The sequence below is a fragment of the Macaca mulatta genome, chromosome 12 (assembly GCF_049350105.2).
Source record: "Macaca mulatta isolate MMU2019108-1 chromosome 12, T2T-MMU8v2.0, whole genome shotgun sequence".
Lineage (NCBI taxonomy): Eukaryota > Metazoa > Chordata > Mammalia > Primates > Cercopithecidae > Macaca > Macaca mulatta.
Window position 1 is genome coordinate 128,093,833 of NC_133417.1, and position 144,179 is coordinate 128,238,011.

General features: G+C 40.3%; 1 protein-coding gene across 2 annotated transcripts; it reads left to right on the forward strand.

Moving 5' to 3' along the window:
• The first annotated feature begins 29,146 nt into the window (after positions 1-29,146).
• Positions 29,147-106,984, forward strand: ACSL3 (acyl-CoA synthetase long chain family member 3). 2 transcript variants are annotated; one of them, XM_001108315.5, is made up of 16 exons: positions 29,147-29,369; positions 55,780-55,838; positions 74,103-74,517; positions 81,664-81,841; positions 83,382-83,491; positions 84,348-84,486; positions 86,573-86,723; positions 87,972-88,095; positions 88,344-88,415; positions 89,740-89,879; positions 92,172-92,344; positions 94,003-94,077; positions 95,793-95,984; positions 98,048-98,162; positions 99,404-99,561; positions 106,259-106,984. In XM_001108315.5, exons 3-16 carry the CDS (start codon positions 74,140-74,142, stop codon positions 106,414-106,416), a joined length of 2,163 nt encoding a protein of 720 aa, XP_001108315.2. In that variant the 5' UTR covers positions 29,147-29,369; positions 55,780-55,838; positions 74,103-74,139; the 3' UTR covers positions 106,417-106,984. The 2 variants fall into 2 exon arrangements, with proteins under 2 accessions (XP_001108315.2, XP_014966651.2); XM_015111165.3 differs by lacking the exon at positions 55,780-55,838.
• The last annotated feature ends 37,195 nt before the right edge of the window (positions 106,985-144,179 follow it).

The window sequence follows — 144,179 nt, forward strand, 5'->3', positions numbered from 1 at the left end:
CTTTTCCCATTGTTCCACATGGAGGAACTTCCATTAGAATAATGCAGTTATCTTAGAAGTGAGTTACTTCATTGGTGATAGCGAGGATTCCACACCTAGTGGTGCATGTTCCTTGATTGTGTAAAATTAAGCTACTTAAAAGCTGCAAGGCTGCATCCATCAGAGATTCATTCTCTTTCCTCTCTGCCAGACCAGTGCAAGGCAGTTATTCCAGATAGGTGCATCTGCCAAGGTGCTCTGTCTCACAGTTTACACTGTGTGAGGTGGGCTGGAATGTTAGCCATCCCTGCCCTTTGTCCACAGGTATAAATTCATGTTCTCCCATCAACTCCCATCAACTGCCACTTTCCCCTCCATCAGTCAGCTCCCTATGTCTTATGTCTCAGTTGCTTCAGAATCCCACAGAGGAAAAAGGAAGTGGTTTGTTTTTGTTTGTTTGTTTTGTTTTTTGAGGTGGAATTTTGCTCTTTCTTGCCCAGGCTGGAGTGCAGTGGCATGATCTTGGCTCACTGCAGCCTCCACCTCCCGGGTTCAAGTGATTCTCCTGTCTCAGCCTCCCGAGTAGCTGAGACTGCAGGGGTTTGCCACCACGCCCAGCTAATTTTGTATTTTTAGTAGAAACGGAGTTTCACCATGTTGGCCAGGCTGGTCTCGAACTCATTCTGACCTCAGGTGATCCGCCCGCCTCGGCCTCCCAAAGTGCTGGGATTACAGGCGTGAACCACCGTGCCCGGCCTTCCTCCTTTCTTATCTCTGACTTCTCTCTCACTCCTGCTACCTGGGATCACCACCGATTAAACTATACCTGCAATTGAGAAGCGGAGGCTGCTGGATGGCTTGAGCCCCGGAGTTCAAGACCAGTATGGGCAACATGGCAAAACCCCATCTCTACAAAAAAGTACAAAAATTAGCTGGGTATGGTGCATGTGCCTATATCCCAGCTGCTCGGGAGGCTGAGGTGGGAGGATCATCTGAGCTTGGGCAGGTCGAAGCTGCAGTGAGCCAAGATTGCACCTTTGCACTCCAGCCTGGGCAACAGAATGAGACCCTATCTTAAAAAATAAACAAAGAAACTATCGGCACTGAAATCCTGGCTCTGCTTTTGCAGAGACCCAAACTAAGTCAATGACAAAAGAAGATGGGATCTGTAGCTATTTGGAAATCCATAAAAAAGAAAGGAAAAAAGAATCTATCCAGGAGGAGCAGACTGCTCCCTTGAGATAGACGCTTCCATCCTAACCTATCTCAGCACACATAGCAGTCTTCCTCCTTGGCACTGCCCTTGTTTAGGTCTAGCTGTCATCACCTAGGGTAAAAATAAAGCCCCTTCTTCCTCAAAACCATGCCTGTGAATCCTCGCCTTTTCTCACCCCCTGGACTTATTATCCAGCTTCATTCTTAATTTGTCCTGTTCACTAGAATCAAGCAACTAGTTCAAGTATAAAACAGTCTGTTATAACTGTGAGCAAACAGCAAGATCTTACTTGAGCTGAATTATGGATACAGTGTCAAGTTCCTCTGTTGGCTTATCCTGACTTCGAACTGTTAAACAGTATTTTCTGGCACTTATTGCTATCCTTTCTCCATTTTAGACAACAGACTTTTTCTCTTTCCTTTTTTTTTTTTTTTTTTTTTTTTTTGAGATGGAGTCTCGCCTTGTCGCCCAGGCTGGAGATCTCTGCTCACTGCAACCTCCACCTCGCAGGTTCAAGTGATCCTCCCACCTCAGCCTCCCGAGTAGCTGGGATTACAGGCACTCACCACCATGTCCAACTAATTTTTGTATTTTTAGTAGAGATGGGGTTTTGCCATGCTGGCCAGGCTGGTCTCGAACTCCTGACCTCAGGTAATCCGCCTGCCTCGATCTTCCAAAGTGCTGGGAACACAGGCATGAGCCACCACGTCCGGCCATGGCTTTTTCTTTTAGATCCTAATCCTTAAGTTTTTCCTAGACCACTCTTCCTCTTCATTCTTTAGTTTGGGTTATTGCCATTGGGTACATTTTAGGGTTTTCGGAGATACACACACACACACACACACACACACACACTCACACTCAGAATCATGCATCATTTAATGATAGGGATAAGTTCTGAGAAATGCATCATTAGGCAATTTTATAGTTGTGCAAACATCATAGTGTGTACTTACACAGACCTTAGTGTTCTAGCCTACTGTGCACCTGTGCACAGGATATATGGTGTAACCTATTGCTGCTAGGCTACAAACCTGTATAGCATGTTAAAAACACAGATCCAAACCATATCAGATGGGCTGCCACACAGGTGCAAAAGGTCCCATTCCACAGACAGCCCTGAAGCTGGATGGCTCTTCAGAGTTGTCCCAACGCTTGGCCTTGATGAACTCCTGACAGACCAGTCATTGGATGCAGGCTGCTCTGGAAAGAGAGGGTGACCTTGGGTGTAGCGGGTTGAGTCAGCCTAGGCAATTCCTAAAGAGGGCTGACAGCTGAGAGCTGTTGGCTGCCAACATTCCCAGCAGCTGAGGAAATAAATCCTTAATCCCTGAAGGAGAGAGTAGGAATCTGGGAAGCGTGGCACCGGAAGTCTACACGCCTCCACTCCTAAGTCTCTTCCAATCATTCTCTAAATCCTCACCCTAATCTCTGCCTAGAGATCTTCAGGTTAAAAATCAGAGATCTAGCATCGTCTCAAAAAACAAACAGAAAAACTTGTAAAAATTCTGGTACCAGCAAGTCCTATTTTCCTTTCTTTTCTTTCTTTTTTTTTTTAGACAGAGTTTTGCTCTTGTCGCCCAGCCTGGAGTGCAATGGTATGATCTCGGCTCACTGCAACCTCCACCTCCTGGGTTCAAGCTATTCTTCTGCCTCAGCCTCCCAAGTAGCTGGGATTACAGGCATGTGCCACCACACCCGGCTAATTTTGTGTTTTTAGTAGAGACGGGGTTTCTCCATGTTGGCCAGGCTGGTCTCGAACTCCCGATCTCAGGTGATCCACCTGCATTGGCCTCCCAAAGTGCTGGGATTACAGGCGTGAGCCACCGCGCCCTGGCAACAGTCCTATTTTCTTAAGAAAAAACCCCTTTTTAAAATTATGTCTGATGTTCAGACATCAACCCTTTTTTTTTGGAAATTAACGTCCATGTTCCAAAATACATTTCCGATGCCCTAAGCATTCTTTTCCAGATGCATCAAACTTTGTGAATTCTGTAGGAAATGGAAACTTGATTTCAAAAATAAACCTTGAAGCAATTGGAAAATAAAGAGGACGTTCCTTTTGAATCAATGCTAAGAGTTAAGCAGGCCCACAGGCACTGTGAACAAAACTTCTTCAGAGTTCTTCAGAATTCGAAAAGATTGTAATAATAGATATACTAGAGTATGTGGCAGGATTTTAAAGTAGCTTAGGGAATACTCAGCAGGCTTCCAGCTGAAAGCTTATACGTTCTTTTTTTTTTTTTTTCTGAATTTAGAATACATTCTAGGACCGTTCAGACTTTATGAATTGATGTGAAGTCAGGGATGCAAGCCCACCTGAGGATATGAACGATTCAATGTTAAGTCAGAGTTTGAGGCTGGACGTGATGGTTCACACTTGTAATCCCAGCACTTTGGGAGGCCAAGGCAGGCAGATCACCTGAGGTCAGGAGTTCGAGACCACCCTGGCCAACATGGTGAAACCCCGTCTCTACGAAAAAAATACAAAAAATTAGTCGGGCATGGTGGTGCTTACCTGTAGTCTCAGGTACTTGGGAGGCTGAGGCAGGAGAATTGCTTGAACTCGGGAGGCAGAGATTGCAGTGAGCCAAGATCACGCGACTGCGCTCCTGTCTGGGCAACAGGGCAAGACTCTGTCTCAAAAAAGAAAAAAAAAAGTCACTGTTAGGGGTGGGCTGTGTTCTGCCTCCCCTCCACAAAAGATATGTTGGAGTCATAATCTCTTGTGCCTCAGGATGTGACCTTATTGGGAGATACGATTTTTATAGAGGTAATCAGGTTAAAATGAAGTCACTAGTGTGAAACCTAATCCAGTATCACTAGTGTCCTTATAAAATAGAGGAATTTGGACACAGAGTCACCATCTACAAGCCAAGAAGCCCCTGAGGGTACCAGAAGCTGGGAGAGAGGATGCGAAACAGATTCTCCCTTATATTCCTCAAAAGGAACCAACACTGCTGTCACCTTGATTTCAAAGTTGTAGCCTCCAGAACTGAGACAATACATTTCTACTGTTTAAGCCACCCAGCTGGTGATACTTGACTACAGCAGTCCCAGGAAACACATAAGGCTACTCTGACAGCACCTTCCCTGTTCAGCCTTCCATTTCATATCTGTACCATCATCATCCACAAAGGTAGCTCAGGAGTTGATGAACAAGACTCGATCCTGGTTTGATCACTTGGTTAAGTTACTTTGTTTCTCCAAGCCGGTTTTCTCATATGTAAAATAAGAACGGGCATAATACCTACTATGGAGACCTTTTGAGTATTCACTACGCTAATATAGATAAGATCCTTTCTAGGTGCCTGTAAATTGAAGAGTGTCACATAAGACCCATTGGCTATTTGCCCGCAAATGCTCATGGTCTAATGGTGGGTAGTCTGATCCTTGTAATTTGTATACCTCTTAGAGATTCAAGCTCAGCACCACTTCTTCTGTCCACTAGTGTCCATTATAAATATTGCTGTCATTTTCTCTTATCGACTCCCAATGACCAAGGCCGCTAAGTCTCCCGAAGCAAAACTATGAATTATCTTTATGTACTGAGGAAGCGATAAACCAGAAAGATGACAACCCAGCACCGAGTCTTTCTTCACAAGTCATTGTGGATCAATCTGGGGACATTGTATATTAATTAGCAGCATTGGTCAGGCTCAACGAGTCACCCAGCCAGAGACCAGCTTCCAGCCCCTTTTGACCCAGATAGGCAAACAGGGCTTTAATATTTTAAATGTAGTTTTTAAACCAGATAATCATCCTTGGTTTATGTGGTGCAGTCACTTTAAAAGCATACCTAAACATTACAAAACTCAATACAGATGGTCTTTGGACTGTTGATTAGATTTGATTATCCGAACGTTTTTCTTGCTTTGTCAGTGATAACTAGAAGCTGATTAAACCATGAGATATCACTTCACTAGGATGTCTATAATAAAAATATTGAAAAATAGCAAGTATTGGTGAGAATGTGGAGAAATTGGAACCCTCATACATTGTTGGTGGAAATGTAATGGTACAGTGCAATGGAACATAGGTTGGTGTTCCTCAAAATGTTTAACATAGAATTACCATATGAGCTACCTACCATTTCTACTCCTATGTATACGCCCCAAAGAAATGAAACCAGGTGGGGTGCAGTGGCTCACACCTGTAATCCCAGCACTTTGGGAGGCTGAGGCAGGAGGATCGCTTGAGCTCAGGAGTTCAAGACCAGCCTGGGCAACATGACAAAACCCCATCTCTACAAAAATACAAAAGTTAGCCGGGCGTAGAGGTGCATGCCTGTAGTCCCAGCACCTCGAAAGGATGAGGTGAGAGGATTGCTTGAGCCTGGGAGGTTGAGACCACAGTAACCTCAGTCAGCTGTGATCACACCACGGCACTCTAGCCTGGGTGATAGAGTGAGACCCTGTCTCAAAAGGAAAGAAATGAAGTGAAACCAGAGACTAATGCGGATACTTGTGTGCCAATGTTCATTGCAGCAACATTCACAACAGCCAAAAGATGGAAATAATCCAAGTGCCCATCAACAAATCAATGGGTAACCAAAATATGGTCTACGCATGTAAAGGCATATTATTCAGCCACAGGAAAAGGAATGACGTTTTGATACACACTACAACATGGATAAACCTTGAAAGCGTTATGCTAAATGAAATAAACCAGATACAAAAGGACAAATATGCATGCTTTCACTTATATAAAATATCTAGAATGGGAAAATTAATAAGAATCCGAAAGCATATTAGAAGTTACCAGGGCCTGGAGTTGGGAATGAATGGAAGTTAATTGTTTAATGGGTATAGAGTTTCTTTGTAGTGACGGAAAATTTTTGAAAATAGATAGTTGTAATATTAATAGTTGTACAACATTGCAAGTAATTAATGCCAATGACTGCATACTTTTAAAAAATAACAAATATACATTTTTACCGCAATAAAATAAAAAAAAAGCTGATTACATACTCATTTTATTCTTTTCACGTGAAACCAGAGGCTCTCCAAACTGCTGACAACGATTATCTCATTTCATCTTCACATGTGTCACAAGGTAAGGATTATCGTCTCCAACTGACATCTAAGAAAACAAAGATTCAGAGAAGGGCTTGGGGCCATGTAGCTACTCACTGAGCCAGGATTGTGCTTGAGTCTACCTTTCCCTAACACTAAGTGGTCAATACATGCATTTCTCTATGATCTTCTGAGATAGCCCAAACATATATGTGTGTATCCATTCCTTCTTTACAGCAGCAGATCCAGGTTAGTGGGGAGGAAGAATGCTCTGGGTTCCATAAGGAGAATTTCCTGATTCTGAGGGGAAATTGAACAGTTTTCTCAAGGAGTCCAGATGATTCTTTTATAAATATAAGGTTTGCCTTGAAAGTGCCACTGTAATGCTTCATGTATTTTATGATCTCAGTTATCTGGAAGACAGCCAAGGATCCAGCATGAGCAAAAATCACCTGCTAACAACATATGAGAGCTGAAAAAAGTAAAGTTATGCAAAGGTATCAAGGTTAGCTATTCCGTTGGGGCTGCAGTCTCTGCATACTTTTACAACACCTTTTCTTATTGCCATTCCTGGTCTGCAGTTTTAGTAGAGAGAGGCTGGAGCAGGGAAAGGAGGTAGTCCCTCTCCTCTCCTCTCCTCTCCTCTCCCCTCCTCTCCCCTCCCCTCCCCTCCCCTCCCCTCCTCTCCCCTCCTCTCCCCTCCCCTTCCCTCCCCTTCCCTCCCCTTCCCTCCCCTCCCCTCCCCTCCCCTCCTCTCCCCTCCTCTCCCCTCCTCCCCTCTCCGCCCCTCTCCGCCCCTCCCCTTTTCTGAGATAGGGAAAAAAAGGGCTCTCACTTTGTTGCCCAGGCTGGGAGTGCGGTGGCACGATCTTGCCTCACTGCAACCTCTGCCTTCCAGGTTCAAGAGATTCTCCTGCCTCAGCCTCCTGAGTAGCTTGGATTACAGACACACGTCACCACACCCAGTTAATTTTTGTAACTTTAGTAGAGCCGGCATTTCACCATGTTGACCGGGGTGGACTTGAACTCCTGGTTTTAAGCGATCTGCCCACCTCGGCCTCCCAAAGTGCTGGAGTTACAGGTGTGAGTTACCATGCCTGGCTGGAGGCAGTTTTTCAAGAAAATTGCAAGTGACTGTAAAGAAGTGAGTCTGAGACAGTAACTCATGTCTATAATCCCCGCATTTTCGAAGACCAAGGCAGAAGGATCGCTTGAGCTTAGGAGTTCAAAACCAGCCTGGGAAACACAATGAGACCCTTCCTCTACAAAAAAATAAAAGATAAAAAATTAGGCAGGTACAGTGGCTCATGCCTGTAATCCTAGCACTTTGGGAGGTCAAGGTGGGAGGACTGCTTGAGCTCGGTAGTTCAAGACCAGCTGGGCAATGTAACATTAAAAAAAAAAAAAAACCTGGGCATGGTGGTGCACGCCTGTGGTTCCAGCTACTAAGTCTAAGGTAGGAGGATCATGAGCCCAAGAGGTCGGGGCTTCAGTGAGCCATGATAGCGGCACTGCACTCCAACTTGGGCAACAGAGCAAGACACTGTTTAAAAAAAAAAAAAAAAAATTAGCCAGGCACAGTGGCTCATGAGGCTGAGGCAGGAGGAGTTCTTGAACCCTGGAGATTGAGGCTGCAGTGAGCTATAATTGTGCCTTTATACTTAGCCTGGGCAACCGAGTAAGACTCTGCCTTCTAGAAAAATAATTTTTTTTTTTTTCCAAAAAGGCTGGGTGCAGTGGCTCATGCCTGTAATCCCAGCACTTTGAGAGGTCTAGGTCAGTGGATGATTTGAGGTCAGGAGTTCAAGACCAGCCTGGACAACACTGTGAAACTGTCTCTACTAAAAATACAAAAATTAGCTGGGTGTGGTGGCATGCACCTGTAATCCCCGCTACTCAGGAGGTTGAGGCAGGAGAATCCTTGAACTCAGGAGATGGAGGCTGCAGTAAGCCGAGATCATGCCATTGTATTCCAACCTGGGCAACAGAGTGAGAGTCCGTCTCAAAATAAATAAACTAATAAATATAAAATAAAATAAATAAAGAAGAAGAAAATCTGTCCTGCCTGATGAGGTGGACATCCTCTTTGCACTCTTCCATGTCTGGTTCCTTCATTTTTGTCTCCTTTCTGACTTCTTTTTATTCACTGGATTTTTAAATGTTGGCAATGCCCAGGGTTCTGTCCTTCCAACTTCTCTTCATATTGTACGTTCTCCCTTGACTGATCCCATCTGCAAACATGGCTTCAGCTACATTGGCCTGAGGACATCTACATCTCTAGCCTGGCAGCTCCACTGAATTTAGATTCATCTATCCACCACAAATTTCCAACTGGATGCACCCAACCATAGTCATCATCTTTTTCTGAAACCTGAGTTTCTGTTTGAATAAAAACATCAACCAACCAATCACCCAAGCCAGAAAGCTGGGAATCCCCCCTTTCCTCTTCTCTTTTCCTGCACCCTACTTTCTTTTCCTGTCCTGTCAATAGTATCTCCTGTACCTTGATAATTCAGTCCCTCTTCTCCACCCTCATTGTGCTTTGATTAATTCCTCCTTATTAAAACTTACCCAGAACACTACAGTAGACTGTGTTTGTCTCCCTATCTCCAGTCTTAGTCTTCTGCAATTTTTCTTCTCTAAAGAATGCTTAAACAAACAAACGAGATAACATTTGGTCATACTTTTCTTCTACCTAAAAGTGACTAATGCTCAAGGTAAATTTCACAAGATAAATTTCAAACATCCAGGCTTGACATGGCTGACAAGTTTATTCATGTTCTTCATCACATGTTCTCGGGCCACTTTCCTACACACAACTTGAGCTGTAGTCATCCTGGCCAACTTGTAATTCTAAAAATATGCCATTGCCCATCTTGCCTATGTGCTTCTACACAAATTGTTCTCTCTGCTTGGAATGTTCACCCACTCCCTTGTCCTCTACTTCTCTGCCCAACTTTTATGTGTCCTCATGGTCTTAGCTCAAGCATCATTTCTTAGAGATATGTTCTGACAACTGAGTTGATTTGGAAGCTTGTTCTTTGTAACCCTCCCAATTATCAGCCTGTGCAGAATCCTTATCACATGGATTTTCTTGTGTGGTGCCTTCACTAGGCTAATTATTACAGATGGAAACTGCATCAAGCATATGTCTGATACATAGGAGGGAATGAAAGACATGTTGAATCAATGCTTCCTGCTTAGAAAATTATTCCATCTCAGCTGGGCATGGTGGCTCTGCCTGTAATCCCAGCATTTTGGGAGGCCGAGGTGGGCGGATCGCCTGAGGTCGGGAGTTTGAGACCAGCCTGGCCAACATGGAGAAACCCCCTCTCTACTAAAAATACAAAAAATTAGCCGGGTTTGGTGGCGCATGCCTATAATCCCAACTACTTGAGAGGCTGAAGCAGAAGAATTGCTTGAACCCAGGAGGCGGAGGTTGTGGTGAGCCAAGATCGTGCCATTGCACTCCAACCTGGGCAACAAGAGCGAAACTCCATCTTGAAATAAAACAAAACAAAACAAAATAAAATAATTCCATCTCAGTCCAAATCACAAGGAGTTGATAGACAACCCCTCCCAGCAACAACAGTAATGTCCTAAGGGCTCCTTAAGATGTCAGGGTTGAAGAGAAAAGATGAATAGATTGAGACCTGAAAGTCAGAGCTTGTTAGACAGACATTGGAGATATCAAAAGGGCAGTAATGACAATGAGCCTGGATTATTCAGTGTGACCACTCATCCCAGAAGCTGGTGGACATCCTTGCTTTTGCCTCCCAGTGATACTTCGCCTTTCTTTGAGTAATGGTACCTTAATATGCCTTAGGGATACCAACCCAATCCCCGTGGTCCAGGTGGGGCTGATTGCAAGCTTTCACTCCATTGATAAGTACAGGGCCTAGGTTTGTCTGATCATAACATTCCACTCCCTTTGCCTCAGCAGTCGGTTCAGTGATAGGCACATAACACAAGCCAGACCAACGATACTAAACACCAGGACATTCTCTGAGCTATCTAGAAAGAGCGTTTCTTTTTCCAGTGGGATTTTTGGTGGAAATATAAAGTGGAATTATAAGCCTGTGGTGACTAGTTGCCATTTTTGCCTCCATCTGTAAGAAGATTTGAGAATGAGGCCTATGTAAAAGGAAGAGGTCCTGAGAGGCATAAAATCACATTGCTGCTGGTAACGTTTTGAGTACCTAATCCAACTTTGCATGACTCCAAGCCTGTTGGTTTTGATTTTCTAGTTACATGATAAAATAAATTCCCCCCCCCCTTTTTTTTTTTTTTTGTTTGTTTTTTCGAAGCAGAGTCTTGCTCTGTCGCTCAGGCTGGAGTGCAATGGTGCGCTCTCGGCTCCCTGCAACCTCTGCTTCCCAGGTTCAAACAATTCTCCTTGCTCGGCCTCCCAAGTAGCTGGGATTATAGGTGCCCACCATCACGCATAGCTAATTTTTTGTGTTTTTAGTAGAGACAGGGTTTTGCCATGTTGGTCAGGCTTGTCTCAAACTCCTGACCTCAGGTGATCCACCCACCTTGGCCTCCTAAAGTGTTGGGATTACAGGGATGAGCCACCACTCCCGGACAAATTCTCCTTTTTGAATAAGGAAATTCAATTTGGATCTCTGTCGCTTGCAACCTAAAGAGTATTTATTAATATAGAAATCAGAATAGTCGACACATATAGAAAAAATGTGAATACAGATGTTCTGTGATCATGTGACATGGATGTGCTTCCTTCCATCCAAATCATCTCAGCCAGTGACTCTCTGGGCATGCAGTACAGGAAGGGAGTGGTAATCTCAAACTACTTTAACTGTGGCCCGCTTACATGGAGCACACCTACTCCCCATTCCATTCACATATTCCAAAAAAAAAAGGGTTTTCCAAATGTATTTTGTTTTACATTTTTAATTACTAAGCAAAACATGAATACATTCTTGTTTGAAACATTATAGATAAAGGAGACAGTCCCCTGACTTTTACTTGACCATTCCCTTCCAGAGGTCACCCTGCATCCAGCTAGTATCCTTTAAAACCTTGTAACTCAGTGTAAGAGCATATAGAAATATAGAGGTTTGTGTCACATGGTGGCTGTGCAGGTGACGGTGACAGTGATTATGTAGGTGCTGCCCACATACACAGCAAGAGTAAAGTTGAATTAAAACATCCCAGCCGCAGAAAACACTTCCTGTCTTACTCCATCATCCAACCCCAGAGATATCTGAAACCGACCTCTCTTTTAAATCCCTTCTATGTATTTAGAAATCCTCTCTAAAAGGCTGCTATTTAAAACTTCCTTGGGAAGGGGAGGATAAGCTAAATATAATTTTTCTCATATTTTCTTTCACTCATGAAAAATAATTATATAGGTAATATATGAATATGTGCTTAATTTAAAAGATTAAAAAAGACAGAAATACATGGGACGAAAGGTAAAAACCTGCTCTCGTTTCACAATCTCAGTTCACCATTTCCTCCTCTTCTTTTCTTTTCTTTTCCTTTCTTTCTTTCTTTTTTTTTTTAATATTTTACTGTAAGTTCCAGGATACATATGCACAATGTGTGGGTTTGTTACACAGGTATACATGTACCAAGGTGGTTTGCTGCACCTATCAACTCCTCAACTAGGTTTTAAGCCTCACACGCATTAGGTATATGTTATATGGCATACTTTTCTAGTCCTTTTTCTATTGTGTTGGTGCAAAAGTAATTGCGGTTTACACCAACCTAATATGTATTTTTATTTTATATATGTAATGCAGCAATAACGTAATGCAGCAATATATTTCAGAAACTTTTTCAAGTCCGTGTCACAAGATGAAAAGATTAAGCTATGAGAAACAGCGAACATGCTGTTTGGTAATGATGTACAGGATGGGCAAGTTTTGAAGGGCAGGGAGGGGTTAGGAATGGTTGTACCCAAGCCTAAATAGGGAAGGCTGGGCTGGGCCGGGTGGTGTGTTGAACATTCGTATGGGTGGAGGAACTCAGTGGGGCCGTGTCAATAGCAAAGCTCACTGACTTTCCAATTTTTCCAGACCTGCTTGGCAAATCTTGCACCTGGGAGGATGGCTATGTTAGTGGCAGTAATGGAGCTCTAATTGTATTCCTAATTTCTATTAAAATTCAGGGTTTTTTTTTCTTTCTTTCCTTCTTTTACCACAATGCTTACTGTTCCTTTTTTTCAGATAAATCAAGGTAAATACCTTTTTCCTCCCTATGTGGTAATTTCATAAATTGAATCTTTGAAGAATTGTTCTTGTGTCGAGTTCTCTTTTTTTTAATCTGGAAGAAATTTCCTCTTCCCTGTGCTCCACTTCCTTCTTAACTTCTTCATCTTCCTCTTCTTTCTTTCTTTTTTCTTTTTTTTTTTGGAGACAGAATTTCGCTCTGTTACGCAGGCTGGAGTGCAATGGCACCATCTCGGCTCACCACAACCTCTGCCTCCCAGGGTCAAGCAATCCACCTGCCTCAGCCTTCCGAGTAGCTAGGATTATAGGCATGTGCCACCACGCCTAGCTACTTTTTGTATTTTTAGTAGAGACGAGGTTTCACCATGTTGGCCAGGCTGGTCTCGAGGTCCTGACCTCAAGTGATCCGCCTGCCTTGGCCTCCCAAAGTGCTGGGATTACAGGTATAAGCCACTGCGCCTGGCCCTAATTTAGGCTCGATCTTATGATTACTTATCTAACATGCCAACTGTTTCACGCTGAAGTTCATAGAATGTTGAATACACTTCCAAGAGACTGGAGTATATGGGCTTTGGTGTGATATAAAATATACCACCAGATGGCTGGGCGCAAGACTTTGCCTCAGGAAAAAAAAAAAAAGAAAAAAAGAAAAAATATATATATCACCAGGATGACTGACTATACTGCCCTTTTTTCTGGAAAGTAATGTAGTGCCAGGGAGAAAATGATGAGCTATAGAAAGTTAGACAGGCCTGGGTGTATATCCAGGTTATACCACTCACTAGTTTCAAGATCTCAAGAAGGTACCTCACAGGTCTCAGTGTTTTATTCTGTAAAACAGGGAGATGCCTGCTGGGGTAGTTGTCAGATTAAAAAGAAAATTGTATATATAACACTGATTCAATAAATGAGTACTTCTACTAATTCTAGGAGATAAAACACAAAGGCAATAAATGAGTACTATTTTCCCATCCTAGCATTTTGATTTTGAGAATAGTCTATGGAAATTTTATACTACTCACCAAGTCAGCCAAGGCAGAAAAGGAGAAAGAAATTCAGTCAGATGATCTGTCTAAAAGAAAACACTGCTTTATGATTCTCTTTTGCTGTATTCACTCAGAAACCTGAGCTTGCATGACCTAGTGCAGGAAGAAAAGGAAGCTCTAGAAATATGATTCCTGCTTTACAGAAACAGGATGATCGAATATCTGCAAAACACATACAGGAACCAGCATAATGTCTTACTAAATGTTTGTTCAGTAAAGACATAACGGCAATTTCACAATAGTAACAAGCTACTTTTCTAAGTGTCAATGAATTTCCTTTTAACATTCTTTCATTTTCCTGTTTGTATATATCAGGAAGTTTGAGTTATGAATGACCTCAAACTAGCTTAAGTAAACGTAGGCACATACATACCCTTCCACAGAGTATACTGAATCATGTTACAGGAAATAATAGGGGTGGTGTTGACCTCAAGCACTACTAGATTTGGGGATCCACATCCCCATCTCTTTGCTGGGCTCCACTCTCTGCTTGTTGGCCAGATGGCTTCTAAGAGAGAGTAGATATGAATTCAGTAAACTTGCAGCTTGGATATTCCAAATCAGTCTCCCAGGATACAGATGTAAAATGCCAGGGATGAACTCTAATTGGTCTTCCCTGGACCATCTGACCACCCTTTGAACCAATACCTGTGGTAAGGGGAGAGGGGATGTTTTGATTGGCAGGTTGGTTTCTGTACCCACTTCTGTGGCTAATGTGGATGAGGTTTGATGACCTGCAGTTCCACTAGAAACACACAGAATTGGGAGGGTTGTTTTCCAAAGGTAAGAGATAGCTTTTAATATAAAAAGTAGGAGGGGTTGCTGGGCAGACAATGCAACCAGAGGCCCATGCTGGAGATAATCTTTTATAAATGATCGAATAGCTAGAATTTTGTTGTGATTGTATAGATTAGAGTTTTGCAATTTTATGTATCACGTTCTTTATTCCCTAGGAGAGTGTGTTTTTCACATGATTACTCCTGGTAAATGTGTCCTAACGTTTTGAGTGAAATTATTATTTTTTAGAGTTGCTTTAATAGTGGTAATAGGGAGGGCTATGATGAGGTATCTCAGCAAAACCAAAAAATTCTCCCTAATTGGTCATTTGGTGGTTTTCTTTCTGTACTTGCTAAAAGTAGCTGATTCAGAAGTGGATAGATGAGAATTTGCAATTTTGTAGTTAAAATGAATGTGTGATGAATTACTTTGATTTTTTTGACTTAATCCCATCGATGTAAAGTGAGGCTGGGAAGCATGTGACTTTGTTGCATACTCATTGTCATCACTCAGTTTAGTTCCATGAGAGGGTGGGCGTAGGGAAGGTTGTCTTTAAGGTTAGTTGACACTTTGGAATAAACCTGGCTCTTTTTTTTTTTTTTTTTGAGACAGAGTGTCATTCTGTTACCCAGGCTGGAGTGCAGTGGCACGATCTCGACTCACTGTAACCTCTGCCTCCCGGGCTCAAACCATTCTCCTGCCTCAGCCTCCCTAGTAGCTGGGATTACAGGCATGCACCACCATGCCCGGGTAATTTTTGTATTTTTAGTAGAGACGGGGTTTCACCATGTTGGCCAGGCTGGTCTCGAACTCCTGACCTCAAGTGATCTGCCCTCCGTGGCCTCTAAACTTGGTTCTTCAAAACAGCTAAATATATACATATATATATAAAAAAATATATATGTATATATTTATTTTATTTTATTTTTTTGCTTAGCCCAGATGCTCAGGGACTGGCAGGAGCTCCTGCTTTTTGGATGAGTAGCAAACAACTGGTATAAACATCAGGTCTGTCCTCCCATCGCTCTTCCCCAAGCCTTTCCTCCATCTACGTGCAGAAAGCTCCATGAGGTCCCTGTTCCGCATGCCAAGGCACTAGAAATCAGAGCTCCTGTATCTGTTCTCTGGGCCAATCGTTTTCTTCTCTCTGTGCCTGGCTCTAAAGTAAGCCGCGAATATATCCACGTTTGGTGGTAAAAGGAACTGACAATAATGTTGAGTCAGTGCTTCTCAAACCTTAATGTGCGCATGAGTCATTTGGCTAAACTCTTGTGAAAATGCAGATTCTGATTCAGTAGATCTGGGCATAGCTCTGTAGATCTGGGCTTGAGACTCCGCACTTCTAGCAACTCCTAAGTATGGCTGCTGCTACTCCTGGCCCATGAAACACATTTTAAGTAACACAGCAGTAAAGTGACAGGATTTCCCAAATTTTAAGTAAAGCTGTTTTGTACCTAGGTGAGGTAAATAGGCACTCTCGGTAGACTATTAGTTAATCCTTTGATACTTCCACAATTTACGCAAGTTTGAGAAATATGCTCTTAAGCAAAGTATGATGACATAATGAATACAAGAGTGTTGTGATTTAAAGATTACACAGAAAATATATAAAACAGATAAAATATACAACATATAAAATGTTTTCATATTTGTGTATGGGTCCTAGAAATGTTCCCCAAGATCAGTAGAGATTCAGTAAAAACAAGAATAAATTACTAGCAAGATGCATACTAATAACCTTTACAAGCAGTTTATTTTTAAAACATTGGTTGTGATGGCATGGTCTTGCTTCATTAAAAATTTCTAGACTGGAAACTCTCCTTATAATGGTAAGAAAAATATAAACGTTACAAGGGTTTCTGTTTTTTTGAGACAGAGTCTCGTTCTGCTGCCCAGGTTGGAGTGCAGTGGCACCATCTCGGCTCACTGCAACCTCTGCCTCCCGGGTTCAAGTGGTTCTCCTGCCTCAGCCTCCCATGTAGCTGGGATTACATGCACACACTACCAAACCTGGCTAATTTTCATATTTTTAGTAGAGACGGTGTTTCACCATGTTGGCTAGGCTGGTCTTGAACTCCTGACCTCAAATGATCTGCCCGCCTTGGCCTCCCAAAGTGCTAGGATTACAGGTGTGAGCCACCGCACCCGGCCAATAAAGCTTTTCGACAGGCAAGATCTGAAAAAGCAAAAGAGAAAAACTAAAGTGACTTATCTGTTTTGTCAGCACCTTTGCTGACAAATATTTTAAACATCCTTCCCCTCAAATGTACTAATTCAACAAACACACATTGAGTGCCCATTACACATCAGGCACGGTACTAGGTGCTGGGATACAGTGGTGAGTGAAACAGACATGCTTTCTTGTTTTCATGCATCTTATAGTCTGGAACTGAGCTGATCCATACAGTAGCCTCTAGCCATATGTGGTGATTGAGCACTTGAAAGGTGGCTAGTCCAAATTGAGATGTGTTGTAAATATAAAATAAACATGAGATTTAAAGGACTACCCCCGAAACCTCAGGCTTGGCTTCCAAATATTTTCATTGATATAGAGAAACCACAGCAGTTCCAGAGAAAAGAGAAGTAAGTTCATTAAGGAACTTCAAAAGAAATTAATATGAATGATGTTGGAGAACACTCAGGGACTGTTTATGTATTTCACGATTATATAAAGGCTCTTTATTAGAAAAATGTAAAAAAAAAAAAAAAACTGCTCTGTATTGTCACAACTTCTAAATCAAAGGGAGAAACAAAGAAGAGGACTTCCACTGGCCCTAAAGAAGAACTTGAACTATCTTCAGGTTCCCGGAAGTAGTATTTTCAGCACCCAATATATTGTGCCTTTCTTCAGCTACCCTACCTTTATCAAGAGGGCAGCGACTGTTGGTTGCTTACCCGATAACTCTTCTGCCCTTCACAGTTAGTAACAGCACCCAGATTTTATTTCAGATGCCTTTGTGTGCTTCTTATGCCTATGTTCTGGCTTCCTTAGTATGTGGTGATACTCTGACCAATGTGATGTAAGATGAGGTGTTGTGCTGAAAAAAAAAAAAAAAAACTCTTGAAAGGAATTACTAGGAATTGCATCCCTTTTGCATTGCCTCTTCTTTCTTTCTGACGCCTGGAACACAGATGTGATGGCTAAAACCCCAGCAGCCATTTGATGACTTTGGATATAGACATCAGACACTAGTAAGTCACACACGGAGGCTGGAAGAACAAAAAGAGAGAAGCATCTTGGGTTGGGTCCCTGATGATTTCATGGAGTTTCCATACTGGCCCTAGATTACCAAGTTCCAGATTCCTTTTATGTAAAATAAAAATCTTTATGTATTTTAACTACTATTATTTTGCATTCTTAGTTACATACAACCAAACTTAATTCTAATGATCTTGGTTTTCTCTTTTTAATCAAACATATAAAGTCTATATTATAAAAGACTTAAGAAATAATAGAGCTACAGCTATTTTGGAGAGAAAATGTTATTTCAGAAACTGCCTGAATTCAGGGTTCTTTACATATATACTGATAAAATAGAACGGCCCAAACAAATGGATAAATTTCAGGGAAGCTTTAGTAAGTATAATATAAAAGACTTTATATGCAGAGGTTCATACATAGAACAGCAAACAAACAAGCCCAACAATAGATTCAAAGGGACTTCTACACACACAAGAGTGTGCAGCTCATAAATGTCCACTTCCTTAACTGAGAATTATTATCAATCAAAATGAAACAGGAGTAAAAAAGTATGCATTGCTACTTTAAAAAGCAAATGCATTTTTAGGATATTTTAATGACATTCTGATGTATAAGGGCTGGGAATAGACCCTTTCAATATATTTTACAATTGTCAGGTCCTTGGTTAAAATCTGGGTATTCTATTTTATTCTCCAAATGATGAAAAGGGGAAAAGTGCACTAAAAATAATCAAAGGGATAGAAAACAGGTCATTTCAGAGAGACTTTTTTTTAAAAAAGATTTGTCTACAAACAAATGGGAAAACATTCTGTACTCATGGGCTGGAAGAATCAATATTGTTAAAATGGCCATACCGCCCAAAGCAATCTACAGATTCAATGCTATTGCTATCAAACTACCAATGTCATGTTTCACAGAACTATAAAAAACTAGTCTAAAATTCATGTGGAGCCAGAAAAGAGCCCAAATAGCTAAAAGAATCCTAAGCAAAACCAACAAGCCTGAAACCTCACTTTACCCAACTTCAAACTACACTACAAGGCTACAGTAATGAAACCATCATGATACTGGTACAAAAAAAGACACATAGACCAATGGAACAGAATAGAGAACCCAACAATAAAGCCACACATCTATAATTATCTGATCTTTGACAAAGCTGGCAAAAATAAGCAATGGGGAAAGGACTCCCTAGTCACTAAATGGTGCTGAGATAACTGGCTATCTATACACAGAAAAATGAAACTGGACCCCTACTTATCACCATAGGCAAAAATCAAGTCAAGATAAATTAACAACTTAAATGTAAGACCTCAAACTGTAGAAATCCTAGAATAAAATCTAGGAAATATCATTTTGGACATCAGTCTTGACAAATAATTTATGGCTAAGCCCTCCAATCAATTGCAACAAAAACAAAAATTAGCAAGTGAGATGTAATTAAACCAAAAAGCATCTGCACGGTGAAAGAAACTATCAACAGAGTAAGCAGACAACCTACAGAATGGGAGTACTTGCAAACTATGCATCCAACAAAGGTCCAATATTCAGAGTCTGTAAGGAACTTAAAAAAAATTTAAAAGCAGAAGACAAATAATCCCATTAAAAAGCGGGCTAAGTATGTGAACAGACACTTCTCAAAAAAAGGCACACAAGTGGCCAACAAGCATATGAAAAAATGTTCATCATCACCAGTCATTAGAGAGATGCAAATCAAAACCACAATGAAATACCATCTCATATCAGTCAGAATGACTATTAAAAAGTCAAAAAATAACAGATGCTGGCAGGGCTGCAGAGAAAAAGGAAAGCTTTCACGATATAGGAGGGAATGTAAATTAGTTCAACTGCTATGGAAAGCAGTTTGGAGATTTCTCAAAGAACTACAAATGGACATGAAGAAGAGAACAATAGACACTGAGGATTATAGGAGGCGTGAGGGAGAGGACAAGGGTTGAAAAACTAGCTGTTGGATACCGTGCTCATTGCCTGAGTGACAGGTGCAATTATACCCTAAACCTCAGCATTACACAATATACCCTTGTAACAAACCTGAACATGAATCTAAAATAAAAGTTAAAAAAAAGTTTTGTCTAGCTTGGAAAAGAAAAAGAAGACAAACTATTTCATGCATGTGAAGAGTTATTTAAAGAAGGCTAGTCAGTTTTTAATCATTAAAGTAGAACAGAATCAAATTACCTTGGGTTGAAGAAATTGCTTATTGAGAGCGTTGACAAATATCTAGTGTCATTGAAGGTAGCGGAAGACTCTCGATCCCTAGAGATCTTTATAAATCCTGGAGGGGATGTAGGAGACATCCCATTGTGATGTCTCGCCCCGTGATCAACCATGAGCCTCACTCCTGAAGCTGAGAGCCTGTGTTGAAAAGAAGGACTTCCTAGAAAGACGGAGTGATGTTTGGCCACAGAAACTCTTAGAATTCTTCTCCTGATTCTTTCTTTGAAATTCAGTCACTGGAAAATTCCTTGAAATATATTCGAGGCTGGGCACAGTGGCTCACGCCTGTAATCCCAGCACTTTGGGAGGCCAAGGCAGGCGGATCACCTGAGGTCTGGAGTTTGAGACCAGCCTGACCAATATGGAGAAACCCTGTCTCTACTAAAAATACAAAATTAGCCGGGCATGGTGGCACATGCCTGTAATCCTAGCTACTCGGGAGACTGAGGCAGGAGAATTGCTTGAACCTGGGAGGTGGAGGTTGCAGTGAGCCAAGATCACGCCATTGCACTTCAGCCTGGACAATAGGAGCAAAATTCCATCTCAAAAAAATACACACACACACACACACACACACACACACACACACACAAAATATGCATACGTTCCAGTTTTTTAACATAAGGAAAAACGGCAGCGACGGTTTTTCATTTTTATTTTTTATTATTTTTGAGACAGAGTCTTGCTCTGTTGCGCAGGCTGGAGTGAACTGGCTCGATCTTGGCTCATCACAACCTCCGCCTCCTGGGTTCAAGCAATTCTCCTGCCTCAGCCTCCTGGGTAGCTGGGATTATAGGCATGTGCCACCAAGCTCAGCTAATTTTGTATTTTTAGTAGAGACAGGATTTCACCATGTTGGCTAGGCTGCTCTCAAACTCCTGATTTCAAATGTTACACCTGCCTCAGCGTCCCAAAGTGCTGGCATTATAGGCATGAGCCACCGCGCCCAGCCTAGCAGCCACTGTTGATTGCCCACTTGTAGCAGAGGTTTTGGGTGCCCTGCACACATCCCCTTAGCGTTCCCATGTCTAGGATGTGCTGATGACATCTGTGAATCTCCACCTTAGTGCCTCTACCAGTGCCTAAGCCATTGATTTGTTCTTTCTGGGATAGATCTATAACCTAGGCGTGAGTTTGCTTTTTCTGCCCACTGAGCCTTGCTAGTACCACAATCCGAGGGCTCACAAAATGTCTGATTTGCCATCATAGATTCCTACATAGCCTCGTTCTGGGAGTGAAGGCCCACTTTATGGCAGAGGAGCAGCAATGAGCATGTGACAGTGGGACCTATGGGCTCTACCAAGTGCCTCATCACTGAGAAGTACCACCCGATGGAACCCTTAGAATCCTGTTAAAAACCAAGCAAAGGAGCCAGCCTGAGGATGATATTCTATTGGAGTGGAGTCTTGTCCTTCAAAATGTGGCATATATAGTACTTTGAACCAAAGGTCAAATGTTACTGTGTCCCTAGTAGCTAGAATACCCTCCCCAGACCCTAGTAGATGATCTAGGATTGAGATAGATTTATCAGGGTGATTTCATTTGCCAGTGATTGGTTTAGGGGAAATGAGTGCATCTTGGAAAGATGTAGCTGTTCAATAAACCCATCCTGGTATGTAAGGAGAAACTGCTTTTCTCTTCTGGCTTTAGAAGTGTTGTGTAAGATAACATCTGGAGCAGTGGCAGCCATCTTATCACCATGAGGAGAGAGACAACATAGAGACCGAGAATGGTAGAATGAGCAGAGAGACAGGAGGATCTGGGTCCTTGATGACATTATTGAGCCTTTAAAGCTGCCCTAGGGCTGGGAGTGGTGGCTCACACCTGTAATCACAGCACTTTGGGAGGCTGAAGTGAGTGGATCACCTGAGGTCAGGAGTTCAAGACCAGCCTGGCCCATATGGCGAATCCCCATCTCTACATAAACACAAAAATTCTCTGGGCATGGTGGTGCACGCCTGCGGTCCCAGCTACTTGGGAGGCTGAGGCAGGAGAATTGCTTGAGCCTGGGAGGCGAAGGTTGCATTGAGCCAAGACCGTGCCACTGCACTGCAGCCTGGGAGATGGGAATAAACCCTGTCTCAAACAAAAACAAAACAAATAAACAAACAAAAAACCCCAAAAGCAGCCTTGGAACTGCTTTCCTCTGGACATTTTGTAAAGTTAAACAACAGATGGTTTTATCGTTTAAGCCACTTTTAGTCCAAAATGGGTAATTTCAGGTGATAGTGATATTCATGTCAGATGTTGCTAGTTAGGCTTTCCCGCATGTATCCCTTCCCATGGCTTCCTTTGTGCTGATAGTACCTCCTTTCCATTCCAGAAGCCCAAAATGCCTCTTAACACTTTCCCAGCCTCCTTTACAGGTAAGATATGGATGTGTGACTCAGTTCCTGGCAATGAGATTTGTGGAGGGGTCTGTCGTGAGTCTTCTGAGAAAGGATTTCCTCCTTAATAAAAAGTGGCATTTAGGGAACATGCCCTTATTCTTTGGCCAGATGCTGCTGTGTGTTCATGAGATATATGAAACTGTGACTGCCATCTGTGACTATGAGTGGACAGTCTAAGGATGAAACCAATATGCTGAGAATGACACAGGGAAGGCCCAGGTCCTCAATGATATGCAGAGTCCCTGAACTCACCTTGGACTTGCCCTGCCTCCTTAGTTCTTTTTATGTGACATAGTAAATGTCTTTTTTTTTTTCTTTTTTCTTTTTTTTTTGAGACAGAGTCTCGCTCTATCGCCCAGGCTGGAGTGCACTGTCACAATCATAGCTCACTGCAGCCTCGAACTCCTGGACTCGAGCAAACCTCCTGCCTCAGCCTCCTAAGTGGTTGGTACTACAGGCATGAGCCCCCATGCCTGACTAATTTTTGTATTTTAAAATATTTATTTATTTACTTTGAGACGGAGTCTCACTCTGTCGCCAGGCTGGAGTGCAATGGCACGATCTCGGCTCACTGCAACCTCCGCCTCCTAGGTTCAAGCAATTCTCCTGCCTTAGTCTCCTGAGTAGCTGGGACTACAGGTGTGCGCCACGAGCTAATTTTTGTATTTTTGTAGAGATAGAGTTTCACTATGTTGGCCAGGATGGTCTCGACCTCTTGACCTTGTGACCTTGTGACCTTGTGATCCGCCCACCTCGGCCTCCTAAAGTGCTAGGATTACAGGTGTGAGCCACCATGCCTGGCCAATTTTTTTTTTTTTAAAGATGGGACTTCTCTGCATTGCCCAGGCTGGTCTTGAACTCCTGGCCTCAAGCAAACCTCCCACCTCAGCCTCCCAGAGTGTTGGGATTACAAGCATGAACCACTACACCTGGACAATAAATGTCATTTTAAAAACTGTTTTTTGTTGAATGTTCTGTTCTCGAAGCCAGAGTCATCTGAACTCAAACATATAGTATTATATGCCACCTTAACTCCTATCTTCTGCCCCCAAAATTCACCAGAAGTGAAAGAACTAAAAGATTTCTGTAAAAATTTTAAACATCAGTTGGTCTTGGTATTGTACTATAATGATTATGGAAAGTGCTCATAGTATTTTATTATCTAGTCACAGACTATTTCTGCCGCCCTTCATGTGAAACAGATCATTAGGTATTCATGAGAATTATGAAGACATCCCTTCTCAATGTCCCTGTTATTTGGACAAATAGCAAAACTATAAAGGAACTGCTGTACTCCTGTAGATGTTCTCATTCAGTTGGACATAATAGTTTCTGAATTTAATTTTTATAAAAAGAAGGAAAATATAGCCAAATTCTGTAATTCTCAAAAGCTGTCAATAAAAATATATTGAAAACTTTTCAAGACAAAATCAATTGTACACATGACTTTTTTTAAATTAAAAAATTAAAAAATTAAAAATGTAGAAAGTAGAAATACTACAGGCATACCTGGTTTTATTGCACTTTGCTTTATTGTGTTTTTTACAAATTGGAGGTATATTAGTCTGTTCTCACACTGCTAATAAAGATATACCCAAGACTGGGTAATTTGTGAAGAAAAAGAGGTGGCCTGGCTCGGTGGCTCAAGCCTGCAATCCCAGCACTTTTGGAGACTGAGGCAGGTATATCACGAGGTCAGGAGTTCGATACCAGCCTGACCAACATGATGAAACCCTGTCTCTACTAAAAATACGAAAATTAGCTGGCCGTGGTGACACGCACCTATATTCCCAGCTACTGAGAGGCTGATGCAGGAAAATTGCTTGAACCCGGGAGATGGAGATTGCAGTGAGCCGAGATCATACTACTGCACTCCAGCCTGCGGGACAGAGCAAGACTCCATCTCAAAAGAAAAAAAAAAGGAAAAAAAGAAAAGAAAAAGAGGTTTAATGGACTTACAGTCGCTGGGGAGGCCTCACAATCATGGTGAAAGGTGAAGGAGGAGCAAAGTCACGTCATACACGGTGGCAGGCATGAGAGCGTGTGCAGGGGAACTCCCCTTAATAAAACCATCAGATCTCATGAGACTTAATCACTATTACAAGAACAGCACAGGAAAAACCTGCCCCCATGATTCATTTACCTCCCACTAGGTCCCTCCCACGTCATGTGGGGACTATGGGAGCTACAATTCAAGATGAGATTTGAGTGGGGACACAGCCAAACCATATCAGGTTTGTGGCAACCTTGCATTGAGTAACTCTATGGGCACCACTGTTCTGATAGCATCAGCTCACTTTGTGTTTCTGTGTCAAATTTTGGTAATCCTTGCAATATTTCAAACTTCTTCATTTTTTTAATATCTGTTATGGTGACCTGTGATCAGTGATCTTTGTTGTTACTATTGTAATTGTTTTGTGGCACCCTGATCTGAAGTATGCCTATATAAGATGGTGAACATCATTGTTAAATGTGTGTGTTCTGATTCCTCTAATGACCTCCCCTCCCCAACCCCAGTCCCCACCCTCTCCCTCTCCTTGGGCCTCTCTATCCCCTGACACACAGGGATATTGAAATTAGGCCAGTTAATAACCCTACAATGGCCTCTAGGTATTCGAGTGAAAGGAAGAGTCACACGTCTCTCACTTTAAATCAAAAGCTAGAAATGATTATGCCTAGTGAGGAAAGCATGTTCAAAAGCCCAGACAGCCTGAAAGCTAGGCTTCTTGTGCCAAGCCATTAGCCAAGGTGTGAATGCAAAGGAAAAGTTCTTGAGGAAAATTAAAAGTGCTACTCTAGTGAATGCTTAAGAAAGCTAAATACCCTTAATGATGATATGGAGACACTTTTAGTGATCTGGATATAAGATCAAACCAGCCATAACATTCTCTTAAACCGAAGTTTATTCCAGAGCAAGGCGTAGCTCTCTTGGATTCTGTGAAGGCTGAGAGAGATGAAGAAGCTGCAGAAGAAAAGTTTGGTGCTAGCAGAGTTTGGTTCATGAGGTTTAAGAAAAGAAGTCATGTCTATAACATAAAAGTGCAAGATGAAGCAGCAAGTGCTGATGCAGAAGCTGCAGCAAGTTTTCTAGAAGATCCAGCTAGGATTGTTGATGAAAGTGGCTACGCTGAACAACGGATTTCCAAGGTAGACAAAGCAATCTTATATTACAAGAAGATGCCATCTAAGACTTTCATAGGTAGAGAGGAGAAGTCAATGCATGGCTTCAAAGCTATGAAGGACAGGCTGACTCTCTTGTTAGGGGCTACTGCAGCTGATGATTTTAAGTTGAAGCCAATGCTTAGTTACCATTCTGAAAATCCTAGGGTCCTTAAGAATTATGCTAAACTTACTTTGCTTGTGCTTTATAAATGAAATAACAAAGCCTAGATGACAGCTCATCTGTTTTAAGCATGGTTTATCAGACAGTTTAAGCACATTTTTAGAAGTATTGTTCAGAAGATATGATTACTGTCAAAATATTACTACTATTGACAATGCACCTGGTCACCCAGGAAGTCTGATGAAGCTGTACAAGGAGATTAATGTTGTTTTCATGCCTGCTAACAGAACATTCATTCTGCAGACCATGGATTAAAGACTAGTTTCGATTTTCAAGTCATTTAAGAAATTTTATGGGGCTATGGCTGCCATAGTGATTCCTCTGATAGACCTGGGAAATTTTTTTTTTTTTTTTTTTTGAGACAGAGTCCTGCTCTGTCACCCAGGCTGGAGTGCAGTGGCGCGATCTCCGCTCACTGCAAGCTCCATCTCCTGGGTTCACACCATTCTCCTGCCTCAGCCTCCCGAATAGCTGGGACTACAGGTGCCCGCCACCACACCCAGCTAATTTTTTTGTATTTTTAGTAGAGATGGGGTTTCACCGTGTTAGCCAGGATGGTCTCGATCTCCTGACCTTGTGATCTGCCTGCCTTGGCCTCCCAAAGTGCTGGGATTACAGGCGTAAGCCACCATGCCCAGCAGACCTGAGTAAAGTAAATTGAAAACTTTCTGGAAGGGATGCACCATTCTAGATCCCACTAAGGACATTCACAATTAATGGGAGGAGGTCAAAATACTGACATAATAGGACTTTAGAAGAAGCTGATTCTAACTCTCATGGTTTACTTTGAGGGGTTTGAGACTTCAGTGGAGGAAATACCTGCAGATATGTTAGAAATACCAAGAGAACTAGAATTATAAGTGGAGACTGAAGATGTGTCTGAATTGCCATGTCTCATGATAAAACTTGAACGGATGAAGAGTTGCTTCATATGAATAAACAAAGTGGTCTTTCAAGATGTAATCTCCTCCTGTTGAAGATGCTGTGAACATTGTTAAAATGACAAGAAAGGATTTAGAATATTACATAAACTTAGTGAATAAAGCAGTGGCAAAGTTTGAGAGGATTTTTTTTATTTTTTATTTTTTTGAGATGGAGTCTTGCTTTGTTGCCCAGGCTGGAGTGCAGTGGCGCGATCTCAGCTCACCACAACCTCCGCCTCCCAGGTTCAAGCAATTCTCCTGCCTCAGCCTCCCGAGTAGCTGGGACTCCAGGTGTGCACCACCATGCCCAGCTAATTTTTGTAGTTTTAGTGGAGATGGGGTTTCACTATGTTGGCCAGGCTGGTCTCGAACTCCCGACCTCGTGATCAGCCCACCTCGGCTTCCCAAAGTGCTGGGATTACAGGCGTGAGCCACTGTGCGTGGCGATTTGAAAGAATTGACTCCAATTCTGAAAGAATTTTAACGTGGGTAAAATGCTATTAAGCAGCATTGCATGCTACAGAGAAATTGTGAAAGGAAGAGTCAACCTATGATGCAAACTTCATTGTAGTCTATTTTAAGGAATTGTTACAGCCATCCCCACCTTCAGCAACCATCACCCTGATCAGTTAGCAGCCATCAACCCTGAGATGAGACCCTCCTCCAGCAAAAAAAGATTACAACTTGCTGAAGACTCAAATGATCGCTAGCATTTTTTTTGCAATAAAGTATTTTTAAATTAAGATATGTACATTGTTTTGTTAAATATAATGCTATTGCATGCTTTATAGTATGAACATAACTTTTTTTTTTTTTGAGATGGAGTTTCACTCTTGTTGTCCAGGCTGGAGTGCAATGGCATGATCTTGGCTCATTGAAACCTTCACCTCCTGGGTTCAAGCGATTCTCCTGTCTCAGCCTCCCGAGTAGTTGGGATTATAGGCGCATGCCACCACGCCCGGCTAATTTTTGTATTTGTAGTAGAGACAGGGTTTCACCATATTGATCAGGCTGGTCTTGAACTCCTGACCTCTGGTGATCCACCTGCCTTGGCTTCCCAAAGTGCTGGGATTACAGGCGTGAGCCACCATGCCCGGCGAACATAACTTTTATATTTACTGGGAAACCAAACTATTCATGTGACTCACTTAATTTTGATATTCCCTTTAAGTGTCAGTGGTCTGCAACCACACCCACAATATCTCTGAAGTGTCTCTATATATTTCTACTTAGCTTAAGCGTTAAACAGCAAACAAGATGAGAATTTAGAATTTTAATTCCCAGGACTATTTTCTTTTAAATATAGGTCTATATCCATAATATATATATTACATAATATAGAGATAACGAACAAAGATATTGTTGGAATTCTTCTAGTCTGTTTTAGGCTTACGGATAGCTAAAGAGGTTCAATGTTAGTTTTCTTCTCTTGGAAGAAAACCAGTATTTTCTAGAGGATTTCGTGGTTCTGGAAGTACCACTTCTAAAGCCAGCTTCTCTCTGCAGAACTGCGAATGTCTTTTCAGATAAGAAATTCTGCATTCTACTTATCTTCAGGATGTATTCTTTGATAAGGTTTCAACAGATTAATGAGCAACTGAACTGCCATATTTTGAAATGGGAGAACAGTTTGCCTGAGTCAGGTATCCATCCCTTCAGGTTCCCAGTTGGCCCTGGGCCCACGGTGAGTGAGCTCTCTGCTTGGTGCATCATCGCTCCACCTAGTTCAAGTTCTGGCGGCTTCCTGATTTTGAGATTCTCTTGGGAAATGAGCCCCTGCTTTAGCCTGAGGCTGGCTCAGGAAGGCAACCTTTCACCTACTTAAGGAAAAGTTCACAGACAAACTAAACAATATGTTGGGTTAAAAAAAAGAGACCAATCCTACTATTACTGGATTAATGAAAGTCTTCTCTCTTATAGTACATGCAGTTGTACTACATGTAATCATTTGTGTTTTGGGGTGTGTGTGCATGTGTGAGTGTGCGTGTGTGTTTTTTGTTTGTCTGTGGGGAGGCAGTCTACCTGCACTGGATGCTTTCTTTTCCTTGTTTAGTGTCTAAAACGAGAAACAATGGCAAACTCCTTAAAATACAGAAACACTGGATTCCTAAGAACGTTCAAAAACAGTAATTTGGAGTAAACTTTATTTTTTGAAAAGAAATAGCAAATTTGCATGGTGAGTGAGTGCATTCAGGGGAAAACGGGTTATATGCAAGGTTAAGTGAGGCCAAAACAATAGAAATGATAATGGATAAGCTTTGAGTTTTTGAGGCTCTTCTTGCCCCAGGCAGTTCCAAAGGCCATTTTATTTGGCAGGATTTGACAGCAATTTGTGCAAGAACAGGATAACTAATCCAGTTAAAAACGAAAAAGAATATGCATATTGTTTCATAATTTATATTGAAATTTATACAGTACAGCAGTAATTGTGCGTCTGTAATATTTTTGTTTTTTTTTGGGGGGGGGGTTGTTTTTTTCCTGGAGGGACGCAGCTCCTGCAGACCCTGCTGGGCTGGCCTCTCCTCCCACGTCCCTGCCGCAGATCCCCGCTCCCCTCCCCCACCCTCGGTTCGTCCTTCCCGGTCGACCCCGTTCCCGCCCCCGCCCCGCGCAGACTGCAGCCAGGTCCGGTCGGCGGCGGCTCCGCGGAATGACCCGTAGTAACCTCACCCCGCCCCGGGCCGCCAGCACCGCGCTCCCCGGCCCGAATTCGATAGGCCCAGCCCCGCACGCGCCACCGCCCGCGGGCCAATGGGCGGCAGCCTCTCTGCATATGCAACGAGTGCCGGCCGGGGGTGAGCGTCCCAGGCGGTTCCGCTCAACAGACGCTGCTTTGCCGGCGCCGGGCTGCGACATTGCCGTTGTCAACGCGGCCGGGGCCGGGACGAGGAGGTGGCGGACGGGGTCGCAGACGTTTGTCCCCTCGCAGTGCGGCCCCGACGGCTGCGCCAGGGTCCCTGGGCGGCGGCGCGGCGCGTGAACGCTCTGGGGCTCAGCCAGGCCTGCGTGGGCCCGAGGCCGGAGGAACCCGGACTCCGGCGTCGCGGTGAGTGCGGCGCGGGTTGTGGGAGCGGCGGGAGCCGGTTGGCGGTGCGGCCTCCGCGTGCAGTTTGGCTGGGCCCCAGGGGCGCCCTAGCCTCGGGGCCCGGGACCCCGACGTCGGCGCCGCACCTGGCCGCTGGGTGTGCGCGCGGGCAGCCCGCGGCGCCGGGAGCAGTGGCGCGCAGGTTGGGAGGCGGCCCGCTGGGGTCCGGGAAGCGGCTGACGTGGGACCTCGGCCCTGAGCCCACGCGAGCCGGGAGCTGCAGAGCGAACGGCGTGGGGCGGCGCTGACCAGGCAAGGAGGATGCACTGCGTACCTCCCGGCGCTGTGGGGCGGGGTGGGGAGGCCAGTCCCTTGAATTAGGGGGGCTTTGCCGCGGCCCCAGCAGTGAGGTGTCCGTGGGAGGAGACTCAGCCCTGCGATTTCGGAAAACCCTTGCTTGGCGGGGGCGGGAGGGGCTGTTGCTGCGTGGGGTGAGAAGAAATCGGGTGCGTGAGGTGGGTCGACCTTGGTGATTGGTTCTGGACACTATCGTGGTGGTGGGACTGGGATTAAGACTGATGTTTGGGATTGAGAGTTGCAGGTTTACTTTTCCCCAAGTGCGTTTTAATCACACACTGGTGATAGGTTGTGTAACTCGGGGACTGCTTACTACCAGCAATCCTGCGGGGTAGGCGTTATCAGGCTCGTTTCACAGAGGAGGAGCCCGAGGCACAGGTTTTCAAATGGTTTGCCCAGGAAGTCTGATATTAGAAAGTGTGCTGTAAGCTGTTGTATAAAAGGCCCCTCGAAAATGAAAAGGCTGGAGGAATGTCTTTAAAATTATATGGAAGCTAGAAAGGCAATAGGCTTTGTGAATGAAATTATAGCTGAAAAGAATGACAAATAGCTGACATTTATTGAGCTTTTATTACATGCTACGCACTGTTCGGAGAGCTTTATGTACAGTGTCTTTACACTGTTAACAGTCCTCTGGGGTGGAGGTTATTCCCATTTTACAGCGGGAGAAACTGCAATTGGACGTATTAACTTGCCTCAGATCTCAGCTAGTAAGAAGCTGGGATTCAGACAGGCCTGTGTAAATCCAGAGCTCTTAAATCTAACCACTGTATTTTGCTGCCTCTCCTTGGTGGATGGCTGAATAGTTTCCACAGTGGATTTTAGTCTGGGTGGCCAGGAGAGTTGTGGTTTGATGATACCTTCTTTCATGATCATCAGCCTATTTTGGTTTTCCCCAAATTAGTTGAGAGTTGAGGGTGCTGCTGAGTTGCTCCTGAAAGTGTATTAGAAGAGCACTATAGGGGAGAGGTGGTGTGACATGGGAGTCTTTTGCACACTTTATTTTGTTTTCTGGCATTTTTCTGTGCAGTTCCTCACACTTGGGGATGAGTAAGCCTTCTCTTGTAATTCTCGCATGCGTTTTCTCTCTAGACTTTTCCTGATTTCTCGTTTGTATAAAAATTACTGGTTTTGTAGGATGACATTGAGTGTAGGGGCAGAGTGGACCATTGGACCTAAGGGTCAAGGTGACAAGTCACGTCGTATCTTTGGATCTCAGTTATTGAATTTGTAAGGCTTTAGACTCAGTGACTTAAAGCTTAAATATTCTGAGAGTCTAAAATGTTCTCCTTGAAGGAAGGAAGAAAGAATGGGAGAAATGAAGGACGCACAACTTATGAGGGGAAAATCATCCTCTGTCTGGTTTGGGGTGAGGGTCAGATCTTAAAGCCTCAAGATCTGTTTCTTTTGCTTATTTGCTTCCCTGCTGGTTGGTTCCAGTTAAGTGACTGTTTCATTCTTCATTCGATTCATTGCCTCACCTAGAGCCATTAAATTTTTGTGATATGTCAGGCACGTTATTAGGTGCTGGGAAGACAGCAGTGACTAGAGGGAAAAATAGACGAGAAGCAAATGGTCATACAAAGGAATAAGTGGTTGCAAGTTTGATAGGTACGATGAAGGAAAAGTATTGTGTGAATGAGGATTGTGAACAAGATTGTGATGTAGATGGAAATCTAGTCTAGGGAGCTGTTTTTTGAAGTGGTGAGATTTTGCTAGAGGACAGTCTTGAAATCTGAGCCTGCAATTATGTACATAATGCAAGAGTTTGGGAAGTTGTGAGCAACAATAATTCTTTTCATTTCACAGTGTCTTTCGTACTCTGAATGTCATCCCAGCCTACGTTGCAAGATACGAAAATGAGATAGGCAACTTTACAAGTTGTCATTCTGTCTGCCTTCAGGGTACTTAAAGCTTAAATAGTTCTCTAATACTTTCTCCCACTCAAGATGAACTGTAAGAGGGAGTAAGACTCTTTTATGTGAGATTTGGGCTTGAATATGGGATTTAGATTTTTTTAGGAAAGATAGGCCAAGGGTGATAGACTTTTAAATTAAGGAGCATCATAATCAATCAAAAGTATCCGTTATAGCATACGCTTCACAGGGTCATTTAACTTACAAGTCTCACCTCTTATGAGATCATTTTTTGATGGCTGGATTGGGAAATATAGATTGTTAAAAATACATAAATGCCTCAGTTGAACATGTATGAAGCCAATACAAATAATACATTGCAATATATTTACTTAAGGGCCATCTGCATGCAAAACACCGTCCTAGGGGTACCATGTGGAATAAATAAAAAAGATGAACTTGCCAAAGTTCCTGCTTTCAAAGAGATTTCAGTTAATGAATACTAATACTAAATGTTTTTTTTTTATTTTTCAAAGTACTAGCATATGTTGGCTCATTTGATCCTCTTAAGAGCCATATATGGTAAACAGAAATACTGAGAAAATGGAGATATAAAATTGTCAGGTTATGGTGATAAATAGTAGATGGAGTGGAAGAAAGAGATGTTAAGTGATTACTAGGTTTCAGACCTGTGCAACTGAAGGGGTATGTGTGCTATTCACTGAGCTGGAGCTTAGTGGTAGAGAACTAGGTTCTGGATATGGGAAGAGCATGACTTTAGTTTCGAAAGTGTTCAGTTGAAGCTGCCTTTGAGGCCTTTATTGAGGTGCTGGTTTAGTGCTCAGAATTGGGGTGGCCATTTACTGTTTTGAAGCCCTCCATGTAGAGGCAAGAGCTCAAACCATGGGCATGGGTGAGATTGCCTATGGGGAGGCTATACAATAAGAAGAGAAGGAGGCCTGGGATGGAGCTGGGCAGAGGAGGTTGCGCTTGCCAAGGAGACGAGTGGCCAGGAAGGTCAGAGGACAGCCAGAAACAGATGTCCCTGCAGGGCGATGAGTCAGTACTGTGGAATGCATCTATGAGAGAAGAATTGAGAGCCGTCCATTGGACTTAGCAAGGTGAAGGTCATGGAGGTCACTGGTGACCTTTGAAAGAGATGCTGATCTGCAGGTAGGGGTGGAATGGGAAGCAGTGGGAGGTGAGGAAAACGGAGACAGTAAGTATAGGAAACTGTTTCCAATAGGTTTGATTTCAGCATGTTTGAATGCTGGTGGGAAGGCTCCGTGGAGAGGGAGTGGTTGAATATAGACTAGAAAAGGGTTTGTGCAGAATTCCTGAAAGGATGGGGCTGGGATGGAACCCAAAGCACAGCTAAGGCCCGTGTCTTCGCTGGGAGGAGGGACACCTCCCACAGCGACAGAAAACCGGCCTGCAACTTATGGAGTCCTAAGCAAATGCCAAAAAATTGTCAAGAACTGTTAAATTTCTAAAAATTAGCCCAATTTTAGTTGACTCATGAGATAGTCTTTTAGAAAACTTTGCCACAAGAGCATTGTGTGATTGATTTAAAATGTGGCTCAGTCTTAATTTCATCCACCCCAATAGAGTATATATTTTCATCTGACTTTTGATCGTAATTTATTTATTTTTTGAAAAAGGAGACACTCTAAATGGTAAGTCCTGTGATGCTTTCCTTACATGTTTATTTTTGGTTTCATTAGAAAAAAGCTTTCGGACTGTTTTTGTTTTCCTGACATCATAGGTGCCTTAATTCTTTTTATTTAAAGTTTAGCTTCTGTTATTATTGGAATATGTTTACTTACATATTTTTGATGTTTCCCATTTTGAAGGATAAAGAATTGGATGATTTGGTAGTTTCAATTGATCTGCTAATTTTTGTTTAGAATTGAAGATACTTAAATAACCAACTTTTTGGATAAGTCGCCTCCAAATACAGGTTTCTGCTTGTTTGTGAAGGTATTTGTTATTAAGGATTCGTTCATTCATGTATTTATTTAGTGTCTGTTTTGCAAGGTACTCGGAATTTGGAAATGATTGAGTGAGTTCCTGCTCTTAAGGAGCTCACAGTTCACTACAGGAAGGAGGTGTATGAACAAATTACAGCATGGTGCAACAGAAGAAGACATATGAGCAAATATATTACAGGATGGTATAATCAGTGCAGCAGTGGAAACTGTTAGGAAATAGAGAAAAAGTGCAGAGCGGGCACAGAGTAGGGAAGGAAAAGGGGAGACTTCTCGGTGGAGATGATAGCGGAACTAGGTTTTCCAAGATGAACTGGAGTTTTGCCAGGTTAAGAGGGAGCCAAGAAATAGAATGTTTTACCTTGATTTTGGATCCTCTGTGTGTGTGTGTGTGTGTGTGTATGTGTATGTACACAGATGTGTACGCATTGGAGATGTTAGAACACTACCAAAGAATATTGTTAGAAAAATTAAAAATTGCTTTCCTAACGTTGATTGCTGAAGCCATGAAAAGCTGCACACTTTCCACTGTCCTGTCATGGTCAACTTTTCTGTCTCCTATTTGATGCAGAAAGTAATTGAACTTACATTATTTGGATACAAAGCCTAGTTTTTGTTTTTCTGAATGAACAGTCTTTGGAATAAGGATAATAGCTGACACCTTTATGGGATACTGTGGCCAAATGCTGTTCTAATTTTTATCTCAGCCTTGCAAAATAGGTTCTTTTTTTTTTGAAACGGAGTCTCGCTCTGTCACCCAGGCTGGAGTGCAGTGGTGCGATCTCTGCTCTCTGCAGGCTCCGCCTCCCAGGTTCACACCATTCTCCTGCCTCAGCCTCCTGAGTAGCTGGGACTACAGGCGCCTGCCACCACGCCCGGCTAATTTTTTGTATTTTTAGTAGAGACGGGAGTTTCACTGTGTTAGCCAGGATGGTCGCGGATCTCCTGACCTCGTGATCCTCCTGCCTCGGCGTCGCAAAGTGCTGGGAATGGTTTTTGAGCCACCGCGTCCTCCGGAAAATAGGTTCTTTTTATCATTCTGATTTTTACGGATGAGGAAACTGAAGCACAGAACAATTTAAGTGACTTGGGCGATTGTGTGCTAAGTGTGTGCTGAATTTCATCCCAGGCAGTTTGGTTCCAGAGTCCATGTTCTTAACCTGGACGCTGCATCTCCTCCCCGCAGTGACAGTTCACTTGAAGTTCATATTAACCTCTGAAGTCATCATTGTGTAGGGAAAGGAGCTGTGATGACATTTAGGGGCAGTTTTATGTCTGGTTTAATTACACAAAGTTGCTGCCCCAAATAAAACTGTCCCTGCAACCCCCACCCCCCCGGGAAATCATAAGGAAATTGATAGAATTTAACTAGAATTTTCTTTTTCTTTTTCTTTTTTTGAGACAGAGTCTTGCTCTGTCGCCTGTGCTGGAGTGCAGTGGTGTGATCTCTGCTCACTGCAACCTCCGCCTCCTGAGTTCAAGCAATTCTCCTGCCTCAGCCTCCCTAGTAGCTGGAATTACAGGTGCCCGCCACCGCGTTTGGCTAATTTTTGTATTTTTAGTAGAGATGGGGTTTCACCATGTTGGCCAGGCTGGTCTCGAACTCCTGACCTCGTGATCTGCCCATCTCAGCCTCCCAAAGTGCTGGGATTACAGATGTGAACCACCATGCCTAGAATTTTTTTTTTGGACATAATTCCTCAGGATGCTTTCCCCTTTAACCTTCCTTCACAGGAATTGTTATCATTGATTTTTTAGATTGGTATATAAAGGAATTTGGGATCCCATAGTCTGCTAGTTCCATTTTCTTTTCCTGTCTTTTAACTAAAATATAGACACATTTTCTGTATGTTTGAAAAATATTTCATAAAATGTAATCAACTTAAAGAAACCCATGCCTTTCCCCCAGATCTTACAGTTAACCACTGCTCTGAATTTGGTGTTTATTATTCCTGTGTATTTCTCTACAGCTTTATTACACGTGTGTTTCCTTAGACAGTGTATAGTATTGTTTTGTGTATTCTTAACTTTATATAGATGGTACTGCATCTATTCTTGTTCAGCATACTGTTTATTTTACCCCCACTCAAAATCGCTTACCAGTGTGGTTTCATGAATTGAGTTTCAACTCATTTCATCAGTGTGGGTTCATGTCGATTTATGTCATTTATTTTTACTGTGACAAGTGAGTACATTTTAGGTCTATACCATATTTATTTCACCTTTGCTCTGTTGATAGACCTTTAGGCTGTTTCTATTTTTTGGTTGTTGTTATTACAAACATTGTTACCGTAAGTATTATTGAACACAAATCTTTGTCTATTTTAATTTTTGGCACTGTAGTTAACCTGTGCTCCTTTTTCTTTATTCTTTACATTTTTATCTCAGCCTTCCTCTAATCTTTTCATTATTTGACCTAAGGTACCGTTCTTTGTCCATTATACTTACAGTATAAAACTATAATGGGCACTTTTCCTCTAAGGCTCTTTTTAGTAACCTTTATTTTAGTTAACTTTCTTTGCTTTTTTTTTTTAAAATAAAAATATCTTAAAATAGAGAAATATCTTAGTACACATTTTACAGATACATGTTATTTTACTTCTAATTCCCTGCACGACTGTAGGGATAATTCACTTGTACCCTTTCTCTTGGGAAATGTTTCTGTGTTAATGTACATTTGATTTAGCTAATTCTGTATTTTAGTGTTTGTTTCCTTTACATATTTTCCTCTAAATGTAGTGTACTTTTTTTGTTGCAGTTTGGTGGGTAGGAACATAGGCTCAGCGTTAAGACTGCTTGGATTTGAATCCTGGCTCTACTTTTTAGCTGTGTGTCTTTGGTCAGCGTATTTAATTCTGTGTCAATTTCTTCTTCTGTAAAATGGAGATAATAATAGAAATCTACCCTTAGATTGTTGTGAGATTCAAATGAGGTGACTGAGTGGCAAAGTCATTACTCAATACATATTAACTATTTTTATTAGTTTTATTTCTTGTTAGGGTATGCAGTATTTTCTTTCTAAGTCTACTCAGTTTGTGGTGTTGCCTTCTTTTTTGAGGCAGCATTTTAACTCAAATATCTGTGATTCAAGGAAATGTCTGATGTATTATAACTGTTTGTTAGTGGAGATTGGGAAGAGATATTGTAAACTGTAGCGAATTGTAAGTTGAGGGACGTTAACTAGATTTTGTTATATCTTAACATCAGTAATTTAGGATTTGGCTGGGCATGGTGACCTTTAACCCCGCATTTTGGGAGGCTGAGGCGGGCGGATCACCTGAGGACAGGAGTTTGAGTCCAGCCTGGCCAATGGTTTGAGTCCAGCCTGGCCAATGTGGCGAAATCCCATCTCTACTAAAAATGCAGATTAGTTGGGTGTGGTGGCGGGTGCCTGTAATCCCAGCTACTCGAGAGGCTGAGGCAGAACTGCTTGAATATGGGAGTGGATGTTGCAGTGAGCGGAGATCACACCATTGCACTCCAGCCTGGACAACAGAGGGAGACTCTGTCTCAAAAAAAAAAAAAAAAAATTAAGATTTATCCTGTTTCATTTTTTTGGAAATATGTATAAAGCACATTGAAAGTGGGTTGACGTGGTGAAATTCTCAGATAATTACCAAGGGTCTACTCTTGTTAGTTTTAAATACCTTTTGTAATATGATCCTGATAATGATTCAGATGGTGTTTCTAAGTATATTATCCTATATCATTAACCTTGTGTTGATGGAGAAGGAATCAAGGAACCATTGCCGTTCGTGTATGTAAAGCTTGATAGGTAAATTTGAGCGAGTGACTTAACCTTTCTCAGCCTTCCATTTCAATTTCTGTAACATAAATATTTCAATTCTTACCTCACAAGGTTATCATGACTTATGTTAGTTGCTTTCTTCATCTCTCTGACTCCCCCCCCCGTCTTGTCTTGTAATTTCCTTTTTTCCTGTTTTCCCTATGTATATTCTTTCTTCCTCTTTGTCCCTTCTCTGCCCTTCACAAGTAGTTTTTTGATAAATGGCAACAAGACATTCTGAATCCAGTGTGTGAGTGAACCCATTATATTAATAAAGACACACGTTATTTAAAGGGGACTAGGAAATATTAATTCTGTAAGGACAAGGGTTTTTAGGCCATATGAAGTTACGGAGGAGATATTGTAAATGTTAGATGAGCAGTATAGAGGACAGAGAGCTCACGTTTTGCCAAAGTAGCGAGGGAATGGTCAGCTGAGCAAAATGAGACTAATGTTAGAGCTGAAGAAAGATTTGTGAGGAAGGTATTCACGTAGGATGTCCAGGGGGCGGTGGAGTTTGGAAGACTGGCAAATAAAACTGAGCCATGAACTGCTTAGGAGGACTCAGGAAGCTGTGAGGATAAATCACATCCCGTGGGGAAGAAAGGAACACTGACTTGGAGGACAAAAACAATTAAAACCTAGCATAACCTCTTTATTTATTGATTAAACTCAGAAAGTAGTTGTTGAATGAATTAAAGCTTCTAGGAATAGGAAGGGAGAACTAGCAGCTAGCAAATGAAGAGAGTGAGTTGTTGCAGGAAGAGCTTTGAAGGTCTGGCCCGAGTTGTTTGTAACCCTGCCGTTGAGACTGGTGGTGTGGCATTGTCTGTGCCATTTAGTCTGACTGGACTTCTGGTGTGTGTGTTTTTTTTTTTTGTTCTGTAATCCTTTCTTGCTTTTGGGGGATGGAGAGGGACCTGCTTCTTCATCACTGTTCTTTTTTACCTCCTTTTCCCCCTCTTTTACTTGACTCAGGATTTTTGTTACCCATGCCGTATTTATTTTTTAGGTGTCTTTTGCTTTATTGGTTAGCTTTGTGCATTTCCCCATGTATTCATTGATGTGTTTACTACCTGGAATTCACTGGGGTATTTGCATGAGTCTCTTCCTCTTTTGACATCTCAACAAACAGGATTCTCATGGAAACCATCTCAGAGGCAGTGGGCAGTAAATAGATGGAGTGAAAGATGAGGCAGAACTGTTTTTCTGATGTGAGGAGCTTACAAGCATTCTATATTGAGATGTACAATTGGTTAGCAAATAATTACAAAAGAAAATGAGTGCCGTAAGAGAGTGCCCTAAGGGGTCAGCGGATGAGTAGAGAAGTTCAGGCTGGGGTTAGGGCCAGTGGAGGTTTGGGTATCAGAGAATGCCTAATCAATATAGATGCTAAGAGACAACTAGACTTTGGATGTATGCAGAATAAAGGACATTCCAGGTAGAGCTAACGGCAAAGTGAGCAAAGGCAGAAAAGACAGGTAAAGGAGGCAGAGAGGTGGTTGAAATTGATTTGTATGTAGTGTGTGAAGTAGAGAGTTGGAAGTTTCCAAATCTCTTGGAAGAGTTGGAAGTTTCCAAATCTCTTGGAAGAGTTGGAAGTTTCCAAATCTCTTGGAAGAGTTGGAAGGTGAGAGTTGAAAAGTAAGCTGACTTCAAGTTGTGGAGAGCCTTAAGTACTTGGCAGACGAGTTTGGAATTTTTTTTTTATTCCTTCTTTTTTTCCCCGCCTTTTAGACAGTGAGGAGGGAATTGAGATTCTTGAAGAGAGGATTGATGTGAAATACGGGTTATAAGGGAGTGGCAGTGTCACGCTGGCAACGTGGATGAAGGATGCATTGATGGAGGAGGGGGAGAGGGGACTAGAGACAGAGGAGTAACTAGGGATACAGTTGAATTCTGCCAGGTGATAGGAGTAAGGACCTGAACTGACAAAGAAAAGCATGAGAAAGGGCAGGAGGTCGGGGATGACAGAGGAAGCAGAACCATCAGGACTTGGCAACTGACTGGATCTTTGCAGGACAAAGCGAAGGGAATTTTACCAAATGCTTTTAAGTTTTTAGTAGGTTCTAGAAATGGGAAGGTTCAGCTTTCCGTTTGAGGTGGGAAAGGTGAAAAGCAGAGTGACGGTGGAAGATGTGGAAAGGAGAATTCAGTTAAAAAAATTTTATTTTAAAAAATGCCAAGTGGGATAGCTGGGATCTACTCAAAAGAAGCCAGATGAGGGGTCATCTGGGTAGGCGATGGTGAGATCAGGGAGTGGCAGAGAGTGAACAAAGTTCTGGACTTAGATGTTTATAGAACAAAGTGAGAAGTCAATGAAAGATACGTAAAGTGCTTCTCACTAGGGAAGAGAGTGCTTCTCAGTAGGCATTGTCTATGGAGGCCTCAGCTAAGGCTAGGTCTCACAAACATGTGGCATTGGTCCTGGCTGTGTAACTCTCCAGCTGGCAGCCTTGTGGGTAGAAGTGAAGAAAATGCAGTGAATCTGCAGGGAGCTGTTGTGTTTTAGAGCTCTGGGATAGTGAGTGCTCGGGAGTCCTCTAGGAAGGACATGGTTGTCACAGAAACATTGGTTCCTGGGACTAGGCTTTCAGGGGGCAAGAGAAGCCACAAGGGAGTTGGTGGCCAAGATGGGGTGGGAGAGCAGGTCTAGTGGGTGAGGGGTTGTGGGGTTACTAACAGCCTATTCTCATTCTGTTCATTTTTAAGGCTTGAATTAGTTTTCTAATGATAGGAATCTTGTTCCTTTAGGACCACAGATGTGAATGTTACTTATTTATTTGTTTTTTGCTTTTCTGCTTTATCTGTGGCATTGCTGCTCTTGTGGCATTCCCCCCACCCCCGACTCCCTTGTTTTTGGTAACATAATAGTCACCATAAAAAAGGTGTATAATTCTAAGGAAAAACTTAAGTAGGGCAAATGCTCAACAGGGAAAAGTTCGCAATTTAGAATACAGGTATGCCCAAGGTTATAAAATAGATAATAGTACTAAGACAATTACTTTTTTTTTGAGATGGAATTTCGCTGTTGTTGCTCGGGCTGGAGTGCAGTGGCACGATCTTGGCTCGCTGCAACCTCCGCCTCCTGGGTTCAAGTGATTCACCTGCCCCAGCCTCCCAAGTAGCTAGGATTACAGGCACCCACCACCACGTCCGGCTAATTTTTTGTATTTTTAGTAGAGACGGGCTTTCACCATGTTGACCAGGCTGGTCTTGAACTCTTGACTTCAGGTGATCCACCTGCCTTGGCCTTCCAAACTGCTGGGATTACAGGTGCGCTCGGCAGACAATTACATATTTTTTATAGAAAGAAAATAAAAGTGTCTTAGGAAAATTTAAATAAATTATTATTCTCAACATCTGTCATCCGTCCATCTGTTTGTCCATCTGTGTGATGGATGCTCCCACCAGGTACTTTGCTAGTGGACACCAAGGATAGAGTGATGAATAAGACAAATATGGGCCTTCCCTGGTGCATAGAGTGGGAAGATGAACATTAAGCAGTTCCACAAAGTAGTTATTAAATTACAGCTGCAATAGGTCCTGTGAAGGCAAAGTTGTAGGGTGCCAAGGGTGGGGAGCGGGAGTAGGCTGTCTTGAAAGGCTTCTCTGAGGAAGTGGCATCCAGCTGATCTAGGAGAAGGGGGATGGTGGTGGGACGATGGGATGGTGTGGTGGTGGGGCGACTGGGCCGCTTTCTAGGCAGAGGCTTGAAGCAGTGGGGTGGGGTGGGGTGGGATGGTGACTTGGCTTTGGGAAAAATCCACAGGAAGGCCAGAGGGGCAGGAGTTTGTGCAGAGGCCCTCTGGGATGAAACTAGATGCAAAAATAAATGGGCCACAGCACGCATGAGACAGGAATAAAAATAAAGCCGTCGCTTACCAAGCCGTCCATTGAGAGTAGACTGGGAAGATTAGGGAACTTGGAGGCTTGACTGTGACAACTAGTAAGCAATATCTGTATCTAGTCAGTTTGCTTCTTTGGTCCTCAGCTACTACAAAAAGTATAAATTTTATTATTACAGAATTCAGAATTTGGAAAGTTAACTTTGTATGATTTGAATTTTATGATTAGGAATGTTACAATTTACCAAAATTATCTTCAGCAGTATTAAAACATCTATAAATATAACAATATACCTGATCATATTTTATGTCGATTTTGGTATCGTTCATCTATTAAGGCCAATGGGAAACTTTTCAGCTAGATTGGATATTATTTCATAATTCCGTAGAGTTGTATGTTTTGAACAGAAATATTTTTAGTGTCTTCTCTAAGTTTACCATTCAATTTCTTGTTTAAAAGATCATAAATTGACCTAGTGTTTCAGGCATGTCAATACTGTTGCTATATAAATTTGTAGAAATTATAATGGACTTATATATTTGCTTTAAGTTTTTCTTCTAATGTATATTTGATGAGAAGATTTGGAAAATATATAAAAGCATAAATTCTACATTCTAGATGTAGCCAGTGCTGAGGTGCTTTCAGTCCTGATGCCTGTTTGTGTGTATGTTAACAAAAGTGGAAATGTATTGTGTGTATTTAATATTTAACCTACTTCTTCTCATTTATCATATCATGAGCAATTCCCATGGTATTGAATGTTTTTGAAAATATTTTTAGTGGTTGTGTAATAATCTACTATATGTATGCAAAGTACTTTACCCTTTCCCAATTATTAGATTTGCATATTTTCATTACCCCCTATTATAAATAGCAAATGGAAATTCTCAAGTAAATTTTTCTTCATTAAATATTCACAGAAGTGGAATTGTTTGGTCAAAAGATATGAAAAATTTAAAGGCTCTTAATAAAAATTACAGAGAGGTTGTACTTATATCTGTGCCCTTTAGTTTGAGTGTGTCTTTGCATCGCACCTGTACTCGGATTTATTTTTTATTTTTTTTTGAGACAGAGTCACTATCACCCAGGCTGGGCTGCAGTGATGTGATCTTGGCTCACTGCAATCTCCACCTCCCAGGTTCAAGTGATTATCATGCCTCGGCCTCCCGAGTAGCTGGGATTACAGGCGCGCACCGCCACACCCGGCTCAGTTTTTTAGTATTTTTAGTAGAAACCAGGTTTCACTATGTTGGCCAGACTGGTCTTGAACTCCTGACCTCAGGTGATCCGTCTGCCTCGGCCTCCCAAGGTGCTGGGATTACAGGCGTGAGCCACCGCGCCCGGCCTTGTACTTGCATTTATATATTGAAAACCAAAAGAAAGATGTTGTTTCATACGAATAATATTTTGTATAATTTAAAAAAAGAATCTTGGCTGGGCGCAGTGGCTAATGTCTATAATCCCAGCACTTCGGGAGGCTGAGGAGGAAGGATCACTTGCACCCAGGAGTTTGAGACCAGCCTGGGCAATATAGGGAGACCTGGTCTCTATAAAAATAATAAAAAATATTAACTGAGTGGGGTGGTGTGTGCCTGTGGTTCCAACTGCTTGGGAGGATTATTTGAGCCTGGGAGTTCAAGGCTGCAGTGAACTGTGATCAAGCCACTGCACTCCAGTCTGCGACAGAGCTAGAGACCCTGTCTGGAAAAAAAAAAATTAGCAACCGAATATTTATTTTAGTTAAACCGGTCTTAATATAGACCTGATTTAAATAAAAAGCAATAATTTTGCTTATTGGATATATCCTACTGAAGGATTTGGAGAAAGAATAGAAAATTTATAGATTTACAGTTTTTAAATTACATTGGCTCACTACTGGAATCCCAATACTCAGGAGGCAGAGATGGGAGGATTGCTTGAGGCCAGGAGTTTGAGACAGCCTGGGCAACATAGCAATAACCCGTCTCTACCAAAAAAAAAAAAAAAAAAAAAAAAAGAAAGTAAAAAATGAGTTGAAGAATTAAAAATTTTCACTTATGTGAAAATTTGGAGAGGTAAAGTTAGGAATAATTGTAAAAATTTAGCTTTTGATTTACTTTTTTTGTGTTATGTATAACCTGCTAATGTTAAAGATAATATATGCTAAGTGATCAGAACAGTGTCTGGCACTTATTAAATGCTCAGTAAATGTACCTGTTGTTACTTTAAAAATTTCTCCTTCGAACTCTCTGAGGATTAGCTTATATAATACAATGTCTCAAAGTTTTTATCACTGATAAAACTATCACTAATTTTATCACTGATAAAATCAAGAAGGTTGGGGACGGAAGGAATGGGATTTTTGTTTTTGAGTAAAAACCTTTGGAATGGTGGGTTGGAGGGAGGAACCTCATGTCTATTCGTCATGATTCAGATCAGGATAATAATGAGTTGATCTGTATAGTGCCAGTTGAAATCTTGATTTTTATTCAATGAAATTAAAATATTCATTGGTTTGGCTTCTCACTGATTGATTCATATCCCATTCTGTATTCCTTTTGGTTCCTAGAAAATGATAGGAGTAATTTCTGTAAATTTGACCTTGTTGGTATTAACTTTCATATGGCAGTTTTAGAAAGAAGTGCCTATGGCAGATGACTTATCGGTGAGGCTTCTTTCCTCTTTAATTACATTACGTTATAGCGTAGAAATGATCGCATCTGTGAACATAGATGGCCTTAGTGATTACTGCTTGACTGGTTGTTGAATGAGCTGATATTGACCAGAGTTTCTGCCCCTGCTCCCCTCCTCTTTTGGGTTGTCCAGTTCAGTGTCACAAGCACAGACATAATTCCTTAGCTTATTGCTGGGTTTTTTTGGGTGATGTTTCTTTTTGTTTTTCCCTGTTTTAAAATTTTATTCATAAAATCAGCCAAAATTTATTGAACATATGCTAGGTAATACCTTGTAGGTTTCTTGGGATTCATATTTCAAAGATGCATCATTAGAGTGTTTACCTTGTTGAAGTAGAAAGTAAAACAGTAAACATACAATCCATAGTTAAAAGTGCTAATGTAGAGGTATATTCAAAGTGTTTTGGGTTCTTAGAGGACTGCAAGCAGATATTAGAAGACTTCATAAAAGAAGTGACATTTGAGCTAGAGTTTGGACTGTTTCACCAGTATAAAAGTGTTGGGATTAATAAGCAGGGGAAGGAGCAATAGTGTGTGATTTGTAAATCATAGGAGCAGTTCTGATTCTGGTACCCATTCCCTACCCTCATGTGGGATAGCTTTTCTCAACAGATGTTTGAGCAAGAGCTAATTGTTGCTTTATGGTTTTTTTTGCTTCGTTTTGTTTTGTTTTGTTTTTTTTGGGACAGAATCTCAATCCTAGGCTGAAGTGCCATGGCACAATTGTGGCTCACTGCAGCCTCAACTTCCCCAGCTCAAGTGATCCTCCCATCTCAGCCTCCCGAGTAGCTGGGACTACAGGCGTGTGCCACCATGACTGGCCAATTAAAAACATTACTTTTTTGTAGACACTAGATCTCTTTTGTCCAGGCTAGTCTTGAACGCCTGGACTCAGGCATTCTGCCTGCCCCGGCCACCCAAACTGTTGGGATTACAGGCATGAGCCACCATACCTGACCCTACTTTATGGCTTTAAAATACTTTCTGTCTATTTAAATTATAGAATATAAGAGTATTTATAAAAGTATACATTTATTCATACCCACTGTGTATCACATACTCTGCTAGATTCTAGGAAAGCAGAGAAATAAAAAGTCCTTGCTTCAAGAAGCTCACAGTCTATTGTGGGAAGACAGAAAAGCAAAGTTAAATAAAATACAGTTGTAATAAGTTATGTTAATGGTATGCCTGACATGTCTTGGAAGCTCAGAGGAAGGACATCTATCCCAGCCTTGATGGAAGAGGGGAGAAAAAGGATGGAGGTAAAAATAGATGGAGAGAGTTCAGTCAAAATCTATATTCCTTTACTTCTGGGTAGAGCATAGTTTTTCTGAGTTAGGAGGGGATTGGAGATGGAACCCTGGGACATACCAAGCATAAAGGCGTGGGACAAGAACACACATGGGGATGCTTGGGGAACTGAAAGAGTGTGTTACAGGATAAGTCAGTTAACAATAGAGAGCAGGCAGCGGGAGGCCTGATAGATTGAGAAAGACGGTGGAGAGATCAAGGGGTTTGGAGTTCTGGATGAAGTCAAAGGATTGTAGTGAAAGAGTTGGTGTGGAACAGGACTGGTTATGGTAAGAGTAGTTTTGGAGTTTTGAACTTAAGAGATGGTTTTGTAGTTAGATTGTTTAGAGGGTGTCTTTTAAAAGTTAGTTTTGTGATTTTCCTTGTAATGAAGAAGTGGAGCAGATGATAACCCAGATGGAAATTTCTATGAAGGCAGGATCAGTTGAATACTCAGGGCCTGTTTATGTAAATCTGAACTTTGGTATCGAGAATGAAAAGCATCGCACTTTCGTAGATAAACTTTTTTGGTGAGAAACATCTATATTGGCATTTGTTGTTTTTATTAGATACTAACTGCAGTGACTGCTACATATACACTTATACCTTTATAAATACCTAGTTCAGAAATGATTTTGTAGGCATGTAACAGTTTTTGTTCTTTGCATTGATGATTCTGGGGAGAATGGTGGACATAGTGTAAAACTGGCATATGTAATGCCTATATATTATACTCCATCATGTGTTAGAAGATTACATGCTAGAAATTTGGATAGTACACTACCCAGAATCGTGAGTCACTATTTGGGAATTGTCCTTGATGCATGGATAATTTACCTGTGGATAATTGGGAGCTGACTCTATGTATGTGTATTTAAGTTAATAAAGTTTATTTATATTATATGATGCCAGAGTACGGGCATGTTAACTATAGATGATTACAGTTTTTGTTTCTTGTTATTAATTTCAAATAGTTTTATTAAATAATTATATTTTCTGTCTTTCTTAGATAAGTCAAGAACATAATGTGTTTCTTTTGAGCTCCTTCAGGGAGAGTAGGTTTAATTTATTCTTCCACTAGAAAGAAAGATACTGTGCTTTATTCACTGCTACACACCCAGTGGTCAGCATATAGGAGACACTGACATTTGTTGCATGAATGAATCAGTCTCTGCATCTCTGCCACCTAGCACAGTAATGGACATGAGATACTGAGTAAGCATTTTAAATTGAGTTGAAAGTTTTGAATATATTACCAGAAAATTTTTGGAAGGCCAACAATCTCACATCAAGATGACCAGTATATACTTATTAATGGAAGCTCAGGAATTCCTGAAGAATAGACTTTTCTGTTGATGAATATGTACTTGAATAACTAACTGGTTGAGTAATATATGCTAATGTAATTTAAAAAAATTTGTGTGATTGTGAAGGCAGGAAAGTGATGGATTGTTTCAGGCCAGGCCATCTGCTTGCTGTACTTTAATGTCATTGCTGCTTGTCGCCTTCCCTGCCTTGTTGACACTCCTGACAACACCCTCATCAACCTTTGTGTTTGTCTTTGGCTTTCAGGTCACTGTTTCCTGTTCCTTTACCTTTCTTGTTGGTTCTTCTGGCATCTGCCCTTAATCCTGTATCCTACAACTGAACATACTGTTTCTGAGGAATTCTGTGTTCTATGAATAGAATCAGTGATGACTGTGACGTCTGCATCTTCAGCTGTTTGGAGCCCCAGCCCTGTATTTCTAACAATATACTGAATCTCTCTTCTGGTCTTTCCCACAAACTTAACATCCAGTCCTATATTCATGTGCTCATATTTGTGTCTGTTCTTCTTGTACTCCTCGTTACATGCCACCATTCTTTCATTCTGAAAATGTAGACTTTAATTTTCAGAGCCCTTACTCTATACGTCGTACCTGACAGGTCCTACTAATTTTACCTCAGAGAAGCCTCTGCAGTTGGTCCTGTTCTGCGTCTACTGCCTTAAATTCTGCACTTCATCACTCGGGCTGTGGTAATAACCACATACTTGGAATCCCTTTTGGTTTATTTTCTGTGTTGACCCCAAGTAATCATTCTTAAAAAAAAAAACACATTTAGCGCTGGGCACGGTGACTCACACCTGTAATCTCAGCACTTTGGGAGGCCAAGGCGGGTGGATCACCTGAGGTCAGGAGTTTGAGACCATCCTGTTCAACACGGTGAAACCCCGTCTCCACAAAAAATACCAAAATTAGCCGGGCGTGGTGGCGGGCGCTTGTAATCCCAGCTACTCAGGAGGCTGAGGCAGAAGAATCGCTGGAACCCAGGAGGTGGAGATTGCAGTGAGCCGAGATGGTGCCACTGTACTCCAGCCTGGGGGACAGAGTGAGACTCTGTCTCAAAAAAATAAAAAAAATTAAAAAAAAATTGGTTAAATGCTTTACTTGAAAACCGATCTCATCCTATCTACAACATTTTCATTGCTAACTCCCCCCATATATTTCACGTGTTCCAGCGATCTCAGGCTACTTGTGATTACTCGCTCTGCTCATTCATGCCTCCCTGTTAGGCAGCAGTGAAGGAGGAATCAGAGTCTGGAGAGATTGATTCGGCTTTGTCTGTGGGTAATTATACTCATCCTGAATCTTGAAAGATGAGTTTATTTTGACAGTCTTCTTAGCTGCTTCTGTCTCTCTCCAATTCCATACCCCATTCCAAGTTTTGAACAGAAGAGTATGATTGGACCAACACATCCGTGTTTTTGATGCAGGCTTCACTGGTCACAGGTCTGCTGGATACCTGTGGATGGCCACATTTGCCATAGTCTGCGGGGTTGGAGATGGGGACAGAACAGCATCACATATGTGATGGCCAGTGCTTCCCTCCCCAACAGTCGTAGGCTAGGCAATGTGGACTGTGGGTTGACATCACTGGAGACTGTTTCAGAATCAGAATAAAGACCAATAATAAACCTTTTTTTTCTTTTTTTTCCTATTTATGGAATATGGGAGCTATGGAAGAGAGGTATTACTAGGCTGGTTGTTTGCTTCAGGGATCTGCTTCTCATCTTTCCAGGACTTAATTCAGCTACTACCTCGGTTAAAATTTTCCTTAGATGCTGTGCAACTGCAGTGTCACTATTGCCATATATGTAAGTCCCATGACTATTTCTGGTTTTAAAATTCTGTATTAAAACAATTAGTGTTTTGATACAGAATAGGGCAAATGTGCATTAAATATGCTGTTTCTCAAAGTTTTTTCTTCCAGATAAATATTAGAATTAATTGTAACATAAGCATACAAAACAAACATGTAAGAAAAATCCTAGTAGGATTTTAAATGGGATTGCATTTGGTTTGTGGGTTAATTTTGGCAGAATTACGTTTATCCTTTCTACCCAGGAACAAGTCTGTCTTTTCATATATTCAGGGTTTTTTTTGTGTGTGTGTGTCAGTAGCATTTTAGACACACAGACACCCATATGTAAATATGAATGCTGTATTACATGAAGTATTTCAAACTTGCTTTTGCTATTGTGACTATATTTCCATTTCAGTTTCTAACTGGTGATTAATAGTATATTAAAAAAACTATCAATTTTATTTGGTATCCAATTATCTTTGTCAATTCTGCATCTGGTTGGATATTTTTCAAATGATTCCTGCAGATTTTCTTGTCAGACAGGCACTTATCTGCACACAATAATGACTCTATCTTTTTCAGTATTCGTAACTGTTGATTTGTTGTTTCATTGCATTGGCTAAAGTGCAGTGCTGTTCAGAAGGCATGCATTGAGAGCCATAAATATAAGCCATATATGTAGTTTTACATTTCTAGTAGGCAATTGATTTTAATACATTTTATTTAATGTAATATATCCAAAATCTTATTTCAGTGTATATATTCAGTATAAAATTTATTAGTTAACTGTTTTACGTTCTTTTTTTACTACTAGGTCTTTGGAATCTCATGTGTATTTTACACTTAGATCACACCTCAGTTTGGACTAGCCACCGAGTGCGCAGTGGCGCTTGTGGTTACGACGTTGGACAGCATAGAGTTAGAGCCTTCTCGATGTACAATAATTACGATCATAGTTGGCCTTGTTGTCCCTTACTTGGATGGAAGTTGCTTTTCAGTATGATGTTTAATGTTGATTTCCAATAAATATACTGTTGAAGTTTAAGCAATTTTGTTTCTGAGTAAGATGTTCCTTTAAAAGTTAATAATTGGTATTCACTCCCCGCCCCACCCCTGAGATGGAGTTTTACTCTTGTCGCCCAGGCTGGAGTGCAATGGTGTGATCTCGGTTTACTGCAGCCTCCACTTCCCGGGTTCAAGCAATTCTCCTGCTTCATCCTCCCAAGTAGCTGGGATTACAGGCATACGCCACCATACCCAGCTAATTTTGTATTTTTAGTAGAGATGGGGTTTCATCATGTTGGCCAGGCTGGTCGCGAACTCCTGACCTTAGGTGGTCCACCTGTCCAAAGTGCTGGGATTATAGGTGTGAGCCATTGCGCCTGGCCTCACTTTTCTTAAATACTTAAGAAAGTATAAGGTGTTGCTCACACCTTTCCCCTCCTACTTAGCCTGTTAAATATAGAGAATGGTAGTAATGAAGAATTCTCATGGTGAAGCATCTTTGCACTCACAGTAAACAAACCATGCTTGGTTATGGTATATCATTCTTTTAACTCAGCTGGATTAGATGTGCTGACATTTTAGGATTTTTTCCTCATATTCATTAGAGAGATTGTCCTATGTGATATGTCAGGTTTTGGAATCGGCATTATATTAGCTCTTGTAAACTAGGTAACAAAACTTCAGATCATTCTGGCCTAAAAAAATTGTTTTAAAACTTAAAGGAATATATGCACATGGTTGAGGACTTTTTCAAGTAATTTCTTAGTAAAGTGTATTTGTGGAATATAAATTTTATAAGTCCTTGCAAGTCTGAAAATTTCTTTATTGTACTTGCAATTGATTGGGAAATTAGCTAAGAGTAGAATTCTAAGTTAAAACTTTCCCTTAAAACTTTTAAGGCCTTGTTCATAGTTGCCTACCTTCCTGTGTTTCTGAGACATCTGGTGCCAGTATAATTCTTACTCCTTTATAACAGCGGTCTCCAAGCGTTTTGGCACCAGGGATCCAGTTTCGTGAAAGACAGTTTTCCCACGGATGGGGGTCGAGGAGGCATAGGGGTGGGGGATAGTTTTGGGATGAAACTGCTCCACCTCAGATCATCAGGCATTAGATTCTCATAAGGAGCGGACAACCTAGCACCCTTGCATGCGCAGTTCCTGCTCCTGTGAGAATCTGATGTGGCTGCTGTTCTGACAGGAGGCAGAGCTCTGGCGGTAATACGTGTCCACCTGCTGTTGCTTACCTCCTGTCAGGTCTGTGGCCCCGGGGTTGAGAATTCCTGCCTTACAGGAAGGGTGACCATATATCCTGATTTGTCTGGAATACCCCTAGATCACACCTTTTTTTTTTTTTTTTGAGACACAGTCTCTCTCTGTTGCCCAGACTGGAGTACAGTGTCATGATCTTGGCTCACTGCAACCTCTGCCTTCTGACTTCAAGCAATTCCCCTGCCTCAGCCTCCTGAGTAGCTGGGATTACAGGCAGGTAATCCCACCACACCCAGCTAATTTTTGGTATTTTTAGTAGCGATGGGGTTTCACCGTGTTAGCCAGGATGGGCTCGATCTCCTGATCTTGTGATCCGCCCGCCTTGGCCTTCCAAAGTGGTGGGATTACAGACGTGAGCCACTGCACCTGGCCCAAATCACACTTTTTAATAGTACCTCCTTTTATTCTGTTATGTATTCTTGTTTGTTGATCAGTTATAGAATCACCTTATTTGTAGGTGGCTTGCTTTTTTTTTTCTTTTTTTTTTTTTTTAATTTTGTTGCTGCTGCTGTTGTTTTTCTTGAGACAGAGTTTTGCTCTTGTTGCTCAGGCTGGAGTACAATGGCGCGATCTTGGCTCACCACAGCCTCCCGCTCCCGGGTTCAAGCGATTCTCCTGTGTCAGTCAGCCTCCCTAGTAGCTGGGATTACAGGCATGCACCACTATGCCCGGCTAATTTTGTATTTTTAGTAGAGACGGGTTTCTCCTTAATGATCAGGCTTGTCTCAGGTAATCCACTGCCTTGGCCTCCCGAAGTGCTGGGATTACAGGCGTGAGCCACCACGCCCGGCCAGACTTTCTGTTTTTTTTTTTTTTTTTTGGAAGATTTGAGGATATTCTTATACTCTGTGCTTTGATAATTTACATGGCTGTGTCTAGAAGTCAGTTATCTTTTCCCTCATTGATCTGCCCAGTCCTCTCAAACCGAAGACTAGTATTTATCAGCTCTGGGATATTATATTGCAGAATGCTTCAGGAATTTCTGCTTGCAAAATGTTTTAGGAATTTCAGCCTCTTCATTTGCTTTTTCTTTTTGTTTCTGGAACTCCTTGTAATGGGACCTGAATCTCTTGGATTAATTTAACACTTTGTTTTTTAAAATGAGAATCAGATTTTCTATATTCTACCCCATTTGCTTCTGCTCTTCTTTATCTGGAAGAGTCACCACCTCATTTTCTGACACTTGTGTTGACTCCTTAATTTCAGCTGCTACTAATTTCAAAGAGCTTTTTCTTATTTTTATTCCTTGTGTTTATATGTAGCATCCCATTCTTGTTTCATAGATGGCAATAGCCTCTCTTATGCCTTTGAGAATATTACATAGACATATTTAAAAATTTCCCACATTTCCTACATTGTCTGTTTCCACTGAGGCACCTTTTCTTTGCTGTTTGTCTCTTTGATAGTGATGGTTTTTCACAAATACCTGATGATTAAGAACTTTATCTTCTGTCTGGATTTTGAATTTTTAAATGCTTTTCCTGTTTCTAGTTTCTTTTTCCACAAATAAATTCTCAACATTGGCACCAGGTTTAATATTATGAAACAGAGATCCGAGTATGTCATCCCTCTGCTAATCCGAGTATGTCATCCCCCTGCTAATAAAAGTTAGAAGACTTTTAAGAGATCTGGATAATGTTTCAACCAGTTAGGGCAGCAAACATGCACAGCGGCAGTGAGGCATTTGTTTTTTAGGGCCACTGCAACAAATCACCACAGACTGGGTGGCTTAAAACAACAGAAATTTATTCTGTTAACGTTAATAGAGACCAGAAGTTCAAATCAGTGTTACTGGGTTGAAATAGAAGTATCAGCGGAGCTTTGAAGGCCCCAGGGAAGAACGTGTTCCTTGCCTCTTTCAGCTTCTAGTGGCTGCTGGCATTCCCTATTATCAGTCCAATCTTTCAGGCCAGCATCTTCCAATCTCTCTGCTCCATCTTCATGTCACCATCTCCGTCATGTGTGTCGAATCTCCTTCTGCCACTATTTATGAGGACATTTGTGAGGGCATTTAGGGACCACTGGGTAATCTAGGCTCTTTTTCCAAATAAGGTAACATTTGCAGATTCTAGGGATTAGGGCCTGATACCCTTGAGGTCCTTTATTCAGCTTACCACAACTACTTAAAGAGTCTTCTGAAATTTCTATTTTCTTATATAAATAATTGTTATTACTGCCTGCAGTTATTGTCTGCTTGAACAAAAATACATGCATCAACTCAGTTTATAGTGATTTCCTTGACCTTCTCCACCCTAGACAAAAGGCTGCAATCGCCAGTTTTCCTAATGCAGCTGATGCACTTCTCATGGTTTTTGCCGTGTTAAAGTGATTTGTCAGGCTCTACCACTGACTAGGAATTCTTTTTTTTCAGTACTATGGTGTCATTCTTAGAATGCAAAGTGTCAAGTCTGGAGCTGAGTAAGGCATTTAATAAATATTTGTTGAAGAGTTTTTAACATTTATTGAGGGCCAATTACATACCTAGTAGGACCTGTCACCTTGGGCCATTTAATAAACAAAGCAGTGTAAAGTAAGCATGGCACGTAAGTTTCTCCAGGGCATATTTCTCAAAAGGGATTGCTGGGTCATAGGAGTCCACATTTTCAGCTTTTGCTAGATGCTGCCAAATTGCTCTCTTAACTGGCTGTACTTCCCTAAGAGTGTCAGGATGTATCTTGTTTGCCATATTCTTGCCAACACTTGTGAATTTTTTTCATTAAAAAAATTTAATAGAGGAAATGATGCTGTTTTAATTTGTATTTCCTTGATAATTAATGAGGTTGACCATTTTTAATAGGTAATAAACAATGTGGAATTTTCTGTTAATATACGTAGCCTGCTTTCTCCTGTTGCTCTTTTTTATTTATAGAAATTCTACAAATATGGATATGAATTATTTGTAGATAGCACCATTCTCATTTACATAAGAGAAAACTGGCACAAGAAATTATTAATAACAAGAAGATTTTTAAGTTATTTCCCCCCTGGATGAATAGATGCGTGACCTTGTCTGGAGTCATAGCTAATACGAAACAGCAGGGATTTTGAACCCAGTAGTAGCTGAGTTTAAGGTCTGTCTTTTTTTTTTTTTTTTTTTTTTTTGAGACAAGAATCTCACTTTGTCACCCAGGCTGGAGTGCAGTCGCATGATCTCGGCTCACTGCAGCCTCTGCCTCCTGGGTTCAAGCTATTCTCCTGCCTCAGCCTCCTGAGTAGCTGGGACTACAGGTGCACGCCACCACGCCTGGCTAATTTTTGTAATTTTAGTGGAGACAGGGTTTCACCATATTGGTCAGGCCGGTCTCGAACTCCTGACCTCAGGTGATCCACCCGCCTCAGCCTCCCAAAGTGCTGGGATTACAGGCATGAGCCACCACGCCTGACTTTTTTTTAAAAAATTTATTTATGTATTTATTATTTTACTTTAAGTTCTGGGATACATGTGCAGAATGTGCAAGTTTACATGTATACATAGGTATACATGTGGCATGTTGGTTTGCTGCACCTTTCAACCCATCATCTAAGTTTTAAGCCCCACATGCATTAGGTATTTGTCCTAATGCTCTCCCTCCCCTTACCCCACTCACCTCCAGGCCCCGGTGTATGAGGTTCCCCTCCCTATATCCATGTGTTCTCATTCTTCAGCTCCCACTTATGAGTGAGAGAACGTGTAGTGTTTCTTTTCTGTTCCTGTGTTAGTTTGCTGAGAATGGTGGCTTCCAGCTTCATCCGTGTCCCTGCGAAGGACATGAACTCATTCTTTTTTATGGCTGCAAGGTCTGTCTGTTTTTACAAAAATTAATAATGAATTAAAAGTTAATGAAGCAGTGGTATGTATGTTGAATTAAGTGATTCAAAAAACCTTAGCTTTTAGCTCTACTTGTTAATATATTCTTAAAAATAACTGTATAATGACTGCTAACCTACTTTTAGCTCTACTTGTTAATATATTCTTAAAAATAACTGTGTAATGACTGCTAACCTATTTGCTTCACAGGTGGTAGAGAAAATCATTCAAATAAGATTTAAAAGTGTTTTTTGTAAGCAGTGTATTAATATCACCACGTGTACATCTTAATACTTACTATTTATCATCATCATGGGTAAATGAACACAGTCTTTATAGTATACTTTTTGAGTTTTGGAAATACCTTATTTTTTATAATAGATTTTATTTTTTAGAGCAGTTTTAGGTGTACAGCAAAATTGAGAGGAAGGTGCAGAGATTTTTCATATGCCCCTTCCCCTACACAGGCATAGCCTCCCTCTTTATCAGCATCCCCCTACCTCCCGAGAGTGCTACATTGGTTATAACTGATGAACCTACATTGACACATCATTACCACCCAAAGTCCATAGTTTACATTAGGGTCCCTCTTAGTATTGTGCCCTCCGTAGGTTTTAACAAAACATGATGACATGTATCTACCGTTATAGTACATACAGAATAGTTTTACTGCCCTAAAAGTCCTTTTGTGCTCTGCCTATTCATCCGCCTCTGTGCCCTAACCTCTGACAACCATGGATCCTTTTACCATCTCCATAGCTTTTTCTTTTCCAGAATGTCATATAGTTGGAATCGTACAGTACATAGCATTTTCAGATTGTCTTCTTTCACTTTGTAATATGCATTTAAATTTCCTTCATATCTTGTCATGTCTTGATGGCTCATTTCTTTTTAACACTGACTCATTTTCCATTGTCTGGATGTACCACAATTTAACCATGACTTTATTGAAGGATATGTTGATTGCTTCCAACTTTTGGCAATTATGAATCAAGCTGCTATGGACATTCATGTGCAGGTGTTTTTGTAGACATGTTTTCAACTCTTGGGTAAATACCAAGCACTGTGGTTGCTGGATCATATATATGGGGTATGTTTAGTTTTTTATGACACTGTCAAACTTCCATAGTGGCTGTACCATTTTGCATTCCCACCACAATGAATGAGAGTTTCTCCACATCCTTGCAAGCATTTGGTGGTGTTAGTGTTTTGGGTTTTGGGCATTCTTACTGGTGTGTAGTATGTGTACTATATGTTTTTGAAGAAAGGTTACATGATAAAAATATTGTTAGATAGTGTGATAGATTGGTGTTTCCAGAAAAACTCACCAGAAACTTTTCATGTGAGGTTTAGAAGTAAAATACCTCCAGGAAAAAGTTGGCATTCGGCTCTGATTAACTGGATTATGAGTAGTAATGATTGTCTTCTTTATGTTTGTTTTGACAGGTTTTGACACAAGGGCGCGTATCTTTAAAGCACCTAGTACCTCCTACCATTGTCAACTGGTAAAATATTTAATTTTTTATTACAATAGATTTCTTTTGTTATAAAATATATTAGGTTAAAACCAATTATGGTTAAACTGACCAAAAAATTGTAATTCTCATTTTATGATTGTAGAACTATGACAGTTATAGAAAATAGTTTTATACTTACTTTAATTCCATATAAATCAATTGGGACATTAAACCATGTCATTGCGCAATACCATCTAGCTTCCTTTCCTTAACTTGAATTTCACTAAGTGTCTGCAAGGGATTTGAACTCAGTAGCCTCTTTATTTTGGATAGTTTAGCATGAATTAGACTTATTACCATTTTAATATGTGATGGTCATTTAAAATTTGTATTAATGTTACTGTAAATTTGTAACTACATTTTAGTAGAGATTGTAGTTTCAAGGGCTTTTTGTCAACCTATAGAAGGTTCTGCATGGTTATTGCAGTTGTCATGGGGCATAAGAAATATAGCACAATTTTATTTCTTTCTGTGTCATCTGAAGTGAATTAGAGTTTATGAAATTTTAGGGCAAAAATTTAAGGATCAAGTGACCTGAAGGTTTTTAGCATTCTGTGAAATGAAAATAAAATTGAGTAGGACTGCTATAGGAAATAGTCTCTGTTGGTAAAGTGCTTTGATGACGTAAAGGCAGTAAGCATTTTATCCATTAGAATCATGATAGTTGACATCTTCGTTTTCAGGATCTCATTTCAAAGTCTTTTTTCACATCAGTTGAATGTATTAATCTTGACATTTTTAACTGATTTTAAAAGGAAATCACACAAGTAATATGTTTATTATTAAAAACTGTAAGCAATGTAGGAGCATCTAAGTAAACAGGAAACTCCTCTGTTCCCCCCGGTTCTTTTGCTAGGGATTATCCCTTATTTTCATGGAGTGTATCTTTCCAGACACTTTGTTTGCATATCCAAGATTGTCATCTTTTAATGAAATAGATGTGATGGAAAAAGCAATATACTCTGTCCACTTTAATAGTATTCCTCACTTTGTTTTAGACATGTCTGTGCCTACGTCTCTGAGGGATATACGTGATCAAATTAAGAGTGCTTTTGAAGTGACTAAGTAAACCCATTGTAACACAGTACTCCTCTACAAATTTCTTTTAGTAGTTAATGGGTTATGGGAACTCCAAACTTTGAATTCTTAACTAAGAATGCATCAAGAGAGTTTAGTAGATTTACAGTAAAATTGAAATTGCAAAGATAATTATGGCATATTAAGTGATAGATTTTAAATAGGAAGACATTTATAGAAATGACTAATTACTATTGAGGATCAGCTAGGTTTGGGTAGGTGAAGAAGTGGTTTTGGAGCTTCAGTGCATTTACGTGTGCTCAGTAGGGTACTTAGGATATTTGAGGAGGGAAAAGGACGTCAGAAACTGATGTGGGAGGGCGGTGCATAGAGAAGAAGTACTATGGTACAGTGACAAAGATAACTTTGTCATAATTTTGCCTAAAAAGAGAAGTAAGACTCATTGTCATGTTATTTAGGTTAACTGTACGATGAAGTAAAGGGAATGTCATGAACTACTTGGGAAACCCAGTGTCTTGAATCCCAAAACTTAGAACTCAGCCTTTTCACATTTGGAAATTGCTTATGTTCAGAAGTCCCATGATTTAAGAGATAATGTAAAAATGGAAGTTAATTCACATTTGTACATGTCCTTTGTGCGATTGTCGGATTGAAACATTTTAAACTTCTTAAAAAATGTAGGGAAGCAAATGTGAATTTGTATGTGAAAGTGACCTAGTGAGAAGTATGGAAGGAGACGGAGACAGCAGCAAGTTTGCTTCTCCCTTGGTTTCAGTGGAAAATGTTTCTTAAGAGTTGGGCCAGGTATTTCTCATAGCTACTTAAGGTGATCCTTTTTTCTGTCTCTTCTGTTTTTTTAAATGTAATCTGGTTTTTGAGCACTTGCAGAAAAGCTGCAGAGGCCAGGGAATGACACAGCAGAGAATGGAGGTGACGAGAGGGAAGACAACTAGTGATCTTAGTAGCTTTGGTTTTGAAACAGGAAAAGCTTTTTTTAGTGGTAAACTAATTGGGAATTTGTAGGAAGAAGAAAATATGTTGTAAAGAATTTAAAGATAAAAAAGTGAGTAATATTTGAATACAACACAAGGCTATTGACTAAAGGAAGTAATTGGATGTTTAAACCTCGTTTTTAGCTATTTAATCTTTACATGGTACAAATGAAGGCAATATGTTAATTGTGATGCAGGTAATTCTGTATATTTCCACAACATACTTGTAAGTTCTAATTATATGTTATTTGCCTTTTCTTAACTTTGTTTTTTTTTTTTTTGAGACGGAGTCTTGCTCTGTCACCCAGGCCGGAGTGCAGTGGCCGGATCTCAGCTCACTGCAAGCTCCGCCTCCCGGGTTTACGCCATTCTCCTGCCTCAGCCTCCCGAGTAGCTGGGACTACAGGTGCCCGCCACCGCGCCCGGCTAGTTTTTTGTATTTTTAGTAGAGACGGGGTTTCACCGTGTTAGCCAGGATGGTCTCGATCTCCTGACCTCGTGATCCGCCCGCCTCGGCCTCCCAAAGTGCTGGGATTACAGGCTTGAGCCACCGCGCCCGGCCAACTTTGTTTTTTAGCTGCTCCATGCAAACTACGGATAAGAAACTGGGCTTTTGGTGGTGGGAAGGGGAATGGAGGAAGAGAAAAGGAAACATCTAAGTAATCTTACTGAATGATATACAAATCATTAAAATTAAATAAAATATATTCTGGGTAGACTTAGCTTGCAAAATTATCTTAAGCTATTGAAGCTCTTATAAATGGAATAAGCATTTTAAAATCATCTTGAAAATCTTCAGAAACTTTAGTTCTTTTACATTCTCAAAGGTTAAACATAACCAGAGGAGCTATCTTCTCTCAAATACGCGTACTTTGTTCATTATATTTACTTTCTCTAACTTTTTTTTTTTGTATGTTTGGAAATGTTGCATTTTTCCTCTGGGCTTTGGATTTTCTTTAATTTTATTTTTTATTTCATACTGGGGGAAAAAGAATTTTGTTTGCTTGTTTGTTTATTTATTTTTGAGACAGAATCTTGGTCTTTTGCCCAGACTGGGGTGCAGTGGCGTGATCTTGGCTCACTGCAACCTCTATCTCCCAGGCTCTGGTGATTCTCGTGCTTCAGCCTCCCAAGTAGCTGGGATTACAGGTGCGCACCACCACACCTGGCTAATTTTTATATTTTTTAGTAGAGAGGGGTTTCTCCATGTTGGCGAGGCTGACCTTGAACTCCTGGCCTCAAGTGATCTGCCCACTTCAGCCTCCCAAAATGTTGGGATTACAGGCGTGAGCCATTGTGCCTGGCCGAAAAGAGGTATATTTAAAAGTGAATTTGTTACTTCAACACACATAACTGTCACTTAAAAATTAGTCTGTCTGTTCAATCTACTTGGTACAGGTTCATGTAATGCCAAATGTGGTACGTAGCTGGATTGAGTTGGAATTATGAAGATCCTCAAATATTGATGAGCCAGGTTGATGTCATTAAGTAACCTAATAGTTCATGTTCTCCTGAAATATTTGTATAGCTGGCTTTCTCATTAATCATTTTGTAGGAAATGATTGGACTAAAAGAATAAAGAATCCTGTTCAGTATTGTCTTAATCAATTTTGGGAACCCTAGGCATCCGTAGAATATAGTCTTAAAATTGATCTAGTTGAACTGCATCAATATTAATGTGAGCAAATTAAGATTTAGTGACCTGCTCATGAGCTCTTAGTAATTGGCAGCAGAGCTCAGTCTAGTCTAGTGTATGTGTTTATACATGTGTGTATATGTATTTAAAATCCGTGTTGTGTATCTAACTGAAAAAGATGTATATTCCCTTGCCTGATTTCTGTTTCCTATTTATTTTTATCTAGAAGAGGGGATAAAAACTGTTTTTTAAAGAAATAATGGGTCTTGATCAGTTTTGGGGAAATCGAGGGGACGGTATTTGTAGTTCAAGGAGAGTACTCAAGTGTCCTACTGTTATTTCCGCTATCATACTAATAGGACTGAAACAATTTTAAAATTACACTGGATAGCTGAAACTTAAAAAGTTGGCTTTGTTAAACTGCTTTTTAATTTAGATATATTCATGGGAAAGACTTGCTATAATAAATGTTCCTCCCTCCCTTCTTTCCAATATATATCTTTAATGCCAACGTTTCATTTTCTGAGGTTAAAATAAATACAGGCTTAATAGTTTTCTTAAAAATAAGATACCAAATTATTATTTCCCCATAAAACTTCCTAGTTGTAAAGTGGAACTTTATCTAATCAGATAGTAATATGACTGAATCTTCTAATAATGTTTTTAATTGATTTCCTGTCCAGAGTCTTTTTAACAATTTTATTTTTGTATTAAGGAAGTTCTTGCATGGATTAATGATCTCGATTTCAGTCTTGTAGTCATTTCGATGTCATACATTGCAACTGTGTGGTCATAGTTGAAATCTTTGAAGTTGTTGAAAGATTGTGTTAGTATTTGAGGATTTGGAGAGGAAAAATTCTTTGTCTTTACTAAATACAGTAAGAACCACTGTATTACACATAGTAAGTTAGTGTGTGTGTTGTTGATATTTGTAAGAATTTAAAACAACTTTCCTACTTTTAGGTCTGCTTTTTTGGGGAGGGAGGCAGCAGGATATATAGTAAGTAAATGTTTTAAAACCATTCTGTTGAACTAGGTATGTATTTTTATTATGCTTTTAGCTTTGGATGCCTGAGAAGCAAACATGTTTGTGAGAACCAGGGTGCCCCTCTAAAAAGAAACTCTTTCCTGATAGTAAATAATAGTCGCTGGTTGCACTTTCCATTACAACTCTGAGAGACTAATTCTGAGTGGGAAATAGTTCTTTCTGCCCTTCTTGACCCTAGTTTCCTATTTCATAATACATGATTTGCGTCATTCTTCTGGGACTCTTTCAGTCTCTGTAGAATGTGTATGACTGTCACCTAACTTTTGTGGAAAGGAGAATCTCAGAAGTAGTGTACTAAAGGACACTTTTTTCTCCCCAACAGTAAGATACTAATCATAGAGTTTATTAAGAGGGTGTGGGGGCATTAAAAAGTTTGGACATGCCTTGGGAGACATGTAGGTTAAAATCCTACCTTACCTGCTAGTTGTAAGTGCCTTTGGGCACAATCTGTTTGAAATTGGCGTTTGTGAGAATTAAATGAGATAATATAAAAAGTTCCCTTCACTGTCCTTGTTTGCCTGCACTCAGAATTGTTTCCCATTTATTGCTAGCTTGGTGAAAAATTGCAGCCACATTTCATACTAGCAAATACGAATTCCTTAATACCCAGCATTGTGCAAGCCGCTCATTTATACTTCATTAGAGATAAAATGCTAAGCCATGTTATTATTAGTGTTATTTGCAGATATGAACAGTTGTATAGTATTGATGCCCGAGTGTGGTAGGCTGAAAGAAAAATACAGAGGAGGAAATCAGATTGAGTGGTGGGAAGGATTAACTGAGAATTAAATTGTGGCATATCAAGATGCCCCGTCTGCAGTATTTTCTGCTTTTCTGTCCTCTCTTCCCCTGTCCTCATCCTCTGCTGCCTTTGACTTTGTGGGAGCATTTCTAAGTGTTGGGGCTCTTCCCCTGCTCTGCAAGTTGAGTTTTCAGGTTCCTTTTCATGATGGTGGTGGACGTGAGGGGCATAAAATGTCTGCTTGCTCTATTAGTAGAGTGCGAATGTAATACCATCATTGAGTTCTTCCCTCCTGTAGACATTGTACATGTCTTAGATTCTGAGGGTGACTCCCGTTTTCTTTGTTCAGTCTACGAGTTTTGTGGAGGTTAATTTCACAAGTCTGCCAATTTTGGGTTGAGGTACCATGTTGTATCTCTCCTGCGCCTAAGAGATTCTTAAAACCCCAGATCTAAGCAGATAGAACCATTTGATACTTAGTCTGAAAGTGATCCCTATGGCAACCTACTTTTTTCCTGTTTTTCTCTTAGGAAAACACGTCATCTCTGATGGAAGCTTTTCTTCCTTCTCTCTTTTCTCTTTTTCTTCCTTCTCTCTTCTATTTTTTTCTCTCCTCCCCCTTCCCTCGCTTTCTGCCTCCTTTCTCTCTTCTTCCCTTCTCTCGCCTCCCCATCCCTCCCCTGCCCCTTCTCACCTCACAGGGTTGTTTTTTCTCACAGGGTTTCTTTCTTTCTGACTTTGTCTTTTCACAAAGTCTTGTTCTGTTGCTTAGACTGGAGTGCTTTGGTGCGATCACGGCACACCACAGCCTCAACCTCTGGGCTCAAGAGCTCCTCCCACCTCAGCCTCCTTTGTAGCCGAGACTGCAGTCATGAGCCACCACTCCTGTCAGGAGGCTTTCATATGAGCATTTGTAGCAATTTTTTTTTTTTTTTTTTAAATTGGGAGTTGTTACAGGGCATTTGACTATGATATTAATAATATTCTTTAATAGCTGTTTTTAACATAAAAGTTTATTTTAACATCCACTTCATACCTTTGGGAAGTTTATCATTTGTAAGTGATTTCCTGGGTGGTGGTTAAGCTCTATTACTTTATGTACAGTTGTTTCATAACACGAGATGTGAATGACACAAAATCCTGTCTGGTCTCCTCTTCCTCCACTCTTTCCAAGTCACCTGTGTTCTTCCTCTCAAATAATAGAGGTCATACAGAGAAGAGATCTTCCTTATACTTGATCATTATGATTTAAAACAATTGCTATTTAAAATATAAGATGTAAATAACTCTTTGATATAATGCAGCTGACCATTTGCGTAGAACATTTTAAAAACACATTTCAGATGTTTGAACCTAGCTGTTTATCACACAGTTTTGTATTTCAAGATTTTGTTTGCTCATCTTTGTTGTGTAAGTAGTAATAGGTCACTTTCTTTTAATGCTGTTAAACTTAATTCATCTTGTTATTTTAATTAGCAGTTCTGAGAGTTTAGTGAAGTTGGGAGTTGTTAAATTCTTCATGGTGAAAGATTAATGGACTTTGACCTGCATTTAAACATTTAGGGATAATTTCTTAAAAACCTTGACTTGCCTGTATCTTTTTCTATAATCAGGCATGAAGTCAGGCATGCCCGTGTGTACATTCTTTTCAGTTGGCAAGGTATCATAGAAGTTCTTCTAAGTCAATGCATGTACATGTAGCTTATTTTTAATGGCCGCATAATAGTCTGTTCAATGGGTATATATGTTTTTCAGGCATTCTTTGGTTCATGAATCTTTAGATTATTTTCTATTTTTGTTTTTTTGCCACTGAAACAATACTGCCCTGTCTCCCAGGAGAGAGAGAGAGTGTGTGTGTGTGTGTGTGTGTGTGTGTGTGTGTGTGTCCAAGTTTTATCTTCAGACTATATTACTACTAGTTACAGTTAACTACCCATCCCCAAATCTGTAAATGTCTTCCTGTGACCCTGACACTACTCTGTCGTGATTCTTAGTGATTTCAATATCCTTCTAATACTGTGGTCTTCTTATTTCATACTCCAACCTGCCTTTGCTACTCCTTTTCCATGACCATTCATTCTCCCACTCTCCTAGATGACTATTTTATACTTCCTCCTTAATTTTTTAATATCTTCCTTTCTGCCTCCCTCCCCTCCAGTGATTTTGCTTATTACTCTGAGAAAATAGAAGCACCCAGAAGAAAATCTTCTACAAGCTCCTGTCCCCGCACATCTGTGTCCCTGTTTCTCCCACCCTCGCTCCTCCTCCAGGGTGTGACTCTCTTCTGCATAATACTTTCTTCTGCTGGATGGTAGCCATCAGTCTGCAGACAAGCTCTAGTATTTATGTTTAAAACAAAAGAATCTCTTTTGTCCTGGCTTGTTACCATTGCTTTGTTCTTTAGAGATCTTTGTACTTACTCTCTTTCTGCCCTTTCTTTTGAACCCTCTTCAGTTGAGCTTTGGTCCTTAACACTTAAGCTCTTTTCAAGTTTAAGGTCAATGGAGACCTTCACATTGTCAAATCCAGTATTTAACCTCCAGGCTTCCTCTTTTATTTCCTCTTTTTTTGGCTTCCCTATTCATACTCTCTGCCCATTTTCCTTGTGTTGCTTGCCTTTTATTTTAATTTATAGGAGCTCTTTGTATATTTTGTCACCATTTTTTCCTGGATACTTGTTTTCCTTTTGATTCTTTTAAAGTTGTGTTTCATCATACAGAAATGTTAAATCCTCTGGATTTTGTAGGAGAATAAATCTATGAGAATCAACAAGAGAATTTTGAAAAATTTGGGTAGTGAAGGTCTTACCAGAAATTTAAAGCATTTGTTCTCAAGCATTAGTGTAGAAAAAACCCACGTGGTTGCAATTTAAAAATGAATCTGCCACAAGAGTTTTCAATTTTTAGGTCTTGGGACAGTAAGGAAGATAGGGAGGCATGTCTGAGGAGTCTTCGTTTTGAATAACCTCTAAGGTAATTCTGATATGATTGGTCCATGGGCCACATTTAAGAAACATTGCACTTTGGGAGGCTGGGGTGGGCGGATCACAAGGTCAGGAGATCGAGACCATCCTGGCTAACACAGTGAAACCCCGTCTCTACTAAAAATACAAAGACAAAATTAGCCGGGCGTGCGGGAGGCTGAGGCAGGAGAATGACGTGAACCCGGGAGGCGGAGCTTGCAGTGAGCCGAGATCACGCCACTGCTCTCCAGCCTGGGCGAAAGAGCGAGACTCTGTCTAAAAAAACAAAAACAAAACAAAACAAAAAAAGAAACATTGCTGTAAATTTATATTTGGTATAAAAGGACATTAGCAAAGCAGTAGGCAAATACATGGCAGGAACAGAATGGTGTTTAGAAACACATCCAAGTGTGAATGAGAAATTATTAATGAAGAGGACATTTTGTTTATTTGAGAAAAGAGTGGTTTATTTAAAAATGCTTTAGGCAGTTTATCTGAGAGGAAAGAATTTAGCTTTCACCGTCATACAATATAGAAAAATAAACTCTGTTAAATTAAAGATCTAGATGTAAAAATCAGGCAAACACTAGAAAAAATACAGGAGACCCAATAGTTTAACCTTTGGATAGGTGAGACCTTTTAAAACTAGGTTGGAAACCTAGAAGCTGTGAAAGAAAAGATTGACAGTTTTAGCTGTTTAAGTTTACTTTTACTTTTGAAAGATAATGTTCTGTCTAGCATGGTGAAATCCCATCTCTACTAAAAAATACAAAAAATTAGCTGGACTTGGTGGCCGGTGCCTGTCGTCCCAGCTACTCAAGATGCTGAGGCAGGAGAATCGCTTGAACCTGGAAGGCGGAGCTTGCAGTGAGCCGAGATCACACCACTGCTTTCCAGCCAGGCAACAGAGCGAGAGTTCGTCTCAAAAAAGAATAAAAATAAATAAATAAATAAAAAGAGAAAGATAATGTTACAGGACAGAGGTCCTGATCTGGACCCGAAGGGAAGGTTCTCGGATCTTGCGCAAGACAGAATTCAGGGTGAGTCCATAGTGCAAAGTAGAAGCAAATTTATTAAGAACATAAAGTGGCGAAAGAACAGCTACTCCATAGACAGAGTAGGATACTCCTGAAAGTAAGAGGAGGAACGCGCCCACCCTAGGTACAATGCTGGTGTACATGGGAAGATGTGCTCTGCTACAGGGTTTGTGATGAATAATTTCCTTAATTACTGTATTTTGCAAAAATCAATGTTATCTTTAAAGCAAAATTAGGAATGCTTTTGTTCTCCAGATATCGGGATATCTGGACACTCCCAAGTCTGAGTCTGTTTTTTAAACATTATTAATTTGTTCCCTTAACTGTAAACACCCAGAGCCTCGGAATGCCTAGTTTTCTGGGAATGCAGCCCAGCAAGTCCCAGCCTCATTTTCCTATCCCTCACCAAAGATGGAGTTGCTCTGGTTCAAACGCTTCTGACAATTATGCTCATTCTAAGGTGTAGCAAATAAAGTATCTATGACTAGTTCTCAAGATTTTTTAGAGCCACCTAGCAAATAAGATGCAGTTGTCCAAATTTGTTACTTTACTTAATTTATCTAGAACATTTTAGAAAAATCAAATGGCTTAATTGAATGTGGCTGGTATCACTAGGCTGCGTTTGATGCCCTTAAACACTTGCTCTGTGGCTCTCCCCTCCCTTGGCTTTTGCAACACTGTCCTCTCCAGTTTCTCCTTTATTGGTTTCCTCAGTGGTACTTTCCCCTTCTCGGCGCCGTAGATTGGTTTCTTTTCAAAGTTTTCTGTCCTTGAACTTGATCTTGTAGATTTCCTATTTGTTCCGTTTGGGGCATTCTCATCCTTCTTCCCTTTATGGCTCCAAAGTGTGTGCCTGTAGCTCTGGCCTCTCTTAAGTTTCACAGTTTATGTGTATTTGGATGACTCACAGGAATCTTAAACCCGTATTTTCAAGACTGTATTTATTTCCTTTCTGCCAACCATCCAACCACTGACCACCTATTTTACTTCTTGTATTTCTGTCTTGGTGGAAGGCACCAAGATCATTTTCTCTCTTTGTATTATTACAGCTGTAATTCATGAATTAATTCTGTATTGTGTTCAGATACAGAATTAATTGTTGGGAAGGACTGGGGGAACAGCTGCAGCATTTGCCACCCTTGGAAGCTGCTGGTCCTGTGTCACACCACCTTCACCTTTTGATCGAGGAGGGTAAAGAAGTATTTTCACTGTTTTTAATCTAATTTGTTTGCCTCTAGTTTCTGCTGCCTTCGCATTGTCTTTTACATATAGTTATTTTCTAAGCTGGCATTTGGGTACATTAGAATGCGAACTAAGTTCTTTTCAAAGGGCACAACAGTTCAACTTCGTCTCCTCCCCACCCTGCTCTTCTGGTTTTTTTTTTTTTCTTGAACAAAAGACAGACTTTTTGGGACTTGGTCAATCTGTGCGGTGCCATCACTTCTAAAGCTCCATCCCTACTCCCACTCCCCTACACCATCCTCATGTGTCCTTAGCCTTTTAAGATCACAAAAAAATTGCCATTTGATCCAAAGAGATTTCTCAGAAAATGCTAGAACTAGTCTCTACCTTTTACTGTGCTCTTCCTGAAGCACCATTTATACTTGATGATTAATACTTACCTTTAGGTTGTATAATCCATTTGAGTTAACTTTTTGTGTAATATAAGGAAGGGTTACAACTTCATTCTTTTACTTTTTGGTTATTTCAGTACCATTTGTTGAAAAGACTGTTCTTTCTCCATTAAATTTTCTCACCACCCTGTTGAAATTCAGTCGTCCATAATGTAAGGATTTATTTCTGGATTCTGAAATTGACTCCGTTGATCTATTTGTCTGTCCTTTTGCCAGTACCACACTGTCTTAATTACTGTTCTTTTGTAGTAAATATTAAAATTAAGACATATAAGTCATCCAAGTTTGTTGTTCTTTTTCAAGATTGTTTGGCTGTTCTGGGTGCTTTTAATATCCATGTGAATTTTAAAATCAGCTTACTTATTTCTGTCTAAAAGCCAGCTTTTATACAGCTGAGATATTTTTTAAGCTAACCGTAGATTTAATGAACTAGTTATTTAGGTCAAAAAGAAAAGGCCGGGCATGGTGGCTCACGCCTGTAATCTCAGCACTTTGGGAGGCCGAGGCAGGTGGATCACAAGGTCAAGAGATTGAGACCATCCTGGCCAACATGGTGAAACCCCATCTCTACTAAAAATAAAAAAATTAGCTGAGTGTGGTGGAACACGCCTGTAGTCTCAGCTACTCAGGAGGCTGAGGCAGGAGAATCACTTGAACCCAGAGGCGAAGGTTGTGGTGAGCCGAGGTCGCGCCACTGCACTACAGCCTGGGTGACAGAGCGAGACTCTGTCTCCAAAAAAAAAAAAAAAAAAAAAAAAAATCAAACTCAAGTATTGTTGAGGTAGCAAATATTCTATCATCTGAAACCTCAGTGGTAAACACAATACCCCAATTTAACATATTTTTGCTACTTGTTAAATACGTACGTGTAAATATATTCACTTAAGTAAACTAAGGGGACAAAATTAGATAATTTTTTCATATCCAACTTATTTAACTTGATACACTTTCCAGCTTCCAACATATTGTAAATATTTATAATCTTGTAAGATGATGCTACGTAATTCAACTTGTCAGTATTGTTCTAGTGCTATTAGCTCTATTAATTACATAAGGACGTTGGTGTAAGGGGACTCAAAAATTCACAGGTTTGAGTAGAAAACGAGAACTAGACAGTGGTTTCATCACTATAAAGTTAGTTGTTACTTAGTGTCCCCGAATGCTAATGTATGGCAGATCCCTATAGCCATAAATTGCATTCTGGGCTTTAAGGGATTAAAATATAATTCAAATCCTTCAATAAAATGATACCATTCACACCATTACCTTAGATCTTGTTTGTACATGCCATTCAATGTATTGCAATGCTTTTAAAAACATTGATGCAGGTTTCTTGCTCCTTAGTTTAGCTAAATTCAGGTTCTTGTCACATGACCAGAAAAAAAAATAAGGCATGTGGACACATTGAAGGCTGAGGAGGGTGGAATTTATTAAGCAGAAGGAAAGCTCAGCAAAGAGAGGGGTCCTGCAGCAGGTTTCCGCCTCACAAATTGAATACCAGGGCCACCACACAGGAGCTGAAGAGTTGAGACTCCTCCTCTGCATAAGGCTCGAATTCCTGGTGACTCCACCTCAGGGCATTATTCGGAAAGACTCAGTCAGGAAACGGTGGGCAGACTGGGGCAGACTTTCTCCCTTTGGGTGATGGGTTTCACCCTGGACCAGCAGTCCCGTCTTTCAACCTTCAGGTTGCTTTAGGCTTGAAGGTGAGGTTTCACCAGGGACCAGATAGGGTACTATCTGCCTAGGTATTTTTCCAGCCTCTATCAATGTGGTATTACAAATATAACACAGAAGGAAGAAAAAAAAGTTAAATCACACCTTGGGAAATTACCAGCCTAGTAGCATCAGTAAAAATGGTACTGTTTTAGTCATGGCATGAAATACATGTAAAATCGAAGGTTGATTTTCTTTTTCTGTTTGAGGGAAGGTCTGGCTTTGTTGTTGCCCAGGCCAGAGGGCAGTGGCATGATCTTGACTTGTTGCACTTTTCGCCTCCTGGTGTCAAGCCATCCTCCCACTTCATTCAACCTCTTGAGTAGCTGGTACTGCAGGTGTGTGCCACTATACCTGGCTAATTTTTGTAGTTTTTGTAGAGACAGGGCTTCGTCATGTTTCCCAGGCTGGTCTCAAACTTCTGAGCTCAAGTGATCCATTTATCCTGACCTCCCAGAGATCTGGGATTACAGTTGTGAGCCACCATGCTGGCCTGTTTTTCAATTACTGATTACTTTCAAGTTGGAAAATGCCTTGTGAAACACTCAAAGATGTTGCTGGGATTATCGAGTACTTTCGATACTGTGTAAATAAATGACAGAGTAACACCATAGTTATGTGATTGGAACTCAAGAATTATTAAATAATAGAATTGAAAAGAGTTATTATATGAATCATTTGTCCAGAATTTATAATTTTTTTCTGTATTCCAATGAAATAAATTTAAACTGTGTATATTCTCTAAAATAGTCTTCCAATTTGCCCAGCATGCTTGCTCTCCCTAGGTAGATATTAGCTAAAAATTAACAAAAACAGCCTTTCCCCCTATTACTGTGTGGTAAAGATGTAAAACCCTTTTTGCCAGCAGGGCTGCCCTCTACTGGACTATTTAAGGTATTCAGTGAGCAGGTCAATATGACTCTTTTACAAGAACGTAACACAGTGGGTATAAGTGTAAACATCCCATATCCCAGACAAACTGAAGTTCCCTGAATAGGTTAAAAAAAGAAGCCCTTTAATAAACTTTTACCATTAAAACAATTCTGGTCATTTTGAGAACTGGTAATGAAGTTTGTATAGTCTTAGTATCCATTTCAACCTTGGAGGCAGATCTGTGGCAATAAGAATAGTAATGTATAGGAATGGTGGGTATACTCTGATGTCAGTCTTTTATGATGATTTGTATATTAATACAAATCACATTTTTGTGAGTCCATTCATGCCGTGGATGTTTTCTTAGGCATAAACATAGGTCATAGTGGACATACACTGAATAGGTCATATCTGTTAAGTCTCTTGCTACAAAGCATCAAAACTTTTCAGAGCTATTTCCTCTGTGAAAATTCATTTTAAGTAGCAACTTATTTTTTTCTGTGGTTCATTCCCATGCTTGAGATTTGCAGTAATGTAGAACTAGTTTACCATCACTGCTGAAACACTCATAAAAAGTTCCAAATTCCTGGTCCAAGGAAAGAGCAAAAGCCTGACTCACATAAATAAACAACTAAATGTTGCAAGTTTAAGGAACTTTTTTGTTGAAGTCCAGGAGTCTTTGGATGGTTCGAGTTCACTCTACTGCCTGTTTCTTTGTTTTCATAATAGGAACATCTCCCACAGCCTTTAGTAGGATGTCATATTTTTCTTGATGTTGCCACCAGGATCCTATGTCCCCAGGGAAACTACAGTGGAATAAGGGGGCTCCGAAGTGGCTGTTTTTGGGAGGAGACCTCTGTAAGTCCTTTGCTGCCAGCAGCAGTTAAGGCAGGTAGCTGTGACATGGTCTTTAGCTTCTGCCATCTTGTTAGGTCCCAGCTGAGATTTTGGAAAGGATTGTTCAGGGGTGGTAAGGGCTCAAACAGTCCTGCCTCAGCCTCACGACGAGCCACAGAATCTGGCTAATTTTTTTATTTTTAAATTTTTTTTCAGACAGAGTCTTGCTTTCTTGCCCAAGCTGGAGTGCAGTGGCCTGATCACAGCTCATTGCAGCCTCGATCTCCCTAGGCTGAGGTGATCCTCCCACCTCAGTCTCCCGAGTAGCTGGGACTACAAGTGTGCACCACCACACCCTGCTAATTTTTCTCTTTTTTGTAGAGATGAGGTTTTACTATGTTGCCCAGGCTGGTCTTGAACTCCTGGGCTCAAGCAATCCGCCTGCCTTGGCCTCCCAAAGTGCTGAGATTACAGGCATGAGCCACCATGTCTGGCCACGATATTATTTTTAATTCAAAAACAAATATGCAAAATTAAATTTTAGAGAACTTAGTTGGATAACATCTTTCTCCTGGGTTATTAGGGTATGTTTATTCTTTGCAACTCTGTTCTGGGTGTAGCAAGACCATTTGTTTTCATTTTGCCATTTTCCTGTACAGAAAGCTTTAATGTCTCCCCATGACCTTTATGGCAAAAACCAAATTCCCTCGACCGGTCCGGTCTTTGGATTACTACACAATATATTGTCAAAGAAAACAGCCTGGAATGATGAACAGAGCCTGGGGCTCAGTTGGAGTCCTGAGTTCTCACCAGCTGTGCATGAGCAAGTTTGGAGGCGTTCCTTAACTTGTAAAATCGATTTGGAGTTTTAGTATGCATGATTTCCTTTAGTTCTTTTTTTTTTTTTCCCCAGAGTGCTAGAATTCAGTCTTTTAGTTCTTTGAACGTATTTATAATAGCTACTTTGATGTCTTGTCTACTAAGTCTGACATCTGGGCCTTCAAGGACAATTTCTGCTGCCTGCTTTTTCCTTCTTTCCGTGTGTCATACTTTCCTGTCTATTTGCATGCCTCATGATTTTGTGGTGTAAACTGGGCATTTTAGATGGTATTTTGTAGCAACTCAGAATACCGATTTTCCCTCCCCTCTTCCAGGGCTGCTGCTTGTTGTGTTGTTTCCTTATTTGTTTACTGATGTGGCTGAACTATTACACTGAGGTTTGTTTATTCTGCCCAGTGTACCCTCTGATGTTTCTCCTCAAGAGGGCACATTTGGGCACACACATAGTCACCCTGGACTGCCCTTCTTGAGAGATGGTAGCCGATTTTCAGCAGGGCTTTCTTTAACTCTCAGATCTCCTTGTTAAGCTTCTGCTTTCATGGGTATCACCACCCAGCAATTATTCTTCACTAATTGCTAACTGATTGCTTTATTGTTTTGGACAAAGCTCTGCCCATAAATTTCCCCACTTGTGATCCAATTAAATTCAGATGCCCTTTGTGTACGGTTGTGTTTGAGGGCAGTCTTTGAGGCTTGTCATGTCAAGGAGGAGGGTTCTTAGGTATCTCTTTCCCTGGCTCTTTGTGAAACTTCTACAGTGGTTGGTTAGTCTTTCACTTGGTGCTGTCACAGAACTACCAGCCTCGTTTTTTTTTTTTTTTTTTTTTTCTTTTTTAAATGGAGTCTTGCTCTGTTGCCAGGCTGGAGTGCAGTGGCGCGATCTCTCCTCACTGCGGTCTCCACCTCCCGGGTTCAAGTGATTCTCCTGCCTCAGCCTCCCGAGTGGCTGGGACTACAGGCATGTACCATCACGCCCAGCTAATTTTTGTATTTTTAATAGAGATGGGGTTTCACCATGTTGGCCAGGCTGGTCTCGATCTCCTGACTTTGTGTTCCGCCCGCCTTGGCCTCCTAAATTACTGGGCAGCCTCATCTTAATTGCTGACCCCCAAAGTCTGTGTTGTTTTTGACAGTGCCATTAGGCATGAACTTCTCCATTCTTTGTTCAAATATAGTCAGTCTTAGAAGTTGCTAAGGGGCTCTGTGGTCTTACAGCTTGCTTCTCTAGTCTGTGCAGAACCTTTGTGCCACTGTTCTGGAGCTGGGGCTGGGGACAGCAGCTTGATTTTCTTATAGTTACATCTGTTCTGTGAGTGGTCTACTAGGCCATCAGTGTACCCATCAGTCTTCTCTGTTTGGAACTTCTTTGCCTGCATGGAACCTCTGCCTTACAAGAGGTGAGGCATAGATGATCTGTGCTCGGTGTCCTTGGCCTGCTGCACCTGGGGTAGAGCTTCTGCCCTAAGAGTGGGGACTGGATGAAAGAGAAAGGATTCTTTAGTTCTCTCATCTATCTACACTTGCCTGGAATAGAGTTTCTGCAACACAGAGCTAGGGGTAGGAGGTGAAAAACACTGGCTGCTTCCATCACTTGTTAAGAAATTGTAGTCCTGGATTTGGAGCTGGGTAGGGTAACTAGTTACTAGTTTGCTTCAATTTTGTTTCTTCAAGAATGATGGCCGGATGCGGTGGCTCACACCTGTAATCCCAGCACTTTGGGAGGCCGAGGTGGGGAGAATTCCTTGAAACGAGGAGTTTGAGACTAGCTGGGGCAGCATCATGAGACCCTGTCTCTACAAAAAAATTTTGAAAAATTAGCTGAGTGTGGTCACACATGCCTGTAGTCCCGGAGGAGAGAGAATCGCTTGAGTCCAGGAGTTTGAGGCTGCAGTGAACTATAATCTGGTACTGTACTCTATCCTGGGTGAGATCTTGTCTTTTAAAAAAAAAAAAAAAGGTATTATTACCCACCTGCCACACAATGGCTGTCCCCTCTGCCCAGAGTGCTCTTTCTTTCCCAAATAGGCACAGGGTACACTCTCTCTTCCTTATGAGTCTGTTCAGATGTCACTTACCTCTAGCACCTCTCCAACGTTGCCCCAGTCACTTTCTATTTTCCTTAGCTGGGTTTATTTTCCTCATAACATTTATCACCACCTGGCATGTACACATGCATGCATACATATGTATTTGCTTGTCTACCTCTCCCAGTGAACGTGTAGGTTGCATGAGAGCAGGAACTTAGGCCGTTTTGTTTACTGTTACGTTCGCAGTGCTTAGAACGATATCTAACATAGTGGATTTTCAACAAATCTGATGAATGCAAGGTACAGAATGACCAAAGTATACTGCTTTCCTGCGTCATAGTTTAACCTAACTTGAAAATTATTTGTAGAGCCATTGTGGAAAATGAATTTTTTGTGTTTGCAAACTCCAGTTGCTTGTTGCTGACTTGAGTGAGAAGGGGGTTCACAGGGATGGAATGTGGCGATTGTTTGGCAGTGGCTGCTGGGGCTGTGAGAGAGGATGGATGTGTCGTATTTGTAAAGTACTTGTCATCCCTAATGCAGTGAGATGCTAAAGCACAGGAAATGGGTAAATTTTTGGTCTTCCCCCAACCCTCTTTCTGACTAAAAGTACTGGGAAATGTTTGTGGATACTTTTTTGGTTAGAATGGCCATCTGTCTACAGTATGATGTGGAAACTTTTCTTGTAATTCCGTTGTTAATAGATACTGTACAAATGAGTCTCTTAGAAATATCAAGACATTGTAGGGGACCAGTATAGTAGCTGCTGTCTGATAGAAAAAAAAAAAAATCTTCATTTGCTGATGTAACTTTTCTTTAAATTACTTAAAAATGATTTTGAACTAACGCCTTTCTTTTTCTTCCTTCTAGATTCTCGCTGAAGTCTGTTAATTCTTTTTGAGTACTTATGAATAACCACGTGTCTTCAAAACCATCTACCATGAAGCTAAAACATACCATCAACCCTATTCTTTTATATTTTATACATTTTCTAATATCACTTTATACTATTTTAACATACATTCCATTTTATTTTTTCTCTGAGTCAAGACAAGAAAAATCAAACCAAATTAAAGCAAAGCCTGTAAATTCAAAACCTGATTCTGCATACAGATCTGTGAATAGTTTGGATGGTTTGGCTTCAGTATTATACCCTGGATGTGATACTCTAGATAAAGTTTTTACATATGCAAAAAACAAGTTTAAGAACAAAAGACTCTTGGGAACACGTGAAGTTTTAAATGAGGAAGACGAAGTACAACCAAATGGAAAAATTTTTAAAAAGGTAAGGTGATCTTTCATTGCCTTTGAATTCTTTCTGAACAAAAATATCCTATTACAAATGAAGTAAAGGGCAGGCACAGCCTGCTTCCATTAGAATTTGCTGTTGAAGGAGAAACAGTGTAGGAAGGGGGCTAGACTGCCTTCTGATTTCTTCCTGTACTTACCAGCACTGATACGTTCTGAGTTTTCAGAAGGGCATCGCGACCCACTGGTGTGGAGCTCTTCTCCAATGTCTACCAGGGTTTGGAACGTCTAGGGCAGTTTTGGATATGAAACCATACTCCCTGTCTCTAGAGCAGCTGGGTGCTGGAAGTGGCTCCAGGTTTTAGGGTGGGGTCTGCTGTGTTAAATGTGGTTAAATGTGGCTTAGATGTGGGTTGCAGTGAGTGCTTCATGTCTTTGTACTTTGGTTGTGGCAATTGCATGGTTCTTAAAACATTTCTTTTCAGAAATATGGAGAAACCTGCCATTGTTGGTTTGAAACAACGGGCAAGATGTTCTTAGAGGCAGTGTAACAGCAATTAAGAGCCTGGACTCCAGACCCAGACTATAGGTCTGAATCTTGGCTTTGCTGCTTACTAGCTTTCTGACCCTGGAAAAGTAGTTTAACTAATTTGCCTCAGTTTCTTTTTCTGTAATATGAAGATAGTGATCATTACTGACACTCAAGAGCCAAGCTGTTCTAACAGCTTTACGTATATCATCTTAAGACTCACAGTTACCCTATGAGTTAGTTATTGTTATCTTCACCTTACAGATGACAGCATTGAGGCACAGATAGTTGAGGTAACCTACCCCAAGGACACTACAGCTAGTGAAGCTGGGACTGGAATTCAGGCCTTCTGGCTCCAGAACTCATACCCTCCATTCTTCACTGATCACAGCTTTCAGGCTTCTTGTGAGGATTGAGTGTGTGTATGTACCTGCAATGTGCTTAGAACAACAGTTTGTGGCACTTAATGTAAATGCTCTAGCCTTTATTATTGCATTACTATTATCTTGAGAATTCAATGAGGAAAATTACAGTAGAAAATTCAATGAGGAAAATTAGATCATGGAATAGTGTAGTGCTTCACTGGTAGTATAGAAATGGCCTGAGAATGCTGTTTATGAACTTGGATATGTGACTTTCCTTAAGCAGTTCTTGAAACTCTAGTGTTAAAAATTGAAGATAAAGTATTTTTTAGAGGGGGTATAGTGATGTGTAGTTGGTTGATAACTGGGTTAGTTAATAGGTTTAATATCTTTTAACCATTTCCAGCTACCTTGATCTCCAACTGCCTGTTTTTCTGTCAGTTACAAGGAAACCATCAGATCTTGAAGGAGAGTCCAAATAACTCAAATAACTGCAACTATGGAATGAAAAACTCAGAACTCCTCTTTTACTGGAGGGCCAGAGGGATGTTGCTTAGCCTCCTCCGTATGGCCCATTAATTTTGCCACTTCTACAAGTTTCATACATCATTTTCCTCAAAACATGAAGGAGATGCCAAGCAAGTTGATGTCAGTAATTCCTAGAAACTAAAAACATTTTAACTCGATAACAGAATCTGTAAATTTCCTCACCTTTAAATAGAGTAGTTGTATATCTTACTTTATCGGAAGCAGTCCTGATTTATACTTGTTGCTGTGACATTAACAATGCCCCCTTACGGTCTCAAAAGTGCCCTAGTTTGGATAGTTATATGGTCACCTTACTTTTAAGGCATATTCCCTATTTCTTTTGCAGACTTAGAAAAAACTGAGTTTGTTTTCTGTTTAAGATCTCGCTGAAGTTAATAGCACATTTCTAGAAATTGAAATCATGAGTTAAGCATGTTCAATTTTTCTTCTCTAGCCTATGTATTGTAATTTGCAAAACGTTTTATCATAGTGAAGTTTGCTTTTGTCATATTTAGCACGGCTCTTTTTTTTTTTGAGATGGAATTTTACTCTTGTTGTCCAGGCTGGAGTGCAGTGGCACCATCTCAGCTCACTGCAACCTCCACCTCCTGGGTTCAAGTGAATCTCCTGCCTCAGCCTCCTGAGTCGTTGGGATTACAGGCATGTGCCACCACGTCCGGCTAATTTTGTATTTTTAGTAGAGACGGTTTCTCCATGTTGGTCAAGCTGGTCTCAAACTCCCAACCTCAGGCGATCCGCCCACCTCGGCCTCCCAAAGTGCTGGGATTACAGGCATGAGCCACCGTGCCCGAACAGCACTTCTTTTTATGGCACACTGTTCTTGAGTCTGTGTTTGAGAAATCGGGTAGTTATGAGAAGGTACTGAAAACAGTACATTTTTATGTGCAAAAGTTTCCTACTTTTCTATCTGCTTATAGATTCATTTTTTGGTCTTTGATATGCTATTTGAATGCAAAGGTTAGATTCTCTTTTAGTCTAAGCATATTATTTTTCAGGAAGCTTAGTTTTTCTCCAGTATCCCACACATACTTTATTCATTTTATGTGGCTAGTATTGTCTTTCAGTCGTCATTCAGTATGTGCAGCAGCAAACTAGTTCTCAATTGTGTAAAAAGAAGAGACGCTTATGTGGTGAATTCATATTTCTTCCTAATTCATGTGTCATTAAACTGGACAAAATAAAATCCTTCAGCTATGATAGTTCTTCCCTAAATGTGCGTGTGTAAGTGTATGTGGCTCTTTCCTGCTTGTCTTGACCATAGTGCCTTTGTATTCGTTCATTATTCAACAAAGCATGAAGTATTTGAACTCATAAAAGGTAGGAAGTGAGACAGATTGGTTTTTAGCAATTTTTTTTTTGTCTATAGTTCATTACTGTGAAGTTTTATTTAGTATAGGAGGTTCTGAATTTCTATATGTCAGATCTGCCTGCTAGCATTTGCTATGAAATTGGCATTTGTGGTTCATCAGACTTTGTTCAGAAGGCTATGTCTAGACTCTGACTTGGGAACATGTTATAGTTTTCTTTAGGGTCATTGGGAAAGTAGAATTAATTTTTAGGTTTTGCATATAATAAATGAAACAAGTACTTTTTCTTGGCCATACTCAAGAAGAAAGTGTGCAGTATCGCTGGTTAGCTGAGGCTTAGTTTCAGTTTATTCTGTGTTGCAGCTGTGGCAGTGATCTGCAGACTGCAGAGTGGGTATCTCAGCTGCATGTTAAACATGTTAGGCTCTTTTTTTGTTTTCCCCTCTCTTGGTTTCTTGTTACATCCATTGCATTGCGTCAGTAGCAGCATCTGCCTAGCATGTTGAGAAGGGGAACTTTCACAACCGATGGGTTAAGCTGTGTACTTTCTGCCATTAATGCCTGCTGGCTGATCAAGCTCAGTGGAGTGTATCTTCATTAAATAGTTTCCATATTTGAAGATCATCTTCAACTGGAAAAGAAAACGAATGGAGTAGCAATATTTAAAATAGTTTTTGAGGAAGATTTTTGGGGATTAACCCCAGAATGTTGTATCTGATATGGTTGAAGGAAAGATGCACAAGCCTTATTTCAAATTAATGAACTTTGAAGCTTTGTTTCCATCTTATCCCAACAGTCTATTTTGAGGTCCTGAGGGGAGGATGAGCGGACGAAAAAAGACAGTGGCAATGACCCTGCTCTCATTGTGTCCAGGATAGAGTAGCCACCAGCTTCACTGCGACCAGATTCTTCTGGGGGGGACAGAAAAACAAAAGGCACTTGGTTGCTTGGCAGGCCTTTTCAGGCTCTTTTTAAGTTTCATATGGTTTTATAAAACTGTAGCAGAGTTAAGAGCTGGAACCTGTGTCAGCATCACCTGATTCCAGTGTTCCCAGCAGTAAATGCATTGCACTAACATCAATCTTGAAATGAACAGTGAAATGATTTCAGAACAACTTTAAAATACATGTATACCTGAAATAGAACAAAGCTGCAAAGACTAAAAATAGAAACAGAAAAGAGTACAGCTGGCTCATATACTTTGTGAGCTATCAGAAACACTTAATTTTTTCTTAGGTATTTTACAAAAATAAGAAGAGAATGAGGGATTATGTAATAATGGTACTTAGAGAAGACTTCACTGATATTCCTTCTAAATTGATCCAAAAAGATAATAGAAACACTCATTTATGTCCTTGTAAGTTGACTTACTTTTCTTTTCCTCTTTCTTAATGCCATCTTTTGTGTTATTTCTTACTCTAGTCACATTTTTTACCCTGTTTGTGTATGTGTATAATATTTATTTTCTGATTTATTAGGACATTTGCATCATGCTGTATGTAACAAATTATGGTCACTCTCTTGGCTGGGATTTGTAGGCTGGCTATTATGTTACTCTTCTCTTAGTTTCCCCATCCAAACTGTCCCTCTCCTTTCATCCTGTTTATTAAAGGCACTACTGCATACCAAATTGTTGAAGCCAAAACATCAGGGGTGTCTGATTTACATCTCTTACAGCCTCCTCCCGCCTTTTTTTTTAGCAGGCCTCCTTGCTTCCACACTTGCCCCCAACTATAGTTCTCTCACACACAGCATAAAAAGGATTTTTTTTGTTAATCAGGCCATCTTACTCACCTGCTTAATAAGACCCCGACTTCTTTCTATAGTGCAGTGGAAACATTGTGATTTTATGGTTAGTCTCTGGAATGAGTTTGCCTGGGTTCATATTCTAGTCCCATCACTTATTAGTTACATGATTTTGAACAGGTTATATTTACTCTACATCTCCGTATTCTCATGTGTAAAATAGGGATAATAATAGTAACAGTTTTTTACAGGTATGATTAAGAGTTTAGTAAGTTAACACTTGCAATGTCCTTAGCATGTAGTAAGCACTAATAAAGGTTAGTTACCCTCATTATCATTATCATGATTATTACAACCATCCAGATCTCTTGAATATTTTTACTCTATGGCTCCCCTCAGACTAATTTTTTCACCGTGATCTTCAGTTGCAGAGAGAATGGTTAAATGAAGCCAGGGGTAGTGTACTGAAGAAGACAGGAGCGTGTGTAATTTTGAAATATTTCTAAATAGTGAAAGTAAAACAAGTCCTAGTGCTTAAAGAGGTTTTCGATATGAGACAAGATTACCACCTGTAAGTAGAGAAGGAAGGGTGGAAGGGGTGTGTGTGTGTGTGTGTGTGTGTGTGTGTGTGTGTATTTTAAGACAGAGTCTCACTCTTGCCCAGGCTGGAGTACAGTGGTATGATCACAGCTCTCTGCAGCCTTGAGTTCCTGGGGTCAGGTGATCCTTTTGCCTCAGCCTTCTAGGTAGTTGGGACAACAGGCATGTACTGCACGCCTGGCTAATTTTACATTTTTTTTAGACATGGGATCTTGCTGTGTTGCCCAGGCTGGTCTCAAATTCCTGGCCTCAAATGAGTCACCTGTCTCAGCCTTCCAAAGTGTTGGGATTACAGGCATGAGCCACTGCACCTGCCCAGAGGAGGCTATTTGAATAGAGAGAAAGTTTCAGAGGTATTTCAGAGGGTGAGAAAACGAATAGACCCAGGGATGTATGATAGGATTGCTTCAGGGTGTGGAGGTCCTGGATTAAAGGTTGGCTGTTCTGCAGCAGTGTTCAATGATATTGGCAAGGAATAAATAGTTTAATCTTGTCTTGGGCTAGCCATAGGGACAAAGTTAGGATTAGAAACTTTTCCAGCACAAATCAGATAAAATATAGAGTGGGTAGTGTCCTCTAAATGAAATATTTATGAAAAACATAATTACTAGATGATTCCGTGGTTGAAAGAATTAAAATCATGAGCTTCAGATTTTTCCATTTTATTTTTTACATATGTGGAAATCTTCACGCTCATTTGATTCCTTTGCCACATGGTGGCATCATTGCATGAGTTTACATATTTGGATTATACATCAAACGCCTTTTCAGAACACACCTAGTCTTTGAAATTTAGAAATCCTGTCATTTACATGCTAGAATCTGGAAGGTAGTGCATTCTTAACCTTTAGAGTGTAACATTCTTAATAATTGTAATCCAGTTCCTGCACGTTTTGGCCAAGTTCTCATCTGTCTTCTCACCCCCACAGAGCTCCTTTTGAAGTCATTGGAGCTCCCTGTGCTGAGCATTTCATGGGGGTGAAGAGCAAGGTGAGAGTTTGGGGCCAGTAAAGTAAATAAGTATCATCTTAAATGCAGTTGCTTTATCCATCAAAATAAACATTTATTTCTTAAATACATAATTGCATGGGACACTAGATGGCAGCATTTATCCTTTTCCATTTTTATCTTTATCCAGCCTCTTCTAGAAATTTCTTAAATGTTTATATTGATAAAATGAACATGGTCAGATGATTTTAAGGTGTTTGAGATGTATGTTACTGACACAGCCGTGTTTGGGAATTAATCACCTATATGTTTTTGCAGAGAGAGGAACTTTTTATACAATCTGTATGTAATTAAGGATTTTATACAATCTATATGTAGGGTTTTGTCTAAGTTGAGGAAACTTTCTAAAGACAATATGTTAAAAAACTTTAAAAGGGAGTTTTTACTAGTGCATATTTGATATTACCAGCACTTTTGATAAACAGATAAAATATTGAAAGCCTGGTGGTGCCAGTAAGCATTTAAGGCTTGAACAGAGGGACTTTGAATAATATAACTAGTCCACCTGGTTGTGTAAACAGAAACTTGTTTACTTTGCTTTTGCTTATCCAGAGTTTGATACTGCAGTTCAAGTTCAACAATCATAAAGATTTCTGTTAGCTTGGGTAGAGAAAGTTTCTGTGAATCATATTGTACCATCTGATACTGACATTTAGGAATTCCTGAATAGAGAGAAATTAAAATTTTGGCATCTGTGGTACTTGGTACTAGGCTAAATATTAAGTTAACACCTAAATCATTTAAATAGATGAAATTTGTAAGTAGACGATTAGTATATGACCATTTGGCCAGGCAGTTGACTTTTAGGATCCTATCAAACTCTCAATATTTTTGAAAACCAAAAATAAAGCCAAAAACCCCCCAGTTACAGTATAAGATTTAAGTTGTATAGAAGATGTCACAAAATAGCTCATTTTTAAAATGTATTTTTCACTCAAACTCAATCTCTAGCTTTTTATTCAAAAAATAATTCTATGCAAACAACTTTCTGGTTCATCATAACATTTGGACGATATTCTGGTTTCTTTTTGTAAATTATTATTTTGATTACATTAAAGGGTATTTGTCTTTTGTTTTGTCAGGTTATTCTTGGACAGTATAATTGGCTCTCCTATGAAGATGTCTTCGTTCGAGCCTTGAATTTTGGGAATGGCTTACAGATGTTGGGCCAGAAACCAAAGACCAACATCGCCATCTTCTGTGAGACCAGGGCCGAGTGGATGATAGCTGCACAGGCGTGTTTTATGTATAATTTTCAGCGTATGTAGACTTTCTTACCTCTGGAAAAATGAACTAACAGATATTTATTGAAATACTTTACTCTGAAGAGGTTAAAATTCTGATGTTAATTTTCACCCAGTGTCCGGTTAGTGGAGAACTCTGTTGTGACTTGGAATTCTTGGTGTATTTTGGAAAATAAATCAATTATATGACAAATTGTACCAATGAATGTTGCAGTGAGGCTTGCACCTCTTAATAGGAGACTTTCAGGGTCTTGAGAACTAGACCTACACTTAGGGGCCATTGTTCCAATACCGTTTCTCAGGAATCCTCTTTAGAAGTTACTGTCGTTTTGTTCTGTCATCTCTATCAGTAACAACAGTTGACCTCCAAAACGCTTCCATACTGAAACCTGGTGAACTTCAAGGTGCTGGGTTAAACAATAGAGTTTTCATATTGTAGTTATTTGAGTGGTAATTGTGGTGGCTCAGTCTGTGAGATAGTTCTGGAAGTGTAAGTTCAGAGGTCTGGGTGCCAAAATGTGACGGTAATTTGTGGATGTTTAGTCTCATCTTTCAGATGAAACAAAATACACTTTCACCAGATTTCTTGCTGTAAATTCCTCCACTTTTTTTTTTTCCTTTTTTGAGATGGAGTCTCGCTCTGTCACCAGGCTGGAGTGCAGTGGTGCAATCTCAGTTTACTGCAGCCTCTGCCTCCCGGGTTCAAGCAATTCTCCTCCCTCACCTTCCCGAGTAGCTGGGACTACAGGCGCATACTGCCACACCCGGCTAATTTTTTGTATTTTTAGTAGAGATGGAGTTTCACCATGTTGGCCAGGATGGTCTTGATCTCCTGACCTCGTGATCTGCCCGCCTCGGCCTCCCAAAGTGCTGGAATTATAAGCGTGAGCCACCGCGCCTGGCCTCCTCCACTTTTTCTTTTAAACAAACATTCCATTTTTGTTTTCACAGGTTTGGATTTACATTGTTTCTTTTGAGGAGCTTTAAAAGAATTATTTTCAAAGTCATTTTTTGTATCTTTTTTTTGAGTTAGGCAGAAAGTAAATAAAAATCTACATTATTCATGTTATGTAATTTCAGCATTTCTGACGATGTTTGTCTTTAGATATTTTTGCTTGAGAATAAACGCTACTGCCACTTGTTTGTGCTCTTGACATACACTGTAAATCTGACATTCAGTGTGTCATCCTATTTGTATATGTTCTTTTTCACATTATAGAACCAAGTGGTCAATAATTAAGAGTTTGAAGTTTTAGAAATCAGTTATAATTTCTTCACAATATGGTAGTCCCATAGTAACATTTGTAAGTGAAACAAAATAAAAATTTAAATATCTTCATCTTTAAAAATTGGAAATCTTGGGGCATTTAGGGAAGGATGAGTAGGTGTAATGTTGATTAGTATGATAAGATAACTTTAAAAAGCATAACACTTATAAACTATGGATTTAACAGTTTAGGGCTCCCAATATTTTATTATGATTCATCTCTCCATTCAGAGACTTTATATAGAGTTAAATGTTTTAATATTTGACTGGCTGCTTCTTTTCCTTTTAGTTGTTACATTATATGCTACTCTAGGAGGTCCAGCCATTGTTCATGGATTAAATGAAACAGAGGTGACCAACATCATTACTAGTAAAGAGCTCTTACAAACAAAGTTGAAGGTGAGGACTCTAGTTACTAACTGTCTGATATTTTAGAATTTTCAGTGTCATGAGCCCTATTATTGATACTTAGTTCTTTTATGACTTTTGAGTCCTTAATCTTTGTGGAATTTTATGAATATCATACTTTATTTTTTCCTTTAGAAAATAAAAAGTAGATTTTGCATATATTCATGTGTAAGTAATCCAGAGTTATAAATTGTTAAGATACTTATGTTTAAATTGAAGAAATTATGACTACTTTTTCTTTTATTGTGCTCATCTATTTTCTAGTTTACTTGTAGTAAATTTGTAGTTTTGATGGGTTATATTTTAAACTAGTAATTTTTATTTTACTTCTGAAGCATTAAGTAACTACAAGTTTTTAGAATTGTTTGAAAATTAAAAAGGGAGCCTTTTAATGAAATTACAGTAAAAAGAGGTTTCTTTGGTCTCTAGACAACTCCCAGAAATATCTGGGCTGCTATTTTCTTTTTGAACAAGTTTACATGTGAATTTTCTCCTCCTTCCCCCATATATTTTTATGTAGTCTCTTGAAAATATGAGGGGCTTCTGGTTTCTCTACAGTTCAGGCAACATGTGTTTACATGCCCATTTTGTAAGGCAGTACCGTTCTTGATCAGGGTTTTACCAAAGGCCAGGGGTACACACAGTGAATCTAATGCTGTGAAATAATTTAAATTCAGACCAATACTTACCCATCTGTAAAAAGTGATATTATGCCAGGGTACCCTTTCTTCTTACTTTTTTGAGGCAAGAAGTTACTTAACAATTCACTGAATATGGTAAACTACTTTGCTTATTTGCTAAACTGCTTGAAAAATAATGAACACGATGAATGTTGTTGTATTTCTAGGATATAGTTTCTCTGGTCCCACGCCTGCGGCACATCATCACTGTTGATGGAAAGCCACCAACCTGGTCCGAGTTCCCCAAGGGGGTCATTGTGCATACCATGGCTGCAGTGGAGGCCCTGGGAGCCAAGGCCAGCATGGGTATGTTACACTTTTCTGATTCCTTACGTGTGCTTTCTGGTGACCACATTCTCCAGAATTATGCCAAAGTTTTGATCCTGAGGTTAGCTCAAATGACACATCAGTTTTCTAACATCAGTTAGGAAAACAGGTCCCTCTAGGTACACTTGAGTCTTTAAAGAAAGTTTTAAGAAAAAAATATAAACATTAATTATTCATGTTTTACAAGTAGTATTTATTTGAAATTTAAAATATTTTACATTATTCAATTTTTTTCATTCCCTTTTTATGATAGTTTTGGGTGGTTTTAAATTTAGTTTATAAATAATACCATTAATCTTGTCCTATGTGAATTACCTGTAAGTAGTTTTAACAGAATGGCTAAACCTGGAGGCCTCCTTTTACTCCCTGCTCCAGTTCTTCCCTTTCCTGGGATGACAACCTTACCCTCCAGCTAGCACAATTAGGCATGGTGACTCTAGAAGTTCTACTCTCAAAAAAGTGTCAGAAGATGTTAGCTAGTATACTAGTGTTTACAGATACTGCAAAAGCTGCTGGGATGCTGGAACTGTATTTCCTCTGTAGTTGGAAACAGTAATTAATTAGATATAAGCATTCACTTAGCTCAAATTTTAGGCACCTGGAATTTGAGTGGTAGTGGGATATTTAGATGCAGATATATTGTGGACAGTGGTGTGTACAAGTCTAGTACTTGAGTTATGTTTGGAGTTAGAGATTTGGAAGCTGGAAGCGGTTTGGCTTTAATTATAGCTGTGGGAGTAGGGAGTGAGGTCACCAACAGGGAATGGTGGCTTCAAAGGGTACCAAGGACTAGTCAGAAAGGAAAGAAGAAACTATTTAGTAGTATGTGGTTCCTGGAAGCCAAGGGAAAGGAGATCTTGGTGAGTCATCAGCAGGATCAGGGGCTGCATGCAGAGGTCAGATGACACAAGGATGGTAGTTTCCAAGAAGTGGTGGTGTTGGAGAAGGGTGCTGTGGATTGAAGGAGTGAAGGGCTGATTTGGAAGTAAAGACTTTCAAGTGTAAATATTATTTAAGAAATATATCTTGACTGACAGGAGAGGAAGGGTATTCTATTAGGAGTACGTTTAAATAATTTTTTCACACTCATTTAGAAGTCCACATGTAGAGTATTTCTGGGAGTGGTTCAGATGTATCAACAATGCCAACCACGACCTATTTCTCTTTGTTCTTCTGCTGTGCCACCTCTATAACTTGTCAGCTATTGTCCTTAGGCTCGTAGTCTTCTGATTTCAAATGGTTCACATTGTCTTTTAATGCAGGACTCTGGGTGTAACCAAGTTAGTCAGCACTCTGAAGCAGTGAATGATTTTTAGCAAACACCTAGATACTCTAGTCTAAGCTACCTTTATTTCTTAGTTGAATTACTGGGATAATCTTGTCTCCCTGATACTTTTTTTGCCTTTCTAAAGTTAGCCACACAGCAGCCAAAGTGATCTTTTTTTCACAGATAATAACATATTCTTGTTCAAAACAACATTGCTTTACATCCAGAACGTACTCCAGAGTTCTTCCCATGGCCTTTGAGGTCCTATGTGTGGTCCCTGCTAGCCACTTGACCGTTGTTTCTTGCCACTCTTCCTCTTGCTCACTCTGTTCCAGCCACACTCCTTGCTGGTCTTTAGATATGCTGAGCACATTCCTACCTTTGGGTCTTTGCATTTCCTTATTTTCTTCTAATTAGAACATTCTTCTCCCAGTTCCAGGGTTTTCATGGCTCCCTTCCTCACTTTATTCAGGCCTTTGCTAAAGTAAACTCTACAGAGACGCTGTCTAGACTTTTCCATCCAAATAGCATCTATTGTCGTCTTCTCACCTTGTCTTGCAGGAAAACTTGCTATGAAGTTTTCTTCATAGGTTAATCTGTTTGTATATCCCGATAGAATATATCTCCCATAAGTGCAGGGACTTGATCTATTTTGTTGATCTCAGTATAATTAATATTTGTTGAATTGAGTTAACTCAATTTGATTGAGTTATTTGATTGAATTGATAATGAAAAGAAATTGTTGATACAGCTGAATCTCATAAAAGCGTATGTGTTTGTTTTTTCTCTTCAATGCAGAAAACCAACCTCATAGCAAACCATTGCCCTCAGATATTGCAGTAATCATGTACACAAGTGGATCCACAGGACTTCCAAAGGGAGTCATGATCTCACATAGTAACATTATTGCTGGTATAACTGGGATGGCAGAAAGGATTCCAGAACTGGGGTATGTCAGAGTAAAGTAACATTGAGTAGTTAAGTATTTATGTCTGTTATAATGTTAGCATTTGTGTCATTTTATTAACATAAGGCTGAATTAGTCCTTCAGAGTCTGTCTGTAGTAGGCATTTCCTTAAAAAATAAAAAAGAAGATTAAAATTAATGGCAAAATAGTTACAGTTGTGAGATTGAAAATATATCGTATAGATACGTTTTAAAAAGTACAGAACTTAACTTTTTATAGTTGTAAATCCTTTAAGTTATTTTAATCAGCTTGTATTTGCCACTGTCGTTGTTTTTATATCTAAATACAATTCAGGTGAACAGGTAATTTAAATTATCCACTCAGTCTTTGTTGAGCTTCACTATTCAGTCTCCGATTTTTCTTGTTAATACAAACTCCAGTGGTAGCAGCGGAAGGTAGAGTGGAGTGGGAAAGAGACTGATGGAAGAAACCAGATGGAAGTTTGAGGGACTGTCAAAGAAACATTGCCAGAGATGCAGTCGGTATTCTGATGACTGATAGGGTACAGTGGTTGGATATTTTTGATGCTTTTATGCACAGAAATTACAAACATACACGCACATACACACATAATTGCTATGGGATTGAACTTGGGGATGGAGAAATGTCTCTTATGTATGCATACATTTCAGAAAAAATTAAGTGCAACAATTTTCTTACAGGTGTTTCTCAGTTGCCGTCTATATTTTGGTTGTGGGGGCAACTCTTGAAGCATATACAAATACATACACATTTTCTATATATTAAGTTCTCATTTATTACATAATCCAATTCCCAGAACAAGAGTCTTATCTGTAAAATTTCTGGCAAATAGCAGTGGGTTGGCAACCCACTAGATGTAAAGACCATTTCCTCCTTGGATGATTTATTCTGTTCTTCAAAAGAACCCTGTATTATTATTTGTTTAAGCCACTCCTGCTTCTGCCTCAGTACTTTTGCTTCAGCAGCGCTTAGAATTCCTGAGTGCTTTTAAGTAGGACTGGAAACAGCACTCCTTCCTGAGCGTGTCTGTCTCCTTGCTTTTAGGTTGAACTGTAATTCTTTTTCCCTAACATCCCCAGCATCTGTCTGTCCTCTCTTCATCTCTTGCTCTCACAAACACACGCACACTTGACCAACAAATTGATGCCTGGGGCCCTTCCATGTGCTTTCAGGCTTGCTCCCATTATAGGGCACTTTTGGCATAGATGGCTCCTGACTTTTGTTTCTGATGCCTCCCTTTTCTTTTAGAGAGGAAGATGTCTACATTGGATATTTGCCTCTGGCCCATGTTCTAGAATTAAGTGCTGAGCTTGTCTGTCTGTCTCACGGATGCCGCATTGGTTACTCTTCACCGCAGACTTTAGCAGATCAGGTAAGTTCAGTGTCTGTGACTTGAAATACTAAAAAATCATAATGAATTTTAATGCGTTTTTTTCAGTCAGTATGACAGTGTATTATGACTGAGCAATGGTTCATTTTAAAATGAACTTTAGCCTTTTAAGTGCTTCTTAGACTATAAGTACATTAAAATAATTTATAATTGACTTTTTGATCTAAGAATACCATTGAATTTTAAAAATAAGGATCACTTTCTATAGATCACTTTTTCTTATTTTATAGTCTTCAAAAATTAAAAAAGGAAGCAAAGGAGATACATCCATGTTGAAACCAACACTGATGGCAGCAGTTCCGGTAAGAAGTGACCCTTATTTAATATTGAGTATTAAAGAAGTGTCACCCGCTACAAGGCATTAGTGCTAGTGAAAAATATATTGTTGACAAGGTAGTTTATGTAGGATTTATTCCTTATTGATTATGAATATTGCCTTAGGTGCTACAGGATTTCTTCAGTTCTGCTTTAGCTTTCTTATTTACTAAGCACTCAACTTAATTTCAGCTTCTATATGTAATTATCAGCTCCTTTCCCTAAATGCCTTCTTGTTAAAATAAAAAATTATTTCCATGACATCTGTTTGTGAATTCATCGACACTTGAAGCCTGTTGAGAGCTAGGAGGGAAAGTGAGAGATCACCTCCTTTTAAGCAAGCTGTATAGTTACCTCCTGAGTCCTCAGGGAAAGTGTGGTCTAAACACCAAACAAAGTGACAGAGAAGCTGGTGCAACTTCGAATGACTTAAGAGGGGCTGTGCGTCCTTACATAATACAGGGGCCTGGGAATAAGTCAAGGGAAATGGGACAGCAGTGATTTTCTGGCTCCTTATAACATAGGCTGAGTTTGTTTGGAAATGATGGGAATTATTGTCAGATACCTAAATGCTTATGTCAAGAATAATTACATAGTTACTTCAAAGTCAAATATAAATAATCAGTAGTTTTATAGTTTCTTTCTATAATTATAGTTTCTTTAGTATCCTACTTAAATTCTTAGTTCACTTAAAAATGACATATAATTTAAAGTTATGGAGGAAACATTATTTTAAGTTATTAAAGTATACTTCACAGTCATGGAACTAGCCAGCAAAATGCAGCACAGACAAGGAAAACTTCCTGGTGCGGTATCGAAAGACAAAGAGCCAAACAAAAACCCCAAAACGTTGCTTGGTCTTTTTGTGAGCAAAGAATGTGGTTCTGTATACTTTCATAAGATAAAGTTAGGAAATTTTGAAAAACCATTTCAGGTGGTGGTGTTCATTTATTTTGTGAGTAGGTTTTAGTTCAGAATCAGTAAGATAAGCAAAGCAATATAAAGAAGTAATATCTTACAATTTATATGAGTATCTAGATATATTTCTGCTTTTAAGAATTATTTTTGTAGAAACTTTATTTTTAAAGTAATGGTGGTTCTATTTTAAAAGTTTGATCTTGATAGGATACATCTTTTTGAAAAATTCAAAAAAGTTTTTTTTTCTTCTTGCTGAAGCACATCCACAGTTGAAGAATACGTCTTTTAAAATGCCTTAATATTGCTAAAAATATTAATCTGATGCTAAGATTTGAATACGTAAGGCAGCTGTTATCATTATTAACTATGTAAAACTCATTTTTATACATTTAGGAGATCATGGACCGGATCTACAAAAATGTCATGAATAAAGTGAATGAAATGAGTAGTTTTCAACGTAATCTGTTTATTCTGGCCTATAATTACAAAATGGAACAGATTTCAAAAGGACGTAATACTCCACTGTGCAACAGGTAAGTAAAGACTCTCTACCTCCTTCTTTCTCCCCTTGATGATTTAATCATTTAGTTCACATTAATAGCCCAATTAATTGAGATAGTTATAAAAAATAACTTTATTTCATAAAGTCAAGAGAACTCTTTTAAAAAATCCATCCCAGGCCAGGCGCGGTGGCTCACGCCTGTAATCCCAGCACTTTGTGAGAGGCTGAGGCGAGCGGATCACCAGGTCAGGAGATCGAGACCATCCTGACTAACATGGTGAAACCCTGTCTCTACTAAAAATACAAAAGGAAATTAGTCGGACGTGGTGGCGGGCGCCTGTAGTCCCAGCTACTCGGGAGGGTGAGGCAGGAGAATGGTGCAAACCGGGGAGGTGGAGCTTGCAGTGAGCTGAGATGGTGCCACTGCACTCCAGCCTGGGCGACAGAGCGAGACTTGGTCTCAAACAAAAAAAAAAAGAAAAAAAATCCATCTTGGCTGAACACGATGGCTCACTCTTGTAAACTCAGCACTTTGGGAGGCCAAGGCAGGCAGATCACCTGAGGTCAGGAATTCAAGACCAGCCTGGCCAACATGGCAAAACCCCATCTCTACTAAAATTACAAAAATTAGCCGGGGTGGTGGCATGTGCCTATAGTCTCAGCTATTAGGGAGGCTGAGACAGGAGAATCGCTTGAACTCAGGAGGCAGAGGTTGCAGTGAGCGAGATCGTGCTACTGCACTCCAGCCTGGGTGACAGCACGCGAGACTCATCTCAAAAAAAAAAGAAAAGAAAGAAATCCATCTTGACGTGGGAGGATTGCTTGAGGCCAGGAGTTCAAGACGAGCCTGGGCAACATAGCAAGACTCCTCTGCTTAGCTGGGCATGGTGTCACATATCTGTAATCCCAGTTACTTCAGGGACTGAAGTGGGAGGATCATTTGGGCCTGGGAGCAATGACTACACCGCTACACACCACCCTGGGTGAAAGTGAGACTCTGTCTCTTTAAAAAACAAGCAAACCAAAAACCTGTATAACAGTATGAGCAGTTTAAAAAAACCTGCATTGTCATTATAAGTGTGTTTTCACTTAAGATTTTGCTATTTGTGTGTTTATATTTTCTGTGAACACTTAGTTTTAATTATTTTGAGAAATAGTTTCTCTTTTGCTTTTATATTTATTTCAGTATGAATATAATTAAATGTTTTGTATTTAAAGTTTTAAATGATCAGTTTTGTTCCAACCTGTATTTGTATAGTGTTAATAGAGTACATAGATTTATGATTTTATCATGAAATAGCTTAGAAGTTAGAAAATGGAAGTATTACATTCAAAGTTTTTTTTATGGGAATATTAATATAGTTTTCAGATGCTTCACATAATTTAGAACTTCGTAAGTTTTTATCCTGCCTTACGTTACTTATTTCTTCAGTGAGTTATAAAGTCGGCCCTCTGTATCGACAGGTTCCACATCTTTAGATTCAACCAACCATGGATCAAAAATATTCTGGGGAGAAAAACAATAGAACATAACAATACAACAATGAAAAAGACAAATAATGCAGTATAACAACTATTTACATAGCATTTATGTTGTATTAGGTATTGTAAGTAATCTAGAGATAATTTAAAGTATTTTGGAGGATATGTGTAGGCTTTATGCAAATACTATGCCGTTTTATATAAGGGACTTATACATCTGAGGATTTTGGTATCCAGAGGATACTACCTCTCCTTTTTGATCAAGGCAGCATGCAATCTTTTTATTAGTGTGTTTTCAGAAACATCAATTAGATGTTTAACTGGTTTCCTTTTTTTGATGCTTCACAGATAATTTACTAGATTATTTTTAACAGTAAACACTTCAAAGCTTGAATTAGTGAAACTTTAAAAACATTGTTGTATACAAATTATACACATTTCTAATAAAGTACATTAAAGCAAAAATTAATTTGATTTTAATGTATTTCATAAAGATGATAGGATTGTTCAGTATTGATATATGATAAATATTTTATGTAAATAATAATATATAAGTGGCTGTAAGCAAGGGTTTTCCTGTCTCTATATAAAACTAAACCTGACAATTCAAATTTTAATATTAATTGAAAAGCTCTTAAGAGGAAATCATAAATTCTTTACCTTTTTGAACTTCAAAAAATTAAGATTTGAGGCTCAAGAGAATCTCCACATTGGCTGTGTAACCTTGGATAAGTCACTTCATCTCAAAATCTCTCATATCAAAACGGGGGGATTAGTTTCAGTGATTTGGAAGATCCCATTCAGTTTTAAAATCCTGTGGTTCTCTAATTTTTTTCTTTAGCTTTGTTTTCCGGAAAGTTCGAAGCTTGCTAGGCGGAAATATTCGTCTCCTGTTGTGTGGTGGCGCTCCACTTTCTGCAACCACGCAGCGGTTCATGAACATCTGTTTCTGCTGTCCTGTTGGTCAGGGATACGGACTCACTGAATCTGCTGGGGCCGGAACAATTACAGAAGGTAGTGTTCTCCATGATCAGAGGCTGGAGTGTGATGCCAGACGTTTTGTTGGGGATATGGGATACGTTCTGCAAATATATAGGAGAAGAGTAGTAAGGTGTTTGTGAGGCAGAATAATGGTAAATCCCAAGTACTATGATCATTGATACCAATTTTTAGAATGTATTAGCTGCATCTAGAGTAAATAATTCATCTAGAGAAGTTTTTATATCAAACTGATATGTAATATTAAAAACCACTTAGCATTCTGGAAAAGAAACTTTAGTAACAAACATTGACTGTTTTGTTTATATTTGTTTTCTCACATCAGTGATTAAATTTTTATGTAGGAAAATTAAGGTGCTTTTGTTTATTTGTGTAGTAAGTATATTAAGGCTCAGGTTCAGAAATGTTTATGAGGATTTCTGTAAGTGTTAGAGAGGAGCTAGGTTCAGGTCTAGGGAATATTATTACCAGAGTTTATCATGTGGTTGTGGTTGAGGAGGAGATCTACCAACTAATTAGCAGTTCTGAGATGAATCGCATAGGGCCTCATGTGTCCCTTTTATGGGAGAAAGTTATTTTGCTTTCCGGTACAAGATACAGCTATGCTTCTCCTACTTTGTATTTGCTATATATGGATAGATACAAAACCTCATAACTGATTTTTCCCTATTTGAGTGCCTCTGTATACCATTTTCACGTATTACTTCATTTTTCTGTTTTTTGGTTATGTTTTCTGTGTTTTATGTATTTTTGGAAGCTACTTCTAAGTCATGTTTTGTAGGAAATAAGCGACCTTCAAATACATGCTTATAGGATTTCTTCCGAGGATCCTTAATTTCTTCTATTTTTAAGATTCAAATTGAATGATTAATCAGTAACAATTTATGTTGTAAATGAAAGTCTTTAAAGCATTAAATATCAGCCTTTCATTTCTGATATTTGGTCTTTGAAGAGGAAACATAATACAGTAGTAATTCATAATAGTAGAGGGTTCTTTCCTCACATCCTTGAAAGCTACCAGTCTTTTTCTTCAGCCTGCCTCTTGAGCTATTGCTGTATTAATTTTAAACAGGGTATGATAGCATAAGCTGATGGAACCTGCAGAGGTCTCACTTTGAAATGGTGATACATTACATGGGAAAAGATTAGAGAGGTGTTTTGTACTGCACATCTGTGAGGCCTAATAAGAAAGTAAAATAGATGTAAACCATTGCTTTCATCATCCTTTAGGACAGGGACTTCAAACTCATGAACCAGACAGCTACCTATTTAAATGAGTCAAGTGGGCCCTAATGTAAGACAATGTGATGGGTAAGGATTGATTCTGGGGGAACAGGAGCAGGCATGCCCTATCTAACGGAGGCTGTCCGTTCTGCTGTTCCCAAAATGTGGGCCCATTGTTGCTGGCGCTTCCACACTTACATCTAAAATTTCCTGATTTTTAAGAATGGCAATAACTAATTAAAAAAAAAAAAAACCCTCAATGTAGGGCCAAAAAGTATGACTCTACAGGCCTCACGGCCTGTGCTTCACCAATACGTGACTTCTGCTTTTAAGGATTCTCTGGGGATATCTCAGCCTTGGGATAAATAATCATTTTTGGTAATTTAGAAAAATGAAGCAATGTATTATCTTACTGTTCTCAAATACCTTTTTTTTCATTTAATTCCTAGTGTGGGACTACAATACTGGCCGAGTGGGAGCACCATTAGTTTGCTGTGAAATCAAATTAAAAAACTGGGAGGAAGGTAATAAACTTAACCACAGAGCATTAATTTTTAAAGTGTTAAACTTTAAAATTAGAATCACTTTAAAATTAGTGCTTCACGTTCTTCCTTTAGAATGTAAACACCCATAAGTGCTCGTTTTTGTCCTTTGTAATAGATGTGTTTTATCTCGAACTATATGAATGCATTTATTTTTCTTGTTTCAAAGATGTTTCTGAGGAACTGTAATTGTTTTTATTTTACTTATTACATAGATGCAAGTGAGAATTGTGGCAAAAACTTGAGAAATGTACTAGTAAGTGAATAATGTCAGTAAATTAGGAGTGATCATAACTTTATTTTGCAGAAGTAAAATTGTAAAATTTATTTTATGAAATTGTGGATTTTTACATAATTTTTTTTCTTTCTTTTTTTCTGAGGGCGTCAACCTTGTATTATCAGAAGGAAATTTTCACTGTAATTCCATAAAAGTCTGTATATCCTCATGCCATTTAAAGTAATGGTCACTTAAAAATTTATTTGATCCTGTTAAAATATACAAATTATCAAAATACACAAATTTTATTGTGACGCACCTTTCCTCTACATCAAGTAAAGATAAAGATTCTGGCCGGGCACGGTGACTCACTCCTGTAATCCCAGCACTTTGGGAGGCCAAGACGGGTGGATCACGAGGTCAGGAGTTTGATACCAGCCTGACCAACATGGTGAAACCCTGTCTCTACTAAAAATACAGAAATTAGCCAGGCGTGGTGGTGTGTGCCTGTAATTCCAGCTACTCGGGAGGCCTCATGAGGCAGGAGAATCACTTGAACCCGGGAGGTGGAGGTTGCAGTGAGCTGAGATTGCACCACTACACTCTAGCCTGGGCGATAGAGTGAGACTCTTGTCTCCAAAATAAATAAATTAAATAAATAAATAAATAAAGATTCTAAGGCTTGGATATCTTTTAGCTATCTTTAGCAGAATTAGTGAAAATATTTAATAAATTTAGGCCTGGAGTCATTTTGAAATTATCTGTAAGAATAAATCTTAATATGTAGTAACTCACTTTTTTTTTTTTTTTTGACCTGGAGTTTCACTCTTGTTGCCCAGGCTGGAGTGCAGTGTCAATGGTCTTGGCTCACTGCAATCTCCACTTCGTGAGTTTGAGCGATTCTCCTCCCTCAGCCTCCCTAATAGCTGGGATTACAGGCGTGCACCACCACTGCAGGCTAATTATTGTATTTTTAGTAGAGGTGGGGTTTCACCATGTTGACCAGGCTGCCCTCAAACTCCTGACCTCAGGCGATCCACCCTCCTTGGCCTCCCAAAGTGCTGTGATTACACACATGAGCCACTGCGCCCAGCAGTAACTCATTTTTATATAGGGATTTGTTCTATTAATTGCATGACTTAATACTTTTATCAGTTTATCAATATGATATTTAAGACAATGCAGAATCTTTCAAATTTGTCTTCTGTTGTATTTGTAATTTTATACAACAAATGGAAGATGTTGGATTTTTCTTGGAATAGAAGTTTGAAAACATAAATGCTTATGGTTTAGCAGCTGAGATTTTGTGCCTACTGTTAAATTGATAAACTTTGCTCGTTCACAGTGTCTGCCTTTTTTCCTTTGGGAAGTTCTAATTGGATTAAAATAGATGACTCTATTTAGAAACTATTAGTTTCAAATTTTCATGTGTTGTGTTTAGCTCAACTTAAAATAATTAACTCAATTACTATTTTATTAGGTGGATACTTTAATACTGATAAACCACACCCCAGGGGTGAAATTCTTATTGGGGGCCAAAATGTGACAATGGGATACTACAAAAATGAAGCAAAAACAAAAGCTGATTTCTTTGAAGATGAAAATGGACAGAGGTGGCTGTGTACTGGGGATATTGGAGAGTTTGATCCTGATGGGTGCTTAAAGATTATTGGTAAGTCATCTAATATAGTTTTGAAAATGAATGTTTCTGAAATAGTTTACATAAGAGGTACAATGTATTTAGAGAAGGTGTTTAATAATATAAATCTTTATGTAATCTTAGTTTGGGTTGTTGCATCACTCCTTTAATATAAAATATTATGGACTGTGGAATTTATGAGGCCTGACATGTTATGAGTTCTCAAAGATGGTTCAGCAGCAGTGGTATTCTAAATTACTATTAGATAACCCTTAGTCATTCTTTCCTGCCTGCGTTTCTGACATCTAGAGGTTAGTGGATGGAGCTCTCACAGTCTGAACTGCACCTGTGCCTTGCCCAGGAGAACAAAGGAAAGCCAGGCAGCTCAAGTGCTGTGACTCATATGGGTTGAAAAATGCCTTATTCTGCTTCTCCTTTTAGGTTCTTTTTTTTTTTTTTTTTTTAAAGTTAATTGCATTTCAGTTAGCCGTGCATGGTGTCTTTGTCGGGCGCCCATAATCCCGGCTACTGGGGAGGCTGAGGCAGGAGAATGGCATGAACCTGGGAGGCGGAGCTTGCAGGGAGCAGAGATCACACCACTGCACTCCAACCTGGGCGATAGAGCAAGACTTTATCCAAAAAAAAAAAAAAAAGTTAATGGCATTTCTGTCCCTGTCTTGCTAACTGGAAACCTGGGAGGAGACTCAAGACTGTTCTCTTCAGTCAGCTTCCCGTTCCTATTTTATATCTCACTAGTTTATTTTATGAGCTATGTCTCAAAATCCTACTCTTCTCTCTTTGTCTCTCTTACCTGATCATTGGTCAGGCATATACCTTCTGCCACCCTTTCCCAAGAATTTCTTCTCTGTCACCATGCTTACCTCCTTAAACACACCCTCTCACTGCCACCATGTAATCACTAAACATGGATCTTACCAGCCACAACCATTTAATGTCTCCTAGAAGCTCAGTGCAGGGTGCCCCTGTTAACATTCTTCGCATCTTCTCCTTCATCGTCAGTTGTTTCCTCCTCCTCCTTGATGCAGCTGAAATTAGAGGTGATGTTTTTCTGGCTTTTGCCAGTGTTGTTCCACCTGACTACCTCTCACTCTTCCCTTAGGACTCAGCTCAAGTGGCTGAGCGTAGTGACTCAGGCCTGTAACCCCAGCTACTCAGGGGGCTGAGGTGGGAGGATCACAGGAGCCCAGGAGGCCGTGATTGTGCCACTGCACTCCAGTATGGGCAACAGAGTGAGACCCTGTCTCAAAATCTCAAAACAAACCAACCAACCAACCAACCAACCAACCCTCAGCTCAGCCCTCACTTGCAAGAATTTTTTCCGAATCCCCAGGTTGGAGAGTCTTAACCCTTAGTGCTACCATTGTAGTACCAGTGTATTGAAGTAGTATGTTTTTGCATTATGCATGTCTCCAGATAGATTGTAAGCTTGCAGATGGCATTGAATATCTTCCTCACCTGCCTGGTACTAATGGATACCAGGAATAAACTCATTCAGAAGAACATACTTGAAGCCCTGCTAATGGAGTCCATTAAGTAGAAGTTAATTGGTTTTCTTTCTTTATGTTTTTTGAGATGTAGTCTTGCTCTGTCACCCAGGCTGGAGTGCAGTGGCATGATCTCAGCTCACTACAACCTCCGCCTCCTGGGTTCATGCAATTCTCCTACCTCAGCCTCCTGAGTAGCTGGGATTACAGGTGTGCGCCACCACGCCCAGCTTATTTTTTTTTATTTTTAGTAGTGACGGGGTTTCACCATGTTGGCCAAGGTAGTCTCGAAATCCTGACCTCTAGTGATCTGCCCGCGTCGGCCTCCCAAAGTTCTGGGATTACAGGTGTGAGCCACTGCACCTGGCCTGTTTTTCTTTAAAACCATGTATTTAGCAGTACAAAAATTAGGGCCTAATTGTAATATGTGCTTTTAATTTCAGCATAACCATTAATGCTTAAGTTTGCAAAGTTTTAAACAATTTGATAGCAAATTACTTAGAGAATGGCCAGTATTTATAGATGTATTAAATGTTATTAATATTATTACTCATTGTTTTCTCCTCTCCACCTTTCTTCTCTCTTTTGCAGATCGTAAAAAAGACCTCGTAAAACTACAGGCAGGAGAATATGTTTCTCTTGGGAAAGTAGAGGCAGCTTTGAAGAATCTTCCACTAGTAGATAACATTTGTGCATATGCAAACAGGTAAGAACATGGAATTCATACTGCTTTTGCTTAAAACATTTGATGTCCATAGACATTTCCTACCTGTATGGACCTTCTTTGTAAAAATGTTCCGAGAACTCTTCCTATTGTTACTTGTGGGAACAGCCTCCTCCTCATTCCAGCCATTAGCTGACTCTTTCCTCGTAAGGCTTCCCCAATCTTTCTCTCTGTGTCTGTTTTCTGCTTTACGTCTCACTGCAGTGTCCCATGTAGGGAGGTGAAGAAAATAAAATCTTCCTTCCTGCCGCCTTGGTATCCCTACCTACCTGTCCCTCAGGAGGGGAAGCTTCACAGAACTACTCCAGAGGAATGGGGAGTAAAGAAGTGGCAGTGAGCAGTGTGCTGCTTAGTGCTTACCCCCACTCTACACTTGAGCCTGCTCGGCACTCCAGGCAGGTCTTGGGGCTCCTACTGTAAGCTGTGTTAAGCTGCAACCTAACGCACAGCATCCCCACCTCGTGATGATGATGAGGGTGCTGGGAACCTGACTACGACGGTTGACATGAATTGTTATGAGAAAATAAAATCTGTTACCAGAAAAACTAATTTAGAAACAGATGTTGGGGGTACAGCCTAAGTTAGAAATGAATTGTATTTATTTATAAATGATTCCAGTCTTTAGCCATTTAGTATTTTCTTTAGTGATGGTACAGTTCTGAATTTATTTATGTGATAGTAGCCAGAAGTATCCTCTTCCTGATGTTACTGTTTTATGGCCTTCAAAAAAGTATCTGCCTTCATTGGGCATAGAGTTCCTCTATCAATACAAATTCTCATAACAAAAGAAAAAAATGAATATATTCACATCGTTTTGTCATTGCTGAATTTTTTAGATAGTTTTAAATTTATGTTAGATTTTAAGTTTTTTAAAACACGTGCTATGAAATACTGATAAGGTTTAAAGATGAATTTTCTAATATTTGTAACTTTTTAAATGTGTACATGGCACTCTTCGTAACAGTTTTTCATAGTGGAAGTTTATCATGAAATGTCAGATTGAGATTTATTTAGCAATGAACTCTGCCAAAGCATTGGAACATATTATGAGTCAAACAGTAAAACTGGTAGTTGCATGAAATGGGTATGCCAGTGCCAAGTATGGCACATGCATTTAAAAAAAATAGTGAGGAGTTATTTACTGCTTGTCACTGCAATAATAACTGCAGTTAACACAGTATACCATTTTGTTCCTTATCTAAGTTATTCTTTCTATATTTCAGTTATCATTCTTATGTCATTGGATTTGTTGTGCCAAATCAAAAGGAACTAACTGAACTAGCTCGAAAGAAAGGACTTAAAGGGACTTGGGAGGAGCTGTGTAACAGTTGTGAAATGGAAAATGAGGTACTTAAAGTGCTTTCCGAAGCTGCTATTTCAGGTGAGTATTCGGTTAAACTGATAGTAAGAACTGAGATGGGAAGAGAGTACTTACATGCATTCAACCTGTTTTAAGGTTTAGGGTTCATCACTTTCTGCTCAGAAACCATTTCTACCATTAGCATATGGAAGAGTAAACTTATCAGTCCGCCATTCAAGCCCTGCTACACAAATTTTCCTCTCCCACCAAACTGATGTACATGTATCTTGAATGTTCTTGTCTCTGCAACCTTTGCTTTCTGGGTTGACCCTTTCTCTTTTCTCAGCTGTTCTTCAAGGCCTTGCCCAGTTTCCTGGCCACACTAGCCCATAGTGATCAGGCCAGAACTCCTTTTGAAACTTTATACAATGTTAGAAGAGTACTGGTGGTTGGTTGTACTAATAGCTTCATAACCATTTTTGGTGGGGTGAGGGGTGCCGAAGACTAGTTTAATATTTTTGGTTTAATCAAAACATCTGTGTCTTTTGAGTTGTTGGGTCAAGCATAAAACAAACATGAATTATTTTTTATTTTTTATTTTTTTTTTTAAGAGACAGGGTCTCTTCTGTTGCCCAAACTGGAATACAGTGACACAATCATAGCTTACTGCAACCTTGAACTCCCAGGCTCAAGCGATTCTTCACCCCAGCCTCCCAAGTAGCCAGGACTACCAGTGCATGCCACTATGCCAAGCTAATTAAAAAAAAAAAAAATTTTTTTTTTTTATTTCGTTGTTGAGACGAGGTCTCACTATGTTGGCCAGGCTGGTCTTGAACCAGCCTGGCTCCAGCGATCCTCCCAACTTAGCTTCCTGAGTACCTGGGACTACAAGCATGTGTCACCATGCCAGGCTCCAGCATTTACTTTTTAGTCTCTTCACATTTCAGTAATGTCAGATTCCACTCAGTCTTTTAAGTCAGCCCTGTGGTACATGCCTTACTGGTTTTGCTCATAGTGTATATTCCTTTGGAAACCACTCCTGAAATACTTTTAATCTTTGAAGACTCAAACCTTGTGTATTATTTCTATGTTTACTTTTACAAGTTAGAGTTAATACATCTTTTTTTACTCCCAAGGCACTTTATGTCTTTAATTTTGCGTATTTCTTTCTTTTATTGTAGTAAAAATCTCATAACATTCAATTTACTGTCTTAACATTTTAAATGTACAATTCAGTAGTGTTTAGTGTATTTACATTATTGCACAACTGATCTTTAGAACTATTTCATCTTGCAAAACTGAAACACTATACCCATTACACTAATTCCCCTTCCCCCTCTCTCCCTTCCCTCCACCTTTTTACTTTCTGTTTCTAAAATTTTGACTACTTGAGGTACTTCATACGTGTGGAATCATACAGTATTTATTCTTTTGTAACTGACTTATTTAGTGTAGCATATCTTCAGGTTTATTCATATTGTACCATGTGATAGGATTTTTCTTTTTTAGGGTGCATAATGTTCCATTGTATGTATATTGCACATTTTCTTTATCCATTCATCTATGTTTGGATATTTGTGTTGCTTCTACCTCCTGGGTATTGTGAATAATGCTGTGATGAACGTAGATGTGCAAATATGGCTTTGAGATGCTGCTTTGAATTATTTTGAATGTATACCTAGAAATGAGATTGTTAGATCCTATGGCAGTTATTAATACTGTATTTAATTTTCTCAGGAAACTCTGTACTCTGTTCCATAATGACTATTGATTTACATTCCCACCAACAGTATTAAGGGTTTCCATTTCTCCACATCCTCACCAACATTTGTTATATATATATTTTTTTCTAATATCCATTCTAACAGACGTGAAGTGATACCTCATTGTGGTTTTTGATTTGCATTTCTCTTTTTATTAGTTACGTTGGGCTTCTTATATATACTTGTTGGCCATTTACGTATCTTTTGCAGAAAATTGTCAATTCAAGTCCTTTGCCCATTTTAAAATCAGGATCCCCCCCAACCTCACCCCTGTAGTTAAGTTGTGCAAGTTTCTTATAAATTCTGAACATGTAGTAGTCTGTTCTCACACTGCTATAAAGACATACCGGAGACTGGGTAATTTATAAAGGAAAGAGGTTTAATTCACTCACTTCTGCATGACTGGGGGAGGCCTCAGAAAACTTATTATACAATTATGGCAGAAGGGGAGAGGGAGAGAGAAGCAAAGACACATCTTACATGGCGGCAGGCGAGAGAGCAAATGAAGAGAGCGAGCGAAGGGGGAAGAGCCCCTAAAACCGTCAGATCTTGTGAGATCTCACTCACCATCATGAGAACAACATGGGGAAACCGCACCCATGATCCAATCACCTCCCAACAGGTTCCTCCCTTGACATGTGGGGATTATGGGGATTATAATTTGAGATGAGATTTGGGTGGGGACCCAGAACCAAACCTTATCAGGACATTGCATTTATTTGTGTCTTTTAAAATTTCTTTTAGCAACATTTTGTAGTTTTCAGGGTGCAAATCTTTCACCTCCTTGGTTAGGTTTATTCCTAAGTATTTCATCCTTTTTAATGCTACATTAAATGGTATTGTTTTCTTAATTTCTTTTTGAGAACAGTTACTGTTAGTGTATAGACATGCAGTTGATTTTTCATGTTGATTTTTTTTTTATCCTGCAACTTTGCTGGAATCTTTATTGGTTATAAAGGTTGTGTGTGTGTGTCTTTAGAGTTGTCTACATATAATCTATTTTCTTATTGATCTTCTGATTGTTCTACTCATAAATGAAAGTGGAGTATTGAAGTCTCCTACTATTATTGTATTGCTTTCTATTCCCCCCTCCAGTTATGTCAGTGTTTGCTTCATATATTTAGAAACTCAAGTTATGTGTATATTTATAATTGTTATATCATCCTGGAGAATTGACTCTTTTATCATTATATTATAATTAATGTCCTTCTTTGTCTCTTGTGACAATTTTTGTTTTAAAGTCTGTTTTATTTAAGTATGGCCATCCCCTTTAGGTTCTTATTTTCATGGAATATCTATTTTCATCCTTCACTTTAGGCTATGCATGCCCTTAGATCTAGAGTGTGTTTCTTGTAGATGACATATACTTGAGTCTTGTTTTATATTCAGTTGGTCAATCTGTATCTTTTAATTGGGCATTTAATCAACATTTACATTTCAGGTAATTATTGATATGAAAGACTTTTCATTTCTATATCCATTTTGTTAACTATTTTCTGTATATCTTGCAGCTTTTCCTCTCTTGCTGCCTTCTTTTGTTTTGTTCATTATTTGTGTGTATAATTACATTCTTTGATTCCCTTGTCTTTTTTCTTTGTGTATGTTCTATAGACATTTTCTTTGTGGTTGTCAATGCAGTTACATAAAACATCTTAAAATAACAGTCTATTTTAGTTTGATAACAGCTTAATCTTCCATCTCATAAAAACTTGACTCCTTTATCTCTGCTACTCCCTCAAAAAAGACCTTTTTATTGTATAGTCATTAATATAGATTCATAATTACTTTTTATGTCTTTGTTTTTTAAATTCTGTACAGATTTAAATGTGACTTATGCACCTATATCAGATTACTGTCAGAATTCTGTATTTGCCTGTGTATTTACCTTTACCAAGGAGTCTTGTAGTTTCTTATGGTTTTGTGTTACTGTTTGTTTTCATTTTGCTTTAATTTGAAGTATTAATTTTTGTAGGGCAGGTCTAGTGGTGATAAACTCCCTCTACTATTGTTTATCAAGGAGTCTTAATTTTTCCTTTATTTTTGAAGGACAGGTTTAGGTTACAGTGTTCTTGTTTGGCAATTTTTTTTTTCTTTCAGTATTTTGAATACTACTACTTTCTAACCTGCCAGCTTTCTGCTGATAAATGATAGTTCAGTGAGAGCTTTCTTGTATGTGATTAGTCATTTTTCTCTTGCTGCTTTCAAGATTTTTTGTGACTTTTGACAGCTTGATTACAAATGTGTTTTGGTGTAGTTCTCTTCCTAGTAGAGTGTTTTGAGCTTCTTGAATTTATACTCCCATTTCTCTTCTCAGATATAGGAAGGTTTTGGCCATGATATCTTCAAATAGGCTTTGTGCTCCTTTCTCTCTTCTTTTTCTGAACCCCTATAGCGAGCATTTTCCACTTGATGGTGTCCCATTCGTTCCTTAGGTTCTCCTCATTTTTACATTTTTGCTCCTCTTACTCATTTCAGAAGTTCTGTCTTTGAGTTCATAGATTCTTTTTTCTACCTGATCAAGTCACTGTTGATCCTCTAGTGAATTTTTCAATCCATTTATTGTATTTAGTTCCAGAATTTCTATTTGGTTCTTCATTTAAAAAAAATTTTTTTCATTTATATTTTCATTTTGTTCATGCATTGTTTTCTTGTTTTTTTTTCAGGTGTCTATCTGTACTCTCTTGTAATTCATTGAGCTTTCTTATGACAGTTATTTTGAATTTGGTAATTCATCTATCTCCATGTCTTTCTGTGGTTTATTTCTGGAGGTTTAATTTGATCTTTTGATAGCCTATGTTTTTCTATTTCTTTGTATGTCTTTATTTTTGTTGGGATGTCAGCAATTTGAAAAATCAGCTACCTTTCTCTGTCTTACAGTCTGCTTTTGTATTGAGAGGACTTTGCCCAGTCAGCCCTACTACGAGTTCTAGAGCCAGCCATCTTAAGCCTTTTCTGAGGCTGTGTCCTTTTTGGGTTTGTCGGGTACAATCTAATTCAAGAGATCTGCTGGTTTCTACTCAGGAGCTCCCTCTGGTGTCTGTCTGTGATATTGTGGCCTCACTGGTGCTATAGTTAGCCATGGTACTGGTACTGGAGCTCTACCTAGTGTCTGTGATACTGCAGCCTCTGGTGCATGTTAATCTTTGTTCTTGACAGTTCCCAACCTGGTGCCCTATTCCTGTTATTTAGATTCAGGAAAGACAGAAGCAAGTTCCTTGCACCACAGAAGTCAGAATATTGGGTGTATGTTCCACTCCTCCTCTTCCCTAGGGAGAAGTCAGAAGTTAGGGATTTCTTCCTTATTACTTTGTACTGTGCTGAGGGGAGAGTCTTTGGCAAGCGAATGCCTTGCATTTTTCTATCAGCCTTTGATGTGTTTGGTTTCCTGCTGTACTGGAGTGCAGGAACCTCTTAACTGGTTTCTGAGTTTCTTACACAGGCAACAAATAGGCCCATATAGCATTGTTAAATCCATGTTTCTGTAGAGGAAGGAGAGACTGTCTTTTCCTATATTGTCATCTTGCTGACATCACTCCTTAACACATTTCTTTTGTGTGTCATATGGCTAGCTGTTTACCCATTTCCCTTTGTTAGATTGCATGCCACTTGAGAGCAGAAACTCGTCATTTTTTATATTTTTAAAAGAATGTTTAGTAAAGCACTTTACATGTAGTAATAGGTGTTTAATATTTGTTGAACGAATGCTTAGAAAAATAAGTCAGTCCTAGTGATGACATACGGTTTTTCAAAACTACATCTGCCCCTTAATCTCCTTTAAACGCTTTACTTTCTTCCCTTCCTTTCTCCCTACATTTGCACTCTTATGAATCTCCTGAGTATTAGGCAATATGTTAGGAACACAATAGTGAGCAGGCATTCTGTCTCCACATAGCTTGTAGGGAATATCCTGGTTCAGTGACATAATTTGTCTTAAACATTATTATTTTTAATTTCTGAAGTAAATGTGCTCTGTATAATAAATTCAAAGAAAACAAATAGATGTAAAGGAAAAAGTGAATTTCCCCATTTCTTTTCTCCTGGATACCGGGCTCTAGAGGCGTGAAGTTTATAGCTTGGTGTATGTATCCTTCTCACATCTAGGTGCATATAAGTTTATGTGGCCGGTGCTGGAACTTGTCTTTTTTTTTTTTTTTAAACCTAACATTATGCATTTATGCTGCATATATGACAGTGGTCACAGAAGATTATAATATATTTTTACTGCCTTTTCTATGTTTAGATATGCTTAAATACACAAACACTTAAGCATTGTGTTACAATTACCTATGGTATTCAGTACAATAACATGCTGTGCAGGTTTGTAGCCAAGGGGCCATAGGCTATATACATGATGGCAAAACTGCCAAGTGATGCATTTCTCAGAACATATCCCTGTCATTAAGAGATGCATGACTGTATTGGATACCCTATTGGATACCTGTTGGATACCCTATTGGATATCCTATTAGATATCCTGTTGCCCAGGCTGGAGTGCAGTAGCACAATCATAGCTCACTGCATCTTCAGATCTCCTGGGCTCAAGTCATCCTCCCACCTCAGCCTCCTGAGTAACTGGTATTATAAGTGTATGCCACTATACCCAGCTCCTATTTTTTATTTCTATTAAAAATTTTTTTAAAATTATTTATTTTAGAGACAAGACAGGGTCTCGCTATGTTACCCAGGCTGGCCTCAAATTCCTGGCTCAAGCGATCTTCCTGCCTGAGCCTTCAAAGTTCCTGGGATTACAGGCATGAGCCATCGTTTTCAATGATAGAATTATGTTCTGTTTTGTCCCTCTATCATATTTTATTTAGCTCATTTTCCTCTTGGTGGGGACTTGTTAAGTAGTTTCTTGTTTTACTTACGTTAGTATTTTGAGGAGTGGATTCTTTAGAAGTGACATGCATGGTTCACTTGTTGGTTGTGCATTTTGATGGGTACTCAAAAAGTGGGGAAGTGACACCATTTGCTAAGAACTTAAATACATTTTCTTTTTTTTAAAATCATCTTAGCAAGTCTGGAAAAGTTCGAAATTCCAGTAAAAATTCGTTTGAGCCCTGAACCGTGGACCCCTGAAACTGGTCTGGTGACAGATGCCTTCAAGCTGAAACGCAAAGAGCTTAAAACACATTACCAGGCAGACATCGAGCGAATGTATGGAAGAAAATAATTACTCTCTTCTGGCATCAGTTTGCTACAGTGAGCTCAGATCAAATAGGAAAATACTTGAAATGCATGTCTCAAGCTGCGAGGCAAACTCCATTCCTCATATTAAACTATTACTTCTCATGACGTCACCATTTTTAACTGACAGGATTAGTAAAACATTAAGACAGAAAACTTGTGTCTGTCTCTTCTTTCATTTTCCCCGCCACCAACTTACTTTACCACCTATGACTGTACTTGTCAGTATGAGAATTTTTCTGAATCATATCGGGGAAGCAGTGATTTTAAAACCTCAAGTTTTTAAACATGATTTATATGTTCTGTATAATGTTCAGTTTGTAACTTTTTAAAGTTTGGATGTATAGAGGGGTAAATAGGAAATATAAGAATTGGTTATTTGGGGGCTTTTTTACTTACTGTATTTAAAAATACAAGGGTATTGATATGAAATTATGTAAATTTCAAATGCTTGTGAATCAAATCATTGTTGAACAAAAGATTTGTTGCTGTGTAATTATTGTCTTGTATGCATTTGAGAGAAATAAATATACCCGTACTTATGTTTTAAGAAATTGAGATCTTGTGAATATATGCCTGTCAGTGTCTTCTTTATATATTTATTTTTTATTAGAAAAAATAAAGTTTGGTGATGCATGAAACAAAATAGCAAGAGAGGGTTATAGTTTAATAGTAAGGGAGGTAACACAGCACATGTAGCACCAGTTGATAATTAGTCTCTAGTAGCTTACTATCAGAATGTTCAATGAAGTCTTCTATTCAGCTGTCGAAACTAGAAAATGTCCAAACTTAAGTGGAAGCAATTCTGAAAGAGAGGATAGAATTTAAAAGAGTATATAAAGTTATTCTTTGAATATTTCATTGCCTATATGTACATCGAGTTATCTATATTTATAAACAAATTAGTCATGGAAAATTATTCTATCCCAAAGTCTCCTTTTAGTCTAGATAATCATATATCTCATTTGAAAATTAGTATTTTTCATAGTTTGCACTGATGCGTGTATGGATGTGTGTGAGAGAGTCAGTGGTAGCTTATTTAAAAAGCACCTTATCCTTTCTACCATAACCTTTCTACACTAGAAAATGAAATAATTTAGAATGCATTTGATAATAGCATTCTCACTAAGATACATGAAAATTTAACTTTATAACCATGTGAGTTAAGATTTAATTTATAGGTTTTGATGTCAGTGTTGAAATTGTTTGTGATTCAGAAACACTGCTTGTGTGATACATAGTAAGTCTCTTCATATGTTACTGCTTGTCTGTTGTTATTTCTGGATTATCAAAAGCAATAGTACACCAATTAAGATATGCTCAAATCAGGCGTTAAATCGTAGGCACCACATTTTTCATGTCAGACTAGTTATTTTCTTGATTCTCAGTTACTGTAGGCATCAAAAGGAAGGCAGTAAAAAGAAAAAAAAACAAAGATGAACCTAGGTCTGTGTAAAGTAAGGGGAGTGTTTGGAGCAGCCAGGACCATGTAGTGTGTGGTCACATCACAAGCATCCTGTGTGGAGACATTACAATACAGTGTTTGTTTTGTTTTAAACTTTTCTTGTATTCTTGTATATTTGTATTATGTTTTGAATGCTTTTCTTTTTTCATAATTAAATATTAATGTTTGGGATAACTGCCAAGAAGAAGTAAAAATATTAAATGGAACTTCTATATGAGGATGTTGTGATCTACAAATTAAATCTTGGTGGGTGGAGAGAATTTGTTTCCGATGCCTTGTCTTTAGAATAATTGTTTGCTTTCAGGTGATTGAAAAAGGAGATTGTATCTAGGAAAAAAGTGTTAATGCTTCAAAGGAGAGATACTGATAATTGTGACTTGAGTAGCTGATCACTGATTGAACCATCTAATGAGGCAGGCTTAAACTTTATCTAGTTTGGTTTGTTTTCCCATATGAAGTTTATAATTCCTTTCAGTCCTAAAATGTCAGTTGGCAGGTGTCAGATGCCACAGTAGAACATGAAATTAAGTAAGTAGAGTCCCCTTTTCAACAAATTTCTCTGTAAGCAAAACTATCTTTAGTGACTTATAATATCCTCTAAAATTACCCTTTCAAGAGGAAAAAATTGTTCAATGAAAAAAACCACCCAATTATGACTCTCATAAGAAACACTGGTTTAACCAGGAGATACTTGGGGAGGAAAACTTTAAGGAATTTCAAATTGCTAAATCTAATACAAATATTTGACAACAGGATATAGATCTAAAAGAATGGCTCTTAAGAACTATTGTTTACTGGGAATAAGCTAAGCTGTATGAAGAATTCGTAAACATTTCATGTTCCAGTAAGTTTAGCAGCTTATAGCAAAGACTGGTGGCCACCTCCATTTTTCTCCCACCCCTCCTCCACTGACATCTTTCTTAGCAGAAACTGCATTAAAAAGTTTTTGCTGACAGAACAAACCTTGAAGTAGTATCTACTTTCTAAATACTACTTTGCTTTTCACTAGTGGATTTGATGTTTGTAATGTTCTCTAAAGCTTGCAACTTTTTCAGCAACGTTTAAAAACAGATTAACCTGTAATAACTTATTTGTTTGCTGCTAAAATACTCAAGATTTTACCGTTTTTAACTAGTCCCTGTGATACAACTTTGAAAAATTTTTAAGAAATCTCTGATGTGTGGGCTCCTTTTTTTCCATAAGAATTATGTACATCTGTGATGTTTTACAGGGGGATCCACTTTTAAACAGTGTACATATTGGACCACACTGAAATGTCATATATCCTTTCTCTACTTAAAATTGGTTATTTACTGTGAGTTCATTTCTGATGTATTCTTGGTTGTTGCTGTTTTCTGCCTGAAGACATGTAAATCATAAAGAGCTACATGGTATGGACTATTTATTTGTAATTTGACATGAAGTTTGAAGAATAAAGATATATAAAAATTGAAGTTTCTGATATTAAAGCTGTTAATATATTGGGTTTTTTTTTTTTTTTTGGTTTTGTTTTTTAGGAAAAACTCTTTCCATAAAAGTGAAACTTTAATTGACATTCCTGAAATACTTGTTGAAGAAGGAGTTTGGGGAATTTTCCATCCTGGCCTAACAACCTAACACCCTAACCAAAGGAAAACTTTTTATTCTAGAAGTTCTGTTAATAATCTACTTTGTTTCCTAGCCTTTGTATGTTCTAAGTTTTCCCTAACCCTTTCTGAATTCCTCCTTTCCATTCCTCCTTTTTGGTTTTGACTGCCCAGAAGATATACTGTCAGAATTTTAAATTCCAAAATATTCATACAGCATAAAATCTCGAATGGAGATGGTAAATTAAAGTTTGGCATCAAAATTAATGGTGTAGAATCTACAATGTGGCAGAAATATCTAAACTTTGTGCCAACATTTAATCCAATGATTGTGGGAGGAAGAGTTGTATCATGCTGTATTTTGGAAACGAATCTCCCTCACCCATCCCATCTTTGACTGCCAGTCAGTATTTGTGGGTGTATGTAACTTTATCATAGCATACTTTCGTCTCTGTGTCATCCTGTAACAAAACGAGTTAAAGGTATCTTTACATAAACATTTGGCATCTTCTCGCTGTGTGTGTTGCATTAGACAGTTGTGCCTAATTTCTCTTCATTAACTTTGCTCAGGTAATTCTTTTAAATATTGGTAACTTAATATTTCTACCACACCAAATATGCAAATGATTTTAGAATGAGGCTGGTCTATAGTGTCATGGAATGGTTTTTATGGCATAACATTAAACAGGTTATATGCTGATATATAGCCTGATTTATTTAATAACATTATCTTCAATCTGATAAAATCTGCCTCTGTTTTCTTCCTAATTAGTTGGTCCACACGCAAGCATATAGTCCGCAAGGGCCTGTCCGTCTCAGAATTGCCTCTGTTACCAGATGCCTTAACATGGTGCATGCATGGCCCCCAGAGGAGGTGTTGAGTAACTGGTTTTGAGTGAATTGAAATGTTAACAAAATTATAACAGTGCATACGTATCCTCTAATGTTACATGCCTATTTCTGGTTTGGATTTTTCAAAATGCTTTTCAGCAAACCCCCATTAGTGTCTCTATTTAGTGCTTTTGAATTATGTTGCCTTTGGTGGGATTCATTCAAAAGCAACTTCCTGCATTTGGTGATTTTTTTCTTAGATTCATTCTCATTTGTTTGTGAAGAAAGGTTGTTCTGTGTGGGTTTTTTGTTATTCTATAAGAAAGTGACTTTTCTGCATGGATTACTTTTGTAGAAACAAAGTTTGTCTCCCATATGAATGTTTTGGTGCTGAAAGTTTTCCCATGTTAGTGCACTTACGGTTTTTCTCTCTGGAATGTACCTTCTCATGTTGAGAGAGTGAAGAGCTATAGCTGTGGGTTTTCCCACACTGTCTGCCCTTGTAGGGTTCTTCTCAGTGCGAGTTCTTTCGTGTTTCATCAAGCTCCAAGCTACAAGGGGAAAATTCTCCACACTGGCCACATTTGTGGAGTTTCTCTAGTATTAATTCTTTACTGGTTACTAAACGACGCTTTTTGCTAAAGATTTCCCCTCTTTATATTCGTAGGTTATTGGTTTTTAACTTGTATGAACTCTCACATGTTGAATAAGGGAGGAGCAGTCTTTAGAGATTTTAGATACTATATGTTCATAGGATTTCTCGCCTGTATGGTTTTTCACATGTTGATTAAGGCAGTAGTTCTTAAACTTTCTGGTTTCAGGACCTCTTTATGTTCTGAAATAAATTATTGAGGACTCCAGAATGTTTGTTTATGTGGCTTATATCAATATTTCTTTGTAAAGGGTTTGTACTTTATCATGAAACATGTAGAAGTAAATCATTCTCTCTGATTTTTCTTCATGACCATAATCATATTAAGAATACAAAAGGTATAAGAGAGTGGCAAAGAATAGCGGTTCATTAGGAGGGCTGTGTGTATGCCTTCCCCACCCCTGACTCCCAAGAAAAAAGATCATAGCTGTCAGAAGAACATAGCTTTGCAAGATTTGTTCTATGATAAAGGCAAAATTCCACATTTTTCCTCAAAATAGAAATGAAAAACATGTAACTACATTGTCCGAATAATTTGATGCCCCAACTTTCAAATGTCTATGTATAAAAGCCTATAGCTCCAACACCCTGCCTAGCCCTGCCACTTTGTCAACCCCATGACCATATTCTGGGCCCTGTTGCCACTCAGAAGGTCCTCGTCTGGAATCTGGGAAGAGGAAGATGTTGAAGACTTGAAAGTCCGAATGCCTTTAATGGGGGCCTGGAAGGATGGGGCTTCAGGCCTGGTAGGAAAGGAACGGTGTTGTGTGGGAAGGTGCTCACATATAAAATATCCAGCTGTAACAATTCAGCAATGTGCTGCCCTCGAAGCTCCCAACCCTGCTGTCGGTCACGTGCCCTGTTCGACGACCTCCATGAGTGGCCAGGGCACAGTCCCTTATTCTGCTAGATGCTCTGCCTGCCTTGTATAATACCTCTCTGCTCAGCCTTAGCGCTAACGCCATCCTCACTCCAGTCGTCTCTTGGTTTGAATGTTTTGGATGTCTTGAGAGCATTGGGGCAAGAACTCCGAGATTTTTTTTTTTTTTTTTTTCCTCTGAGACGGTGTCTCACTCTGGCCCAGGCTGGAGTGCAGTGGTGTGATCTCAGCTCACTACAACGTCCACCTCCCGGGTTCAAGTGATTCTCCTGCTTCAGCTGGGATTACAGGTGCCCACCACCACGCCCAGCTAATGTTATATTTTTAGGAGAGACGGGGTTTCATCATGTTAGCTAAGCTGGTCTCGAACTCCTGACCGCAGGTGATCCACCTGCCTTGGCCTCCCAAAGTGGTGGGATTACAGGCATGAGCCACCGCGCCCGGCCTTAGAATTCCTTTAAACGCTTCCACAAATGTAAGAAAAGTTGGCCATTTGGTAGACATGGTCAAAAATAGCCACCCAAATCTGTTTTTAACCCTGTTCAGCAGATCAGCAGCTCACCTCATGTAGGAAAGTGAGATGCACCAGAAGTTGAAAAAATTTCCTGTGGTTTGCCCACTAATTCCACATCTAGGAATCTATCCTTAGAAAATACTCAAGAGATGTGGGTTGAGATTTCTTCCAGGAAGACCTTCACTGTGAAGTTGTTTATAGCAATCCATCAATTGGAAACAATTTAAGTGCACTAAAGTAAGATACCAGTTAAATATTATACACCATCCACTTGATCATAGAGGCACAAAAAATGTTTATATAGCTTTTTATATTGTGAGAATTTCATACTATGAATTATATAGGGGGAAGAAAGTAGGAATCAAAATTTAGTAGGCACTTTATGTCATAATGTGTGTGTGTGTGTGTTGTGTGTATATTTCATAGAGAAAAGTCTAGAAGGAAATGTGCCAACATTGGCCAAAAATTGTAATTGACATTTTCCTCTTCATACTTTCACAATTCTTTACATTGGCTTTACTTCTACAATAAAAAGTCACACTTGTGTAAAGAAGCCTCACCTAAAATATGGACCATAAGCTTTAAAATTTTTTTATCTTAGCAAAATTATCAATTGTTAAGAAAAAATATTTGAAACTATCTTAAGTGTTCTAGTAAAGAAGAAACTAGAAACCCTTTTATTTTCTAATCCCATTCATATTTATATATTTTTGGAAAGCTCTCTTCAACTATACCCTTGTTTGTCAATCTTGTTCTGTTTGTTCCATCTTTATAACATGATACATGGGTATCTGTGCCTGTCTTCTGTATGTCCATTTTTTTTCTTGTAATTCTGCCCATGTTCTTCATATCTTTATTTTCATGTTCTTAATCTGACTTTTTTCTCTTATTTACTGCTTCATGACTCAATTTTAATTTTTCTATAACTGAATTACATAGGACCTTGGCCCCTAAACAGCTCTTTCCAAGAAGATTTTCTTCTTGTGTGTCCAATAGATTTGCTATGCCCTTTCTCCTCCTCCTGTTAAATGTAAAACTTTATTAGTATCAGTATCTGATATGGTTTGGTTGTGTCCCCACCCAAATCTCATCTTGAATTGTGTCTCCTACAATTCCCACATGTTGCGGGAGGGACCTGGTGGGAGATCATTGAATCATGGGAGTGGTTTCCCCCATACTGTTATCGTGATAGTGAATAAGTCTCACGAGAGCTGATGGTTTTATAAGGGGTTTCCCCTCTCACTTGGCTATCATTCTCTCTTGCCTGCCGCCATATAAGACATGCCTTTTGCCTTCCACCATGATTGTGAGGCCTCCCCAGCCACGTGGAACTAAGAGTCCATGAAACTTCTTTTTCTTTATAAATTACCCAGTCTCGGATATGTCTTTATCAGCAGTGTGAAAATGGACTAATACAATATCATATGGTATATAAAAGAGGAGATGATTTGCTAATTTTTAAAAACAGCTCCTATAAGAAAAGGGAAATTCAGAAAGATGCTTTTCTTCTATCTCTTCCCTGAAAGTTGCCTAGTGCTTCTTTGCCTTTCGGTTGTTTTATTGGTGGATTCTGGCTCTGGGTCTGGTGTCAGTGTTGACCTGTGATCCCTCGTCAGGGCCAGTGCTGAGACCTGTGGATGATTGTACCAGACGTCCTTTACAGACCAGGCTTGAGGCTCCCTGCTATTGTGATTTTTTTTTTTAATCTTATTTGGAATGTTAGGCAAACAGGTGTAAAGATACCATATTAGTTTTAGAAAGATTTGCTTATTTAGCATAACATGAATTTATGCTCATTATAAAATTTCTAGTAATTTGGAGATAACAGACTAAAAATGGAAATCCTCTCTATACACACAGGGTTTTTAGAAAATATATAATGAATTAAATTTTGTCTCTCCCCCCAAATGTATATGTTGAAGTCCTGATCTCTGGTACCTCAGAATGTGAGTAAATTTGGAGACAGGGCCTTGAATAAGGTGATTAAGTTAGCATGAGGTCATTAGTGTGGCCTCTAATGCAATACGACTAGAGTCCTTGCACAAGGAGATTAGGACACAGGTCTCCACAGAGTGAAGAGTGTGGGATGCCAAGCCAAAAAGAGAGGTCTCAAAAGATACCAGCCCTGCTGACACCTTGATCTTGCCCTTCTAGCCAACAGAATTGTGAGAAAATAAATTTTTGTTGCTTAAGCCACCCAGTCTGTGATTTTGTTATGGCAGCCCTAACACACTAATACAGACTGCAGTTAGATCCTGGTCTAGATTCTATAACTTGCCTTTTTTATTGTGAGCATACATTGGGCATCTTCCTATGTCGGTACGCATGTAGTGGACCTGATTCATAAATAACCTTGTTAATGGCGAGGCAATATTCCACAGAATGGACATATCATAATGTAAACCATTCTCTCATTGTTAGGCACTTAGGTTATTCCAGCTTTTACCATTAGAATCAGTGTGACAACACAAAGCCTTTACTCACATTTTTGTGCTTAATGGGAAGCTCATCTCCAGGACAACTTTCTAACAGAGGAATGGCAAGGTAGATCAAACCTTAGCAGTTTTGTAAACTATCCAATTGTTATTTGGTTTTGAATGTGTGTGTGTGTGTGTGTGTGTGTACATATATATCTCCTGACTTCTCAGATAAATTTAAATTCCTGAAGAATGGGTGTTTTAGTGATTCTTTGTGTCCTCCAAGTCTAGTGTCATGTGACTTGCTGCTAAGAGATTCTGAGTGAATGTTGCATATACTATCATTTTCATTAATTAGCCTTTAATCAATGTACTCGCATTTTAGCTAAAGATGGTGTATCATGACACAGGCAGTCCTGTCCCTGGGATGGCAACATCATTATCCTGTTCTTGGGACTTCAGACATTCTGACTATTTCCAGTTTGGTTTGCATATTAAAATGAAGGCCACATTTCATGCTTAAGTTTTCCATCTACGGATTTTTTTTTTCCGTTTAAAAATAGCTTTATTGAGGTACAATTTACATACCATAAAATTCACTCATTTTAAGTGTATAATTCAATGATTTTTAGTAAACCATAGAACTACGAAATCATCACTCTAATCCAGTAATCCAGTTTTAGGCCACTTTAGCCTTTTCATCAGTTAGCCTTTAATCATCAATGTAGCTAAAATGCAGGAAAGAAGGGGAAACATGGTGCGTAGTGTGACCCAGGCAGGTCCCGTCCCTCTGAACCTTTGTAGACCCTGCGTTAGTTTTCTTTTTTCCCTTTTTTTCTTTTTGAAATGGGGTCTTGCTTTGTCACCCAGGCTGGAGTGTAGTGGCGTGATCATGGCTCAAGCAATCCTCCTGCCTCAGCCTCCCAAGTAGCTGGGACTACCGGAGTGCACCGCCACGTCTGGCTTATATATTAATTAACTAAGTAATTAATTAATTAAATTATTTGTAGAGAAATGGTCGCACTATCTTGACCAGGCTGGTTGCAAACTCCTGGCCTCAAGTGATCTTCCCGCCTCCACCTCCTAGAGTGCTTGGATTACAGGCGTGAGCCACCGCGCCCAGCCCTGTGTTAGGTTTTTTTTTTTGTCATGTGTCTCCTTTTTATTCCACCTCCTTCCTTCCTCCCTTCCCTCCCTGCTAATAAGCAATAATTTCTTTTTTTTTTTTTTTTTTTTTGAGACAGAGTCTCGCTTAGTCGCCCAGGCTGGAGTGCAGTGGCGCGATCTCGGCTCACTGCAAGCTCCGCCTCCCGGGTTCACGCCATTCTCCTGCCTCAGCCTCCCGAGTAGCTGGGACTACAGGCGCCCACCACCGCGCCCGGCTAATGTTTTGCATTTTTAGTAGAGACGGGGTTTCACCGTGTTAGCCAGGATGGTCTCGATCTCCTGACCTTGTGATCCGCCCGCCTCGGCCTCCCAAAGTGCTGGGATTACAGGCGTGAGCCACCGCGCCCGGCCTTAATAAGCAATAATTTCATATGCCTTTTGAGTCATTTGAGAAATGGTTTTGTTCTGCCTCCCGGGAATATGCTAATAATGAGTAAAATAAAAAAGGGCAGGAATTTGATGTAAAATCCAAAGGCAGCTTTGTGTTTGTATATCTCATCTTCTCTCTTCTGCGGCATTTACAGGAAGCAGCAGGGCTGCGTGGGTGATGGATGTTGCTGTCCGTGACCGTCTGCCGCCCGTTCCTCTTCTTTGAATCACCAGCCTACAGGGCTGTCCACCATGCAGCTGATGTTCACCAGCTCTGCAGCTTCCCATCTTCCCAAAGTGGCACGGACACAGAGCCTTGCTCATACACAGTGATGGGAATCATGCAGTAGAAAACACCATTTTCTTATTGCCCCCCTGACCCCAAACCCTGGCAATACTGTTCTCACAGGTAGAGAGGATGAAGAACGCAGACTCACCATAGCAAGACGCCCATGATCACTAGTCACCTGTGTGTCTGTGATGTCGAGGCTGACAATTAGATATGATTACAGATACGTGAAAAAAGGACAGTTTTTCTATTGTAGTACTGGTAACAATAATTTGCTTTTTGAATTTTATAATTGGGATGTCCTTTTTTCCCCCCCTTCCAAGTCCTTCCTGCTTTTTCTTTGCTTTTAAGGCTACAGAAAGATGATCACTTCTATTGGAAAAACCTGTTGAGAAGCTATGCTCGCAAGACATTAGCAATCCTCATGCTTGTAAGTTCTGGAACATTATACAGGCTGGGCATGATGGCTCACACCTGTTATCTCAGTACTTCGGGATGCTATGGCAGGAGGATCTCCAGTCCAGGAGTTCAAGACCAGCCTGGGCAACGTAGGGAGACCTCATCTCTACAAAAAACAAAACAAAACAAAACAAAAACAACAACAACAACAAAAAAAAAACAGAACAACAGGACACAACAGTTAACTCAGAACTTGATACATGTTACCTCCATAAATCTGCATGACAGTGACACAAAAACGGGTGTCCTTATTCATGCTGTTTTACAGATGAGGATGAGGCTTACAGCAGTTAAAAGAGTAAGTGACAGCTAGGTTGGAACCTTGTCTGTCTGAAGCTCACTGCACACTAGTTTGATGTGGTCTGGTGCCCCAGACTCCAGCCTTTTGACTAATGCTGCCAGACCTTCCTGAGCCATCCTGTTGGTCTTGGCTTGTTGACTCCAAACCCCTCAACCCCACCCCACTTTACTGTATTCTGTCCACCTGGTCTCCAGTTCCAAGCATGGCACTGACCATCTGCCCTGAGCAGTTAATAAAACAGCACTTGGCTGTTGGCTTTGTGCCAGGTGCTTTGTATAGCACCAAGTATAAACGGACACATTAGATATGTGCAAACATAAAGACTGCTGTATCCTCAGAATGGAGTTTTGTTAACTTTGGCTTAGAGTAGGCAACATAATTATCCTGTTCTTGAGACTTCAGTCATTCTGGCTATTTCTGGTTTGGTTTGCATATTAAAATGAAGGCCACATTTCATGATTGAATTTTCCATCTAAGGATTTTTTCTTTTTTAAAATAGCTTTATTGAGGTATAATTTACATACCATAAAATTCACCCATTTTAGAAGTGTATAATTCAATGATTTTTAGTAAATTATAGAGTTGGACAATCATCACCGTAGCCCAGTTTAGAACAAGTTCCTCGCCTCACAGCAATGCCTCATGCCCACTTACGGTTATTCTGGAGGCTTTATTTGCTCCCTCCTGGCCCCTGGCCCTGGACTTTTAAGTAACTTTCACAGGGAGGGGGCAGGATTCGCACTGTAGACCCTCTGGCTTTTCCTTGTTCCCTCTCCCTGTGGTGTCATTTCCGGCTGGTGTGGGACATCGTTGCTAATAGCCTGGATGTTGTTTCTTTAAAAAAAAAATTTACTTTAAGTTCTGGGATACATGTGCAGGATGTGCAGGTTTGTTACAGAGGTAAAAGTGTGCTATGGTGGTTTGCTGCACCTATCCGTCACCTAGGTATGAAGCCCCGAATGCATTAGCTATTTTTTCTGATCCTCTCCCTCTCCTCGCACCACTGACAGGCTCTGGTGTGTGATGTCCCCTCCCTGTGTCCCTGTGTTCTCATTGTTCACCTCCCACTTATGATTGAGAATATGTGGTGTTTGGTTTTCTGTTCCTGTGTTAGTTAGCTAAGGATGATGACTTTCAGCTTCATACATGACCCTGCAAAGGACGTGATCTCATTCCTTTTCATGGCTGCATAGTATTCCATGGTGTTTATGTACCCCATTTTCTTTAATGGATGTTGGTTCTCTCAACCCCTCATGATGTTCGAGGCTGGCTCCTTCAGGTGAACTCAGACACCTGCAGCCTGTCACCTGGCAGCTTCCCCCAGAGCCTTCTGCTGTGGGACATCTATGGGAACACGAAACCCACCGCAGTCCCAGCAGGATTTCTACCCGGCCTTTCTTTGGGTCCCTTTCACCTTGATGGGGAGGTTCTGGGGAAACAAAAGCATACCAGCATGCCCTTAGCTGCCTCTGGCATGTTCTTAGCTATCTCTGGCAGCCTTCTCTGGGCCCATGTTTGCCCAGACACCTTCCCACCTCCATGCCCATGCCAGTGCCTACCTCTGCACTGGGGAAATGGTGGTTGTGGTGGTGCTGTTCCCAGGGATTTTCCTGGCTTAAGAGGCTGCACTGTCATCTTTCCAGTGGTGGCTCCCTGGTTGGTCCAGCTGTTATCAAATTGCTAGTGAGGTGTAAGGGCACCCTCCACCCTACCCCAGGAGATGAGTCCAAGGTCAACATGCTAAGCTCCCTAGATCCCTCCTTCCTGCCCACTTTTTTTTTTTTTTTTTTTTTTAATTTGCAAAAGATGTCAAAGCAGATCTGCCTCTTACGGATTGTAGTGTGAACTGAGATCCTTACTCTAGGAGCTGGGCTCCTGGAACTGAGCCTTGTAGAATATAGACTGCTGTCGCCAAGTGCTTTGTCCACAGTAATCCCTCCTCCTTCTGTTTGGGTCCTTCACATATCAGTGTTACAAGTCTATGTTCAACCCTAGGGTTGCCGAAAATTGAGGCTCAGAGATGTTAAGGAGACTTGGCATGGCCACACAGCAGAGATACACACAAACTCATCTTACTCCTGACTTGGGAGAAGCAAGAAACAAAGAAGAAAGCAGCAAGAATCTATTTGCCAACACCAGGGAAAGAGATGAAAATGATGGTACAGTCCTATGATGAAGTTTTATGCAGTCATGAAAATTCACCTATTTAAAAATATTTGAGTATCTGTAGCAGTTAGAAGTCATGGACTAAAGGGAACTTACAAACATGCTGAGTAAAACATTAAGAACAGCATGAGCTGTGTAAGATGCTGCATTGCACAGAGCTATGTGCATTACAGGAGCACATACAAACAAGAGGAGAATGGGATGAAGGGAATGAAGGTAAGTACAAATATAACACACACAAACGTGTCATTCACTGGGGAATATGACTGACTCAACCCTCTCTACCTTTAAAAAATTTTAATAGCAAGAGCAATGCTTATGATAATATTCCAAAACTGGGAGCATATTAAAGTGTATAAAGCATGAGCTGATCCTATCCTAATTTTATGAAAAGGCACATATAAGTGTGTACACAAACGTAATGAAAACTAGCCTATCATCTTCCGGTTTACAGCTTTCAGCATTTCCCACATTTTCTTGAATGAATTTCCTTCTGTGGTTTTCGAATAGAAAAGTAGCAAACTGTAATGGTAAAAGGGGTGTTAGTCTGGCAACTTCCCCCCGAAACTGTAATTACTGCATTGTAAGTTCCTTTTCTGTAAGGGACGTCAGTTGCCCTGGACTGGTGTTTAATACAGTTTGAACTCTAATAACCAGTCACAGTTCTGTGCCACCTTCAGAATTCCTGAGCTAACATTTTTTATTGGCTTCTTTAAAGTAATTTTATATTTTGAAATAATTTCATGCTTACAGGAAAGTTGCAAAGATGGTATAAGAATTCCAATATGCCCTTCATCCAAATTCTTCAAATGTTAACATTTTACCATACTTGCTTTATCATTCTCTCAAATCTTTTTCAGAACCATTTGAGAGTAAGTTGTAGACACGATACTCCTTTACTTCTAAATATTTTAGAGTGTATTTCCTAAAAACAATGGCATTATCTTATATGACTACAATCACCTAAATCGGTTAGTTAACAATGACATAGTACTCTTTTCTAATTTATAGATTTTATTCAATTATTTTTCTAGTTGTCCTGTTAATGTCCTTTAGGGCAAGAGAAAAATAAGTAAATAAAGAAATTCACCTCCCCCTGGGGGTCAGGACTCAAAGTTAAGATCTGGGTGCTAGATGTACTCATTCTTTTTTTTTTGAGACGGAGTCTCGCTCTGTCGCCCAGGCTGGAGTGCAGTGGCACGATCTCAGCTCACTGCAAGCTCCGCCTCCCGGGTTCACGCCATTCTCCTGCCTCAGCCTCCCGAGTAGCTGGGACTACAGGCGCCCGCCACCTCGCCCGGCTAGTTTTTTGTATTTTTTAGTAGAGATGGGGTTTCACCGTGTTAGCCAGGATGGTCTTGATCTCCTGACCTCGTGATCTGCCCTTCTCAGCCTCCCAAAGTGCTGGGATTACAGGCTTGAGCCACCGCACCCGGCCTGATGTACTCATTCTTATTGAGGGAGGGGATCACCGTTTCTAGGCTGTCTCAGAGGACAGCATTAATAAATACACATATGTATTCACACACACAGAGACACATACACACCCTATATTACTATCTGTATCTGTCTTCCTTTCTTCCTTGCTTTGTTCTGTCTGTCCATCCATCCATCCATTCTAAAACCTTGAGTTCATACTGGTACCTCCAATACTAACCCGGCAACACAAGGTTCATTCTAGCCTTCCTTCTTTCCATGTCTGTAACACTCTTCCACAGTTATAAACCTGACTCCACTTATTCAGAATAGAGTCACTTAAATGCTCAATCCTAGAACACACAGAAAGTAATTTTATTATTATTATTTTTGGAGACGGAGTCTTGCTCTGTTGCCCAGGCCGGAGTGCAGTGGTGCCATCTCGGCTCATTGCAACCTCCACCTCCCAGGTTCAAGTGATTCTCCTGCCTCAGTCTCCCAAGTAACCGGGATTACAGGCATGCACCACCACGCCTGGCTAATTTTTGTATTTTTAGTAGAGACAGGGTTTTACCATGTTGTCCAGGCTGTTCTCAAACTCCTGACCGCAAGTGATCTACCCACCTCGGCTTCTTGAAGTGCTGGGATTACAGGTGTGAGCCATTGTGCCTGGCCACAAAGTCATTTCAGAATTGCTAACCATATCACTGTGGAAAGTGAAGATATGAACTAGAATTCAATGTTTACAGTTCATTTTATCTTTAGCTTGAGGGCGTATGGTCAAAATTCTGAATTCAAAAGTTACTCTAGTAAGTGTTCAATCCCTTTCAGTGTATTTATATTTTTTACTTGAAAAGAGGTTAATTTATTTCTGCTTACTTTCAATTTTGGGTATTTTCCTACTCCTTCTCATTTAATTATCTGTCTATCTACCCATCCTTTTTATTTGAATATGTGAAATGTTAACGTGATTCTACATATATGCTATAACATAATTATACCAAAAGGTATGCACTCAGGAAATTATCCTTCCCCTAACTCCTTACCCTGCTCCCACTCCCACCCTTTAACCCTCATTACTACTCACCTCCTGGAAGTCATGGTACAAGCCAGGGTTCTCCAGAGAAACAGAACCAATAGGAGATTATACATGATTGATTATGGGAACTGGCTCACACTTATGGAGGCTGAGAGATCCTACACTGTGCCACCTACAGCCTGGAGAACCAGAAAAGCCAATGATGTATTCGGAGTCAGAAGGCCTGAGAATGGGTATAGCCTGGGGGTGGGTACCTATTAATAGATTTAGATTCCTAATCCATTTTGAATTTATTTCAGTGTGTGGTCTAAAGTATAGATTTAATTTTCTCTTAATTGAAATGGCTACTTAGATATGCAAGTACTGTTTATTAAAAGGTCAGTTTTGCCCTAGTGATTTGAGATGCTGCTTTGTTATACGCTGAATTTCCATGTGTATTTGGGTCTATTTCTGGACTTTCTATTCCACTTCATTGAGTTTATCCATTCATGCACCAGTACCACACTGTTTTAATTATGGAATCTTTATAGTATGTTCCAGTGTCTGGTAGGGATAGACCTTCCTTGTAGAATTTCATTTTCAGTGTTTTCTTTTCCAGTGTTTAATGGTCATTGTTACATGTTTGTTTTTCTATATAAATTTCAGTCTTAATATCTCCAGCTACATAAAAATGCTTGCTGGAATGGCATTACATTTATAAAATAAGGATAACTGATATCATTATGATATTGATTCTTCCTATTTAAAAATAAGGTGTGTTCTCACTTATTTGTAGGATCCAAAAATAAAATCAATTGAACTCATGGACATAGAGAGTAGAAGGATGTTTATCAGAGGCTTGGAAGGGTAGTGGGGGTTGTGGGGGAGGTGAGGGTGGTTAATGGGTACCAAAAAAACCAGAAAGAATGAATAAGACCTACTATTTGATAGCACAATAGAGCGACTATAGTCAATAATAATTGTATATTGAAAATAACTTAAAGAATGTAACTGGATTGTTTGTAACTCAAAGGATAAATGTTTGAGGGGACAGATGGATACCCCATTCTCCATGATGTGCTTATTTCACATTGCATGCCTGTATCAAAATATCTCATGTACCCCATAAATATTTACAATGGCTATCTACCCACAAAGATTTTAAAAATTTATAATAATAAAAAATAAAAATATAGTATGTCTCTCATTTGTTCAACTTTTCTATCTTTTAGAATTGTTTTAAAGTTTTTCTCATGTAAATTTTGCACATTTCTTAAGTTTATTGCTATACCTTCTTTGTTGCTATCGTGAATGAGGTTTTCTTTATCATAAAACTTTCTAATTGGTTATGGCTTACGTATATGAAGACTATTGATTTCTGTACATTAACTTTATTGTCCTGCTATCTTATTTGAATCTTTTGAGATAGTTTTATCATCGATTCTCTAAGAGTATCCAGGTACTCTCGCATGTCATCCGCAAATAGCTATAGTTTCACTTTTTTTCAAATTTGTATGATTCTGCTTTGTTTCTCTTATCTAGCTGTGCTGTCTAAGATTATAGTACATGTTGAAGAGTAGTGGAGATAGTACAGATAGCTTTCAACAAATTACTCAGTGTTTCAGAGGGCTGATTTCCTACCCCACTTTCTCACTCCTTCTTGGCAACAGAACCCCAAATTTATTCAGTCAGCAGTGGGTTCAGTTAAAGAACTGCAATCTAGATGTAACTTTAGCTGGGTGTGATAATGAGACTAAATTTTGGTAAAAGAGAAATAAGTGGAATCATTATATGGTACTTTAGATCCTTCTCTTTCACCACTTTGCTACTACCTGGAATTGGGATGTAATGGCTGGACCTCTAGAGGCCATTTTGGGCCACAGGGTGACTTTGAGAATGGAAGCCATGCATCAGGATGGCTGCATTAGCAAGACAGAAAGAGCCTGTGTTCTTAATTATCAAGGAGTTCCATACCAATCCAAGACTGCCTGCCACTGGACATTTTTACATGAGATTAAAAAAAAAAAAACAAAAACTTTTACCTTGTTTATGTTACTATTCCTTGGAGTTTCCAGTCACATGCAGCCAATCAAAATTCTAACGGAGTTTTGGTTTCTTCATCTGTAAAGTGATAGTATTTTACCTCACTGAGTTATCAGGATTAAATGAAATAGTTCATGTAAAAAAAGGCTGCATGTAGTAGGCACATTAAAAAAGTCTTTCATGATTTTGTGAGGTTTGAATAAGCTCCGTATTTGAGTGCCCTTTGCAAGTCGTCAATAGAAGGCCAACATCTTCACCTGTGCTTTGCACCTGTTCTCTTTCTTCTTTCTCAACTCTTCTATGATCAATTATCCTTTCATTTCTTGAATAGCTTACCTCTCTCTTTCAACTTGACTCTTCATGTTGATTTTAAACATTTGTGAGTTGTTCCCATTAAATCAAAACCGTCCCTTGTCCCCTCCAGCTATGATTTTTTCTTTCTCCTATTCTTCAAAGTCAAACTTTTCAAAATAATGTTTTCTTATCTGATGTATCAGACAGTGTTGGCTGTCCACCCAGGCCTTTGAATCCCTGCTTTGTGTATGTGCCTGACCCCCTTCAGTGTGCTTTTGCTTCTAATACCCAGCACTATGGTTTCATGAGGACTGCCTTTGGGCTACAAGAACCACTCAGCTCCCACCTCCACCCTCCACAGATCCAGAAGGCCTTGGAATATATTCTAGGTAATTCTAGTACATTCCAGAAGTTCCTAGAATTTACTCAGGGTGACTCAGGGGCAATGCTTGAAAGCCATGCTCCTTCGCCTCAGGCTGGAACAACTGACACCCAGGGCTTCCAGTGGGATCCGGGATCCGACTGAAGCCACACTCTGCTGGCCTTTGCTGAGATTGCACCTTGGTTGGCCTCTTTCTCTTCTCTTGTTTGTTCTCCTTTCCCTCCCGGACTGGCATTTTCTTGGGGCATTTTAATCAATCACTTACACTTGAATGTTTGTCCCAGTCTGCATCTGAAAGACCTAACCCAAGACACCTAATCTCCATCTCCTCCCCTCTTATTCACTCTCCAACCCAACACAGTCTGGCTTCTGGGACAGGGAAGCAGCTCTTTCAGAGAACCCCCAAAACATGATGTCACTAAATCCAGTGCACACAGTTTAGCTCTGTCTTCCTTGACTTCACAGCACCATTCAATGCCACAGACCCATGGTTCTTGAAGCACAGATCTTCCCTGGTAACCTCCCTGGCTTTCCCCTACATTTTGTGGCCTTTCTTCAGCTTGTCCTCTTCTATCCAGCCATGTAACAGAGGGAGTTCTTTAGACTCAGTCCTCTTTACCAGGTGGTCTCACCCAAGCCCAGAGCTTCATTGCTACAACATGAAGGTTACCCACACATGTCTGTTGCAGCACTTTCTCTATTTGCTAAACATCTCTGCTTGAATGTCTCAAAAGCACCTCCAAGCTAAATTCATAATAGCCCCGTCCACAGAAGCAAGCTTGGTCCGCTTGCACTCCGCTCTAATGTGGTGAGTGTAGCACTTCTCCAACTGGCTAGAACCTGGGAGTCATGCTGGACTTCCCCCTCACCGTCATGCACGTAGCTGACCAAGTACCAGTTCCTGTGTCTTGTGCCTTCTGAGTCTCTCTTGAGTGATTCACTTTTCTCTACCACCACATCCACTGCCACCGTAGTCCCTTCTGTCATTATAACCACGTTGACAGTGAAAACAGCCTCTTCACTGGCCTTTCTGCAAACATTTCTACACTCCTCTAATTTTTTCCCACATGACTGCCAGGCTGATCTTTCCAAAATGTAAATTTAATTATGTCTTAAAAAATAACTTGCTGAGATATAATTCACATACCACACAATTAATCCATTTAAAGCATAAAATTCATGCTTTTAAATATATTCACCGAGTTGTGCAAACATCACCACAATCTAATTTTAAGACTATTTCCATCATCCCAAAAAGAAACCCTGTACTCATTAGCAGTCACCTCCTGTTCCCCCACACCCCAGCCCTGGGCAACCACGAATCTACTTTCTGTCTGTATGGATTTGCCTCTTCTGGACATTTCACATAAATATAGTCATGTAATATGTAGTCTTTTGTGACTACATTCTTTCACTTAGTATGTTTCACTGTTTCTCCTTTTCAGCTATTCTGAATAATGCTTCTGAGAGGTTCACATAGAAGAGTTTTTTTGTTTTTTTTTTGAGATGGAATCTAGCTTTTGTTGCCCAGGCTAGAGTGCAGTGGCACGATCTCAGCTCACTGCAACCTCTGCCTCTGGGGTTCAAGCAATTCTCATGCCTCAGCCTCTTGAGTAGCTGAGATTATAGGTATGTGCCACCATGCCTGGCTAATTTTTGTATTTTTAGTAGAGACGGGGTTTTACCATGTTGGCCAGACTGGTCTCGAACTCCTGACATCAAGGATCTGCCCACCTCAGCCTCCCAAAGTGCTGGGATTGCAGGCATGAGCCACTGTGCCTGGCCTCACATATGAGTTTTTGAGTGCAGATGTGTTTCCATTTCTCTCAGATATATATCTAGCAATGGAATTACTTGACCATATGCTAATCATATTCTTTTACAAGCTTTTCAATGGCATTTCATGGCTCTTATGCTGAATTCAGTCTCCTTTCTCTTGGTGCCCAAGTTTCCATATGGTCTGACCCTCACCTGCCTTGCTGCTGGTGTGGTCCTTGGATAGGCTGTGCCATTTCTTTTTTTTTTTTTTGATTATCAGGGGTTTCCGCTTTTGCTTCTTCTTCATTTTTCTCTTGCTGCCGCCATGTAAGAAGTCACCTTCTGCCATGATTCTGAGGCCTCCCCAGCTATGTGGAACTGTAGGTCCAAGTAAACCTCTTTTTCTTCTCAGTCTCGGGTATGATTTTATCAGCAGCGTGAAAACAGACTAATACAGTAAATTGGTACTAGTAGAGTGGGGTGTTGCTGAAAAGATACCCGAAAATGTGGAAGCGACTTTGGAATTGGGTAATAGGCAGAGGTTGGAACAGTTTTGAGGGCTCAGAAGAAGATAGGAAAATGTGAGAAAGTTTGGAACTCCCTAGACACTTGTTGAATGACTTTGCCCAAAATGCTGATAGCAATATGGGCAACAAGGTCCAGGCTGAGGTGGTCTCAGATGGAGATGAGGAACTTGTTGGAAACTGGAGTAAAGGTGACTTTTGTTATGTTTTAGCAAAGAGACTGGTGACATTTTGCTCCTGTCCTAGAGATTTGTGGAACTTTGAACTTGAGAAAGATGATTTAGGGTATCTGGTGGAAGAAATTTCTAAGCAGCAAAGCATTCAAGAGGTGACTTGGGTACTATTAAAGGCACAATTTTATTAGGGAAGCAGAGGAAAATTTGCAGCCTGACTACGGAATAGAAAAGAAAATTCCATTTTCTAGGGAGAAAATCAAGCCGGCTGCAGAAATTTGCATAAGTAGCAAGGAGCCTAACGTTAATCCCCAAGACCATGGGGACAATATTTCCAGGCCATGTCAGAGACCTTTGAGACAGGCCCTCCATTCACAGGCCCAGAGGCCCAAGAGGAAACAGTGGTTTCATGGGCCAGGCCCGGGGTCCTCGTGCTGTGTGCAGCCTAGGGACTTGGTGCCCTGTGTCCCACCTGCTCCAGTTGGCTGTAAGGGGCCTACGTGCAGCTCAGGCTCTGTTTTTAGTGGTTGGAAGCCCCAGGCATTGGCAGCTTCCATGTGGTGTTGAGCCTGAGGGTGCACAGGAGTCAAGAATTGAGGTCTGGGAACCTCCGCCTAGATTTCAGAAGATGTATGAAAATGCCTGAATGCACAGGCAAAAGTTGGCTGCAGGGGCAAGGCCCTCATGGAGAACCTCTGCTAGGATAGTGTGGAAGGGAAATGTGGGGTCAGAGCCCCCACACAGAGTCCCTACTGGGGCACTGCTTAGTGGAGCTGTGAGAAAAGGGCCACCATCCTCCAGACCCCAGAATGGTAGATCCACAGACAGCGTGCACTGTCCACCTGGAAAAGCCGCAGACACTCAACGCCAGCTTGTGAAAGCAGCTGGGAGGAAGGCTGTACCCTGCAAAGCCACAGGGGTGGAGCTGCCCAAGACCATAGGAACCCACTTCTTGTATCAGCGTGACCTGGATGTGCGACCTGAAGTCAAAGGAGATCATTTTGGAGCTTTAAAATTTGACTGCCCCACTGGATTTCGGGCTTGCATGTGCCCTGTAACCCCCTTGTTTTGGCCAATTTCTCCCATTTGGAATGGCTGTATTTACCCAATACCTGTGTCCCCATTGTATCTGCGAAGTAACTAGCTTACTTTTGATTTTACAGGTTCATAGGTGGAAGGGACTTGCCTTGTCTCCGATGAGACTTTGGACTGTGGACTTTGGGTTAATGCTGAAATGAATCAAGAATTTGGGGGACTGTTGGAAAGGCATGATTGGTTTTGAAATGTGAGGACATGAGATCTGGAGGGGCCACGGGTGGAATGGCATGGTTTTGCTGTGTCCTCACCCAAATCTCAACTTGAGTTGTATCTCCTAGAATTCCCACCTGTTGCAGGAAGGACCCAGGGGGAGGTCATTGAATCGTGGGGCCGGTCTTTCCCATGCTATTCTCGTGATAGTGAATACGTCTCACGAGACCTGGTGGGTTTACCAGGGGTTTCTACTTTTGCTTCTTCTTCATTTTCTCTTACCATGTAAGCAGTGCCTTTCACCTCCTGCCATGATTTTTGAGGCCTCCCCAGTCATGTGGAACTATAAGTCCAGTTAAACCTCTGTTTCTCCCCGGTCTCGGATATGTCTATATCAGCAGCATGAAAACGGACTCATACAGACTGACTTCTACTTCCTCTTTTTCTCCAGGACTTCGGCCACAGTGGGCTTTTTTCATCCCCTGTCTTCACTAAACTGTAGGTCTGGAAAGTTCTCTCTGGGCATTAAATTTTTTCCAGCTAAAATATGACATAGATATCAACAAAGAAATGGCACAGCCTATCCAAAGACCATATCAGCAACTGAATAAAATTTCACTGGTGGCAGGTAACTTCTCAACAGTGGATGAGTTCAGGAGGCTTATTGGGAAGTGAACTCACCGGGGATGAGACTGTTGTTTCTCACGGAGCAAGGAACCCCCGGGTCTGCCACCAAACTCAATTACTCTAGGGTAAAATGACGTGTATTTCTTAGGGTCAAGAGCTCATAGCTTGCTTTTATGACAGGACACCTCCACTGACTTCCTGTCTAATCCCTGCATCTGCCTCAGAGGGATTAGAATATAAAGTGAGTGTATTTAATTAGAATATAAAGTGGGCCGGGCGTGGTGGCTCACGCCTGTAATCCCAGCACTTTGGGAGGCCGAGGCGGGCGGATCACGAGGTCAGGAGATCGAGACCATCCTGGCTAACTCGGTGAAACTCCGTCTCTACTAAAAATACAAAAAATTAGCTGAGCGTGGTGGCGGGCGCCTGTAGTCCCAGCTACTCGGGAGGCTGAGGCAGGAGAATGGTGTGAACCCGGGAGGCGGAGCTTGTAGTGAGCTGAAATCGCGCCACTGCACTCCAGCCTGGGCGACAGAGCCAGACTCCATCTCAAAATAAATAAATAAATAGAATATAAAGTGAGTGTCTCCTCCCTTCCCCTAAACTATGAAACAAGAACATTTTTAAAAGACGCATCCTCCCTCCCCTAGTGGGTTTTAGGGAATAAGGAGATAAAGGTAGCTGCACTGAGAGCGAAGGTCTGGCTGCCTTCTGAACGTTGAGGCTTCCTTCTTGCAGTTCTCTAAACTCCAGGACAGGAAATTGCTGCCAGATAGGCTGTGGAACAATAATGCCAAACTCTAAAGGAGCTCTGGGGTCATCCTCAAGATCTCTTGCAGACTGGAGGAACCTTTCCAGACTCTGGGAGCAGCTTGAGTCTTGTCTCGGGGCTGCTTCACAAGGCCACATGCACGTTCTGTGGGGCTGCTGTGCCCGAGCACCATAGTCGCTAAGGAGTAAGGCTCCTCATTGCATCCTACCTGGGCCTCTGAGTCGGTCCGTTTTCATGCTGCTGATAAAGACATACCCGTGCTGGGCACGGTGGCTCATGGCTGTAATCCCAGCACTTTGGGAGGCTGAGGAGGGCAAATCACCTGAGGCCGGGAGTTTGACACCAGCCTGTAACATGGTGAAACCCCATCTCTACTAAAAATACAAAATTAGCCAGGCATGGTGGCACACGCCTGTAATTCCAGCTACTTGGGAGGCTGACGCAGGAGAATCACTTGATCCTGGGAGGCAGATGTTGTGGTGAGCTGAGATTGTGCCATTGCACTTCAGCCTGGGTAATGAGAGTAAAACTCTGTCTGAAAAAAAAAAGACATACCCCCGAGACTGGGTAATTTATAAAGAAGAGGTTTAATGGACTCACAGTTCCACATGACTGGGGAGGCCTCACAGTCATGATGGAAGGCAAAAGGCATGTCTTACATGGTGGCAGGCAAGAGAGAATGAGAACCAAGTGAAAGGGGGAACTCCTTACAAAACCATCAGATCTTGTGATATTTATTCACTATCATGAGAACAGTATGGGGGAAACCACCCTCATGATTCGATTATCTCCCACCGGGTCCTTCCCACAACATGAGGGAATTATGGGAGCTAAAATTCAGGATGAGATTTGGGTGGGAACACAGCCAAACTATAGCAGCCTCTGAGGGCTAATCTCCCATTCCTTCTCCTTCCCCTGTTCTAAGCTTGCTCTTACCTTTCCCCTATCTGTCTCAGTCTGGGGTCATCAGAAGCAGACCTTAAGATGAGGGCATGTGGGTGACAGGTGGAGGATGCACTTCCAGGTCCCCATGAGGGAATGGTAGGAGCAGCAGAGCACCGGGAGGCCAAGTGGTTCTCCCATGTCCACAGAAGGAAGCTCCCACTGAATCCTGCAGGGGGCCGTGAAGGGGAAGAGATGCCCTAGCAGGTGCTGGCAAAAGCACAGGAAACAAGGTGGGAAACACAAAAACGGTAAAAAGGGGCCCAAGGGGAGGAGCATGGACAACGTCCCCTTACCCTGCTAGGATGTGCATTCCAGTTAAAGGTCAAGGCCAAAGACTTCATGTGCATTCCCCACACACTGCTGAAGCATGCTTGAATTCTCGTTCTTTCCCTTTAAATTGTCTTGCTATCATCTTAAAGGGAACCCAGCTAAAGGTGGAGTTAAACAGCTTCCATTTAGAGCCGGAATTCCCCCGTTCTATCTTATTTAACGAGTCATTCAAATCAAGATAGTTTCCTGTTGATGGGACTGCCTTTTCAAAAAGGCACAACTAGATTATAATCTAGAATGGGGAGGAAATTGTGCTTTATTTTTTGTTTTGTGGAGGCTAGTCCAATATCTTTTATTTTGTAGGTCCTCAATTAATGTCTATCAATTGAGTTTGCTTTAACATTTAAGCTCTACCTTTTTTTGTTTGTTTCACATTTTTGTCTGCTCTCACAAATGTGATTTCTCTTAGAACTGACTCAAACATCTGGAGAGCCATTTGTATGTCCATTTTTATGGCCTTTTATATTTTCAGTCTTGACTATGCACTTCTACAGGATTTGAAAGAGATGAGAAAATACAGTAAGTACCCTATGTGGACAGATTCATATTCCATAACTTGTTTTCAAAATTATAGTCCTCTTGACTCACTTTCCTTGCATGTAAAAACATAACTTGGGCAGTTGATTATCCCTTATTGCTTGCTTCTTTTTTTTTTGCTGTTCAATAGGGAAAGTAGGTTGTTCCCTCTTGTAATTTCCAGAGTTCTTTGAGTTAAGGGGTGATTTTTCCTCCCTTCCCCATGGCTGTAAACACGTGGATGTGCACACTTGCACGTGTCCCTCACTCCCATGCATAGCCCAGTGTACTCTGGACAATTTTCTCTTCAACAGAAAACCAAGTTTCTGATTTCAGGTCATCCAATAGAAACCGTCAAGCAGAGCAGCGTGACATGGTTCTTAAGTCCCATAGGTCACGTTTTTGGCAAATAGCTGTGTCCTGTAACTGTCATTCCCGTCGTGTCCAGCTTACTCACCAGTGAACGCATGACATTTTCTTGGCCTTGGAATGTTCCATCTCGATTAAAACTAGAGGGAAAAAAAGCCATCCTTCAATATTGTAAATATGAGACAAGTACATCATGGAGACTTTTCTCATCGAACTGTAGAGGAAGAGCCTGCCCTGCTGGGGCCTCTTGGGAGAGATACCTGGTTCAGGATGGAACCAGCTCAGGACTGGAAGAGTCCTTTTAGTTTGTATTGTGTATTGAGAAAATTTATCATAACGTCTATTCCTTTTGTACTGCAGTAGTCAATAAAACTGTATAATTAATTAATTCACACCTATTCAATACATGTTTTGCACAGAGTAAAATTTAGCAAAATATGCAATGCAATAAGCATAGAATTAGACAATATAGTAGAAGGGATATATATATATATCCCTTCCACAAATATAAATTGTAATATATATTTAAATTGTTATATATATTTATATATTTGCATATCTATGTTATATATATTTTATATATATATGTTTTTATATATATATATATATTTTTAGGGCTAAGAAAGACATGACTTTGAATAGTAACCCAGTATCATTTTCTATCTATCTATCTATCTATCTATCTATCTATCTATCTATCTATCATCTATCTAACATCTATCTTCTATTCTATCACTGTGGTAAATACACATAACATAAAGTTTACCATTTTAACCTTTTTTGAGTATACAATTTAGTGGCAGTAAATACATTCTCAATGTTTTGCAATCATTGCCACTAACCATTTCAAGAACTTTTGCATCATCCCAAACTGAAACTCCACACCCATTAAACACTAACTCACCATTCCTCCCTCCCCACAGCTCCTAGTAGCCTCTATTCTACTTCTCATCTCTATTAATTTGCTCATTCTAGGTATCTCAGTGGAATAATGCAATATCTGTCCATTTGTGTTTGGCTTACTTCATTTAGCATACATATTTTCAAGGTTTATCCATGTTGTAGCTTACATCAGAATTTCATTCCTTAATTCCTAAATTTCATTCCTAAATTCCTTAATTTCATTCATTTTAGGCCTTTAGAAAAGGGCCTAAAAATAATATATTTTCTAGTTGCTGTGGCTCATACCTATTCCCAGTACTTTGGGAGGCCGAGGCAGGAGGATCACTTGAGCCCAAGAGTTTGAGATCAGCCTGGCAACATAGAGAGATCCCATTTCTACAAAAATATTTTTAAAATTAGCATGGCATAGTGGTGTGTTCCTGTGGTCCCAGCTATTTGGGAGGCTGAGGTGGGAGGATCACTTGAGCCCAGAAAGTTGAGGCTGCAGTGAGCCATGATTGTACCATTGTAGTCCCACCTGGGTGACAGAGCAAGAGCCTGTCTCAAAAACAAAACAACAATTGTATGTTTATACCACATTTTGTGTATTCATTCATCTGTCCATTGGTATTTGGGTTATTTCTACCTCTGGGTTATTGTGAATATGCTGTTATGAATATTAGTGTACTAATATCTGTTGGAGTTTGTGCTTTCACTCTTAAGTATATATTCAGAAGTGAAATTACTGGATCGTATGGCAGTTTTATGTTTAACTTTTTGAGGAAACACCCAACTGCTTTTCACAGCATCAGCACATCATTTTACAGAGCAGGAAAATGAGGCTCAGAGAGGTTAAACTACTAGCTCAGGATCACACAGCTGGCTTCTAATGAGGGTTATTAAATTTAGGTTTGTAATGTGGCTAGATAGTGCATTCCATAAATGGGCTTTCAATAAATCTTTATTCTCTTCCCTTCCCTTTCTGATGCTAATTCGTATATACTGGTCTAAAGTTTAAATTTACTTTTGAGTCCACACTCTTTCTTCCATTTTCTTATCATATTACAAAAGCAAACAATCTCCCTGAGCCCGGCTAAAATGATTCTAGAACTTTCTCACACTTCAGAAGTGCATGCTTCTTTCAAACAAATCACGCGCTGGTTACAGATCATGGCTCTTTGTCCACGGTCTTTCCCCAGGCAAGCTTGAGTGGCTGTAGTTAATATAGTTCGAGGGTCTTGAGGTAGTGGAATTGCTGTACAAACCCTTGGAGTGTAGAATTTTCACAATGAAGATGGATCTGGCCCTTTTTCCCTCTTCAATCCCAAACACACAGGATGGAATCAGTGAGTTCACACTATGCATGGGTAGGCCGAGTAGGAGGGTAATTGTAAGGTGTGTGCAGTGGAATTTGGAGGGTCAGGGTGGCCTTTCTTGTCCCAGGCCTGCCATCCCCCCAGGTGATTAGCCGCCTTTCTCAGCTCTCATTCTCCACCTCCTACCTGTAGGTTGGCTATTGGTCATTTGGGTCGGTATGACTGGACATTAGTGCTTCTCTCCCAGGAGTGTTTATATCTAAAACCTGAGTTCTGACAGTGGAATAAAAGACATATTCCAGAGGGTGCACCGGACTAGGGGGTGGCGTGCCGGCCTTGCATGGTGCTGCTGAAATCATGCCTCCTAGGACAGCCCCTTTAGATACTGAAGACTCCTCTTACCTGCACAGTGTCCTGATTCAGAGAGTGAACCAGATGCTGCTGCTAAGGGAGAGACACTCTGGGAGAAGCCAAACTGCAAGGAGCCTTCCGTTCTCTTCTTACTGGGCCAGGAGGAGGATTTTTTTTTCACTGAAAAATAGAATCACCAGCTTAAAACACAACCACTGAGGACTGGTGAGGAGAGGAGGCATTCATTTTGGTGTGAGGAGGAGACATCAGTACACGTTTCTCTCTCTCTTACACACACACACACACACACACACACACCCCACACACACACGCTGGGACATGGAAGACGTGTTTCAGTAGGTGTCATTCCCAAGCTGTCCACAAGATGGCGGAGAAACCCTGCTCACAGTCTGTCCTCCAAGGGCACCACCTCTGAAGAGTGATTTGCAGCCTCTGCCAGGCTGCTGGTAAATTGAGGTTTGGAGAGCAGCATGAAGCTTTCACCGCGGTGAAGATACCGTTGACATTTTCGGGATTCTGATTGTAAATTCAATTAAAAATCGATTGGGTTCCAGGAAACAAAATGAAATGACAAATGTGTACAAAAGCTCCTTGTGCAGGGCTTAGCCTGGAAAAGAGATGGAGGTCATATAGGAAGGCGTGGAAGGAGACCTGGGCAAGCTGCTGTGGGTGATACGGCACTTCCTGTTCTGGGAATCTTGAAGTCTGCGGGGGGTTCAGCTGTGCATCACACTGGGCATTTACCGTGGATAGCACTCGTCTGCATGCTGTGGAGACAGCCATACGGAAGAGTCCCGGTCTTTAGAGAGCTTGAATCTGACAAAAACTCACACCAGAAAAATAACGAGTGTGCCAGATGGTGGTCAGCACTACGGGAAAGATTTTACAGCTGACCACTGGAGGTGCAGGGCTTCACTTTTAAATAGCATGGCATCGGAAGACCTCTCGGAGACGGTGACATTTCAGTAAGACCTGAAGGACTGATGGTGTGAGCCACAGTGGTTTTAGGGGAAGACCATTCTAGACAGTGGGCACAGCAAAGACAATGGTCCTGGGGTCGGGAGGTGCCTGGAGGAGGCAGGGAGGACCCAGGAGGCTGATGTGTCTCCTGGGGCAGGTGAAGGGGCGGGGCCGGATATGAGTCAGAGAGATTCTAATGGGGGAAAAGCCAGAGATTTCGAAGCAGAGTGATCACATGAGACCCTGCAGCACAGTGTCAGGACTTTCGACTTTACTTTGGGAATTGCTGGAAGCCAATGAGCGTTCTGAATGGAGGCGTGGCATGATCTGCCTTGCATTTTGTAAGGATAACTCTGGCTCTTGTATTGAGAGGGGCCTACAGGCAGGAGCCGAAAGACCAGTTATGAGACAGCTGCCCTGTCTGGGTGAGAGACGGTGGTGACCAGCGCCAAAGGGAATGACGGTGGAAGTGAAGAGAAGTGGTCAGATTTAGGATATCTTTGGAGCCAGTAGAGTTGATGGTAGATTGAGTGAAAAAGTTTGAGCGGCAGAGAGGGGTCGGGGATGACTCTGAGGTTATTTCCCTGAGCAATTGGGCAGATGGAATGGCGATTAACTGAGATAAGCCGGAAGAGCAAGTTTTGTGGGGAAAGATCAGGAACTCAGTTTGGGATATGCTGAGTGCGGGATGCCTTTGAGATGTCCGAATTAGGATGTTCAGATGTCCAAATGGAGATGTTCAGATCTATGAACCTAGAATTCAGGGGCAGGGTCCAGTCAGATATAAATCTGAGAGTAGCAGGTCTGAAGATGATATTTAAAGGCATAGACTGGAGTGAGAATGGGTAGACAAGACATAAAGGCCAACACTGGCGTGCTCCAATGTTTAGAGTTTGGGGAGGTGTGGAGGAACCAGCAGAGGTAACTGAAGAGGGTGGACCAGCGAGGCTGGAGAAAACTCAAGCCCGCAGAATGTGGTGTCCTGGAAGCCAAGTAGGTAAAAGGCCGAGGAGGAGGGAGAGGTCTACATGTCAGCACTGCCAGTATCTGGGGCTGGATAATCCTTTGTTGTCAAAGGCTGCCCTGTGCATTGCAGGATGTTTAGCAGCATCTTTGTCTTCTTCCCGCTGGATACCAGTTGCACCTCCCTCCCTACTGTGTCAACCAAAATGTCTCCAGACACTGACTGCCACAAGTCCCCAAAGGACAAAATCTTCCCTAATTGAGAACACTGTTCTAACTCAAGGAGTGAAGAACTAAATTCTAGCACAGGAAGCTCTCTCCTAACCGAAGGCAGAGGAAGTACTGGAGAGGCTGACACGTTTGAGTTGAACTTTGAAGGCTGGGTAGCGTATGGACAGAGAGTAGCTGGGGTTGAGTGCGGAAGGCGATTCAGCCTGGAAAAAGTTCCTGATGCTTGACAATGTCCCTGCACAGAGACCAGCGTCACTTTTCGAAGCCACGGAAATAGCGATATCATTTTTACCATCTCCTGCTCTAGGCAGAGGCAAGGTTTCCATGACATCTGTCTTCCCAACAAAGGAAGACTGGAGGTTAAATGAATTGTTTTTCTAAAATATAATTTAGGGAGATTTAGGCATGACCATACATGTCACACTATTTAAAAAACGTTATTAAAAAAAGAAAAAAAAAAAGCCCTGCTCCCCTGCCCTCCTCAGCTCTCCCACCTTCTACCCCTGGCACCTTTCCAAATTATAAATGAGAAGCTTGTCTTTCCCTCAGGTTCCATATATGACACCAAATTGTTTTTTTCCATCGTTGGAATATAAATTATTGCTTTGTTTAAATTTGATTAAAAATCTCTCCCTTCCTTTCAACACACACACAGTCACGTACACACACATGTGCGCGCACACACACACGGAGAGAGAACTGAAATACAAGTTTGGTTTTTAAAAATTTATTTTAAGCATCTACTCCATGGTCTCATTAGGAGTTTTACTGAGCACTCACTGGAGCAATTCTTTTTCTGGACATTTAGCCAATATGTCCAGGGGACGCACTCATGTTGCAAATATAAGAATCTCAACAGAAAAAGTATTCAGAGTGAGAAGGGGTAAATTGGGTTTCACTGTGAGATGGGGGAGGTCTAGATATGACTCAAGTAAAGACCAATTTAAGTGGAAAGTGTCAGGACTTTGGAAGAAATGAAAGACTTTTGCAGCAGAGGAGAAGGGAAAGGAAGCTCCTGGGTGAATAGGAGGGACTGGCTATCAGCGTTATGTTATCTTCTTGAAACTTGCTGGGCAAACTTCCTGTTGGTAAGTTATAAGGAAATGCACTAATTAATGAACATGGCATTCAGATGCAGACCCTGTAAAGCTGGGCATGAAAATGGCCTGTTTCAGGGGTTCCCAAGACTGGTCATAATCATCAGGGATGCTCAAAAGGATGGAACCCTCCCCTAAAATTCGGGATCTATCCACGTGGAGTAAGCTCAAGGCATCTGTGATTTGTAGAAGTTTCTCAGGAACTGCACACTAGCCCTGGACTCCATATTGCCATTTGGGAATTATTTGTCCAATTTTAACAGAAATGAAGGAGCTTCAGGTCTTAGCCAAGAAAAAGATTCTATAACTTTGTGAACCTGACTTCCCCACCTTTTTTTGGGGGGGGGATGGAGTCTCACTCTGTTGCCCAGGCTGGAGTGCAATGGTGTGACCTTGGCTCACTCCAATCTCCACCTCCTGGGTTCAAGTGATTCTCCTGCCTCAGCCTCCCGAGTAGCTGGGATCACATGCATATGCCAACACACCCAGCTAATTTTTGTATTTTTAGTAGAGACAGGGTTTCACCATGTTGGCCAGGCTGGTCTCGAACCCCTGATCTTGTGATCTGCCCGTCTTGGCCTCCCAAAGTGCTGGGATTACAGGCGAGAGCCACCGCACCTGGCCCCCCATTTTTTTAAGTCAACAATTTGGTGGCTAAACGAAGATGGTAAGATCTGAGCAGATATGTGGCTGAGAAAATAAATTTTTGACTTTTTATTGTAAGGAGACTTTAGTTGAGCATGTGGCAAACTTCTCCTTCCCTGTTTTCATTCCTCCTCTTTGTCTTGGCGGTGAACCCTATCATCCAGCACTATTTGTGCTTTGGTCCGTGATGCCCCGGCCAATGGCCCTGGTGTGTAAGTCAGAGCCAGTAAGTGAGACTGTGCTTGTGCCAGTAGTTTATATATACTGGTATGTGTTTGCCATTCATATGAAGTGATAGTGACATCATGCCTTCCCTCTTTTGACCTCTCTTGAAGAAATGCCCACTTCTCCTAGTGTCCTCTTCTAAATGTCCCTGGTAAGTAGGGCTGGATAACCCTATTCACCAGGGATGGGAAAAACCAAGAGTTTCCCAAAGAATGGCCACTGATATTCTGGCAACAAACCAGCACCAATCCAAGAGATCCTTCTATGCTAGCAATGGGAAGAACAAGATAAGTGTTCGAAGATCGTGGCTTGCTTTGGAACCATAAACATACAACGACATGTGATATTTAAAAAGAGGTCCTTTTTAAATCTTAATGGCCATCTTAGTGCCCCCTGACAGGTCTTCAGTAGCCTCGATCACAGAGCTGTCTTCTAAGCACATAGGCCGAAATCTGTATATATGACTAGCTTATTTGGTATCTTCCTCTGTCAACAGGAATCTATTCTCTCCTTGGATGAAGTAGTGAAGCGCAGTTTATACTCTGTAAAGACAGATGGCTAAGTTATAAGACATTTTCACAGGCTGCTAATAAAAATAATGATAACATTAGCCGGTGTTTGTTAGCACTTTATCAGGAATAGGCACTACATGAAGCCTTTGCATGTAATATCTCATTTAATTTCCTCAACAATCATATGAGGTGGGTACTGTTATTTTCACTGTTTTACAGATGAGTAAAGTGGAGGCTTAGAGGGGTTAAGAAGCTTGCTTGAGACTGGTAAGGGGCAGATCTAGGAGTCAAACAAGGTCTGCTTGACTCTGAGTTCATGTTCTTAAAAACATCTTTGCTACGCTGTCCTGTATGAGCTTTTGACACAGTTGTTGCACAGTAAAAACAATGGGGTTCACATGCATTCTGATCGCTGTGAATTCCTGCACATCTTACCAAGAACACCTGTCTGTACTTCAAGACTGCTGACCTTAACAAGTCTGTTGCTGGGGAAGGGGAGGAGGAAGAACGCAAGAGGATACAATTCTTTATTCCTTCTGCTTTACTGCATCACCCAAATCCCCATATAAAGGATCTATTGAAAAATAAAATAACTCCTCTTATTGTTCATCATCTAGTCACCCCGGGAAATCAAGTTAAAGATTAAATCCTGAACACACCAATGTTATTAGTCATCACCATCGAGGGCTTTAGCCCATTGGGTAATACCAAGCTCCTTACATGTCACTGATTTCTTAATTGGCAGCTTGTGACTCATAGCTGAAGAAGGGAAGAAAAGCTCTATGATCCTGCAATGTCCTAATTGCCAATTGAGTTTCTCTCAGAGGGCATGCTCTGTGTGTTTTGAAAACCTCATACTGCCACCCGCAATTTCATGATCACCCAGGAAACTTTCAAATATCTTCAAAGATGTTACTTTCCTGTAAGTGTTATTTCCGCTAATGAGACCAGAGGGCAAGGCGACCTTGTCTTCCTCCTTCTGAAACTTTCTCTTCATCCTTCACTGTCTGCTATTTACTGCCACAGGCCTGTCTTTACCTAGTCCCTATTTCTCTGAAATTCTTCTTGAATTTTAAACATTTTATTTTTACCTTTTTCAGAGAAGCAGCAGTGCCTCTGGCTCAAAGACAATGCATTTGGGTAAAACTGGCTGCCTGCGGGGTGAACCTCACCCTCAGGGTCCCTCTTCACAGCAGACGAGTGGCTCAGGCACCGGGGCCCAGGTCCCGGGCACACCTGCTACACTCCTCCAACTGGAGTAGCCACGGGGGAGTGGGGGGCACACAAGAAGAAAAGACCTTTTTTTTTTTTTTTTTTTTTTTTTTTTGAGACAAGGTCTTGCTCTGTCACTCAGGCTGGAGCACAGTGGTGCAATCATGGCTCACTGTAGCCTGGACCTCCTGGACTCAAACAATCCTCAACCTTAGCTACCTGAATAGCTAAGACCACAGACACGTGCCACAATGCCCAGCTAATTTTTGTATTTTTTGTAGAGACAGGGTTTTGCCATGTTGTCCAGGCTGGTCTTGAACTCCTGAGCTCAGGTGATCCACCCACCTTGGCCTCCCAAAGTGCTGGGATTACAGGCGCGAGCCACCGTGCCTGACCAAAAGACCTGCTTTCTGTCTTCAGAGTGTTTACAGCCTGACGTGGAGGAAAACAAAAGTATCTAAAACAAGCACAGTATAAGAAAAAATGTAAGAGATGTCTTAAGAAATATCTTCACCAAAGTGCTATAGAAATTAAGAGAAGAAAATGGTATTTTCATACAAGCCATGTCAGATGCATTGCAGAAGCCCCTGCTTTCAAAACTCTTCTCCCACACAGTATAAATACACTATTAAGCCGAAACCAACCTGATTCTAATTTTTCCCTACAGGTGAATGTGCATTTAAAAGCCCAGGTTTTTCCACTTAACCGCAGGTGTTGCCCAGTATTGCCTCTGCTCCGTCCCTTTCCTTTCTTCTCTGCATTTGGCTTGGTGCCCCTGAACGTCACTCTGTTGTCCAGCTAAAGATGGTGAACGTTCCCTCTCCAAGCAGAAACAGGCCATTGGGTGGATATTTCTGAAGGGTTCGGAACATCCTTCCAGAGGGTCCCCAGCTTGCTCTGGATTCTGACAGTGGCACCTGGACATGATACTCAAGCTTCCTTGACTGGAGGCTTGATGCTTCTCCAGCAAGTGTTAAAGTTACCCAGATACTTCTGAAACTTGTGAAAAGATACGGCTTTTTCGTGTATGTTATTTTCACTAATGCGACTGGAAGGTCTTTTCCCTCTATCACCCTGTCTCCATCCTTCTTTATCTATGTCAGCATGAAATAATCAAAAGGATCAGAATCCAGCTTTTAAGAGTTTATTCAAGTGAAAAGCTGGGAATAACCATTTTCTTCAGAAGACACAAACTCCAGAAAAATGGGTCCAGTTCTCCAAAATTAAAAGTTACCTTCCTGCTTATACTGGCAGAAAACAAAGAAGCTTGATAGGATTGTAACATTTTCTATACAGGGCTTGTCGGTGATTTACAGCAATGTAATTCATTATAGTTTGTTTTCTTTTCCATAGGACTTGTTTTTGCTTTCTTTCCAATTTAAAAGAATGCATTCAACATTCCGTCTTTAGAAAATGTGATAACCATCAAGTCTTTGTGTGAGAAAGGTAAAAGGGAAGTTAATCTATAATGAATATCAACAGTGAAGAGGGAAGGGGTCTTCCCTGGCTCCCTTTAGTCATTTACAACATTTTAAAAACAAGGTAGGTAAGGAAGAAGTCTAATCTATAATGAGAGAAACAACAGTTACACCTGCCCAGGTTACAGCTGCCTCTCCCATGACTCAGTCACCATAGTCGTATTTCTTTAAAACTCAAAATAATTTGGAGTCCCCACAGCCTAGAGTTTGAATGACTTATTTTCACATCTGCAAGTCATTGAGAACTACTCCTGTCCCCTTGTCCCTCCCTATACCATTTCCTCCCCCTTCTCTGAGTTCTTTTTCCCAGTCTCCTTTGCCGGACACCTGACAACGCCCACTCATCTTACGTGCTGAAGTCATCCAGGATTTTCTTCCAGATTCCCTGTTTCTATTTCGGAACCAACCTGTTCCTTTTAACCATTTGCCTGGTTTAATTCCCATTGCTTTTCCCCTTGTATGTAAAAATTGAAGTATGACTTATTTGCCTTAAAGTGCACACTTCTTAAATATATATGCAATGAATTTTCACTTATATGTACACCTGTGTAGCTGCCAGCTAAACCAACGTTAGAGAATTTCCAGCCTCCAGAAATGCTCCTGCATGACCATCTCAGCCAGTACCCCAAACGAAGCCTTGATTCTGGCCTCCACCGTCATAGGTTGGTTTTGCTTACTTTTGGACTTCATATGAATGGAATCACACAGTGTGTACTCTTCTGTCTTTAATTTCTTTCATTGAACATTATGTCTGTGAGATTCGCACATGTATCAGCAGCTTATTCTTCTTTCTTGAAGTGATTTCAGATACTCCCTACTGATAGCATTGTCTCATGAGCATGAGAACTGCATTGGGGGAAGAGGAAAATTACAGATAAAAATATAAATAACACCAAATCTGCTGACTATAACGGTTTGAGAATTGCAAGGGAGTTTGAGAATTCTGAGACTGTCTCAGGCAATGAGTCTTTGGTGGTTAAAGTAAAGCCAGAACTGTTTCCAGCCATATGACCCTTTGAGTCCAGTGGTACTTTAAAGTTAGGGGAAGTTGTTTTCCTGGGAGAGGACAAGGTCCACCTCTCAGTGTCCAGTGCCCTGGGGTTGAACACCTGGACTCCTAGACTAGTACTGTCTATTTTGAGCAACGATGGGACCTTGTGCTCCGGGGACCTTTACATTTTTGTGAGGAGCCAGCGAATATGTCGGTGCACCAGGCATTGAGACTACACGAATACTATGTCTTGCAAATGTATTTATTGCCACTTTTGTGGTCTGCATAGATGCTCTTCTGATTAGTAAACATAAAATTACTAGATGTATGTTTGACTCCATCGTTTTCTGCCATTCAGATAGCTTTTTAAAAAACGAAGCAAAAGGAAAAGTATGATGACATTCATGTAGAAGAGTTTTGGAAATTTTCTGGTGTTAAGTAAGATATGTTCTTTTATATCTAGAAAGGTTAGAAACCATCTCAGTTTATTGTACCCAGAAAGTGTTTAGGGCTCAAAATGTGCTTGTTGAATGTTGAACAAACGAGGAGATGGGGCTTCTGGGAGAGTAAGTGACTAGACAAAGGTCTCACTGCAGTTAATGGAAAAACTGTACAGGAAGGCAGGTCTCATGGCATCAAGAAGGTCTAAATTTTACCCCTAAGGTTTTGCACAGATAACGGCTCCTGGGAACCATCTCTTACTCTTTTTGTGTTTCTGGGTCTTTGTAATTAGGCTTTCTGTCTTGTGTACCAAATTCTCCCACAAATCACTAAAGATTTTATAGACCTTAAATTGAAAACAAAATGATAACATTTTGTCATAGTGCCCAAGTTAGTAATAAAATAGTGTGATTGCTTTTTAGAGATTTGATTTGAGAAGTTTGTAGGGTTATTTGTGCCCAGGCAGATTAACCAGTAACTGCTTAGCCACCTTGTCTGCATTCAGCTCACTCTTTAGAAGGAGCAGCCTTTAACCAACCTCTCCCCATTTCCCCCATCCCAAGCCTCTGGTAGCCACTTGTCTACTCTATTTCTTTGAGTTTGACTTTTTTAGATTCCACATAGAAGCAAGATCATACTGTATTTGTTTTTCTGTGTCTGAATTATTTTCACTTAGCATGATGTCTTCCAGGTTCATCCAAGTTGTCGCAAATGGCAAGATTTGCTTCTTTATGGCTAAATAATATCCAACTATACACACACACTTGCGCGCGCACACACACACACAGACACACACATATGTATTTCACAATTTCTTTATCTATTCATATCAATGGGCAATTATGGTGGTTATATCTTGGTTATTGTGACTGGTGCTCCAATGAATAATAGAGTGCAACTGTCTCTTTGAGCT

Bases quoted from the DNA above. Each gene is read 5' to 3' on its own strand.
- ACSL3 (XM_001108315.5), top strand. From the start codon at position 74,140: ATGAATAACCACGTGTCTTCAAAACCATCTACCATGAAGCTAAAACAT. The intron at 89,880-92,171 runs GTAAGTAAAGAC...TTTTTTCTTTAG, and splicing joins AATACTCCACTGTGCAACAG to CTTTGTTTTCCGGAAAGTTC. The intron at 98,163-99,403 runs GTAAGAACATGG...TCTATATTTCAG, and splicing joins ATTTGTGCATATGCAAACAG to TTATCATTCTTATGTCATTG.